The sequence below is a fragment of the Mytilus trossulus genome, chromosome 2, assembly GCF_036588685.1.
Source record: "Mytilus trossulus isolate FHL-02 chromosome 2, PNRI_Mtr1.1.1.hap1, whole genome shotgun sequence".
NCBI classification, from domain to species: domain Eukaryota; kingdom Metazoa; phylum Mollusca; class Bivalvia; order Mytilida; family Mytilidae; genus Mytilus; species Mytilus trossulus.
The window spans coordinates 13,257,017-13,401,195 of NC_086374.1; the positions used below are offsets into that span (position 1 = coordinate 13,257,017).

At 31.6% G+C, this 144,179-nt stretch overlaps 4 protein-coding genes across 5 annotated transcripts in view; 2 read left to right on the top strand and 2 right to left on the bottom strand.

The window, feature by feature from the left end:
• LOC134706528 (uncharacterized) overlaps positions 1-7,768 on the top strand; it is an 8,591-nt gene extending 823 nt beyond the window's left edge. The window contains exons 2-6 of one of the 2 annotated variants that reach the window (XM_063565550.1): positions 2,258-2,397; positions 3,750-3,862; positions 4,645-4,851; positions 5,566-5,857; positions 5,888-7,768. In XM_063565550.1, coding sequence (XP_063421620.1) covers positions 2,258-2,397; positions 3,750-3,862; positions 4,645-4,851; positions 5,566-5,857; positions 5,888-5,940 — 805 coding nt within the window. In that variant the 3' untranslated portion in view covers positions 5,941-7,768. Of the gene's footprint in view, positions 1-2,257; positions 2,398-3,749; positions 3,863-4,644; positions 4,852-5,565 lie in introns of both variants that reach the window. The other variant, XM_063565549.1, reaches the window with a different exon arrangement.
• A 14,345-nt stretch (positions 7,769-22,113) lies between these two features.
• LOC134706529 (peroxisomal bifunctional enzyme-like) lies at positions 22,114-54,338 on the bottom strand. The gene is made up of 18 exons (XM_063565551.1): positions 54,255-54,338; positions 46,138-46,288; positions 44,961-45,100; positions 44,208-44,346; positions 42,942-43,098; positions 42,278-42,407; positions 41,844-41,893; positions 41,165-41,311; positions 39,590-39,739; positions 37,575-37,718; positions 36,781-36,900; positions 35,417-35,638; positions 35,035-35,137; positions 33,921-34,067; positions 24,648-24,772; positions 23,942-24,039; positions 23,206-23,315; positions 22,114-22,273 (listed from the first exon to the last, which is right to left on the bottom strand). The coding sequence occupies exons 2-18, from the start codon at positions 46,206-46,208 to the stop codon at positions 22,173-22,175; spliced, it is 2,154 nt and encodes a 717-aa protein (XP_063421621.1). The 5' UTR covers positions 46,209-46,288; positions 54,255-54,338; the 3' UTR covers positions 22,114-22,172.
• Positions 54,339-54,557: 219 nt separating this feature from the next.
• On the top strand, positions 54,558-92,373 carry LOC134706530 (F-box/LRR-repeat protein 4-like). The gene is made up of 15 exons (XM_063565552.1): positions 54,558-54,777; positions 56,620-56,710; positions 57,101-57,230; positions 58,331-58,423; positions 58,707-59,070; positions 59,401-59,471; positions 60,716-60,785; positions 61,538-61,650; positions 63,019-63,128; positions 64,388-64,517; positions 65,441-65,533; positions 82,768-82,875; positions 83,640-83,726; positions 84,105-84,209; positions 88,733-92,373. The coding sequence occupies exons 1-15, from the start codon at positions 54,562-54,564 to the stop codon at positions 88,860-88,862; spliced, it is 1,911 nt and encodes a 636-aa protein (XP_063421622.1). The 5' UTR covers positions 54,558-54,561; the 3' UTR covers positions 88,863-92,373.
• Positions 92,374-98,341: 5,968 nt separating this feature from the next.
• On the bottom strand, positions 98,342-102,568 carry LOC134704918 (galactoside alpha-(1,2)-fucosyltransferase 2-like). The gene is made up of 2 exons (XM_063563700.1): positions 102,509-102,568; positions 98,342-99,329 (listed from the first exon to the last, which is right to left on the bottom strand). Exons 1-2 carry the CDS (start codon positions 102,549-102,551, stop codon positions 98,377-98,379), a joined length of 996 nt encoding a protein of 331 aa, XP_063419770.1. The 5' UTR covers positions 102,552-102,568; the 3' UTR covers positions 98,342-98,376.
• Between the last annotated feature and the right edge of the window lie 41,611 nt (positions 102,569-144,179).

The following is a 144,179-nucleotide window of genomic DNA, read 5'->3' on the forward strand; positions in this document are numbered from 1 at the left end:
CCGCGAAAAAAACTCAACCAAAATGAAAGGAAAACTATATGAAAAAACGATGCCCATGCCATAATTTTGAACAGGCATATGGAGTTGGTTAATAAGAAACAATTTATATTTATTTTTCATAGAATTTTCTTTTTATTCATTATAAAAAGATCGATATTCTGACCATCATGACTGTAGGTAAATATTCATACAAAATTCCCTTGATGTCAAAAGGGATGGCAAAAAAGGAGTTTTCCTGTTGAATAAAACCCAGAACTATTGCAAATTATTTTGAAGCAATATCCCAGAAAGAAATAACGTAATTGCAGTAGACTGAAAAATCCCCTAATTGACAGTAGAACAATTTGATTGGATATAACGAACTGACATCACGTGATTTTGACGCCATTGAAATTTTAATGTAAACAAACAAGGTCAGAAGGTTCCGTATGGGACATCATCGTACATTTAGTTACTGACAAACAATTATGAGTTATCAAGCTTGCCAATGCATGGTTATAAAAAATTAAAGCTAAGTCTACAGAAAAAATAAGAAAAAAATAGCCTTAGTATAACGACTTATCATTACACCTGGATAGCTCTTTTAAAAATCTGTCTGACACATTGACACAAGAATCTGTCTAGCTTGAACTATTGATGTCATACAACAATCACTATTACCATTGTGACTTCAGATATTTTGTATTATGATGTTTCTATATCAATTTATTTCAAATACTTTATTTCATTACTAACAGAACCAGGAATAACCACCAATTGGTGGATTATACCTCAATTGACGTATAATCCACCAATTGAGGTATATTGGTATAGACCAATTGACGTATAATGCATTTTTTTGGTAATAAAATGCTAGTGTGAGATTAGTCCGAGATTACTCTGACGTCTGACGGCTGTTTAGCCAGACAAGCTGGGGCCGTGGGACGTCAGAGCTTGTCCCATACCAAAAAGTGGATATTTGCCCACCCAAAATAGATGCGCTACTTCCTCGCTTCTGGAGCCGACTGAGGGCCTTGGAATTATATAAATCGGGCATCAATCTCTTCAGTTTTCATTTATCTCTTCATTTATGTAAGTTTCACCTACCTGCCAAACCTTTAATTTTCTATATTTTAACATTTTTCACAGAGACCCATGATTTCTCCATGTTGCCTTTCATTTTCAAAGATTATCACGTGACCACGAGAAAACAGCATAATGTAACACCTCGTTCATTTACGCTGTAAGTTACCTAAATTTCCGAGAGCTGCTGATTGTTATCGTGGTTGGAACTAAATGCTAGTTACCGATCTCCTGTAAAGGAGGTGAAAAAACGTGGTTGCTTCTAAATGTTATTCATCGATCTCCTATAAAGGAGGTAACAAAATATAAGTTTTTGCATATTTGAGTCTCGAGGCCACGCAATCTCTCGTAACTTGACATCCATTTGAAAGTGAGAGTCAAAAATGGAGAAATCATGGAGAAATTCGGCCTAGTGTGAGATAGGAGCATGATTTTGCAACTTGCAACCTATTTTATGACCCTTAATGAGTCCTCCAAAAGTTTTAGTTTTGTCAAAGCCTGCTGCATCTCTTGAGAATGCATGAGTACAACAATTCTTTTGTTGAAACATTTGTACTATTGACCATGATTAACTCTTTATAATGAAAGTCAAGTATTAACAAAGAGCTCCATTCACCTGTTGAGTTGTACTCATGATCACATGACTGCAGACAGTAATGATGTCCATCGACAGGTGATTACAGGTAAATTTGCCAATCAAGAATTGACAAGATAACAATAGAAGAAACTGCAAATACAATTATTGATTAAATGCAATATGTTATGTCACTATACTAAACTAGGAATGTTTGACAAGTTTTCATACCATAATATGGTTTTAAGTAAGCAATGCTCCATTTTAGTAGAATAATTTGTTATGAAAAACAAACAATTATACACCAATTGGTATATACCATTATACATGTTATACGTCAATTGAGGTATAATCCACCAATTGGTGGTTATTCCTGACCTTACTAAGCATGCTGAGATAAATTAACGCTCAATTTAATTTCATAGCACTAAACTATTATTCTTTTTGCTTGTTGCTAATAAGTGAGACCCTGTTCTTATTATCATAATATTACAACACACTCCCATGAAAAACGCAATATTTTCTGAATTCACTGTACAAATGTATAACACTTCTTCATAATTAAATCACTATAATACTTCTTCATCATGTTCATAATTATATCAGTATAACATTTTACAGTGAATTGAAAGTGGACAATGTTGAGGAGTTACACAGATTGACCAGGGATCTGCATAGAATGCCGATTTTGTTTCGAGTGAAAGTAGAGCATACAAGGACAGATCATTATGTTGTGATGAAAGTTAGAAAGAAGTGGCGAGGTATTTACATGTACAATGTAGATACAGAGAGAGTAACTAAATCTGTCCATTTATTATTTGGATTTGAAAATTTTCTGCTTATAAACAAAATAGCTACATTATATTTGATGTCCAAGAAATATTCTAGAATTAGAAAAATAAAACAGAAAAATGTTTTAACTGTTCATGTAATTGCAATATAACTTTTAAAGTGGTTAACACACCAATTAAAAAAAGATATTATTTTAATACCAAGTGCTCCTTCAATGTCCTTAGTTGTTTACAACAATTTTATCCTTCCATTCATAAAAAACCTTCACACATTCACCATATCACTACATGTTATTTGGGTCAAGCTACATGAAGCTGACTTTGTTTTCATAAGTAACATCATCAATTTCCTTACAAACTATGCTGACATATTTTTTTTCCATGCAATGTCTGTACCATTAAAGAGGTTAAAAAAAATTGGAAGTACATGTACATGTTTTTGTACATGTATTTCATCTTATTTAAGAATTGTGAAGAAGTTTGCAAGTGCCCTGATTTTTCCGCTCAGCTTTTTTCCCAGCTGTTTTATCAGACAGTTTTCTAATGACAGTCATTATATCCTTTTACTAATATATATTCTGTTTTTATTTTGATTGAAAAATTCTCCTAATTCCATAATCTTATTTTTACATTGATATTTGGGGCATTGGGTGACCTTTTTTTTGTGTACTGAGAATATGTATACATTCAAATTCATGACAGAAATAACATCATCATCTTTAATTGGTGTCATAAATGTCTGTGTAGTGGTTTGAAGACTTGATCATAATTTTATAGTTAAAGATTTCTGTTATGAGTTCATTAAAAAAAAATTGCTTGACAGTAAATGAAATTTTAAACATTTTAAAGGGAAAGACATTTTTTGTAAGAAATGACCACCATCTATATTTATAACTAAATCAGTCATGAAATATGAAGCATATTAATCCCCCCTTAAAAAAACACCAACCAATACACACATAAAGATGGAAAGAAGAAAAAGCAAGCAGGAAGGAAACGGCTAATATGATAGTTGGAAACACAATCTTAGAATTGAAAATGATTGACACTTCAGAAATATTAACATCTTGTTCAACAATTGACCTATTAGGTTCTCAATGTTAGGATGACGAACAGCAATATAAACTGTATTCCCAATATATGTATTTCTATTTCTAGTATCAGTACATGTATTTTAGGAAACCAGGAAACATATTTTAGTATTTTTAACATTTCAAATGACATCCTTAATATATTTATTATTTTAAGAGATATTTCAGTGACCCCTTTGTTCAATGTTACATTAGAGTAAATGTAATTTGCTAATGTTAATAAATTTTCAGATGAATTTGCCATCCTTGTTAATACACAACATCCACAGATCAGAGAAATTTTATCTAGACGCCTGTCAGAAGCAATGCAGTATATGACAGAAGGAAAAAACTTTTGTTTAAAGGTAAAGTTATTATGAACATGATGAATGAATGAGTTTGTAGTTTAATTTTAGAGAAAATACAATTACTGTTTAAACAAGCAGATACTTTCAATTGAAAATTGGTTCCATGAATTTTGATGAATGCTAGTAGGGATTCTTTTATATAATATGTTAAATTGCAAAAGATCCAAGACTCTCAAGCAAAATGAATAATTTCAAAAAAAGAAAATGTATGGTATAAAAATTTTACAGTAAGATTATGGAAATGAAAAGAGCAAAAATAATTTCAAAAAAGTATAATGAGAAAAAATATCAGATTAGCTATAAAATTGGCTGGATCATAACATCAACGATACTTTGATTTATCATTAATGGTCACAAAAAAGGATTTTTAGGGGAATATAAAATAAGGGTCAGTAGGGTGCCCAAAATACCTTACTCAAATTTGGATGAAGTCTTGAAATTTAGATACAAGTTACAGATATAAGAGATGGTTTTCCATAGATTAATTTAGGCTGTCTCATATTCCTGGATAAATCTGAATGAACATCACGTTATAATTCCAAAAAGTAAAGAAAAAAAAATCAATACATCAAGAAGAAAGCTTCCTATTTTTATGTAATTTAGATAAATAGTTCATGAAAGGTCTTTAACTAAAACCCTGCAGCAAAGGCATGTTTTCTTCAAGCTTTGGACAATAAAAACTTATTTATATTTATCAATATAAACAGTTTCAAATCTGTTAGAAATAGTTTGCTGACTATAAGTCTATCTGATGTAGAAATATGATATATTTGTTGCAGATTGGATTTGGCCAGAGTGTTCGTCAGTGGTACAGTGGTATTGTAGATTCAGAGGTTACCCTTTGTGACAGTCGGTCCAACAGTGATGATGGTAACATGAGTATTTATATCCACAACTATTCCACCCCAATGGACTGTTGTATGCATCCACTGTGTATCTTCTGTTGTTTCCCATTCTGGTTACTCTGTGGTGGACCATGTTACTTTGTAAGTATATCATCATTTTCACATTTATTAGCTACATGGAGCTTAGTAAATTGTACACATACTTAGTTTCCAGGTGGTCACTCAGTAAATACTGTAAATTCATAAATTATTGTTTGCATTTATCATTGCAAATTTTGAAGAACAGACAAAAATTCAAGATTAATAATTGCCATTCATATAGATTTAGATGTATCCTATCCTTATGTTGGCTCATGTTATTGTGATACTCACCAATAAAAAAAACCTTGCAATAACTTCTAAATTTACAGTACCTGTAGTTCACATGTTCATTATGATGGGAACCTTTATAATACGTTCTAAATTAAAGTTTTTACTTCAAAACTTCTCTTTATATTTAACAGTCACCTATATAGGGTAATAGAGTCCATTTATAAACAGTAAGAAGGCAGTAATCTGCTTTTTTCCTTGCTGCCATTTTCACTAGTAAGTCTAGTTTTATTATACGATGGTGGTAATCTCTTATCTCCATCATCCATTATTCAGTTCCATTCTCCAGGCTCATAATTTTTTTCAAGCTCCTGTACAGAATTTTCAGTGGTATTTTGTAAAAAAAAAAAATTTAAGTAATAATTTTTTTCATCAAAATAACCAAATTATTGGTTAAAACTGTGTTATAGACTTGTCATGGCATTTTTTTTTTTAATGTAAATGAAAGACTGCATTATTTATTGTTTTTTTTTTTTAATATTGTAGGTAAATCGTAAAGTAAAATGCACCGATGTTGTAGAGCATGTGAGAGATCTGCCTGTCACCATGGTAACAGGACAAAGAACCATATTGATTGAGCACCATATCCAACCTGAACCTTGTGCACAAGCAGATCAGTATCAACATCAACCTCCTGTGGGTGGTCATCCTGGTCAACAGAATGGGATGCCATATAACAATGCCCTTCCCCCACCACAATCTGCACAACAAATGCAACATGGGCAGTATGGAGGTCAACAAATTCCATGTGTGCAGTTTGGAGGTCACCAAGTTCCACCTGTGCAGTATGGGGGCCAACAAATTCCACCTGTCCAGTATGGAGGTCCTCAAATGGCAAATCCTCCACCATATTCTCCATAATTTTACAATTTTGGATTATTTAAAGTGTATTTTGATCCCGGTGATATACTATGACATTTTGAGAGAAAAAAGTAATGGTAAAGCAATTAATACAATTATAATCACAATTTATTTTGTACTTAATCATTATATTATAATGTAGAAACAATAAGTGCTAAGATTGACCATAACTTTTGTAACAATTTTAATCATTGATGATGATCTTGTATGAAACTTGGACTTATATTTATTGACTATGATTAGGATAACTGTTATAGGGACAATAGGGTAGACTAAATTTCATGTCATGTATTTATTTTCTTGAAGAAAAAAACTTTCAGAAATGTTGGAATGACTTTGTGCTATATAATATTTAAGAACAAAGTATCAGTTAGATTTTTCAAGAAATAATTGTAAGTGCCATATTTTGGTTGTGTATATTTTTTTTTTTAATTTAAATTTTATGTTAAAAGAACAAAGAGAATTGTAATTGATGATATAAGGTTCCATTTTTACATATAATTAATTGGTGCCATTTACCTCTAATAGGTGACTGCTGATAATATTGTTATAAATCATAATTATTACATGTATTTATTTTTAAATATAACTTGAAGTTTTACTTTGTACTGACTACCTTCAACAGGTTGAATTTAATTTCACTTGTACTACGCATTACTTTAGAGTGGAAACATATAGTTAGCTCTTCAATTTAAAATTTGTATTCTTGATATTTTGGCAAGAAAAGAATTATTTTCAAAAGATGTGGAAATAAAAAAATCCTGAAAAAAATATTTTAAAGAGAAATACACAAATATTGATACTTGATATTCAAATAAAGAAGTTTTTTTTTATATTTCATATTTTAAGCATCCACATCTAAATATTTTCCATCTAAGTATGGATTTAAACTATTTTATGGCATAGTAACAATAGACATACTGTGGATTCATTCAATTTTGTGCATGGGTATCAATTTTCATGGATTGAGGAAACTTTTTGTGGGATATTTGATTTATGGTTTTGCCAATCACTTCATACATAACCTATAGAATATTTGTTATTTGTCGAAAATTTTGTTCCATTGTTCACCTGAACCCACGAAAACCACTAGAATTGGTATCCAATGAATGATAATGAATCCATAGTATTGAAAAGTCGGAAGTGCATTAGTTAACAAAATAGGCTAAACATATTGATAGGTTATGAAGCTTCTTTTCAAGATGTTTGATTATAAAAAAGGCTTGAAAATTTCAAGTAACAAGTAATTTTATTGTTAATTCTATAAACTCATAGTCTGTTTATGTAGACTTAAAGATACTGTATCAATTACTGAAACTTTATGTTTTTATTACATAACAAAGAATATTGTATATTTAATTTGCTAACTTTACATAATTATTTATATATTTGGTTGTGTACATATAATAACATGAATAATATATCCTATCTCACTTCTTGAACACTTTTGATTTTATGTTTATTTACTGCAAATGTATATAGTTTTAACTTTATTTTGATTGTTTAAGTCTATTCTTGAAACAAATATTCTCAAAGTCACTTTTACCTTTAACCACCACCATGAGATGATTAATTCAAAATTGTCTTTTCTTTGTTATTAAAATAATATTGCCCTGTAACTTATGAATTATCATAAAGGTCGTCAAATGGCACAACGTTTCTACAGGAATAGCCTAAAGAGACAATAGGTTGATTTTACAGACTGCAGTTACACTAATGTACAACTATTAGGAAATTGTATACATGTATAAACTATATATTAATCACAATTTGTCTTAATTATTTTAGGTTGTTTGCAATTTGTAATATTTATGGATCTTTTTATGTATTTTTTTCTTAAAAAAAATGAAAAAAGCATTTAAATTATGGATTTAATATACTTAATATTATCTGATATGAATTAATATACATTAGTTATAAGGTAAAAAAAAACATTGACAGTGGTTAATGTTGTTATTTTAAAATAATTTTACAATATTTTATTCAATCATTAGCTGTTCTACATGTTCTATTTTATTTGTTTTTACCTTAGTTATAATACATGTAATATATTTGTCAATAAAACAAGACAAAAATAATTGAATGTTAGATTCAGTCATTATATATTTCATTTTCTCATCATCTATTGCAGTCTAAATATATAGAAGATCCTTTATAAAAATCTTCATTTTATTCCCATTTGTCATTAGACATCACTAGAAAATAAATAAGGCCATATGTGAGTTTATTGTAAATGGCAAAGGAGGCAGGAACCCTTTTTTGTGTGCAAGTCTTGAAAGTCCAATGAAGGTAACTGAATAAAAAGTGCAGTTATTATAGACTATATTCAAAGCTTTACATTTCAGGAGGTATAAGAGCTGGATGCTTCATATCTTCTATGTGGATGCCTTATGTCACATGTCCATTGTACTTTACCTCATTCATATGGTTCAGCGACTGCTTGGAAAAAAGTTTTTTTTTTATTTGTATATTTCTTACTTATTATGAGTATATGAGTTTCTTGCAAGGTTTACATGGCCAACAGCCTCAATATTGATCAGTGATAAAGGTTAACTTAACATGGTCAATATAAATAAGAAGATGTGGTATGAGTGTGATTGAAATCAACCTCCATCAAAATCACAATGTATAAAAAGGTTAACAATTATAGGTCAAAGTACAACCTTCAACACAGAGCCTAGGCTCACACAGAACAGCAACATATTAAGATCCCCAACTTGACAAGTGTAAAACTATTCAAATGGGGAAACCATATTCTCAAATACTATAATAAATAGACAAATTATATTTGGTGTGTGAAATGATTGTGATTTGTACATGTCTGACTTGTAGGTAACAACTGACATTGACCTCATTTTCATGGTTCCTTGGTCAATGCCTCAAATACTATAAGCTATGTGTCAACTATATTTGGTGTATGGAATGATTGTCAAGTGTTTGTGTCTTTCTAGCAGGGTTCATGGACCCTGAACTCATTTTCATTGTTGATGGCTCAATGTAAAATTTTTAAGGATAAATTTGTTTTACAGATACTGAAAGCAGTTCAACTAAATTTGGTGCAATGATTGTAAGGTGGACATGTTTGGTATGAATCATCTGACCTCATTTTCAAAGTTCATAGGTCAATGTCACTGGTAGACCTATTTGGCAAATGACCGCGATTTTTGGCAAATCTCCGCGGAACGGATAATAAATAGAGGTTTATCGTAAATTTTCCGTTTTATAGAATATTTTGCGGTTCTCCGGAGATTTTCCGTGTCTCAGGGAATTATCCGTTTGTCCGATTAAACTGGTGTGTATTGAGTCAGTGATAGAACCAGTGATGCGTGAGCGACGGTTATTAATAGATCGTTGTATAATCCGTTATCTGTGAGCAGCGGTTATTAATAGATCGTTGTGATTATATACACTGTTTACAACCGTCTTATTACCCTTTTCAGTCGAGAAATAAAAATCTGTGGTTTTGATATTAAAGTTACTTGCAATTTAAATATCGAATTTAGTTCAATAAAGAATAATCTATTTAAATGTGACCAATGAACAGGAAAATGCACGTGGTAACTTTGCAGTACTACAAATATGTTCACCTTACAAAATTCTTCTTTATTGTCATGTTAAGATAAATCAGTTCCTGTAAAAACAGTAAAAACAGGGTCTTAATTACTGCAGATGCCGTAATCCGACATAATGTCATACTGATTTGACACTTGTCTACTGTGAGTAACACCTGCTGTGATATTTTTGCAATACAACATGGACAAGCGGAAGGTCGTAAATCAATCTGTTGATCCGAATTTAACTTTACCTGTGCAGATATTTATTTATGGAGGATATCATAGATACATGTAATAAATTGTATTGTATTCAACAGAGATAATTTAAATACACAATTTAATTTATTAAGACATATTTGCAGGTATACATTGAACATGTTTATTCCAACCAAGAAGGTTTGATATTGAATGTTTTTTTTTTTTTTTTTTTTTATCAAACTTCGATCTGATCAGTCTCGTAGATTATAAACGAGTAATACGTTTATAGTTACACATTGTTACTCTTCTAACTCTTCTGACGTCTTTTCCTTTGTGCTATTAAAAAAAACTCACAATTTTCCACATCAGATCGACATTTATATATATATGAATACTGGAAATCTTTTTTGCGTCCGACACCACGCTCCCCACAAGAGCCCCAAGATATAATCATACCTGTCAATCACTAGTCGCAAGTTGAACATTTTGGTCAGCCTTCCTCGTGCTTTCAATTATGACATCGTTGAGAATTTTTTTTCTTTAAATTGACATGTGAAAAGAATAAAGTGATGGGAAGTTTATTTTACGACCTATCAGAACTTCTTGTGATTCTAAAAAGATTTTTCTTAGGCCGCATTTCTTTCTAACAAGAATTTTGTAAACGTCGCGTGTGTTACTGTTTTCTAAACGCTACACGAGTAGAAACAATTACATCTTTTGATAAATCTTTAATGACCCTGTTTGAATTTTCAGTAATGCATGCAAATGTTGTTGGTAACCAGACTTTTTTACAAACGTAGAAACAAATACTTCGTTTAATCAGGTTGAAGTTAGAAACAAATGCAGCGTTTGTACTAACAAACGACAAACTGTAGACGTATTTTTAGCGTTTGCATAGTTTGTCAAAGTTTCTGAAAAATTTGCAAACGTATGTTTAAAAGAAATGATCAAAACATGTGCGAGCTTAGCCGTTTGCATCGTTTGTGTTAGAAAGAAATGCATCCTTAATGAGTCTGAATCCGTAACCGTCAAAATAGCATGCTTTTCAAAAAGATCAGCCAATTCAAACGTTTTTTTACACAAAGATGCATTACATGTAAATTAAACATTTATTTAAGTATTTTTTTTCCATATCTATCTTTTTCGTATCTATCAATTTGGTTACAGAGTTTATGCAAGTAAGTTGTACCGTGTGGTGCGTTTTCAGATTCATTTCTCAACAACTTCCTGTGAACCGAAATATTTCGGCGGGGGTATCAACGGCGGCAAGCTTACAGTTTAACTTGCTTGAATTTTATTTAAGTCAGTTTATTGAAATAAAATTGAAAATGGAAATGGGGAATGTGTCAAAGAGATAGCAACCCGACCATAGAAAAATTGCAGCAGAAGGTCACCAACAGGTCTTCAATGTAGCGAGAAACTCCCGCACCCGAAGGCGTCCTTCAGATGGCCCCTAAACAAATATATACTAGTTCAGTGATAATGAACGCCATACTAATTTCCAAATTGTACACAAGAGACTAAAATTAAAATAATACAAGACTAACAAAGACCAGAGGCTCCTGACTTGGGACAGGTGCAAAAATGCGGCGGGGTTAAACATGTTTATGAGATCTCAACCCTCCCCCTATACCTCTAGCCAATGTAGAAAAGTAAACGCACAACAATACGCACATTTAAAATTCAGTTCTAAAGAAGTCCGAGTCTGATGTCAGAAGATTTAACCAGATAAAATAAACAAAATGACATTGTTTTTGCAGAAGATTAATTCAGACATTAACGTACTTTGGCTTCCCATTTGTTCCACTGTGTAGGATAACTTATTTACGCATTACATCAGTAATAATTACCAATATTAAAATGCTGAAATGCAAGTTGTATACTTATTATTTTACTAATTTTCGTTTTGGTTCCGTTCAAATTTGCTGTTATAGCATGTATAGATTCCTTGAATTTCATAACTTAGACTTTAACTTATTTAGTTTCAGTTGTTAAATACTAGTCAGTAAAGAGCTAAATATTTTGCCTTCCAGCAGAGCCCCAACAATTAAGCATCAGACGTATACGTGATACATTAATCTTATATATATGTAATATCAGCAATGGACTCCTAGACTTTTTCTCCTTTTATAGCCGACTATGCAGTATGGGCTGTGCTCATTGTTGAAGGCCGTACGGTGACCTACATGTATAGTTGTTAATTTCTGTGTCATATGGTCTCTTATCGAGAGTTTTCTCATTGGCAATCAAACCACATCTTTTTTTAAACGGACTCGTTTAGCATTTGTTATATTCTCAACGGTTGAGAAAAATTCCATGGATGACAAGTCAACTGGGGTTTTGAGTTGAACATTTTGATTGTGTATGTTTATTTGGGTTTGAATAGGATTTATATAGAAGAATAGAGAATATATATGGACAAAAAGTGCACAACAAAGGGCCAAAAAAGTAAATAAAATAGACACCAAGAAAACAAAGAATATAGAATAATGGGGAAAAATATGAAGACTACAGAAAAATTACTTACAACTATAAGACAATATTCAAGACCCTCGTATGTGTTCAAATACAATCTGTATACACTATAGTATATATCTTGCTATAAAGTTCCGTTCTCAATGTAATTTGCTCGAGCATGACTTTCTGATTCTATTTAATTTTTAAATTGATGTCCAGTGGCAAACATTTCTAGAGTCGTGTCATTCAGGAAGTAAATATAAGAAAAAATGAATCTTCATGAGCGGGTTGGTAAAAATAGAGCTCCCTACATGTATATATCTTGTTTAAAAAAATATTTATTTTACTCAGCTATCTTCAAGGCACTATCAAAATAATAAATTGAACACGGGTTTGACAGTCAGTAAACTGTCACACAAGAAATAGATTGAATGTTGCATGTACACTAGTCCAATTTGTAATGTTGTCTTTACGTCCTTCCACATTCTTTTTTTTCAAAATCCGGGATCCGCTTTCGAATATATTATGGTAGTCTGTCAATGGAGCCAGAGATACATTTAACGACCTTGACTGGCTACACAACCCTTGCACGGTAGATAAATACACCATACACAGATACACTGGCTGGTTAAAGGGACAATAAACCAGAAGTGTAAATTGCCCCAGGTATTTTAAGTATATTGTGTGTAATGTGTCAACAGCCACGTGTTAGTGAATTCAAAGATAATCAAAATGATCTAATTCACGTAGTAATCTACCATGCAGCTACGCATCATCGCAAACAACTAGCTTTGCATTGTAAGATATTTAATTATACCCCCGCTTTGAAAAAAGGGGGGTATACTGTTTAACCTCTGTCTGTCCTTCCGTCAGTCCATCAGTCCGTCAGTCAGTCAGTCCGTCCGTCCCATGAATATTTTTCGTCACATTTTTGTCAGAAACTACACTACCAGGATTTCTGAAATTTGGTTTCAGGCTTGATATAAGTCAGCTATACCGTGTGACGCGTTTTCAGATTCATCACTCAACAACTTCCTGTTTACCGAACACTTGTTTGATTTTACACATGATAGCCAAGTTGAAAATTTTTCGTCACATTTTTTTCAGGAACTACAATACAAGGATTTCTAAAATTTGGTTTAAGGGTTAATATAAGTCAGCTATACCGTGTGATGCGTTTTCAGATTTATCACTCGAAAACTTCCTGTTTACCGAACACGTGCATATTTTTACACAATTAATATTATCCACTTGCGGCGGGGGTATCATCAGTGAGCAGTAGCTCGCAGTTTCACTTGTTTTATATAAACCAACATCAAATGCAAAAGAAATATTAGAGATGGACATTTCTGATTAACTGGTGAATTAAAAATTCCATAGAAATCTCATTTATCTGGGTTTATTTTTCCAAGTTAGTCAGTATAATAGCTTAGTCGAAGTGTTTGGTCCGAGGTTTTGTCTTAAAATGATTAGCCGTGTAATTTTTTTTAAAAAAACGAACGGCAAATTGTAATTGAAACAAAAAGAAAATAAAAAAAATAAAAGTTATTACCGGACCATAGGTGATCATAGGTTGATGAATAATCATTTAATTTGTAAAATGAAATATATTTATGACCATTTAGGCACACATGAATATTCAATTTATTAAACGATCGAGGGATACCAGCTATTTCTCCGCGCGTGGCCCTGATGAAGCTCAGAGCATTTCACACAGACGGGCTAAGAATGTAAAGTAGTGAAAATATATAATTTATTAGCTAGCACACCAGTGGCGGATCCAGAAAATTTCATATGCACTAAATGCATAAGAGGGGGCGGGGCGGCCGCTTCAGTTATTCCCTCTATAATCAACCAATTTTCTTTTCCAGCAAAGGAGGATCTGTGTCCTGCATTCTGTATAAAAATGCTAAAAATCATAGGTATTAAAGTTTTATTCTGCTGGACAAGAGATCACCATCGATTTTAAATTTAGAGTATCAATTCTCTGCGTGTCGCCATGTCTATGAACCACAAAGGACCAAAACCATAGTAGCCTTATGTAGTCGTAATCGCGTGTCGATATCGTGTCAATCGTACGGTTGTTTTGTCCGACTAACTAACTTGATACGGAAAATGGTGTTGTTTTTTTTAAAAGTAACCAAGGTCTGTCGTTTTTAACTGTTTATATGAGGGTTTGGATGGGGTTAAATGATTAAAGAATAATGCCCTTAAAAAATGAAGATTAGAGAATAATGAGCCAAAAAATAGAAGATTAGAGAATAAAAGGGTTAATTTTTGGAAGATTAGAGAAAAAAGGGGTTAAATTTTTAAAGATTAGAGAAAAATGGGGTGAAAATTAAATGTTTACAGAATAACAGACCCCCATCCATACCCTCTTATATGGGAATTGGTAAAAAAGTCATAGTTCAAAGTCATTAAAGAGCGTAAATAAGTGTTCCGTGAAAATTGTTTTCGAAAATCTAATTTGTTCATAATTCTTTTATGTAATAAACTTACTTTAATAAATTCGTACCTTCCCTTGTCTGATCACCAGCATGGCTAAAGGTATTACTCCCAAATGTATTGTGAGGTGACACGTTCAGGTATTCAAGCGATTTCCTGTCGGACTTGCAAGTTCATGCATCGCTTCACTTCTAAGGGTATTGATCAGTGTATACGACCGATAACTTGAAACTTTCCATTTTGAACTATCAGGTGTATAGTACATGTAGTATAAATCTCTGTCTTGCGTGTCTGATATACTAGTCATTACTAAACGCATAAGCTTGTTTATAAATTACATTTCTGGTGTAAAGAATATTGTTTATAAAAATCTAAATAATTCCCCCCAAAAAAAAGATTTGATAAAATAAAAATCTGTTTTCACATTTTTTAGGGTAAATTTGGGGAAATGAAAGTACTCGTTCTCAAAAGTGAAGGACAGTTTGAAACATACAAGAAATGTTGATTTAACAAAAATATACGCACTAATCGACCATTCTTTTATACGCCTTGATAGAAAGTTAAGGAACTATAGATAGTTGCAATTCAAAATAATATACATTTTTACATTGAACATAAGAAAGAAACATACATTTTGTTTATTTGGGTTAAAAGTTTTGTAAATAAACTAGTCCTCGTATGACAACAGTATGTTATCATGGGATGTCGATGGACGAAGAAGAAGAAGAAGAGAACTTATTTGAATTAAATACAGGTCGATATTTAACTTGCTTTGGGTTCATCGAAGTTATGGACATAGTAAAATCACAGATTTCTATTTCAACAAGATTGTTCTCGAACAAAGGAAGGAGTTCGTCATCACAATTGTTGGCTATAATGTATAATGATGTGAACATGGTTCTGAAAGTACATTATGCCAAATTTCCTGTTCCGACATGCATGTTATATATGCCACTGGACAAACACTAATTATCCCCAAGGGATGTGAATATTTTGCTGGAAAACTATTGAGTATCAAAGTTTCAAATTAATTTCGGGATTTTTTTTCCTTCTTGGTATTCAATATTCAATAACAGAAAAAAGAATAAACAGTTTGTCCGCTAAATAGGGGTATTCTTGTTATAGTTATATTAAAAAATAGGGATATATGACATTAAATTGGTTCTGTCTTTTTTTTATACATTGTTAAAAAGATGTGTGTTTAAGGTGAACGACACAAGAACCCTGCAATACTAGTACGAGTGTATAGCATGTAAACATTCCTTCTCAATAATATGGTTGTATTGGAAATCTTTTCATACAGATTGACAACTCATGGTCCGATATGCATGTAATATTTGCCACATGACGCCCATAGTTCTTTCTACCATCATCATCTTATTCTTTGATATTGCTGTAAACATCGATGGTTCACACCAAAACAAAATGGGAGTAATGTACCTTCTGATAGCTTGTCCGTGTTATACACTTGTGAAACTTAATATATAGACGAAATTTCTGTATTGAAATGAATCTACATCTCAAAAACAGGATTTTTAAATAACGATTTTGAGCAATCGTTGTAGGTTCATGAATATTCATATGGTGCTTTTCTTTAGCGCCTATTGGAAAAAAACGTATCTTTAAATAAAGTTTGCATTATTAAACATATTCCTCAGAAATCAGTTATCATAAAACCATAGAAGTTATGATAAACCTTGATAAAACACAGTTCTGTTATCATAAAACATAAAAGAATGCACTATGTAAACTGGAGTAAAATTATGAGACAATTCTAAGCACTGTACATGTACTATAGTAAAGTTGTAAGTCTGTTCTGTCACAAAACTTGTAAGCGATGGTCCATGCAGTTATATTCATGTCTGGAAATGTCCCTGGCTGTTTATCCAAAAGATATAGTCTGGTTTTTTTTCTGTTTCCCATCGTTTTTTGAGAAATGCATTTAAGAGTGAATCATTAACTGGGTAAAGACCAGTGGCAAATATCTCTGTGTACGTTCTGTCGATTTGGGAAGATATTTTCTAATTCATTTGAAAATATCTATATGTGTTTGCAATGTTCAATGCTTGGACTTTGAAAAGGCGCAAAAAAAGCTAACTAAATATTATTTTGTTAAAAGAGGTAATACAACAAATTTAATTTTTGAAACAATTAAATAATTTTGTAAACATCGCGTGTGAGGGTTTACACGGAGTTAAAAGAAAAGACAACAGGGCAAATCTGATAAAAAAAAAATCCCGAAAATTCGTAGTAACAGGAAATTAAACTTAAGAACCGTAATTGAAACCCCCTCCTCAAACAAATGTACCTCATGACCTGTATTATGCTGAGGTACAATTTTTTTGGTGAAAAAAATATAGAATGCTGGAAGTGTTTCGATGTGCTATTGCAAAATCCTTTGAAAAAAATGGGTAGGGTTCACCTGGCCACGGCTTAGGTAGCACTTCAAGTTCACAGAAAATATAGTTGCAATTGAGCCACATAATGTTGAATGACCTTCCAACCCTGGCCTTCTAATACGTTAGGCCAACTGTTAGTGTCATACATGCAAAACTACAGACCTATATATATACGGAGTGCTACCATACTCACATGCTACCGATACTAGTATGCTGAAGAAGTAATGAAATTAATAGAACCAGAGCCGGATTTAGTGGGGAATGGCGTTGATGGGAGTTTTTAATAGTCTTGATTTGATTGATTGATATACATGGAAGTTTTACACTGACACAATGACTGGCTATACAACACATAGAAGTTTTTGACGACATTGACTGCCTAAACAGCCCTTTGAGTTTCTCAGTCGGCTATAAAGGGGGAATGACACGGTGTCCGCCCCTTTTGTTGAAAAATAAATATTGATTATGTAGGGAATCACTTGAGAATGATTGGAGCTGGTCCTCTCATGACATTATCAGTTAGTCTTCCCTCTCCTTATATATAAAAAAATCTGGATCTGCCACTGAGAACAAGTTTTATAAATTAAAAAAAAGAATGTGTCACTAGTATACACGGATGCCCAATCCGCACTATCATTTTCTATGTTTAACAGACCAGGGACTAGAAAGTCCCTGAGTGGAATGACGGAATGAGGTAATTCTAATTTGGCATTAAATTTAGAAAGATCATATCATTGTGAACATGTGTACTAAGTTTAAAATTGATTGAATATCAACTTCATCAAACACTACCTCGACCAAAAACTTCAACCTGACGCGGGACAGACGGACGAACGAACAAACGAACAGACAGACAAGAAACAATGCTGAGAATGGAACATCCTAAGTATATATTTTTAATCTTTATTGCAAAATTACACCCATAAGGGTCAAGCAATATAAACAAACATTTGTAAATACAATGTAATATAAGGTAATCGTATACACTCCCAGTCCTGAAACACAAACAAAATTAAAAGTCATCTGATTGCAATCTTATAACTGTTAATACTGGTGAAGTCGCTTTATCATTGATTTATAAGATACAAGTTGTGACCTTAGAAATTGTTTTATATTATTTTATTTGTATATTTTCCTATAGACTTTTAAGGTACCTCCGTTGTCTTTAAAAAAATCCCTTCCATAATATTCAAAACTTCATCGTTGATTTGAAAAAAAAAATGATTTTAGATTTTCGATTATCAATTGAAATGAACCTACTAGAGCCTCAACTTTCAAGCGCACGATAATGTCAATCATTACACATCACTTTAACCCTGAATTGACATTCCACAATCGGTCAGTATATAACATCACCTGTGTTTATAGTTACAGGGTATTTCCCGCCGTTGGAAAATCCCGTGCAGTCGACACAATTGATTTTTAACATTCTCTATCATGAGCGAGGTCAAGTTTTAGATCAAGTTAATTACATATATTTTTAACGTCAATTATTTAATTATTAAAAAAAAAAAACGTATCATCATTTCTTTTCTTTTCTTTTTTTTTTTGCTAGTATAGTAAATAAATCTCAGTCCCGGAATGTAGATACACTTAAAATTAGACCTGGAAGTGCCTTCTTATAAATGGAGAAACTGTCTTTCACATTAAAATTTAAAAGAATATTATCGCTCAGGCATATTTTAAATTTTGTAATAAGATGATTGATTGTTGGTTGTTTAACTTCCAGTGGCAAATATTCCATAAATGTCTTAAGATTGAACTCTCAAAAAATAATCGAAAAACAGTAATGATGACAGAAGAACTTTAATACGTGTGAAATAACCATCCAATCTTTTAAATATAACTTATTTATATTTCAAAAAGTAACAGATTAGTTTACAAGACGTGCATTGACGTACTTTCATATCTTTAAAATGGAACTTCTTTGTCTAAAAGACAACCCACGAGTTGTCGAAATCCAGTTGCATGCATACTGTATACTTACATATGCATATTATGCATCGACGATCGTTGTATTACGTTACATACTGCTATACCAATTGACCCCTGATATCAACTAAGGTTAGAACTTCCTATAGGCCGTTCATTTTATTTTTGTTCCAATAAACGGTTCTTGAATCAATTATAATTTCTGAAGTATTTAGGGACCTACCATTTGATTTTTATGGGGGGGCTAGGATGAAATTTGAAAAAAATAGGAAGGACAGGAGTTTTGAGTAAAAAAAAAGGTAGGATGAGCATCTTGGTAAAAAAAAGGCAGGATGACAATTTGGGTAAAAAAATTCAGGATAAACTAGTAAAAAAAAAGGCAGGACCGAATAGAGTAAAAAATAAAAAGGCAGGACAGAGATTACAACTAAAAAAAAAAGCAGGACAAAATTTTTCATCCTAGCCCCCCCATAAAAATCAAATGGTAGCTCCCTTACGATGAAAGCATTATTCTCAAATCGTCTTACACAATGATTAAATTGTATTTATACCACAATTGAAAAGTAATTTAATAAAACAAATGACAGATGAACTGATTAATTATAAAGATGAATGTATGTCCATATGCTCATATATAAACACATTCGGACTAAAATTCGCAACTTGTCATTATCTCATCGTAGCATATTGTTAATGTTGCTAATATATGCCTTCAACCCCAAGAGGTATAAATGTGCATTTCATTCTGAAAGATTAATGGATCAGCAGGTGATTAAGATCGTTTTAAAAATTCCTATTTGCCAATGAAGTTTAAATGATCTTCGGCCTCAGACATACACATGTATTTTTCAATCATAAAAGTAAACCTTTAACCCCGAGAAATATATAATCTGTTTCTCTCTAAATTTACAGAAACATTATGTGATAAATTTTTGAAAATTCCGTATATCTCAATCATTAATGATAGTTCTGTAAACTTCTACATATATTACAATCTGTACCTCAATACAACCGCCCTTCACACTTAACGGATAATACAACGATCAATTAATGATTGAACGTCGCTCACGCATAACGGATTATACAACCGACCGTTTAATAACCGTCGCTCACGCATCACTGGTTCTATCAATGACTCAATACACACCCGTTTTATCGGACAAACGGATAATTCCCTGAGACACGGAAAATCTCCGGAGAACCGCAAAATATTCTGTAAAACGGAAAATCTACGATGAACCTCTATTTTTTATCCGTTCCGCGGAGATTGGCCAAAAAACACCGAATATTTTACAAAAATCGCGGTGATTTTCCAAATGGGTCTGCCAGTGTGTGTTACTTGAAGTTAATCCTATATCTTTCAGACTTTAACATAAATTTCAACATGTGCACAACTGTTCAAATACTATACCATTAAGCAATATATCAGCAATATTCATAGGTATACTGCATGATTGTAACATGTATCTGGCAGATATCTTGACCTTAGTTCCTTTGTTCATTGGTCAATATTAGGTTTCTGTAGTTTGATCTACTTTACAGATTCTATAATTAATGGATCAACTATCAGGCCCGTAGCCAGAAATTTCAAAAGGGGGGTTCTTTTGACTCACAAACTCGACTTTAACAGTCACAATTCGAACAGAACATTGACTTTAACAGTGCTTATTTGTTTTCAAGGGGGGGTTTGTCCGAACCCCCCTGGCTATGGGTATGACTATGTTTGGTGTATGAAATGGTTGTAAGGTGTACATGTCTGTATGGCAGTGTACTTCTGACCTTGAACTCATTTCCATAGTTTATTGGTCAGCCTTTAGTTTTCCTGGTTAAGTATGTATCATTTGACCTTAACCTCATGTTCGAGTTTCATTGGTCAGTGTTAATTTTCCATGGTTTTGACTGTATAAACAAAAGGTCAACACTATTTGGTGTATGGAATGATTGTTAAGTGAACATGTATGTATCTGGAAGAGGAGAAAGACCTTAACCATATTATCATTGCTTATTGACAATAATAAGTTTATGTGATACTTGAAGTAAAAACTTTATCTCTGATTCCAATACTTTCAACATTAAATCAATTGTGGTCATTTAAGCAATTGAGACATATCAGCTAGAACACTCTTGTGTAAAACTAAATGGATTCCAAGTGATGAGAATAGCTTACTCCACCTTTTGAAACTCCAGCTAAAATTGCTCAGTAACAGGATGTTGATGAGTGATGGGTTTATAAGTTATCATGCTCATATAAAGTTTGATTTTAAATTTCACAAAGCCTTCATTTGTAGTAAACCTAGAATAAACTGAAAAAATGTGACTAAAACTTCGTACATGGCCTTTACCTGAAAGAACATGCAGGGATTCAATAAAAATAAGTTGGATGAGAAATGAGCCTGAAAATGTATCACAATATTATGTTGCTGTTTTATGGGTTTTGTTCATTGTTGAAGTCTGTACGGTGACCTATACATATTAACTTGGATGTAATTTGGGCTGGGGTTGAAATTCATCTCATTGGCAATCATACCACATCTTCTCTTCTTCTTATTCTTATATGACATAAACCTTGATACAAATTTCAGGAGGCTCTGAATTTGAGTTCATAAGAAAAATATGGAAAAAAAATGTCTCCATTGCCATTATGCATAAGAATATAAATGTATAAACATTTAATAACCGGGAAGTGGATGTGGATATCTATAAGTCTGAAGATGCACCACACAGTAGAGTATGCTCACACAAGGCTTGAAATAAATTCAGGAAGCATTGATTTGTAGTTCTTGAGAAAAGAGCAACCAAAATTGTATGCACCTGACAAACAAACAGAATAGTTCAGCATTATTATTCTTTGTGACACTTTAAAACAACATACATCAAAAAAATCAACAACTTTTACAAAAATATTTCTGTATTATATATTCTATAAATCAATAAAAAACAAAATACATTAAAAACATATTAACAAGAATATTATTGCATCATGGTTATAAAAATATAAATAAATTCTGTGTACAAAGAAAAAAGCAATCTTAAACATAGTTCGAATTTGAAATATTTTAAAATGTATTTTTAGCATGTCCACAGTGCTGATTATGATATATTATTTGCTGTAGTACAAACAAATAATATTTTTCAATATGGATTAAAGTAATTCCATGGAATGGTGTAGAAATAACTATTTGTTTATAAAAAAAAAAAGTTTAACGTCAGATTGCTGTCTATTGCTGAGTGTTTCCCAATGATTATTTTACAATTTGCTGTCTGTTCCTGAACACCATTGACTCATAGGTACCTTGTTCTCACTCAGTTTCAGTAACAATCTACTTGGTATCCAATGACTACTGTAAGCTGTCAAATAAAGAAGAAGAGTAATAGTTAAAACCATTTAAATTGATTCTTGCAAATTGTATTTTTGTTTTCACACTATAGTTCCATGCAATGAGAAGGGTTAAACATTTATAACCATGTGTGACCATGGATTTTATTTACATGCCTGCACTAATCCATTTTAGCCTGCATTCATTGTCTCAAGTATTGTTTTGCTTGGTTTTTTTTTGGTGCTCAGAAGAGAGGTATTATGTTTTGTCCATCCCTCAGCCTATATCAGGTTGAAGTTTTGTTTGGAACAATTTGTAGTCAGTGTTATTTAACCATAGTGAATTTTATGCCACTGTCATACATTACTAGAGGTTAAATTATCTATAAAACAAGGTTTAATCCACCATTGTCTACACAAGGAAATGCCTGTACCAAGTCAGATATAAGACAGTTGTTTTCCAATCTTTGACGTGCTTTTCATGTTACCATTTGATGAAAGGGTTCCATATTTTTTACCTTTAACATCTCACATCAAAGTAAAACTATGAAAATTTGGAAAGCACACATCCATGGCTAAACTTTATTTCAGAAATAACTTTTGGGGTAATAGTCAAGTGTTATTGAACATATTGAAAAAAATAACATTTGTAAAAAAAATTGTGAAAAACTATCTTGCTAATGATTAGTGCATAATGCAAATTGAATATATCCACAATATCAATTTATGGTTTCACAGTGATAAAACTTTAGGCAAATAGCCTTGATAAAGCTAATTGCCAATGTCCGACACCCTGCTTAAACTGACATTTTTTCTGGTATACCAATGTGTTGGATAAGACAGGTTACAATGTTACATTTTCTCTTTATTTATGCTGCTAAATCTTTGAATAAAATAACTTACAACATTATCAACTGGCAAATGAGTTACAAATTTTAAATTGTTTACAAATATATATACTTACGAAAAGTTTCATGATAATAACAAATTCTTTGGTAAATTTTGTCTAATCCTATTCTGTTGGCATAATACATTGGTCCACCTAAATACTTTGGCCAGGAAAATCCATAAATCCTTAAAATAATACAAACTCTTTATTGCTATGACATATATATAAATATGAAGATAAGTTTAAGACAGAAAACAGTGTAGAAATAATTTCTCATTATTTAAAATTTCTTTGTATTTACCAATTTTTCTTATGTTTTTTGTTAAGGTAAAGGAGAAGATGTGATTTCCTTAATTTGTTTCATTACTTTCTCCTTACTTTCTACTTATGTTGTACTATTACACTATAGCTATTGTCCCAGGTAAAGGAGAGAGAGGGTTCCTTCAAACCAGTTTAACCCTGCCACATTTACTCTTGATTCAGTATATGCCTGTTCCAAGCCTGTAATTTAGTGGTTGTTGCTGTGTACAATACTTGTTTTTATTCAATATTTTTTACATAAATTAGGCTATTAGTTTTCTTGTTTGAATTATTTAACATTTGTCATTTTGGGGCTTTTATAGCTAACTTCAGAGTATGATATTTGCTCATTGTTGAAGGCAGTATAGTTGTTAATTTCAGTATCTTTTTGTTTCTTGTGGACAGCTAGCTGTCTCATTAGCAATCATTTTACATCTTATTTTCATAATTTATTCCCATTACAATTTGTCTAGGGTATAGGTAGTCTATTATAATGTTTTTATCATCTTACCAGGAAATATCAATGTCCTCAGGAGTGGCAGCTACACCTTCTTCTAATATCTTAAATCCTTCATTGATACAGGAATACAGTAATCTTTCTAAAATTTCCTACAAACAGTATAGGAGTTAAATTCAAAAGCATTCACTTTTTTCAATATACTTGAAAATCATAACAAGAGATGTTTATAAACAACAAATCCATTGGTGTATATATTCTGTACTGGTTTATACTGGAGATTCTTTATGTATGTAACAATTTTCATGGTAAGGGAAAAATGGTATTTTCTTGGATAATTTATTTCATGGTCTTGCCAAAGTCTGCATACAAGCCAATAGAAAATTTATACTTTCTTGAACATTCAAAATCTGGCTCATCTTAAACCCATGAGATCCATGCTACCCCACTAGTAATAATAAATCCACAGTATCATAAATACATGTATTTTGTAAAAAATTTCCAGACTACCTTTGTATTGATGAGGGATAATGTTTCCATATAGATGTTTATAACTTGATTTAGTGAGTAAAAATACAAAATGACATGTTTTAAACACTATAACATGTGTTTAGATTTCTGCTACAATAAAGAAATGATAAATCAAGCAGGTGTTTGTTTTCCTGGTTGATGATTTTCAACTAATTTAAAAGTTCTACGAGTTTTATGTTAAAAGTTGAGATTACTCGTATATATAACAAATCTTACTGAATATTTTTACCTGAGTGGATATATTTCTCCTTTGTATTCCAGCCTTCTTACAATGATCTTTTATAAGTTCCAGTACTTCCTCGTCAGGGGTAGCTATCTTTCCTCCTGGCTTCTCATACCTATACCAGCCTTTTCCTAATTTGACAAATAAATAAGTTTAAATAAAAACCAATAAGAAGAAAAATGTTTTAAAACCTATATTAAATTATCTTTATACCACTCACATTAAAATTTGTTATTTAGATTACCATAGAATATAATTTAATCATATAAGTTTCAGTGACTTTTTGGGATTATTAACCTTTTCAACGCTATACAGGGCATATGCCGCGATGAGGTACACCGTTCCCCGCTGCTATACGCGGAATATGCCGCGATGACAAAGGATTTTTCATAAGGACTCTTAAACCATTTGGTTTTCATTTGGGTTCTCTCTAATTTTTCCTCGTTTGAATCGAGGATATACAAGGTCTCATTTGCGCTTGAAATCCCAGCATTTTTTTTTGTAAAATCGTGCAGAAGAAGGAAAATAAAAACAAATATTTTGACAAATGCAAATGGCGGAAATTGGAAACGAAGCTGTTAATATGGAAGTATTTCAGAATTTCTATGGCGAAACTAAGTACGAGGATTAGTTAAATGGTTTCTTGTTATCTCAATGTGTTTATTACATTTAACTCGCATGGGAAATTTGATTTGATCGATCATTACGAGACATAGAAAAAGGAGGGGAAACGAATTTTGACTTAAATATTTTAGGACGGAGCCATTTATTCGATTACATAAAACATTGTGTATGGTGCAATACGCTATGGAATTGAGCAACTGGTTTCTTCTTTGTTATATGGCAGATAAAACAACAAAATAAATGAAGACTAAAAGTAGTTTTTATTCAAAATTTAATACAAATGTAATAAATAACACCTTTTACCTGTTAATTACCTGAAAATGCAGCTAACCTGATAAAAATGTCATTAAAATAACTGCCTAACATTACAGTTCATGCTCTCCTGCGCATTTTTCATGCAATAACTTTCTTTGTATTTCATATAATAATAAACAGCTGCGCCATGATCGCATGATACGCCCGACGTCTTATGTGGAAGTTATATGCAATAATCATAAATAGTTTCTGACAAAGTTTTAAAAGCAATAACCATACATAGTTTTTGAGACACGGCGGGAAACCCCCCACCCTGTTTTTTTTTTATTATAAAAAACTAAATATCACTAAAATAAAATTTTGAATCAAAACCAAAAAGTATACAGATCTTTAAATTAATATAACAAAGTGTGTAAAGTTTTAAGCAATAATCATAAATAATTTTTGAGATACGGCGCGACATGTAAAATCAAAGCGCGAAAGCGCTGTAAAGGCAGTTAATTACAGGTTGTGTGTATTTCTAGTCCAGTTATATCATTATCTTCCATGGATAGAACATAGGTGGTTTGTAGAATTTAAGATTTAGAGTTCTTTTGTACCTAGTTCACCTATATCTAGTCTACTGTTTACAGTATATTTTCTGTGCCTCCCATGAAATGCATTTTTAGCCATGGCCTTGTCAGTTTGCTTTAAATTTATGAGTTTGACTGTCCCTTTGGTGTCTTTCGTCCCTTTTCTTTAGACATATAAGAACTTTTCCTTTTCAATATAAATAGACTATTTTTAATTATTGATTGTATACACATAATCTATGACTCCCATAAAAAAAAGTTCACAAAGATTGACTAGTCTCTGTACTGTGTGTATATCAAGGACATCAAGTAACATAATGGTAAATGTACATAGTAACATGTCAACTTTTTTGATGACCATACCTGTCAACTGTCAGTTTTTGCAGAGTATTTCCCCAATCGAGCTCAAGGCTCCCAAATCGAAATTTTGTAAGAGCAATTTTGTCGACTATTTTAAAGAAAACAATTAATTTAACAATGGCTATGAACTTGCTAATGCACGAAGAAGCCAAAATCCACATTAGAATATATTGAAGGGAATCCATGGCAAATCGCCCCACTTTTTACTAACTCGCCCCACTGTAAAAACAAGGGTGCACACACTGAAATGTCTCGCCTTCTTTACTAATCATTGATATTATGTTGATAGTCCTAATAATAAAGCGTTATTACAACTGTCACATAATCTTAACATAAACCAAGATAACTAAACATTGACCTTTGAACCATGAAAATGAGGTCGAGGTCAGATAAACCATGCCAGGTAGGCATGTACAGCTTACAATTCTTCCATACAACAAATAAAATTGACTTATTGCTTATAGTTTAAGAAAAACAGACCAAAACACAAAAGCTTAACACTGAGCAATGAACCGTAAAAAATGAGATCAAGGTCAAATAAAACCTGTGCGACTGACATATAGATCATGTACAGCTTACAGTACTTCCATACACCGAATATACTAGAACTATTGCTTATAGTATCTCAGATATGGACTTGACCACCAAAGCTTAACCTTGTTCGCTGATCCATGAAATGAGGTCGTGGTCAAGTGAAACTGTCTGACAGGCAAGAGGACCTTGCAAGGTACGCACATACCAAATATAGTTATCCTATTACTTATAATAAGAGAGAATTTAACATTACAAAAATTTTTAACTTTTTTTTCAAGTAGTAACTGAACCATGAAAATGAGATCAAGGACATTGGACATGTGACCGACGGAATCTTCATAACATGAGGTAACAATACACAGTTAGGAAAAAAACTTAAAATTGACACTCATAATTTTTAAACACCCTCTTTCCCCTCCTGTCTAACAAAGAAGGCTTTATATGTGTGTTATGCATGTATATACTTATAGAAAGAGAATCTTCCATAGATTTGATTTCTAATGCTCATAAGGGTGAAATATAATCCCTTTTGGATGTAACCATGGCAACAATCTGCATTTCTTAAATACAAAATATAGCAAAAAAGGGGGGTGAACATGTCATAAAAGTCTCCAAAATTTAGTCTAAAGGAAAATTTCAATGAATTACAGTGATACCTTTCCTGAATCCATAGGTGTATATCTCTCAAGTGGTCCCAAAAAAATCATATGTCTTCCTGCTCGTTTTTCCATAAAATTGAGTTGAAAAGATCGAGCGCAAAATCTTTGTTGATAAACACTACAATAATTCATGAACCTATGAACGGTACGGATAGGAAAATACGGACTGTCAATCATTGAAATGGCCTATAAAACATGTTCAAATCAATCTAAATGTTCATATAAACCCACTAAGAAGGCTATATTAGTCTTCAATTATCTAAAAATCAATTTTATTGTACAAAAACTTTCATATTTAAAAAATTCACAGGGGCCATAATGCGAAACTAAACTTTTAACTGTGTATTGCTACCTTAAGGATTAACATTTTTTTTCCCAATTCCACTTTAAATGGATTTCTGTTTTCTACTAATTAAAACGAGCATTTTCGCCTGCTAATTTTGAAAATCAGTTCAGAAATGAATATTTTATGAAGGTTAGCAGTCGACACTGAAATGCAAGAAAAAAGTGATTTTATGAAACATGCCATGTCAAAGTGCATTTTCTCCTTTTTTAGTCAATTTTCTAAAACTATACCTTCTAAGCCTGTCTTTCCTTGTTTAAAAACCTAAATTAACCTTTACAGTAGACAGCTTTTACAAGTTAAAGCTATTTTAAAGCTCTAGAATGTCAATTTTGTTGTGTATTACCATACCAAGGCCTTGGTTAAAATTTAGTCAATACTGAATTTATTTATAACAGCGGGGAAAAAATTGGGCTTAATTCATGCTAAATTGTGACTTTATACTTGCTAAAATAATAAATTTGATTTAGTCGCATGAAAAAATATAAAGCGTTCCCTTCTAAGATTTCTACATAACGCGCAATCTTATTTTCCAAGGGGTAGCCAATAAAGTATCAATTAATAACGGAACCAAGTCTTTGTGTCAAAAAGTCTATATTGGTTGCTAAGGACAATAAACAACAAAACTAACATATATTGTCATACTAAAGGTTGTTTCTCCCTTAGAATTGTATCTATAACCTAAATATCAATAGTTTTGTGGTATGTTTGTCTAAAAAAAAGACAATTATTTGCTTTGTCAAATGCCATAAGGTAGCAATACACAGTTAGGAAAAAAACTTAAAATTGACACTCATAATTTTTAAACACCCTCTTTCCCCTCCTGTCTAACAAAGAAGGCTTTATATGTGTGTTATGCATGTATATACTTATAGAAAGAGAATCTTCCATAGATTTGATTTCTAATGCTCATAAGGGTGAAATATAATCCCTTTTGGATGTAACCATGGCAACAATCTGCATTTCTTAAATACAAAATATAGCAAAAAAGGGGGGTGAACATGTCATAAAAGTCTCCAAAATTTAGTCTAATGGAAAATTTCAATGAATTACAGTGATACCTTTCCTTAATCCATAGGTGTATATCTCTCAAGTGGTCCCAAAAAAATCATATGTCTTCCTGCTCGTTTTTCCATAAAATTGAGTTGAAAAGATCGAGCGCAAAATCTTTGTTGATAAACACTACAATAATTCATGAACCTATGAACGGTACGGATAGGAAAATACGGACTGTCAATCATTGAAATGGCCTATAAAACATGTTCAAATCAATCTAAATGTTCATATAAACCCACTAAGAAGGCTATATTAGTCTTCAATTATCTAAAAATCAATTTTATTGTACAAAAACTTTCATATTTAAAAAATTCACAGGGGCCATAATGCCAAACTAAACTTTTAACTGTGTATTGCTACCTGAGGCAACCATATACAAAGTATGAAGCATCCAGGTCTCCGACCTTCTAAAATATAAACCTATTAAGAACTGAGCTAACATCGCCGCCGCCGTATCACTATCCCTACAATGTATGTTGAGCTTTCTGCAACAAAAGTCGCAGGCTCGACAAAAAAACTGCTCCAACCTGAATTACCAAATCGCCCCACTTGTGAACTGTGATAAATCCCGTTAATATTTCTCCTGCCAACTGGTCCCACCTAATGGAAATGGGTGAAATCTAGATAAATATATTATTAACCAGGATGAATTTAGTAATGCCAACTCGCCCCACTTATGGAAAAAGATGTTATTCCATTAAATATAAGTTAAATTCCTTATATTGCATTTTGATACATTTAACTGGTTTCTTTTCAACTGTTATGCAAATAACTAAGCTTCAAAACTTACAGTTATTCTTCAACAATCAGTTTTATTTTTAGAATTATAGTTTCAGTATATATCAATAATAGTAATTAAATTAATTTTCGGTTTGTTTGTATTCTGTGTAGATTAGTTTTCGTTAAAGTGGTGCGAGTTTTTATTTTTAATTGTATATATTAATCTAAATATTACCGTTTTTTTTATAAGTAGGGCGAGTTGACAGGAGTAATATTAAACATGATTTAACCAATTTCACATGTGGGGTGATTTGATAAATCAGTTTGTGGCAGTTTTTAAAAAAGTGGGGCGATTAGCCAGTGGGGCAACTTGTCCTGCTTCCATTTGAAGGCCCCCTTGAAGGTTTTGTATGACTATATTGACCATCTTTCACGTAAAACCCCCATGTGCATTTTGAAAAGTTAGCAGATATGTTTCTAACTCCAGGCAAAATCTACCGGTATGAATGAAAAAGAAGTTTTCAATTAAAGCTCTGTGGCCATAACAGCTGTCTCATTAGCATATTTAACCACTTCCCATATTTACAATTAAAACAATAGAAGAAAATTATTCAACGCAAAAACAAAACTTACTTGTAAATATGAAATTCTCTTTACGGTGTGAGTTTTTCTCAGAGTTTGAGATTGTACAGTAGTACCTGTAACTGCTTATACCTATTTCTTATTCACTTTTGCTTGATAAACTCACAGTCACTAAATATCATATACATTGTACCACATCTCCTTATTTTTATAAGCATTCCAATAACATGAACAATTGTTATTCAATTCTATATACCAAAGCAAAATGAACTGCACCACTTTCATTCACTAGTATGCATTTTTTGGCAAAATACAAGTTCTTAAATGACACAATATATATTTATTGATAAAAAAATTAAATTTAGTATACAACTCTTTAACAGGTATAAAAAAAAGCACAGCTTTGTCATAACTTGTGAAATCTTTGCTGAAAACATAGACATTGATGGTATTTGAGTAATTCCATATGTGAAGCTCAACATTAGTTCGTCAGTTGGTGGTGGACAATTATAGTTCCTTTCTGCAGGCTAGGATGAATGACTTATCAGGAAAACCAATTTCACAAATCAAAACTTTCCTCTAGATTTCTCCTACAATATTCATCCAGTTTAGTTCTTTGTTTTAATTGGACACCGTCCTGATTTTTAATTTTGCAAACCATTCAGTCTCTTGCTTGCAAATGGAGCATGAAAATAGGATGGGTATGGCAGTAGACAAGTCTCTTTAAAGTGGGTTTGTGCCCTGAAAAAAAGTTTTATAACTTAAGTTTTTTTGAAACTTGTGCAACACACATACCTAAATAACTATAACATAGATGAGAGCATCATTCGTGTCAATGTTTTGTTCCTGTTTACATTGTCATTGATATTTTTTCAGAAAGCCTGAGGCATAACTCGTGAATTCCTGTCATTACATCCTAAATTAACATAATTACTGCTAGAATAATTATCAGTATGATATACGTACACTATCATTTTACAGCCCAAGTCTTCAGTATATATAATTGTTGGATTCATTCACTCCTGTGTTCAGTCGTTCAAAAATATTTAAACATCAACAAATGAACTTTAATAAGGACAAGAAAACACTAGAAAAGATACGTACATTCAATCCGTGTTAAAGAGTATTTGAAAGAAAAATATATCTGGTTAAACGATGTATAAAGGAGGAAAAATTGTAGACATTGCATTATGATGCTTTCTACCTAATAGCACGTGGATATGTTTACATATTTAGACTTGACCCAGTATGACCCGTACCTTGTAGGCCACCGCCGTCATTTAAACACTCGGTTACAGTCGTGTAAGACAGTAAAAAGCTTAAGCCTGTACTATTTGCGTGAAGTAAATGTTTTGTTCTGTACATTTAAATTGTTTTACCTGATAGCAAGGACGTATATCTATCCGTTCCCTTCTCAATTCACTTTGTCAAATCCTTCGAGCTTCTTCAAAACATATGTATTACTGCGCCGGAAGTGAGAAAAATATGAGAAATCCTCGTAAAATAATGCTATTTTCAATTTTGTGGAATCCATTTTGTTGTATTTATTATACAAAGATAAAAAAAAGTTACGATTAATCATGAATTTGCATATCATTATACGGAACGTTTATGGACTATTTTTTAAGCTGTAAATCGGCCATTTTGGCGGGAAATCATGTACACATACACACGTAGATTGGCTGGTACCCGATCGTAATGTTACACATCACATATATCAAATAGCTAATACCCGGAACGTAGTACCGGGAATCATGATAATACGTAGACAACATACATAACTAGAAACGCTTTTACGGTTTCTCGTTCATAAACCGAATTCCGCTTTGAATTATAGAAGATACAATATTAATCATGTCCAGTCGACTTTTCATTGTTATATCAACGTCTGAACTAATTAAAGAATCTTTAGATGTCAGATAACACTCGAAATTGACCCGACCTCTTTCCACACGGAATACACATAATGATAGTTTGTAGTCAGGTTGACTGCTTATAATGCAAAATACACACTAATAACAAGTTCTATAAAACGAACAATACACACTGATCGTTTCTTTAGTCCCCAATGTAAATGAAAGAAACAAAAACCATATTATACCATAAAAAGAAGAGGAGAAATTCGAACATTTCCGGATCTATTTCTGGCCAAAAGACCCCCTGCAAAGATTGCGTATGAAAAGATGAACCTCATGACTTAAAAGTCAGGCCTTAAAGCACTGCCTTTAAAAAACCTCCCCTGTTTAACAAAATACTCAATAACTCAAAAATAAAATTTTGAATCATCACCAAAAAGTATACAGATCTTTAGATCAATATAACAAAGAAGTGTGTAAAGTTTTAAGCAATAATCATAAATTGTTATAGAGATATGGCACAACATGTAAAAAAAAACTCCCCCTTTTTTACAAAATACTCAATCACTCAAAAATGAAATTTTGAATCATCATCAAAAAGTATACAGATCTTAAGATTAATATAAGAAAGAAGTGTGTAAAGTTTGTAGCAATAATCATAAATCGATTTTGAGATATGGTGCGACATGTAAAATAACCCTCCCCCTTTTTTACAAAATACTTAATACCTCAAAATGAAATTTTGAATCATCACCTAAAAGTATACAGATATTAAGATTAATATAACTAAGAAGTGATTAAAGTTTTAAGCCATAATCAAGAATCGTTTTTGAGATACAGTGCGACATGTACACACCCCTGTTTTAGTTACAAAGTGCTGTAAATCAAAAAGTTTAAATCTAAAAGTATACAGATCATTTGACCATCATAAGAAACAACTATATTAAGTTTCATGAAATTTGGAAAAGTCGTTCTCAAGTTACGGTGCGACATGTTTACGCCAAACAGACAGACAGACAGACAGACAGACAGACAGACAGACAGACAGACAGACAGACAGACAGACAGACAGACAGACAGACAGACAGACAGACAGACAGACAGACAGACAGACAGACAGACAGACAGACAGACAGACAGACAGACAGACAGACAGACAGACAGACAGACAGACAGACAGACAGACAGACAGACAGACAGACAGACAGACAGACAGACAGACAGACAGACAGACAGACAGTCGGACAGACAGACAGACAGACAGACAGTCGGAAGGACAGACGGACGGACATGTGTATACCATAATACGTCTGTCAAAATTTTGACGGGCTTATAAAAAAAAAATACAGCAGTCTGAAAAAGAATATACTGTTCTAATGAATGAACACAAAAATAATGCAGCAGCAGCAGCCATTTTTCTATTTTTTTGTGTAGCGTTAAAGGGGTTAATAAAAAAAAAATGATGATATTATCAGGCAAATAGAAAAAAATACAGATGGGAAAGACACAAACTGCATTTCTCTATAAGAGGAAAATATCTAAATAAAACATTATATGGAAGTATCATCAGTGGGTGTTTTGATTTTTTTCTGCTTGATATGGAGGTAAGAAGCCTACACAAGAAATCAAACATATTTAGTTTGGTATTTGGTTGTCCATTAATAAATTTGATACAGTAAACATAGTAAATTTTTCCAGAATTCTGAAGTATAAATAACCTGTTTTTCTTCCAAGTCTTCCTTTATCATACATTGTCCTTGTCAATGTTGAAATTCTCTCTCCCATCAGAAACTTAGAATCGACAGTTAATTCTACACCCTTTGATTTGGCCAACTCTGTCTGTATCTTATAACCAATATCAAGTCCTACAACAAAACCAATAAACTTTAAGATGGATCATCAGTATAATTCCCTCAGATATTTTTTTTATATTTTGTCAAAACATAGATTACCATGCTTGTTTTGAAAAACATAATTTAAAAAGTATAGATCAACTGGCTTTTTTACAAGCTACAAACCATGCAAAATTGTCCGATTGTACTGCTAATTTATAATCATAGATGGCATATACAAATAACTTAACTTTTTAAATAAAAAAAACTCTTCACATATCTTAAATCTATATAAAAAAAAAGTATACAACTCTTTTGAAATAATGGCTATAATAAAAGTATTTTAGATTCTCAAAACGGTATTGTATGAACATAACATCACACCTTTTAATTCTTTCTGATTAAAAAAGTTTATCACAATAATTGGCAATCACACCATCTCCTTATTTTCATATCAATGGCTTTGTAGCATGGGGTATAACTATCTTTAATGATTGAAATCTTTAGGCTGGATTTTTGTGCAGTAAGCAAAATAGAACTGTTACAGTACAAAAATCATACACAGCCTGATTGGTCACATACCTGTAGCCGGTTCGAATGACCCCCAATTGTGACTGTTAAACTCGAGTTTGTGAGTCCAAATAACCCCCTTGAAAATTCCTGGGTACGGGCCTGGGTCAATATAAATATAAAAATATGTGGTATGTTTGTCAATGAGACAACTCTCAAAAACAGACCAATAGGATAGAAAGGAAACGCTTTAGTTTCTTTCATCATAAGTTTATTTCAGTCAGTATTCTAATTATTTCTTATATGTTATTTTTAATATTGCATATAAACTGCTACTTATATAGGTCTCTGATATAAAAGTATTTAATCAAACATTTAAAGATCAAATTTCTATAAACATAAAGGAATCTTTTAGGTAGATTTTGGCAATACAGTGATTTTCACTAAAGAGACTGTCAGTTTTAAAACAACATATGTAAAGAGTCATTACCTGAGAGATCCCCAGTTTTAAATGGTCCCATTGGCATTCCTAAATTTTCCATAACACTATCAACTTCCTGTGGTGTAGAACCTTCCTCAAGCAGAAAATAAGCCTAAAAATCAAATTACACAATTAGTTTTTTGTATTAGATGAGTTTGGTGCTTTTTTTCGATAACTCTCACTTGAATACATCAGTCCACTTATTGTACATATTGACAGTGTAATCAATATTTGATTGGTTAAGACAATACCATGTGATGTAAAACATATCTCCCTCAGGCACAGAATTAAATGTATAACAATTTACAGCTATTAATATTTCTTTGAATGTAAGACTCCAATTTCTAAACAAATTTATTTTAGCTGTGAAATCGTACCAATTATAACAAACCTCAACACCAAAGGGACCTCTCATCCTATTGGCTAGGAATCCTTGGCAAGATTTTACCAGGACAGAAACTTTTCCAATCTTCCTTCCAACATCCATGATAGTAGCTACAGTAGTTGGTGAAGTCTCAGTACTGTATATATTCTCTAATAATCTCATGTAATAAGCAGGGGCAAAAAAATGCATTCCTGCTACTTTGTCTCCTCGTTTTGTAGCAGTTCCAATCTGAAATAGGAAAATGAAATTGCGAATTCTGATCTTTCGATCTCATAAGTCAACTAGTGGATGATATCTGATTATCGGTAATTCATATATTTTCCCTTTGATCTTACTGCCTAATATTTTCAAGTATCAATGTACTGGCTGTATCACTGAAAATATTAGGCAATACATTGTGTGACGTCATAATTACAGAATATTAGGTAGTTTCGTTTTTGATACTGACTTTATCATTTTGAATATCTTAACTTGCCCTAACGAGCTCGTCTAGATATTCCACATGATATAGTCAGTATCAAAAACTCAACTACCTATTATTCTATATATATCTGAGAGTATTATTCTATATATATCTGAGAGTATTATTCTATATATATCTGAGAGTATACTCTCAGATATATATAGAATAATAGGTAGTTGAGTTATTATCATTTAACAGTTCAAGGAGAAAAATTTATTCAAATGTCTGTATGCCTACATTACACTACCATATAAGTAGGAGATTTTACTAGCCACAAAATCTACAATTTTTTCTTAAAATGTTTTGTACCAAGTGAGGAACATTGCAGTTACTATGGAATAGTTTGTTTCTATTTATGTTGGTGTTTGTTGTTTTTGTAGTTCAGTGTTTCTGTTGTCCGTTGTTTTCCTCTTATAGCTGATGTGTTTCTCTTTGTTTTAGTTTGCACCCTGAATTTGTTTTCACTTAATCGATTAATGACTATTGAACAGAGGTATACTTCTGTTGCCTTTATTTACAGTAAAAATGTCTTATAGATGATGATTATTCCTATTCATGTGGGTTTTTTTTATAATTCATCTTTTTTATTTATCCCATTAAATTTTACAAAACAATGAAGTATTCAGACAGATACAAGACAAAAGAGAGATTCCAACATTTCAGAAACTTCCCAGACTCAATTCAATTCTATTCAAAGTCAATATTTAATAAACCACATAAAACCAAGCTCAAGTGAACTTTTCAAATCAACTTAATAACAAAATATATACACACATACAAAAGTCAGCAACACAACACAATTTAAATTATATAGTGCATAGTAAGATACCATAGATTACATATAAAAGTTAAAATCATAGTATGCAAAATATAGTATATATATATAAAAATAATATTATTTTCTTACCCTATTTATGTCTAGACTAGATGTATTGCTACATAACAGTGTTGTAGGCTTGCACAGCTTGTCTAACTTACTAAATATTTCTCTTTTCAAACTCAAATTTTCATATACAGCTTCAATAACCTGTAAAATGAAATAATTAGAGAAAACAAGTTGAAGAACCATAAACAAATTATATCTGATGTCCCTTTCCAGGAATCTTAAACTTGGTTAAAAATTAAAAAAAAACCAATAAAATACTTTTATAGTGTTATATCTGATCAAGTTCCAATGTTGTAGTGTTATCCATTTTACATAGATAATTCTGTAATATGTTTCATTGTACCACTATGGAATGTTTTTACTATAAAAAAAATGTTTTTACTGCTACATGTACTACAGAATAATTTTAAAGACAAATTTGTTCAACATTTCAGAAGTAAATGTAAAACTGATTTTTTTCTTATGAAAGAAGAAGGCATTTTATGGGGCCTATCTTTATACTCCTGAAATTAAATTGTGTATAGAACCTATTGACTCCTTATATTGAAATGTATTTAGAAAAATAAATTTAATATACAAAAAAAAACACAGTAAATTTTACTTTCTCCTTATTCATTTTAGATTCTTCTCTGGATTGATTGTTGTATGGGTTATGTCTAGTGGTATATTCAGGATGAGAACAAATTAACAATTAATGCAATAAGTTGGAGGTTTTTTTTGGCATGGAAAAAAAACTATATAGCCTATGAGGGAAAAAAAGACCAGTTCAGAATGCAATTGTTTTCAACAGTTCCTCTATCAAATTATACACATACCAAATCAACATCTGCTAAATCTTCATATTTCATTGTAGGCTTTAGTAAGGTTGCTGCCTTCTGAGCTACAGCCATTGGGGTTTTCCCTAATCTAACACTTCCTTCAATTATTCCCCGAATTGTCTTCACACCATTTTCTAAAAACTATAAAGTAAATATATTTGATTTTGTTTCTTTAAATCAGACTGTTCAACTGGTCAGAAATTTTATCAAACTGCTATTAGTATTAGAAGAACCACAATCAAATCCTCAATTGAATTTAAAATTCTAAATGAGAAAATACATACAATCCCAATCTAATTAAAATTAAATCCTTTAATTGCTCCTGTTCTGATATGTCGCGCATCAAGGCCTTGATGCGCGACATATCAGAACAGGAGCAATTAAAGGATTTAATTTCCTTGATGCGCAACATATCAGAACAGGAGCAATTAAAGGATTTAATTTTAATTAGATTGATACAATCCTTATATGTATTTTTTTCTCTCCATCTTTACTACTATAGCTAGGGAGGTTTCAACAACCTTAATGACCAATGAGGGTCTCATCACATGGTTAGAACTTTTGTAATTTCAATACAGAATTTTTGTACAGTGATTTGAATGGTAAAGTAGTAATTTTTTTAATTGATATTAAAAAAATAGACCAATTCAAGTTTTAAAATTATCTCTTTGATATTGACATTTTCTCTACATGATACAGAATAATCTTTTTGACTAGGACCTTAAAGTCTTTTTGAAATTACATTAAACTAAAACATGTTTTTCCTGATAAGCTGCAATGGAAACGTATAGTTGTAAATGCAGTTGATTCAAAACATGATAATGACTGGCTGATTCGCATTAATTCAGACAATGACTTTAAGAGGTTTAAATATATTCATAAATCCGTATCTGCAGCTCATGTGTGGAAATTCCCCGAGAACAGCTCTGAAATTCGCACTGCATTGTTTATGGGAAAACTTATATCTACCGCTCCAAACCATGTTTTCAAACTTTGTGAAATTTGCGACCGTCTGTTCACTGACGTTTTTGTACATGCATGGTTTGGCTGTACGTGTACATGAAATATGCACAGCATTTGGATGGACTTAATAATAGAAAACTTTTGTCTCGATCTATATGTTGAACTAAGTGAATGTGATGATGATTCCTTATATACAATCTGTCTAGGAAAAAATCCTTCAACCATGCTCAGTGATCCCGACTTAGATTCATTCAAGCGACTTTGCTACATCCATGTAACAAAATCTGCATCCGAATACAATTGTCATTTGAACTATATAGTATAATGCTAGCACATGTAATATAGACAGCACGTGATATAAACTATTTTGCTCTTGAACTGAGCATTTTTATTTATATGTAAATATTGCGTATTGCTTACAACTTTATCATTTATATGTTCTGCTATTAATGTTTTAATGTATTGTTCATGATTATATAATTCATGTAATCTCTGTAAAGAGGAAATAAAGATATGAATGAATGAATGAATGAAGGATTTAATTTTAATTAGATTGATACAATCCTTATATGTATTTTTTTCTCTCCATCTTTACTACTATAGCTAGGGAGGTTTCAACAACCTTAATGACCAATGAGGGTCTCATCACATGGTTAGAACTTTTGTAATTTCAATACAGAATTTTTGTACAGTGATTTGAATGGTAAAGTAGTAATTTTTTTAATTGATATTAAAAAAATAGACCAATTTAAGTTTTAAAATTATCTCTTTGATATTGACATTTTCTCTACATGATACAGAATAATCTTTTTGACTAGGACCTTAAAGTCTTTTTGAAATTACATTAAACTAAAACATGTTTTCATGAAGTTTAAAAAGGGAGATAAGACACGCAAATACTTTTATTTATATTCTTGATATTTTAGCACCACATTAATCTCTTTTCTTAAAGTTTTAACCTCCTTTTTCTCTATTGTTCTTTTTTTTGGCCCAATATTCTTTTTTCTGTAGACTCTTTTCTGACCCTCACTCTATATTACATATAATACCTTTTGATTTTGTTCCAGTAAGTAAACCTGGTACCCTGCATTCAATAAACAGACAGCTATACCAGTCCCCATGGTACCTGCACCTATTACTGCTGTAGACTTGATAGGAAGTGGTTTGGCTGTCTGAAAATTTCCTCCAGGTATATTCCACTGCATATATAAAAATATGTTTTTGCATTATTCAATTCTAGCCTTGAAAAGAGGGTGAACTAAGATTAACTTTTTATAGTATTATATTCAGTGTTTCATTATTTGAAACCACTCCCTCCTTTACCTCTTGAATTACTGTAGCTAGACACTATTGATTAAACAATAATACAACTGAACATGATTAGATAATCATATGATAAAACAAATTCTGAGCTTTTTCAGGGAAAATAACTTTTGCATAAATATGCACTATTCATGCTTGACTTTTATACTAATGTATGCCATGCATATGATTGCATTTTTGTTTATGCTTTTTCTATATGAGGGCATTTTGGAAGATTGAAGATTTAGCTAACTGTATAAAAAGAGGGACGAAAGATACCAAAGGGACAGTCAAACTCATAAATCTAAAACAAACTGACAACGCCATGGCTAAAAATGAAAAAGACAAACAGAAAAACAATAGTACACATGACACAACATAGAAAACTAAAGAATAAACAACACGAACCCCACCAAAAACTAGGGGTGATCTCAGGTGCTCCGGAAGGGTAAGCAGATCCTGCTCCACATGCGGCACCCGTCGTGTTGCTTATGTGATTACAAATCCGGTAAATAGTCTAATTGGTAGGTCAAATTCATGAAAGGGAAGGGGATTGTAGTTACAACGTAAGGAACATATCCGATATCATTTGTGAAATGGTTCTTCCATAACGGTCAACCAACTCTTCACTCTTAAAATAAAGTTTTGTTGATGTTGCTACATATATAGCACAGGGTTACACATATTTTAAATATTCAATTCAGATATGTGATTTGTTTAAAAAACGTATTGCTAAAAGATATGTTTGTTTTCAGTTCTAACAGTCAATAAAAATTGACATTTTTATTGAATTTCAAGAAATATCAAAACATATTTTTGGAATCAAATTACTACATATCATTACCAGGTTATTATTGCCAAACACTATTAAAGAAAATCCAATTTTATTAGATTTTGAATTTATCAATCATTATCTTAACAAAATAAAAAAAGACAAACAGTTCATGTATCCTTTGACAGGTTACATAATTGTAGATAATATAGAATCTGATATCTAAACTTTGACAAATAACTAAAAAAGTAATTTCTTTCATTGTCAACTGAACCCTCTGAAATATCTAAGACATATTAAGTTGATGTATACTGTAAATTCAGAAATTGTTGTGAGGTTTTTATTATTGCGAAAAATGCGACAGAGTTGTAAATGCAATAATTTAAACTCGAATAATTGAAATATTCTATATGAATTAAACCGGATTTTTCTCAAAATCATAAAATTTAAATAGCATTTAAGTCTAAACTGACAAAATCGCAATAATAAATGCATGCAATAATTTCTGAATTTAAAGTATACAATTTGAAGTGAATAGCTGTGAAATTACCCTTGAAACAGCTCTTTCAGAGAAGAAAGCATATCTCTGTGCAGCCGATTGTCCAGATAAAAGAAGTTTTTGCATGTACATTGCTTCTGTTTTCAGTCCCTCTCTGTACGGTAACGTAGCTGATGCTTTCACTGCTTTGACACAATCCTAAGAAAAAATATCAATTTGACATTATGAATATGAAAAGTAACTCTTTTAAAAGTCTTTTAAATTACTCCTTAATCAACTTTTTTTTCCAGCATTTTCACAAAACTTGTACCCACAAGAATTGGTGCCTCATGCAATTTAAAAAGTACAACTAATGCTATCCTTCTGAAATATTTAACTTCTTATCTTATTGCTATGCAAAACAAGTTACCTAATATTTTCAAATTTGTAGATGCTTTCATTTCTATCAGAAAATATAAACAGCTGACTGAATAAATTTCTACAATGTTTAGATGATTCATTTGATGTTTGTGTATTACACAACTTGCAGCACTTTTAGCTATATATATCATGGCAAACAGTCTTTATTGGTAGCTATATATATCATGGCAAACAGTCTTTATTGGTGAAGGAAGCTTGTGTTCCTGGAGAGAACCACAAACTGTGGCAGGAAAACTTGCCATTAAAGTCAATCCTAGATCAGAACAATTTTTATAAGAATGTATTGCCTGCTAGTTATGTGTCTACTTACTATAGGAGCCTCAAATCCTTTGTATTTCCTCTTCACCAATGACATATATTCTACAAAATTATGACAGATAATGACAAAAGGCTACAGTACAAAATAATAACAAATAACATTAAAGACTTACAATCAATAAATTAATAATTTAGAATATATACATACCTGGGCCATGTTCAATATCATAGCTGCTATGTAGTGCTACATAGATTTTGACTATTGAATGTATAGCCATAGACTAGCTGCTACATAAATATTGATAGCAGCTATGTAGCCACTACATAGCTTCTAAGATATTGAACTTGACCCTGTAGATATACTACCATCAGAGATTTGACCTGCAAGATTGGGTTCTTTAGTAATGTTGTACAATGAGGACTTACCTTCAAAGAAATCATCTTTTTGGGGGCATTCTTAATACCTTAACACATATCTTGACTTACCATCAGCAATTTGATCTGCCTGGTCAGCGTCCTTCACTGTTTTGTTCTTAAGGCATCTGTCCTCTATAGGTTTGTTCATCACAGACTTGGCAAACTTTATTCCAGCATTTATAACATCTCCAGTAAACACCTGTCAATGGTAATCATGTATATAGGTACACCCTGGTTATCAAAGGTAAGTTCATATGAAAATTAAGAGCTACTTGAGGGGAATCTTTTATTTCAGTTTACTTAATGACGAATCCTTCATAACCATATAGTATAGTTTTAGTCAACATATTAATGAACATGATAAATAAAGAAAGACTAGGGATATCTGACAATGGCATTGTCAACAATGCAAACAAAAAAGAAAAGAAAACATACATTCTACTTTATGCAAGTTTCGATACCATATGTCAAACTGACCTTGGTCAAGAAGAGTTGGAAACAAATTTAACTGAGAAAATTGTAATTTTTGTTTCTTAATTTGTTTTTTTAAACTGTTCTGAACTAGAGAATATGACTGAACTTCTTTCATTCCTGAATGTAATTTTAATTTACAGGAAAACTATGAATTATTCAGTGGAGAGTTGTCTCATTGGCACTCACACTACATCTTCCTATATCTAGTTATACAAAAACACTAAGAGAACTTTTGATCATGTGACTGAACATTAATTACCTCATCAATAATACCATACTTAAGAGCTTCTGGGGCAAGTATATGTCGACCAGATGTAATCATATCCATGGCAACACGTAGACCCGTTAACCTTGGTAGTCTCTGAGTTCCTGCAGCACCTGGTAGTATACCTATCTGAACCTCAGGGAAGCCTACCCTACAATTCAATTAACATTTGTTGATTCAGATGTTCACAAACTAACAGCACAAATAGTTGACGCATCAAGCTCAACAAACATTGGCCATTGTTGACATGATTTTTATATTCCTTAATGGTATTCTTTCTTTTAACTAAATGCTGTATATGATTAATGGGGATCTCAAGGTTACAAATACATTTAGTTCATAAGTACATTTTGTTTTTCGTTTTTTATATAGATAAGACCGTTGGTTTTCCTTTTAAATGGTTTTACACTAGTAATTTTTGGAGCCCTTCAGAGCTTGCTGTTCAGTGTGAGCCAAGGCTCCCTGTTGAAGACTGTACCTTGACCTATTATGGTTTACTTTTACAATTTATTACTTGAGAGTTGTCTTACTCAGCACTCACACCACTTATTATATTTAAGTACAGACAACTTGATGAAGAGTCAATAAAACGGATACATAAAATAGGTATTATACTTTTACTTTAATTATTCATCCCTTATTAATATCATTTTTTTTTATTGTATTATATATCAAATTTATTTGTTCTGTGAATGTTTATTTAAGTAACTACTTCTTTTGATTGAGTTCAGCCATTTCAGTTGATTTTTTAAAGTGTGTCTTCCTATATTGTGGTGTTAAACTAATGTTTCAAATAAGGGTTAAAGTTTGTTACCTTCAAAATGTTTAAACCCGCTGCAAATGTTCACACTTGTCCTAAGTCAGGAATCTGATGTTCAGTTTGTTGATGTGGTTCATAAGCGTTTCTCGTTTCTCATTTTTTATATAGATTAAAATTGTTGGTTCACCCATTTGAATAGTTCAAGTCTAGTTTTTTTTGTGGCCCTTTATATCTTACTGTTAGGTGTGAGCCAAGGCTCAGTGTGGAAGACCTTACTTTGACCTACAACAGTATACTTTTATAAATTGTGACTTGAATGGAGAGTTGTCTCATATGCACTCCTACCTCATCTTCTTATATCTATTTGTGACTGTCTAATGATAAGTGTATTAAAAAAAGTACAACTACCAATATGTTAGAAGCAGAAATTATAAATGCTAAACTTGTAATTAATTTTGGTCTGTATAAAAACAATATATTCAAGGAGTTTATGAACTCACCTTGCAGTTTTCTGTGCAATGCGATAATGACAGAATAAAGCACACTCTAAACCTCCACCCAAACATGTCCCATGTATAGCTGCAACAACAGGCTTGGATGTTTTCTCTAACTTCTCAAAAACACCTGTTAACCAGGGTTCTAAAAAAGTATATACATGTAGCATGAACAATAGATTCTTGCTTACAGCAATATTGAACAAGAATGTATCCAAAGTACACAAATGCCCCATTATCACACTCATTTTCTATGTTCAATGGTTTCAAGTTGATTGGACTTCAGCTTCATCAAAAACTTCCTTGACCAAAAATTAAACTTAAAGCAGGACAGACGGACGAACAAACCAACAAACAAATGGATAAACAGACGAATGGACAGACGAACTGACGCACAGACCAGAAAACATAATGCCCCTCTAATATCTTAGGTGGGGCATAAAAATTATCTATAGAAGGACTTATGCATGAAAGGACATTATGGACTAATGAATATAAAAGAAAATACAATGAGCTAGAACCTGCTGACCAATAAAACAGTTTTAATTTTAAACTTAAAACTCTATAAAATAGTAGTAAAAACAAAATTTTGACACACATTTGTGTGTGTAAATATTGAGCATATGCATTTACCAAATTTACAATTATTAATGAGATATGTTGTACAAATCAACAATTTTTTTTTATTGTTGGATACTTGTTATCACTCTATATTTGCTGGTTAAAATTGACCAAAATCAATATTTACTAGCTTCATACCTTTATGAGGTTGATCAAATTCCCTAATATCTGCTCCTGCAGGGAAGGTTCTTCCTTTTCCACATATTACAATAGCCTTTACATTTGTGTCTCTAATAGCTTTGTCGATAGACCTGTCTAATCCCACTCTAACATTATGGCTAGAAAATTCAATTAAAAAAAAAATCATATTTTGACACAACAATACTTTACAAAGCCAGAGAAAATGTCCCTTTCATTCAACTCTTAAACACAGTTTTGTTCTCCTCTAAATGTACATGTATGTTCATAAACAGTTTCAGTTGTAAATTATTAATATGGTTAAAATATCTTAATTATTTCATCATCATAACCATTCATATTTTATCACATATCTTTATTTCATTTTCTGTTTTTTTGTCAGGATACAGCATGTTCTAATTCTTTTATTCAACAACAATATTGCACATGCTGTTAACAGATTTCAAAATATAAAGATGATAAATAAAACAACTTAATAAGTCATTTAAATATTTCTTAGTCCATTTTAAAATAAATTGATAAAAAAACCAATTATGATATAAAATGTCCAAGTATTGTGACAAACTTATCATAGATCTGAATGTCATCTGCTCATTTGTAATCGCAATAATTAAAAATACTGATGAGAGTAAGGAATGAAGAATAGGTTCAAATGATAGAAATAACAGATAACTGATTTCTTTTTCTTTCGTAGCTTGCAAAATACTCAGGATATCATGGATATGGTAGTTGTTAACTTATATGTCATTTGAGCTCTAGTAGAGAGTTGTCTCATTGGCAATCATACCACATCCTTTTATTTTTATATTAGATTCCTTCTTAGTATCTCTAGAGCATAATTAAGATTGAATGATTGAAAAACTGACTCCTGAGTGAACTTTGGTCACAAATATTTATAGGATACTATTAATATCAAAAGAAATAAAGACACTCAAATCCATTAAGAAAGCTTCTAAGAATATCAAAGAAAGAAATTTAATTTTGTCTACAAAATATCAAAGAAATCTAACCAGTTATATTGGGATTTAATTTATTATTGTTTTGCACATGCACATGGAAAACAGTTCTGATATACTCAAATTTTCAACTGTTTTCATATGACAAAATGTATGACAATCAGTTATAAAATTCAAACATTAATAAATCTGTCCATATCCAAGAATAATATTCCCTTTACCTGAAAGCATTGACTGGTGGGTTGTTCACTTCTAAGACAGCAACCTGTCCATGAACTGAGTAATCCACCATCTTCCTAACTATTGTACAGGTTTAACAGTTACTTCAGGTAGACAAACTTCACTGATAACTGACATCCTACATTGTGAACCCTGAAAGATAAACCTACTATTGACCAAGGTAAAAATAAAATTAGCATTATCATGATTATTTAATCTTAATTTGAAATTCAGACACGAGAGGAACTATACAAACACAAAGTAGATAGATTAAAGGTAGAATGTACATGTATTTTTAAATATTTATAACACTGTGTTTCAGCATAATAAAGACTAATAATCATAATGTATTGCAGTAAAAGAGGGGGTGCAATACCTTTTTATATTAACCTATTTTGGCCTTTTTCAAGGTTTTGTTAACTGTTATCTGAGATAAATTTAAACTGTTTACTGTTTTCAACCCTCTGTGTTAACTGTTATCAGCATTTTTGCATTTGTTGTTAACTGTTTTTGCCAAAATAAAGGTGTTGTTAACATGTTTACAGACCCCTATTGCCCCCCCCCCCCTCGTAAAATACTAAGTAAATCAAAGTTACCACAAAGTTTATAATAACTATTTATGTAGACTATTTTCATGTAGGAAACACCAGAAATCAAGTAAAGGTTAAGTAATTGACCTTGGAAGAGACAAGTGTCAATAAAGAATATCTCACATGAAATAATTTCCATCATCATTCAAGGCCTAAATGTGAGTTATGTTACTCATGAATTTAACTGCATTAATCTATCTAAATAAAAAATTCAATTTCGCTCTTTTGCAAGTAAAGGATTGAAATCTTTAATAAACCCTTTTCCTTTTAGGGGTGGGGGGTTGGTGGGTGGGGGTGGGGGAGGCAACAAATATAAGTAGTATTCTTAAAATCCATAAAATTTAGATCAAGTTAAATTAAGTTCATTTTTGGACAGATCAGATAATCTGCATGAATACAATCACGTAATCACATTTTTGAAATCATGCATCAATTAATCTAATATATTCTTGCACATAGGGTGAAATTTAAGCTAATAAATCTAACCAATATCAATGCCTTCATGCAAGAGACCACTTTTGAGTTCATCCGTCAACAGAAAAAACAATTATACACACACGCCTTTATGACGTCATTTACCAGATAGAGGGGGTTACCTGTATCCCTGCACTATTTACGTTCATCAAGTGTATTAGTGATCGTCATTGTGCAGGATGAACTAGATATAATGGTTGTTCTGTAGGTACTTAATGACAATTCCCTTATGACAGCAATGCTGATTGTCAATTTTGAGTATTCAATTTGCCTAATAATTCGTGCAATATAGAATTATAGTTTTCCAACCACTCGCTCAACATTGGAATGGAAGTGACGATGCCTCTAAACGCACAAATGAGGTTCACTAAAAGCAGAGTTTTTGACGGAAATGCATCGAACTCGAAAGATGTCTATAGTAACAAAACAGTAGCCATTACACCTAACCCTTAACTATTTATGTTACTACTAAGAAAAACAATATTTATAGATTTTATTACTGTGTTAAATTGATAACTTTTAAAAAGAAGTTTATTCAAAGGGTCAATTAGTTTACATGGGCTGTATCTAAATTTATAGGCTTTATAAACAATATCAGTGTAAAAATTACAAAGTGATATTTTTTTAAATAAGAAACTCTACAGGTACAGTCAAATTTCCTAACCAAATCTGTAAATCTAAGAAAGAATTTGGTAAAGATTATAATTAATTTGTGGTAATGAAACCCCAGACTGAATAATTATCAGTTATACATAAATTATGTTCATTGGTAACTTAAACAAGACTACAGACACAGATATAGTGGAAAAGTTGTGAAATATACTTAACATAAGGAAATAACATCTATGTCAAAAAAGGGAAAATTAACAATCAGGATCAAAACAATATTCTCTTTTGTTATAGTTTTTTGTGTAGCTTGTATAAAGTTTTCTATGTGAAACTGAATTATCCAAATTTAAAATAGTGCAATTATTGCTGTCTGTATTATATTTAACTAAAGTAAGTTCCTACATTTTTCAAAGCAAAATAAAATATTATCAATGTAATAGAATGTGTTTTTAAATGTATCAATGAAATGTAGTTAAGAATGATGTTTACTGAGTTTGTCCTTCAACTGTGATTCATAACAATACAAGAACAAGTGTGCTATTAAAGGGGATCAAGTCAAAGTGACAGTCCATAGGAATACCTTAAACCTGTCTTTACTAGCTGTTAATCAACATCATTGCTGAAAAGGAAATAAATTTTGTAATAATGAAAATTTACACCTTTAATTATCTCCTCACAGACCTTTCAAAGTACATCCAAAAATCATCACTGTAAAACTCAATTGAATTGATAGACAATCAAAAGCACATAATCTATCCCAAACTTCTGAAGAGTTTTGACAAGTCCAATAAAACTTTATTTTCATATGTTTAATTTATTACAAATTTTTTTTTATTCTTTATTATTTCTTATTAATAGAATTAAGGGACTAGTCAATAGTACATAGAACACTTACTAAAAATTGTGATGTGAGGAAGGCTGTACGGTGACATACAGTTGTTCATGTCTGTGTCATTTTGGTCTCTTGTGGACAGTTGTCTCATGCATATAGTAATATTTGTCTTTGATGACAATAAAAACAGCATTAACTTTATAAGCTATAGTCAGCTTGGAATGAGTAAAAACAATGTTGTACAAATTGTAAAACTTGAAAAGGATTTTACAATCTCCTTTATTATTATATTGCATAAATTGACTGAATAGAATTTTTTAAATTGTAAACTTATAGCAAACATCAATAAAGATAAATAATTAAATCACATATTCAACTTAAAGAGAAAATAATTATTTGGTTGCTGCAATACCAAGTGGGGCTCATTGGGGTCTAATTGAACTCGGGATTGCAGACTTTTAGTAAGCATGTATTTAGTATGGCGTTTGTTATCACTGAACTAGTATATATTTGTTTAGGGGCCAGCAGAAGGACGCCTCCGGGTGCAGGAATTTCTCGCTACATTGAAGACCTGTTGGTGACCTTCTGCTGTAGTTTTTTTCTACGGTTGTTGTCTCTTTGACACATTCCCCATTTCCATTCTCAATTTTATTTTATGACATGTGAAAGTCAAATTATTGTGTTGTGAAAACAGGATATGAAGTCTAACAGATCACGGGAAATTACCTAAAAAAATGAGAATTGCAAACGTACATAGTGTAAGCAAAATACTGGAATCTGACAAAACAGTAAGCAGGATCCGACATCAGAACCACCAATGAGACCCCCTACAAATATTTGGCGACTTTTTACAACAAACTTTAACATACTCTGTTCTATAAATAAGAAAAGATTTTGCAACTAGACAACAATAACAAAATGAATCAGGACAAAGCGATACCTGGACGAACAGGTATAAGGGTTAACAGCTAGGATACATGTCAACTCGTACTTTCGGCAACTCGTACTCAGCCAACTCGTACTTTCGGCAACTCGTACTTCTACCAACTCGTACTTCTACTAAGTCGTACCCTATATTTTTTTAGCATTATAATATAAGTTTTCTACGTTTATATCCGTAGATGTGGATATTTTAACTCCCTGAAGTATCCTAGTGCTGGCAAACTACACTCTGCAATAGAAGTCTATCTCTTCTTCCTGTTGTACTAGTATAGCTGATTATACAACTCTTTAGAAATGCCTGTAAGAAATAAAATGTATTGGTTTAATTTTTTATAATATTATTTCATAATTTTATTTCATAATTCAATTTTACTAACAATTCTATGCTTACTTACTGTGCCATTGCATTTAATAGAAAAAGAGGACTTTGTGGCAAATAAATCAAGATTTTTATAGAAAATCCACAGCCTTTATACATAAACCTTAATAAACAAATTATTTTTCGCAGTTCCCGTGCTGGTGATAAATTGATCATTGATCATTGTTTCACACCTGAAGCATGTCGATTACCAGTTAATCGGCCTTTATTCACACACGAAGCGTGCCATTAATTAACCGTTATCAAAACAACTTCACACCTGATCTAATCTTTCTGCATGTACGTTTGCACTATATTTTTAAATGTATATTTCATCACAATACTACTATCATTTATATACGTATTGACATCAATTATTATAAAAGTTAAAATAAAAATTTAGCCAATGTTTAGAAGAATTACGAGAGACGTATTAAAAAAACCCACTAGTATCACTAATATTTACACACACATTGTAAGAGTTTAATCGTAAAACATTTTTACAAGGCTTTGTTGCTATTAATAATAGTAATAAGTGTCCTACAAATACAGCTTTTTGAAATATTTATACTCTTATTGGCCCCAAACATGGACCCAATAACAGGATTAGGGAAAAATATTATTGATACACAATTTATATATCAAAAGTCTGCATGGAACATGTGGAATACAACATAATACTTTTTTCTGTTATATATATTTGACTACATTTCCAAAAGGATATATATAAAATTACAATTATACTTCAATTTTAAAAAGATAAAAGATATGATAACATTTAGGAAAGGGTCCTTGTTTATTTGCAAATACATGGCACAATTACGATGGTTAAAGAATGTTTAAGGTAGTGGGCTTAATTTCTACAAACAAATAAAACATAAATCAACTTACCAGTTTCACATAGACGATGCTGCCAGTTGTCACATGTGTCACATTGAAGAGCATCTTGTCGAATCGTAACAGTCTTCTTGCATACATTACAACGTGGACGAACCATGATTGCAATAGGGCTCTTCACGGTTAGTTCGGCCATATTGGATAGGGGGCAGATTTTCATAAAAGAGGTGAAAATGGTGTGAAAAATATGGGAAAACATCATTAAAACAGAGCTGTTGCTTGGAAACACACATAGGATTTCCCACACTTTCATACTATTTCCACCTTCTTCCAAAAAATCTGCCCCCTATCCGATATGGCCGAACTAACCGTGAAGAGCCCTATTGAAGATGATCATACATTTCACCATAGTTTATATATTTTTTCTCTAAGCTTGGTTTTTACAACGTTTAAGCCATGCATTTTCTTTTCGGTGAGGATGGTGATTGTTTAAGTATAACTCAACAGCCATTGATGTTCATAGTGCCGTACTTTTACCGAATTTTTGTTTTCATTTACTTCTCTCTGTTTATTCTACTTTTAACAAACCCATTCTATTTTTGTAGGTATGTTATCCACTAATGACCACTGATTAGCATATTGTGTACTCATAATTATTTTATTGTGCATATCAAATAAATTGCCGTCCAAACAATTTCAAACAATCAATTCTAAGGAATACTAATGATTATAATGATTAGCATTTTATAAGCTTGATGCATATGTATGTAGTAAAGAACTTCACAATAATAAAGTGAATACATGGTTTTCAAGTATAGACTGTATTTTAAAAAAGCTAGGCATACAAACATGTAATTTAAAAACCAGTATCTACTCTTTCACAAAATTTATCAAAGATAAGCTATATAACCAGATGCTCCGCAGGGCGTAGCTTTATACGACCGCAGAGGTTGAACCCTGAACGGTTGGGGCAAGTATGGACACAACATTCAAGCTGGATTCAGCTCTAAATTTGGATTGTGATTAAATAGTTGACACAGCATAGGTTTCTGACACAGAATGAATGTGTTCTTAAGAACTTAAAATTTTTGTTTTCTCTTAGAGCAATTCACTATGCTGTTGAATATTAATCCTCTCAAAAAAATGTTTGAAGAAATTTTCTTTTAATTTATGAAATTTCAAATGAGAAAAATTAAACCCAATTTTTTAATCACATCCCCCTTTCCCTTATTCCAAAACTAATCTCAATTAAAATATTCTAATGGAGTTTGCAACAATAACTACTCATTTAAATAAATCATAAAATATTAAGGTGTAAAAAAACTGCTTGTTATCACTGAATGGTAAAGATTATTTAAATTTATCAGTTGGTAGTAAAAAGTGAATATACATTGTATATTGTATATAACAAAGATTTTTAAAAGTTGATTATGGACAAAGAAAGATAACTCCAATTAAAAAAAAATCTTGCAATAAGATATTTCTTGCTTACTATTCTGGACAAAGAAAGATAACTCTAATTAAAAAAAAAATTGCTATTTCACAATATTGTGAAATTAGATATTTCTTGCCATTGCACAATACTGTGCAATTGAAAAGACTTGCTATTGCACAATACTTAATTTAATAATTTTAGATCCTGATTTGGACCAACTTGAAAACTGGGCCCATAATCAAAAATCTAAGTACATGTTTAGATTCAGCATATCAAAGAGGCCCAAGAATTTAATTTTTGTTAAAATCAAACTTAGTTTCATTTTGGAACCTTTGGACCTGAATGTAGGCCAATTTGAAAACGGGACCAAAAATGAAGAATCTACATACACAGTTAGATTTGGCATATCAAAGAACTTTATTTATTTAATTTTTGATGAAATCAAATAAAGTTTAATTTTGGACCCAGATTTGGACCAACTTGAAAACTGGGCCAATAATCAAGAATCTAAGTACATTTTTAGATTCAACATATCAAAGAACCCAACCGATTTATTTTTTGTCAAAATCAAACTAAGTTTAATTTTGGACCTTTGGACCTTAATGTAGACCAATTTGAGAACGGGACCAAAAGTTAAGAATCTACATACACAGTTAGATTCGGCATATCAAAGAACCCCAATTATTCAATTTTGATGAAATCAAACAAAGTTTAATTTTGGACCCTTTGGGCCCCTTTTTCCTAAACTGTTAGGACCAAAACTCCCAAAATCAATACCAACCTTCCTTTTATGGTCATAAACCTTGTGTTTAAATTTCATAGATTTCTATTTACTTATACTAACGTTATGGTGCGAAAACCAAGAAAAATGCTTATTTGGGTCCCTTTTTGGCCCCTTTTTCCTAAACTGTTGGGACCTAAACTCCCAAAATCAATACCAATCTTCCTTTTGTGGTCATAAACATTGTGTTTAAATTTCATTGATTTCTATTTACTTAAACTAAAGTAATTGTGCGAAAACCAAGAATAATGCTTATTTAGGCCCTTTTTTGGCCCCTAATTTCTAAACTGTTGAAACCAAAACTCCCAAAATCAATCCCAACCTTTCTTTTGTGGTCATAAACCTTGTGTCAAAATTTCATAGATTTCTATTAACTTTAACTAAAGTTATAGTGCAAAAACCAAGAAAATGCTTCTTTGGGCCCTTTTTGGCCCCTAATTCCTAAAATGTTGCGACCAAAACTCCCAAAATCAATACCAACCTTCCTTTTATGGTCATAAACCTTGTATTAAAATTTCATAGATTTCTATTCACTTTTACTAAAGTTAGAGTGCGAAAACTAAAAGTATTCGGACGACGACGACGACAACGACGACGACGACGATGACGACGACGCCAACGTGATAGCAATATACGACGAAAATTTTTTCAAAATTTGCAGTCGTATAAAAACTATCTCCATTTCTGGAAGGAAAATAGAAATAAAGTTTTACAATCAGATCAAGGTAAACTTACTACCTATTTTTCCTTTAAAACTCTATTTTGTTTTGAAAAATATTTGGATCTTAAAGATTTTAGATTAAGACAATCAATCTATAAAATTAGAATAAGCGCTCATCCATTAAGGATTGAGACTGATAGATATGCCAAACTGTATGTGAATAGGACACTCAGAAAATGTTTATACTGTACTTTAAATAAAGTTGAAGATGAGATACACTTTGTAACTGAATGTCCACTAAAAGATCTAAAATGTATTGTCTGGTTCTGTCCTGGCCTTTTATAGCATTTTTTTTAATAGTACTAAACAATGTTGTTTTCTTATATTATATGTCTCTAATTTATGTCTAATCATATGTACTTGTATGTAATGTCATGAAAGCTCTTTATAGGGCCCTTTAATTGGAAATAAAATATTCTTATTCTTATTCTTCTTATAAGCTTATTTAAAACAATTAGATTGACTTCTCCTGCATATTCAATATCATGACAAGATAAACTAAGCCAATAAAACTTGTGAAAATATGCATTATGGACTTACAAATTAATAAAACTGGATTTTTTTTAAGGCACAAAAAATAACAATCTTTTCCAGACTTTCCAGATAAAATTAGGTCTTTCATCCCGTATGGCAGTTTCAATTTTCTATTGGCCTTATCTTGCAAAGTGCATTTTACAGATTTTTTTGTTTATTACAAACGTTTAAAATAGTCATTCTTATTTTAATTGGATACTTAATTATTGATTATTGTTGTATAAGTGTATGATACAATATTACACGTGAACGGACGACTATCATGAATTTAGCTATTCAGTTTCGCTTTCAACTTTCATTTCTAATTTTAGAAATGGCTGACAATGCACTTGTCAGAGACAAAATAACAGAAACAAACAAGCCTGGCACTACATCAAAGGCAGTTTTAGTTTCAAGATTTTCGAAGGAAGTGACTGATTTCAGCAGTCAGTATGGAAGTGAAACAAGTATATCTTACACAGTCAGCAACCTAGCAGGAAGGAGTAACATATTTCCTGCTTATGGAGATTTTACACAGGCTGCTGTTTTTGTAAGATTTCCAGATATTAATTGAATGTTCAATCATTCAAACTAGATCTAAATAATTCCATAAAATTTATTAAATCACCACTGTTTAAATGGACAATGTTGAATTTGTGGGCTTTCCCATAAGTTTCCTATGTCATAACAATAGACAATATTTTATTAGCACAAACACATTTACATTAAATGGTTATGGCATACAAAATAAAGACAATAAACTGACAATAGTTAAATTGATTATAATTATATGAGAGTGACAGTGGTTTTCACAGCGAAGAAGAAAAAGACTGTAAATATAACAGTTAAGGTTCATCATGAGGAATCGAAAAATATGGCCGTGTTTACACCTCAAAATTTACTATGAGTACAGACAAACTGGTACATCTAGGAAAGTTTTAAGGCATGGTAGGAACTAGATATATAAAAGTTTGTAGTATAAGTTTTAGAAAATTATAAACTTTACTGGATTTTGCTTTCCAGTTTTTTTGGTTCCTGCAGAAGGTGCCAAAATAAACTAAGTCGGGAAAGAGGTTTGAGAATCTCCCCTTATATAATGCATGTTGTGAGTAGTATTGATTTAAATGGACAATAGATGGACAATTGACATCTGCAGACAACAGGTGATTTAAACTGTGTAAATGAGTGGACCATATCAAATAAAACTCGGGTGTTTGTTTATTTTGCTACATTTTTTTTCATCTTCTGCAGACTGAAAAAAACTGGACATCAAAATCCAGGTAAGATTTTAATTTTCTGAAATGTATACCTCATATAACTTTTATATATCTAGTTCCTGCCATGCCTTAAAACTTTCCTAGATTTATCAGTTTCTCTGTACTCATAGTAAATTTTGAGGGGTAAACACGGCCATATTTTTAAATTCTTTATGATGAACCTTAACACATTACTAATGTTCATGAACAATTTAAAAAAGAACACAAACAAAATAAAGTCTGTTAAAGGCGGTGTCTGCACATCCCATCATGCGGTACTGAGTAGTGAAATTGGCAATCATAGACTAAATAATGTCCGCCCATCTTGTTTTACAACAAAATTTCATAAGATCAGGAGTGAAGCATGAAATTATCTGTAATTTGGGAATTGTGAATTCAGTGAAGTGAATGGCAAATAATATTTGTAACTTGTGTTTATTAGATAATAATACATTGCAAGAATTGCAAAGTAGATGCTCTCTGAATAAATAAAACTACAGTCCTTGTAAAAGAAAACATGATAAAAATTACTGAAACTATATATAACACGGATTTGTATTAGAATGCCCCTTGTATGATATTCAAAGGGAAGATTTTTTTGAAGACATTTCTTACAATTGTTATAATTTTATAAATTTAAATAAATCTTCTAAATTTGTATGGCTCTTGACCCATGACAATGTAACTGTTATGGAAAAACTGGGCTGCTATATTTGTGACTGTTTTGAACTAAGGAGATTAAGAAGTATGAACATTGACACTAAGTCAAGTAAATAATTTAAGAATAAATGACATTCTTAAAATGTTTATCAAACCAAAGTACTGTAAATTCAGAAATTATTGCATGCATTTATTGTTTTGATTTTATTTTTTGCGTTATTGAGAAAAATCCTGTTTAATTTATACAAATCTTTTCAAAATGCAAGTTTTAATAATTGTGATCATAATTTTAATTAATACTGTCTCATCTTTTGCAATTTAATTAATACTGTCTCATCTTTTGCAATAGTAAAAACATCGCAATAATTTCTGAACTTACAGTACATGTAAATACTTTTGTTTTCAATAGAAAATATCTTACTTACAAGTGTACATGATGCAATTTACCAAGTTTTCTTTTTCTTTTTCTTTTTTAGAGAACATATGGACCATGGTGGAAGAATGTAACATCTTCACCACGAAAATTCAAGAGAACACCACCTAACTTCATAAGTGAAGATTATGTTGGTAAGATAACTTAAAAAATAAACAGTTTTAGTTTAGAGTTGAGTCTATTTGACTAACAAAAGCTATGAGAAAACATACTTTCTCATTATTATTAAATTCAATGGAAACATATGGTAACAAAAAAAAATGTCCAGAATTTATCAATTTTAAATGTTTTTAACCACAAACTTGCTGTGAATCATGTTTATAAAACATGGTAAGTAACAAATCATTAGAGATTGTTTTCATGTAGTCCAGAATTTCAAATGGCTTGTATTAATTTTATCAACATCTTGTATATATAATATATCTGTAAAGATTAGTGAAATTGGTTGTCGCATTGCATTAGTAAGTGTCAGTATTTTGTTGCACTTATTACAGTTATCAGTTTATATCTTTTCTGTTTTTCAGAATTGAGTTTTGATTTAGATGTTTACCCATGTAAGATTGAAGTTTGGGAAACTTATAATCCTGGATCAGTAGTGAGAATTCTAGCTTGTGATACAGCTTCAGGGACTGATGTAGATGATGGCAGAGTTAGGTAACATAATATAGGATTTATATAGTGTACATGGTCCATATAATATGTTGTCACCAATCAGGGACTTTCTATAGAAAAGACTGTCCCTGCACCAATACATTTCTAAAAAAAATCTTCAATACACTGTAAATGAACCTGCAATGATTTTTTTTTAGAATTAAATGATTACTACAAAATGTATTATAAAAGTAACATATAAGATGGTTTTGATTCATTGGATATTCAAAATAATGGGTAAAAGATTAGATAAACAGCTGCAAGATTGAGCAAAAAAAGAAAATGATAGAAAATAATGGACTGCTATTTTGTTCTGCTAAATTGCACTGATTGAATGCTTGGTTTTACTTCTTTATGTTGTTCTTTCTTGACCAAGTTCCTTCTGACCAAAGAGTAGGTTTCAAGTCCTCAAATATAAAATCTGGAATCTAAATCCATTAATAGGAAAAATAGTCTACTGTGTGCCAGAATGGACAGGGAACTGGTTTATCCACAGAGTCAAGTTTTCGCAAGATTGACTGTCATTTAAAATGTATTCATTCAAATTATATGCCAGTTTTGGATGTTGACTCCAATTTCACAGTTGATATAAAAAAAGAAGATGTGGTATGATTGTTAAATGAGACAACACTCCACAAGAGGCCAAATGACACAGAAATTAACAACTATAGTTTACCATAAGGCCTTCTACAATTAGAAAAGACCCAGAAGGGACAAATGTAACAATTCAAACGAGAAAACTAACAACCTACTTTATGTACAAAATAATGAATGAAAAACAAATATATGTAACACAGCAAAAAATAACCACCACTGAATTACAGGCTCATGACTTGGGACAGGCACATACAGAATGTGGTTGGGATAAACATGTTAGCTGTCACGCAAACCTCTCTTTTATCTGGGACAGTGGTGTAACAGAACAAACTATAAAAATCAATTGAAAAAGGCCCAACTCATCAGATGGATACAAAAATAAATACATCTAACCAAACACACAGAGTAGACATGGACTTTACATAGAAATATAGTTCAGGGCATAGTGTTCTATGGACACAGATTTTTGTTAATTATTTTGATTACAGTTAGATTTTTTGTTTTAGATGGCAAGTGTTATGGGAAGGCCAACCAGAGAAATGTTCTGATAAATCCAGAATATTTTCTCCAAAATTAAGAGAACCCTTGTTTAAAACAAGGTAAGTTTTTATGTGTCCTATAAATTACTTGTACTTTCTACTTGAGACTCAAGTCTCAAGTTGATATACTTTTTATTAAACAAACTGCATACTGAGTGTCAGAAGAAACCTACATGTATTTCATTCAATGAAAATTCTTACTAATAGATTTTTGGAAGTTCATCAATCAAAAATCAATGCTTTGTTATTAACCCCCATTAGTAGTTACCACGTGCACTCAGAAAGAAGTTTAGGTGTAAATGAGCTTGATATTGTCCTTTATTATATATATATTATATTTCAGCTTGATAAGGTTAGAACTGTGTTCTACACTATGTCATTACTACACAGAATTAGATTGTGTCTGTATGTACGGTACCTTAAATCCGTGTTCTGACATGCAGTCTATATTAAAACAAGCTCCATCATTTGAAGTGAAAGATTGTAGTGATGCTGATGAAATTGTATCACAGACAATGAAGTATATCAATACACTATCTGTGTCAACTCATCAGGAAAGTCTGGATGAAAACAAGGATCCTGGACATTTGCCAAGGGAGACTACTGATGTAAAACAAGAGGAAGTAACTCCAACAGAAGTTACAAAGGATGAAACTTTTTTTGAAGAAGATCCTGAAATGGGAAATGGATACTTTGATGATTTACCAGTAAGATTAATGTGTTAACTTTTTGCTTGTTTACTTCATTTACGTTCATTACTATTTTACACAGACCAGGAACAAACTTTGGAAAACTTATCAAAACTCCTAGCAATACAAATAGTCAAAATATTTATCACTTACTACTTACTTAGTCATAAAAATCTTACAGTTACATTTGTATATCAACATTTGATCATTTGTTGTTTTCATATTTTTAGAATTGAAACTGGAAAACCATTTGATTTATTGCAATTGTGACTATTTTCATTCAAAATAACATTGAAAATTATAATTAGTTTTTACTGCTATGATAAGTCAAGTATTTTATGTTGACAGGATGAAGTTATTCAGCTAATACTTAGCTATTTAGATGTACCAGCTTTGTGTGTGGCCAGCAGAGCTTGTATGTACGTATTATGTTCACCTTAGATGTAATAATTATCAGAAGTTTAGTGTTCAATCAAACGTAGGGAAACAGTTATTTGTTCCAGTTATGACACAATACTGACCATGAATTTTTGAAATAGATATTCAGGACTTGGACATTTATAATTATCAATCTTCAGAATTTGAAGATGAGTCACTTCATTGTTTAGCTACAGTACTAGCTATAATTTCATAACTAGACACTTACCATGAATATATGTATCTTGTAAGTACCTAATTAGACTGACTTTTATCCAGCAATTCACAAGTCCCTCACATTTAATAACTGGTTTCGCTCAAGAGTTTATCACCCTTGTCCACCAGAGTTTATTTGTGTTTTAAAAATCTGCTAAGCAGCTAAGAACAAAAATTAAAGAATACCTAGGTCAGGGTTTTCAAATTGCAAGCAAATTGTAAATCATTTGACCATGATAATTTAGAATTTCTTTTTAATCCATTTAGTATGAAAATAAATTTGTATCACTAAATGGAGAGGTCTATAAGTTTGTCATACTGTTCAATATTTTCTGTAATTGTGGTTATGATTTTCTGTATTGTGTGATATTTATTTATAACAGAGGAGGCGTAGACTATTTGTTCAAAGCTTTTTATTACAGAGGATAGAAGACCTGGATGCTTTATATCTTGTATACATATGCCTTATGTTGTTAAGAAGTGTCTGACTGTCATATCCCCATTATACTTGAAATCATTTTCAAGGTTCAGTGACTGTTTAGTGATTTTGTCATATGTATTTCTCATTCGTTATGAGCATGGAAGTAATATTGAATTTAAATGTTACTTCCATGTTATGAGTAAACAAGATTATCTTTTTTTTTATATATACTTAATCCTTTCTAGGTTGGAATTTAAGGTGTGCTTGTCTATCTAATAGGGTTCATCTGACCCTGACCTCATGGTCTATAACACAATGTTTAGTTTTCATGGTAAGGTCTGTTTCTCAGGTACTACATACAATAGGTTAACTATTGTTGGTTTAGAGAAAAATGTATACATATCATGGGTTGATCTGACTAAAAATTGACCTCATTTGCATAGATCATTTGTGATATTCACAGATTTATTTAATACTGGTAGTACTCATAAGAAAAATTTCATCTATGGAACATAGGTTCAAGTGTGATCAGTAAATCAAGTGACATATTTTAGCATGTACCATGCATATTGTGTTGATTATAAGCTTATACTTTATGTTCTATTTTAGGCTAATGAAGAAACATTGTTATGATACATTACAGTATACAGAGTTAAATTTACAGCCACACTGGCCACAGGTAGGCTTTCTTCACAACATATCAGTTCAGACAAAGGATCATACAATGACTTTTTAATGGATACCTAGTAGTATAGACTTTATACAAGTACTCACTAAAAGTAAAAATTTACAAAAAAAATCATCCAAAAAACATACTGCATCCTGCGCTTCGGTTGATACGAATGGTTCTCTGTAAGTGGTACTGCATAATTATTTTTTTTTGTCTCATTTGCCTGGTTGCATATAAAGTATATACATTTTCATCTAGAATACAAGTTATTATGTTTCTTAATTTTTTTAATTAAAAAAACTCAAGAAATCCTCATTCATGTACTGTAGAAACATTAATTTTCGTGGGGTTAAAATTTTGTGGCTATGTCTCAATAAGATTTCATGGGGATTTAATTTCATAGTTTTCTCAAATGTAAGTGGTATTATATCGAGGTTAAATTTTCGTTGGGGTTTTAATTTCATTGATATATTCTTTCCACAAAAATAAATGAAATTAAATCCTCCACGAAAATTTCTGCTTTTACAGTATGAAAATAAAGTTAATTCCCAAAAAACATTCTCATTTTGCTTACCATAGATTGATTTGCATGATATTTTTTTTAATTTCTTCAGCTGCTTGCTGGAGAAAAATTAGCAATGGATATTTACAGTTCTTGAGTTATGTTGCTTATAACTTTATATGCAAAAAGAGGGGGGGGCATCATCTGTGTCTGATGGACACATTCCCTATTTATCTATAAAATATTTCTGATTTTACAGATTAATAACCATACTCTGCAATGTTTAAAAAGCAGATGTCATCACTTACAGCAGTTAAACTTATCATGGTGTGGTGGAAACAGAGGGATCATGCAGAGCATGACCTTTGGAATGTGAGTATACTACATATACACATAGGTGAGGTTCATGTAGAGAATAACCTCTGTTAAGTAAGTATACTTCACATAGGTGAAGAGCATGTAGAGCATGACCTTTGGAAGGACAGTTAGTATACTTCACATAAATATTCAAATATTCCACCACTCTTGGAAAGATGATAAGCTGCTTCTAAGTGATTTCATTTGACCAGTGAATTGACCACAGTTTAAGTGTTAATTGCATTTTAAATCAAATTTTACAGGAGGTCAGACATTTTTATTGCGAAACCTATCATAGTTTTCCAAAGATTCACCTGCAAGTTACCTGTCCATTTAAACTTTTGTAAGTTCTATTGTCCCATCTAACAAATACAACAGGTATTGTTCTGTTTAGTTTATTCAATGGGACCTTTAAATTTCTTGCAAGAGAAATCTATCACTCACTGATTAATTTACCTGAACAAAAAATTGAACTGTCAATGATGGAAATACATGTACAAATATGTAATTATAAAACTGCATGTGATGTTGTATTTATTCAATCAATAACACATTTTCAATTTGTTTGATATGAACACTGATTTAAAAATTAAAAGTTGATTTCTGATCAAATTTAAAAATTTTACCTATTAAAATTGGCTATTTTTTAGTCTGTTCACAAAAAAACTTAAAATGATAATGTTTAAATAAAGGTCTTCATAAATGTAGTCTTTATAACTGAACAACCACAAAAGCATGCAAGTTCTTTTGAAACATAAATGCATGCAGTAGTAAAAAAAAAATCAGAAATAAACTTTTTATTATTAAATCAGTGCTTATATTCAACAGATTGAAATATATTATTGATATTGAATAAATACTGTATCACATGCAGGTTATGTGACTCAGAGTTTATACATGTATTTCAATCAACAAAGAAGATAATTTTTTGGTCAAGCAAATTAATCAATGAGTGATAGATTTCTCCTAGAAGAAATTTAAATGTCCAAGTGAATAAACTACACAGAGAACAATAGCTATTGTATTGATTCAAAGGGACAGGTAAACTTGCAAAAGTTTAAATACCTTGGTAAAGAGCAGACGACTTTGTGGAAAACTTTCATTTGGTTCGCTATGAAAGTGTGTCTATTTCTTGATGTCATATTGTGCAGATTTTTTAGCAGTGCTCTAAAAGATACCAAATATGGATATTGGTGGAACGTATTTTATATTTATAAAGAAGTGAAAAGTACAATTTTCTAATCTTTAGCCATAGGATGCATGTTTTGGTATAATTATAAAGAAGTTGTAATTAAAAACTTTGAAATTAACCAAATAAGATAACTATGTTGGTATAATTGAAAGAAATGATATTTACGTTTATTGAAATTCAATTTATTTCAGCTTTATGAAAGAATGTGGCAGTGAGTTAAACACTCTGTACTTAGCTAACTGTAAATTTGTTGACTCAGAAGTGTTGAGGTTGCTATCAGAATATTGCCCCAAATTAGCAGGTAAGTTTGTCTATGGTCATCAATATCCCTGGATTAATACATTGACATACTTCTGGTCAGATATTGATATAATTGTTTAAATATTCTGGTCCTGGATTTTCAGCTGAGTAAAACCTGTGTAAGATATTTTTATGGAAATGAAATGTAATACCTCTTATGATTTGGTCATCTGTCAATTCCACATCAGAGTCAATGGCAGCCATGTATGTTTGAATTGCAGCCATATTTGAGGGGGTTTGGAGGGGTCCTGATTCTGAAATCCCTGCTAAAAAAACATGAAATCCTGAGGTCTGGAATTTGAAGAAATTTAAATCCTGACATCCTGAAATTAGAAAAAAGAATTCCCCGATCTTGAAAGGATCAATCCCGAATATCCAGAGCTTAAAATACCTGATCCAGACGTCCCGAAAAATGTCCTCACTCCTGCCCGCCTTTGAGTTGTTTACCATAGAACAGTATAGAAGTATAACATCAAAGAAGAGATAAATGTAATATGTGGGGTGCTTTCCCAGCATCAATTGCAGATAACATTTCATTTACAACCAATTACACATAGTCCTTTAGAGATCCTGAAATGACATATATGGTCTATATGCCACATTGTGCTTCTTTGTTACACATTTGTTTGTTTTTATAGGTAAAAACACAATGTTAACTGCTGTATCACTTTTTTTTTTTTTAAATATTAAACATATTTTATTAACAATCACATGTTACATCAACCCTCAGTTGCCCAGGGGGCAACTAAGGGGACCCCAATTTTTAGTCTCATTTGTCGGGGAAAAAGCAAATGAGAAAAAAAAACTCCCACCATAAATTATTAACATCAACCTTTATAAATATTATCTATCCTTGTACAAATGTACATGTACCTGCAATCATTATAAATCGATATATCTATACCTCTCACCATATATAATTATTTGAATAAAGCATATTTTTTATCTTTATTTATTTCTCACTATTTTTTACAATTTAACGTTTTATGTTTGTTTGTTTTGTTCACACATCGTTGTCATACTAATGGAATTTGATGGGACTGTCATACAATTGAGAGGTTTAGCTAGCTATAAAACCAGGTTCGATCCACCATTTTCTACATTAAAATATCCCTGGACCAAGTCAAGAATATGACAGTTGTTATCCATTCGTTTGATGTGTTTCAGCTTTTTATTTTGCAATTTGATTAGGGACTTTCCTTTTTGAATTTTCCTCAGAGTTCAGTATTTTTGTGATTTTACCTTTTGTTCTACTTTCAGATTTAGATCTACAGAGCTGTATGGGATTAGATGGTATTGGATTAATTCATTTAACAAAATTAAAAGGATTAAAGAGACTTAATCTGTACAGAACACATGTTGATATACATAGTCTTATAGCTATAATTAGGTTAGTATGTATAACAATGGAATCAGGAAAAGAGTCAAAGAGAAACAACATGAACAAAAAGCACAAGAACAGCCCATGGCCACCAAAGGGTTTTCAATACAGCAAGAAAAATCCTGCACCTGGAGGCGGGTTTCAGCTGGCCTCTAAACAAACATGTGTACTAGTTTGGAGAAAATGGGCATCACACTTAACATAACATATGTAACTGAACCAAAATTAAAAAAAACATACAAGACAAACAAAGGCATGAGGTTCCTGAATAAGGACGGGTGTAGAAACGCGGAGGGTTTTGATAGTTTTCTTACCTCCCATTATACATCCAGCCAATGTAGAATAAACAAACACACAGCAATACGCACATAAAAACTCAGTTTAAAAGAAGTCCAATGTCAGAATAGGTGTTAGGAAGTAACTAAGCAAAATGACAAGGATGCATAAATTAACAAAGGACTACTAGTAGTTACTGATAAGCCAGCTCCAATTCAATTAAATTTAACTGATTGAAATATTATGTCTCCATCATATGAAAATTAAGCACAATGCCTCTTGTAAGGGGTTTAGTATCAAAGAACATACCCTGTAGCATGCCAATAACTGGTTTTAGAATAAATGAGTTGATTTCAGATGCAAAGACCCTATGTGTGAATTAATATAAATTTCAAAATTTGCCATCTTTAATGACCTGAAAGCAGTATTGTAACTATATCCCTTCTGGATAAGTCTGTTTAAAGGTTTGGTTACCCTTTGAGATGAAAGCTGACATTTGTGTGCTTTGTATAGAATATTACCTGAAAAGATTGAATGTGAAATACCTGAACATATAAGATGTCTGCATATTGATTGATATTTAGAACATTTGTTGGACACTTAATTAGATTTTTTCTTAAAATGGACTGAAATTTTGAACTAATATTCTGTTTCAGAACTTCTCCAAACCTTGAATGTCTTAACTTAGGATCATGTAGCAGGATAAATAATTTTGATGAAGTAGCCATTGAACTAAGTAAACATTGCAAGTAAGTCAAGTTTTGTTCCAGTACATAAGGATATACTTATATATATGGCAAAAGGAGCAATTTATATGTACATTTGTAGTAAATAATAATAATCTATTTTATTATTGTGTGTCATATTGATTGACATACATATCATACAACAATATTAAAACATGCATAGAACAATCAATACCCAGCCATATCATTTGGCTCATGAGACACATTGCACAAAATATATATACATGTACTTTTGAAGCTCTGAATATCTTTCTTTCTAATTTTTGAAGTGAGGGAGAAATTTGCATTTTTTAATATTTTATATAAATTCCATCACTGCAAAAAGTTTGTTACAATATTTTTCTACTCAAGACAGTTAAATTTTAATATTTAAAGCACTAGGAATGCAGTCTAAGACTTATGTGTTCAAACAAGAGCAAAATTTATTAGAGACTTAAATTCTTATTTTCATAAAAATATGTGTCACAAAAGAATGTTTTGTTGAATAATATATTTGTCTATTACACATTTCATTCCAATGATAAATGTAAAAGTCTTTTTATATGAATTTGGTTAAATATACTTACCATGAAATTACATTTATATTATATAGAATATGTTTGCTTTCACAACATGTTCTCATCGCAATTACCTAGGTGATTAAAAATTACATCCATGAGATGTACTCACCTACGTCATAGTTCACCTGTGTAACATACACTAGCTTTAGTTTTAATTTTTGCGTTCAAGAGAACGCATCACTGGCAGACCCATTTGGAAAATCACCGCGATTTTTGTAAAATATTCGGTGTTTTTTGGCCAATCTCCGCGGAACGGATAAAAAATAGAGGTTCATCGTAGATTTTCCGTTTTACAGAATATTTTGCGGTTCTCCGGAGATTTTCCGTGTCTCAGGGAATTATCCGTTTGTCCGATAAAACGGGTGTGTATTGAGTCATTGATAGAACCAGTGATGCGTGAGCGACGGTTATTAAACGGTCGGTTGTATAATCCGTTATGCGTGAGCGACGTTCAATCATTAATTGATCGTTGTATTATCCGTTAAGTGTGAAGGGCGGTTGTATTGAGGTACAGATTGTAATATATGTAGAAGTTTACAGAACTATCATTAATGATTGAGATATACGGAATTTTCAAAAATTTATCACATAATGTTTCTGTAAATTTAGAGAGAAACAGATTATATATTTCTCGGGGTTAAAGGTTTACTTTTATGATTGAAAAATACATGTGTATGTCTGAGGCCGAAGATCATTTAAACTTCATTGGCAAATAGGAATTTTTAAAACGATCTTAATCACCTGCTGATCCATTAATCTTTCAGAATGAAATGCACATTTATACCTCTTGGGGTTGAAGGCATATATTAGCAACATTAACAATATGCTACGATGAGATAATGACAAGTTGCGAATTTTAGTCCGAATGTGTTTATATATGAGCATATGGACATACATTCATCTTTATAATTAATCAGTTCATCTGTCATTTGTTTTATTAAATTACTTTTCAATTGTGGTATAAATACAATTTAATCATTGTGTAAGACGATTTGAGAATAATGCTTTCATCGTAAGGGAGCTACCATTTGATTTTTATGGGGGGGCTAGGATGAAAAATTTTGTCCTGCTTTTTTTTTTAGTTGTAATCTCTGTCCTGCCTTTTTATTTTTTACTCTATTCGGTCCTGCCTTTTTTTTTACTAGTTTATCCTGAATTTTTTTACCCAAATTGTCATCCTGCCTTTTTTTTACCAAGATGCTCATCCTACCTTTTTTTTTACTCAAAACTCCTGTCCTTCCTATTTTTTTCAAATTTCATCCTAGCCCCCCCATAAAAATCAAATGGTAGGTCCCTAAATACTTCAGAAATTATAATTGATTCAAGAACCGTTTATTGGAACAAAAATAAAATGAACGGCCTATAGGAAGTTCTAACCTTAGTTGATATCAGGGGTCAATTGGTATAGCAGTATGTAACGTAATACAACGATCGTCGATGCATAATATGCATATGTAAGTATACAGTATGCATGCAACTGGATTTCGACAACTCGTGGGTTGTCTTTTAGACAAAGAAGTTCCATTTTAAAGATATGAAAGTACGTCAATGCACGTCTTGTAAACTAATCTGTTACTTTTTGAAATATAAATAAGTTATATTTAAAAGATTGGATGGTTATTTCACACGTATTAAAGTTCTTCTGTCATCATTACTGTTTTTCGATTATTTTTTGAGAGTTCAATCTTAAGACATTTATGGAATATTTGCCACTGGAAGTTAAACAACCAACAATCAATCATCTTATTACAAAATTTAAAATATGCCTGAGCGATAATATTCTTTTAAATTTTAATGTGAAAGACAGTTTCTCCATTTATAAGAAGGCACTTCCAGGTCTAATTTTAAGTGTATCTACATTCCGGGACTGAGATTTATTTACTATACTAGCAAAAAAAAAAAGAAAAGAAAAGAAATGATGATACGTTTTTTTTTTTTAATAATTAAATAATTGACGTTAAAAATATATGTAATTAACTTGATCTAAAACTTGACCTCGCTCATGATAGAGAATGTTAAAAATCAATTGTGTCGACTGCACGGGATTTTCCAACGGCGGGAAATACCCTGTAACTATAAACACAGGTGATGTTATATACTGACCGATTGTGGAATGTCAATTCAGGGTTAAAGTGATGTGTAATGATTGACATTATCGTGCGCTTGAAAGTTGAGGCTCTAGTAGGTTCATTTCAATTGATAATCGAAAATCTAAAATCATTTTTTTTTTCAAATCAACGATGAAGTTTTGAATATTATGGAAGGGATTTTTTTAAAGACAACGGAGGTACCTTAAAAGTCTATAGGAAAATATACAAATAAAATAATATAAAACAATTTCTAAGGTCACAACTTGTATCTTATAAATCAATGATAAAGCGACTTCACCAGTATTAACAGTTATAAGATTGCAATCAGATGACTTTTAATTTTGTTTGTGTTTCAGGACTGGGAGTGTATACGATTACCTTATATTACATTGTATTTACAAATGTTTGTTTATATTGCTTGACCCTTATGGGTGTAATTTTGCAATAAAGATTAAAAATATATACTTAGGATGTTCCATTCTCAGCATTGTTTCTTGTCTGTCTGTTCGTTTGTTCGTTCGTCCGTCTGTCCCGCGTCAGGTTGAAGTTTTTGGTCGAGGTAGTGTTTGATGAAGTTGATATTCAATCAATTTTAAACTTAGTACACATGTTCACAATGATATGATCTTTCTAAATTTAATGCCAAATTAGAATTACCTCATTCCGTCATTCCACTCAGGGACTTTCTAGTCCCTGGTCTGTTAAACATAGAAAATGATAGTGCGGATTGGGCATCCGTGTATACTAGTGACACATTCTTTTTTTTAATTTATAAAACTTGTTCTCAGTGGCAGATCCAGATTTTTTTATATATAAGGAGAGGGAAGACTAACTGATAATGTCATGAGAGGACCAGCTCCAATCATTCTCAAGTGATTCCCTACATAATCAATATTTATTTTTCAACAAAAGGGGCGGACACCGTGTCATTCCCCCTTTATAGCCGACTGAGAAACTCAAAGGGCTGTTTAGGCAGTCAATGTCGTCAAAAACTTCTATGTGTTGTATAGCCAGTCATTGTGTCAGTGTAAAACTTCCATGTATATCAATCAATCAAATCAAGACTATTAAAAACTCCCATCAACGCCATTCCCCACTAAATCCGGCTCTGGTTCTATTAATTTCATTACTTCTTCAGCATACTAGTATCGGTAGCATGTGAGTATGGTAGCACTCCGTATATATATAGGTCTGTAGTTTTGCATGTATGACACTAACAGTTGGCCTAACGTATTAGAAGGCCAGGGTTGGAAGGTCATTCAACATTATGTGGCTCAATTGCAACTATATTTTCTGTGAACTTGAAGTGCTACCTAAGCCGTGGCCAGGTGAACCCTACCCATTTTTTTCAAAGGATTTTGCAATAGCACATCGAAACACTTCCAGCATTCTATATTTTTTTCACCAAAAAAATTGTACCTCAGCATAATACAGGTCATGAGGTACATTTGTTTGAGGAGGGGGTTTCAATTACGGTTCTTAAGTTTAATTTCCTGTTACTACGAATTTTCGGGATTTTTTTTTTATCAGATTTGCCCTGTTGTCTTTTCTTTTAACTCCGTGTAAACCCTCACACGCGATGTTTACAAAATTATTTAATTGTTTCAAAAATTAAATTTGTTGTATTACCTCTTTTAACAAAATAATATTTAGTTAGCTTTTTTTGCGCCTTTTCAAAGTCCAAGCATTGAACATTGCAAACACATATAGATATTTTCAAATGAATTAGAAAATATCTTCCCAAATCGACAGAACGTACACAGAGATATTTGCCACTGGTCTTTACCCAGTTAATGATTCACTCTTAAATGCATTTCTCAAAAAACGATGGGAAACAGAAAAAAAACCAGACTATATCTTTTGGATAAACAGCCAGGGACATTTCCAGACATGAATATAACTGCATGGACCATCGCTTACAAGTTTTGTGACAGAACAGACTTACAACTTTACTATAGTACATGTACAGTGCTTAGAATTGTCTCATAATTTTACTCCAGTTTACATAGTGCATTCTTTTATGTTTTATGATAACAGAACTGTGTTTTATCAAGGTTTATCATAACTTCTATGGTTTTATGATAACTGATTTCTGAGGAATATGTTTAATAATGCAAACTTTATTTAAAGATACGTTTTTTTCCAATAGGCGCTAAAGAAAAGCACCATATGAATATTCATGAACCTACAACGATTGCTCAAAATCGTTATTTAAAAATCCTGTTTTTGAGATGTAGATTCATTTCAATACAGAAATTTCGTCTATATATTAAGTTTCACAAGTGTATAACACGGACAAGCTATCAGAAGGTACATTACTCCCATTTTGTTTTGGTGTGAACCATCGATGTTTACAGCAATATCAAAGAATAAGATGATGATGGTAGAAAGAACTATGGGCGTCATGTGGCAAATATTACATGCATATCGGACCATGAGTTGTCAATCTGTATGAAAAGATTTCCAATACAACCATATTATTGAGAAGGAATGTTTACATGCTATACACTCGTACTAGTATTGCAGGGTTCTTGTGTCGTTCACCTTAAACACACATCTTTTTAACAATGTATAAAAAAAAGACAGAACCAATTTAATGTCATATATCCCTATTTTTTAATATAACTATAACAAGAATACCCCTATTTAGCGGACAAACTGTTTATTCTTTTTTCTGTTATTGAATATTGAATACCAAGAAGGAAAAAAAATCCCGAAATTAATTTGAAACTTTGATACTCAATAGTTTTCCAGCAAAATATTCACATCCCTTGGGGATAATTAGTGTTTGTCCAGTGGCATATATAACATGCATGTCGGAACAGGAAATTTGGCATAATGTACTTTCAGAACCATGTTCACATCATTATACATTATAGCCAACAATTGTGATGACGAACTCCTTCCTTTGTTCGAGAACAATCTTGTTGAAATAGAAATCTGTGATTTTACTATGTCCATAACTTCGATGAACCCAAAGCAAGTTAAATATCGACCTGTATTTAATTCAAATAAGTTCTCTTCTTCTTCTTCTTCGTCCATCGACATCCCATGATAACATACTGTTGTCATACGAGGACTAGTTTATTTACAAAACTTTTAACCCAAATAAACAAAATGTATGTTTCTTTCTTATGTTCAATGTAAAAATGTATATTATTTTGAATTGCAACTATCTATAGTTCCTTAACTTTCTATCAAGGCGTATAAAAGAATGGTCGATTAGTGCGTATATTTTTGTTAAATCAACATTTCTTGTATGTTTCAAACTGTCCTTCACTTTTGAGAACGAGTACTTTCATTTCCCCAAATTTACCCTAAAAAATGTGAAAACAGATTTTTATTTTATCAAATCTTTTTTTTGGGGGGAATTATTTAGATTTTTATAAACAATATTCTTTACACCAGAAATGTAATTTATAAACAAGCTTATGCGTTTAGTAATGACTAGTATATCAGACACGCAAGACAGAGATTTATACTACATGTACTATACACCTGATAGTTCAAAATGGAAAGTTTCAAGTTATCGGTCGTATACACTGATCAATACCCTTAGAAGTGAAGCGATGCATGAACTTGCAAGTCCGACAGGAAATCGCTTGAATACCTGAACGTGTCACCTCACAATACATTTGGGAGTAATACCTTTAGCCATGCTGGTGATCAGACAAGGGAAGGTACGAATTTATTAAAGTAAGTTTATTACATAAAAGAATTATGAACAAATTAGATTTTCGAAAACAATTTTCACGGAACACTTATTTACGCTCTTTAATGACTTTGAACTATGACTTTTTTACCAATTCCCATATAAGAGGGTATGGATGGGGGTCTGTTATTCTGTAAACATTTAATTTTCACCCCATTTTTCTCTAATCTTTAAAAATTTAACCCCTTTTTTCTCTAATCTTCCAAAAATTAACCCTTTTATTCTCTAATCTTCTATTTTTTGGCTCATTATTCTCTAATCTTCATTTTTTAAGGGCATTATTCTTTAATCATTTAACCCCATCCAAACCCTCATATAAACAGTTAAAAACGACAGACCTTGGTTACTTTTAAAAAAAACAACACCATTTTCCGTATCAAGTTAGTTAGTCGGACAAAACAACCGTACGATTGACACGATATCGACACGCGATTACGACTACATAAGGCTACTATGGTTTTGGTCCTTTGTGGTTCATAGACATGGCGACACGCAGAGAATTGATACTCTAAATTTAAAATCGATGGTGATCTCTTGTCCAGCAGAATAAAACTTTAATACCTATGATTTTTAGCATTTTTATACAGAATGCAGGACACAGATCCTCCTTTGCTGGAAAAGAAAATTGGTTGATTATAGAGGGAATAACTGAAGCGGCCGCCCCGCCCCCTCTTATGCATTTAGTGCATATGAAATTTTCTGGATCCGCCACTGGTGTGCTAGCTAATAAATTATATATTTTCACTACTTTACATTCTTAGCCCGTCTGTGTGAAATGCTCTGAGCTTCATCAGGGCCACGCGCGGAGAAATAGCTGGTATCCCTCGATCGTTTAATAAATTGAATATTCATGTGTGCCTAAATGGTCATAAATATATTTCATTTTACAAATTAAATGATTATTCATCAACCTATGATCACCTATGGTCCGGTAATAACTTTTATTTTTTTTATTTTCTTTTTGTTTCAATTACAATTTGCCGTTCGTTTTTTTAAAAAAAATTACACGGCTAATCATTTTAAGACAAAACCTCGGACCAAACACTTCGACTAAGCTATTATACTGACTAACTTGGAAAAATAAACCCAGATAAATGAGATTTCTATGGAATTTTTAATTCACCAGTTAATCAGAAATGTCCATCTCTAATATTTCTTTTGCATTTGATGTTGGTTTATATAAAACAAGTGAAACTGCGAGCTACTGCTCACTGATGATACCCCCGCCGCAAGTGGATAATATTAATTGTGTAAAAATATGCACGTGTTCGGTAAACAGGAAGTTTTCGAGTGATAAATCTGAAAACGCATCACACGGTATAGCTGACTTATATTAACCCTTAAACCAAATTTTAGAAATCCTTGTATTGTAGTTCCTGAAAAAAATGTGACGAAAAATTTTCAACTTGGCTATCATGTGTAAAATCAAACAAGTGTTCGGTAAACAGGAAGTTGTTGAGTGATGAATCTGAAAACGCGTCACACGGTATAGCTGACTTATATCAAGCCTGAAACCAAATTTCAGAAATCCTGGTAGTGTAGTTTCTGACAAAAATGTGACGAAAAATATTCATGGGACGGACGGACTGACTGACTGACGGACTGATGGACTGACGGAAGGACAGACAGAGGTTAAACAGTATACCCCCCTTTTTTCAAAGCGGGGGTATAATTAAATATCTTACAATGCAAAGCTAGTTGTTTGCGATGATGCGTAGCTGCATGGTAGATTACTACGTGAATTAGATCATTTTGATTATCTTTGAATTCACTAACACGTGGCTGTTGACACATTACACACAATATACTTAAAATACCTGGGGCAATTTACACTTCTGGTTTATTGTCCCTTTAACCAGCCAGTGTATCTGTGTATGGTGTATTTATCTACCGTGCAAGGGTTGTGTAGCCAGTCAAGGTCGTTAAATGTATCTCTGGCTCCATTGACAGACTACCATAATATATTCGAAAGCGGATCCCGGATTTTGAAAAAAAAGAATGTGGAAGGACGTAAAGACAACATTACAAATTGGACTAGTGTACATGCAACATTCAATCTATTTCTTGTGTGACAGTTTACTGACTGTCAAACCCGTGTTCAATTTATTATTTTGATAGTGCCTTGAAGATAGCTGAGTAAAATAAATATTTTTTTAAACAAGATATATACATGTAGGGAGCTCTATTTTTACCAACCCGCTCATGAAGATTCATTTTTTCTTATATTTACTTCCTGAATGACACGACTCTAGAAATGTTTGCCACTGGACATCAATTTAAAAATTAAATAGAATCAGAAAGTCATGCTCGAGCAAATTACATTGAGAACGGAACTTTATAGCAAGATATATACTATAGTGTATACAGATTGTATTTGAACACATACGAGGGTCTTGAATATTGTCTTATAGTTGTAAGTAATTTTTCTGTAGTCTTCATATTTTTCCCCATTATTCTATATTCTTTGTTTTCTTGGTGTCTATTTTATTTACTTTTTTGGCCCTTTGTTGTGCACTTTTTGTCCATATATATTCTCTATTCTTCTATATAAATCCTATTCAAACCCAAATAAACATACACAATCAAAATGTTCAACTCAAAACCCCAGTTGACTTGTCATCCATGGAATTTTTCTCAACCGTTGAGAATATAACAAATGCTAAACGAGTCCGTTTAAAAAAAGATGTGGTTTGATTGCCAATGAGAAAACTCTCGATAAGAGACCATATGACACAGAAATTAACAACTATACATGTAGGTCACCGTACGGCCTTCAACAATGAGCACAGCCCATACTGCATAGTCGGCTATAAAAGGAGAAAAAGTCTAGGAGTCCATTGCTGATATTACATATATATAAGATTAATGTATCACGTATACGTCTGATGCTTAATTGTTGGGGCTCTGCTGGAAGGCAAAATATTTAGCTCTTTACTGACTAGTATTTAACAACTGAAACTAAATAAGTTAAAGTCTAAGTTATGAAATTCAAGGAATCTATACATGCTATAACAGCAAATTTGAACGGAACCAAAACGAAAATTAGTAAAATAATAAGTATACAACTTGCATTTCAGCATTTTAATATTGGTAATTATTACTGATGTAATGCGTAAATAAGTTATCCTACACAGTGGAACAAATGGGAAGCCAAAGTACGTTAATGTCTGAATTAATCTTCTGCAAAAACAATGTCATTTTGTTTATTTTATCTGGTTAAATCTTCTGACATCAGACTCGGACTTCTTTAGAACTGAATTTTAAATGTGCGTATTGTTGTGCGTTTACTTTTCTACATTGGCTAGAGGTATAGGGGGAGGGTTGAGATCTCATAAACATGTTTAACCCCGCCGCATTTTTGCACCTGTCCCAAGTCAGGAGCCTCTGGTCTTTGTTAGTCTTGTATTATTTTAATTTTAGTCTCTTGTGTACAATTTGGAAATTAGTATGGCGTTCATTATCACTGAACTAGTATATATTTGTTTAGGGGCCATCTGAAGGACGCCTTCGGGTGCGGGAGTTTCTCGCTACATTGAAGACCTGTTGGTGACCTTCTGCTGCAATTTTTCTATGGTCGGGTTGCTATCTCTTTGACACATTCCCCATTTCCATTTTCAATTTTATTTCAATAAACTGACTTAAATAAAATTCAAGCAAGTTAAACTGTAAGCTTGCCGCCGTTGATACCCCCGCCGAAATATTTCGGTTCACAGGAAGTTGTTGAGAAATGAATCTGAAAACGCACCACACGGTACAACTTACTTGCATAAACTCTGTAACCAAATTGATAGATACGAAAAAGATAGATATGGAAAAAAAATACTTAAATAAATGTTTAATTTACATGTAATGCATCTTTGTGTAAAAAAACGTTTGAATTGGCTGATCTTTTTGAAAAGCATGCTATTTTGACGGTTACGGATTCAGACTCATTAAGGATGCATTTCTTTCTAACACAAACGATGCAAACGGCTAAGCTCGCACATGTTTTGATCATTTCTTTTAAACATACGTTTGCAAATTTTTCAGAAACTTTGACAAACTATGCAAACGCTAAAAATACGTCTACAGTTTGTCGTTTGTTAGTACAAACGCTGCATTTGTTTCTAACTTCAACCTGATTAAACGAAGTATTTGTTTCTACGTTTGTAAAAAAGTCTGGTTACCAACAACATTTGCATGCATTACTGAAAATTCAAACAGGGTCATTAAAGATTTATCAAAAGATGTAATTGTTTCTACTCGTGTAGCGTTTAGAAAACAGTAACACACGCGACGTTTACAAAATTCTTGTTAGAAAGAAATGCGGCCTAAGAAAAATCTTTTTAGAATCACAAGAAGTTCTGATAGGTCGTAAAATAAACTTCCCATCACTTTATTCTTTTCACATGTCAATTTAAAGAAAAAAAATTCTCAACGATGTCATAATTGAAAGCACGAGGAAGGCTGACCAAAATGTTCAACTTGCGACTAGTGATTGACAGGTATGATTATATCTTGGGGCTCTTGTGGGGAGCGTGGTGTCGGACGCAAAAAAGATTTCCAGTATTCATATATATATAAATGTCGATCTGATGTGGAAAATTGTGAGTTTTTTTTAATAGCACAAAGGAAAAGACGTCAGAAGAGTTAGAAGAGTAACAATGTGTAACTATAAACGTATTACTCGTTTATAATCTACGAGACTGATCAGATCGAAGTTTGATAAAAAAAAAAAAAAAAAAAAACATTCAATATCAAACCTTCTTGGTTGGAATAAACATGTTCAATGTATACCTGCAAATATGTCTTAATAAATTAAATTGTGTATTTAAATTATCTCTGTTGAATACAATACAATTTATTACATGTATCTATGATATCCTCCATAAATAAATATCTGCACAGGTAAAGTTAAATTCGGATCAACAGATTGATTTACGACCTTCCGCTTGTCCATGTTGTATTGCAAAAATATCACAGCAGGTGTTACTCACAGTAGACAAGTGTCAAATCAGTATGACATTATGTCGGATTACGGCATCTGCAGTAATTAAGACCCTGTTTTTACTGTTTTTACAGGAACTGATTTATCTTAACATGACAATAAAGAAGAATTTTGTAAGGTGAACATATTTGTAGTACTGCAAAGTTACCACGTGCATTTTCCTGTTCATTGGTCACATTTAAATAGATTATTCTTTATTGAACTAAATTCGATATTTAAATTGCAAGTAACTTTAATATCAAAACCACAGATTTTTATTTCTCGACTGAAAAGGGTAATAAGACGGTTGTAAACAGTGTATATAATCACAACGATCTATTAATAACCGCTGCTCACAGATAACGGATTATACAACGATCTATTAATAACCGTCGCTCACGCATCACTGGTTCTATCACTGACTCAATACACACCAGTTTAATCGGACAAACGGATAATTCCCTGAGACACGGAAAATCTCCGGAGAACCGCAAAATATTCTATAAAACGGAAAATTTACGATAAACCTCTATTTATTATCCGTTCCGCGGAGATTTGCCAAAAATCGCGGTCATTTGCCAAATAGGTCTACCAGTGCATGTTTCTCGTCGGCAAGGATTTTTAACAGTTTACTGTTGAAAATCCTTATGTTTTATAAAGACATTATTTGTTTTTGGAATATCGGTATACGATTAATTTAATGTGAATCAGAATACAGCGCTTCTGCCAAGTTTCTGATATGCACGTTTTCGTCATTTTTACAGCTTACGAGTCTGGAAATACGACGACATAGAAAATGACCTTTGTTTAGCCGCCATTTTCAAACATTAAATCGGGTCCGAGGAAAGGCAGAAGTTAGCTGTCAAAATCGGACATGTAACGTGAGTGCTACGTTTTTAAAAAGATATATATTTAAACGGATGTTTATTTCTTTTTTTCACGCTCAGGTGACCGGATTTTCACTGCATTAGAGCAATGCTACGAAACGGGTCGAGTGTAAAGTTTGGATAAAGTCGATTGTTTACAATTTGCAGTCTGTACACGAGACTGTGTAAACATATCACTATATTAAAATCAGAATAGGAATTTTGACCAGATCTGATTGTTTTTCATGTGGAAAACGTCCGTATGGGAGCGTATACCACTATTGTCACTAGAACCTCAATTGGTTCAGTCGATTGTTTACAATTTGCAGTCTGCTACGTGTACGCCTGGTACACGAGACTCTGTAAACACATAACTATATTAAAATCAGAATAGGTATTTTGACCAGATCTGATTATTTTAATGTGGAAAACGTCCGTATGGGAGCGTATACCACTATTGTGACTAGAACCTCAATTGGTTCAATAAATTTCAATCAGAAAAGGGAATCTGCCCATTTCTGATTGTTTTATTTGGAAAATGTTCCATACAGGGAGCGTAGACCAACAGTGATACTGTTTTAACAGTTGATAAATACATCACAATCAGAATAGGGATTTTGCCCACAACTGATGATGTTTATTTGGTTAACCTTCCATTCAGGGAACATGAACCATATTTATTGAAAATAAAACGTGCTCAATGGATCACTATAGAATTTAAAAAATAGAATAGGGATTTTGTCCAAGTCTATTTGATTAATGTTGACATGTTTCATACAGGAAACATAGGAACTAGAACAACATGCATGATTTAGAATCTGTAAGTTTCATTCATTCTAATAAAATACAGATTTGATATCTTACATAAAATTAAATCATAACTATTTATTGATTGCACATTGATATTTATGGAGCATAGAATAGAATTGCACGTGGATGATTGTTGCAAATAAAATAAATTAGAATCAGACTAGTGAATTTAAGTCCAGGTCTATCTGATTTTTCTAGACATCCTTCCAACCAGGGAACATTATGTCTACTTTTATTATATTTTAAAACAACACAAGCATAGCTAATATTTGGTTGCACATTGTTTTTTGTGATGAACCAATAGTTTAGTCAATTAACATATTTGCTCATATTGATAATATATTGAACAAGTGTCTGGAAATAGTCAAGACAGATATTAAAGACACTAAAATAATACATTGTTATCTAGTACAATACAAATGTGATTGCAGTTCAAACTTTAAGCATACCAATACATACTTCTTTTAAATATGTCCAGTTTAAATCAGGACAGTAATTCTTAGAAGCCTGAAATATTTTTCCAGAACAGCAAATTGCTGTAAATATTAATTTTTTTTTTTACTGATAAATAATTCTCCAATGCTCTAACAGACATGGAGACAGTAAGAATGGAGCACTGTTCTAAATACAGTTGATCGCTTGTGACAACTCTTTTTACTAATATTAAATTTCATGGTCAGTTTACTTATGGCAAGAAGAACATGAATATTATAAGTATAAACTGCTATAACCAATTGTTTATTTTTGTCGGCAGTAAGGAAACAAAGGCTTTTATATGTTTTTATGTAAACATTAGAATGTCTATTGAATAAAGAGTTTAGGGGATGCCATGATGCATTTCACAAAGACTCATTCAAGGTAATGGCTTGTATATTGATTACATAATTCAGAGTGTACATTGCCAATGCATATAATATAATATGTACTAATTCTGTTTTGTTTTGAGTACACAAAAAAGAGGTGATAACGTAAGACTTAAGAGACTATCTTACCCTCACTATATGGGAATCACTGTCAAATTATACATATATCTTCCAATCATGAAAGCAAAAGGAGTTTGGATGCTCTTTTAAAGATAGAAAATTATGCCTTAATTTACATCTTAAGTTTTCTAAGCAATGCCAACAGATGGGCAAATTTCTGCTATAAGGATTCATTCATTGGGTCTGTTTTATTCTTAATGTGAGATTGGTAGAACCCAACAGTTTATGCAATGGCTACACATTGTTTTTCCTAGTGTTAAATATTGATTCAGAATTCTGAAGTATAGAGGACTCAAATATGCTGATTTATAGAAACAAGATTATCATTAATTTAGATCTTGTACAAAAATTAGTAAAATATTGGTAAATAAATAAATAAGATTTAAAGCATTGTGGATGCAGGATTTATTTAAAATGCTAGACATTATCAGGTCTAGGAAATTGAAGTAGTTCTCAAGATTTGAAACTATCTATTATACAGCTCTTTATATAAACCTTTATTTAGTCAGTCTTTACGAGATGCAGTAAAAAAGAAGAGTTTTTTGTTTATTTTTGGAGTAACACATGATGTACCAATATAAACATATAATACATATACTTTTCAATTGGTTCTCTAATCTCAAATTTTAGCACCAGTGTAGAAGCAGTTAATCTAACAGCAAAATAAATGAAAAGCAATTTATTCAAAAGACTGATGAATAGTAAGCAAATAGCTTTCAATAGTCTAAGAATAGTACATGGAAGTAAAATATAGTATGATAATTCCATGATCATATCAAATCAAATGCGAGACAATTTCTTAATATTATACCTAAATATTAAAATGTCACTGTTTATTTTTATTTTTGCTCATTATAAGCATAAAGTTACAAAAATCTAGTCTGGTCAAAGTCAAGTTGTGTATTATCTACATGCAGGAAGGTTTTCCGAATGCATGTGATTTTAATCTCGGAATTAATGGTAATTATTCACTTTTCAATTTCCATATTACCAGCCAGAATAATATACATTGTAGATATATAGCATAGAGTTAGTATCTCATACAAGAATATGCTACACCAAATTGAAATGTGTTTATTTTAAACAATTACTTTAAATTTTGATTCAATATTGTTTTGAAAGATGTGATTATTTAAATCACATTAATTTTGTTTTTGCCAAATTTGGGGACAAATGCAAATTTTTTCTGAGTGACTAAGTTAACCAAATGATATACCAAAAGATGTTTGGTTGATATATATTGAATCATATCAGAATGTATAGGATTCAGATGAGGTGAACCAAGACAGAAATAAAATGAGCATTTTTGATAGTGAAACCATTTCTGAAATAACTAAGAACACTTAAGGATACTGCAAGTTAGTACAAGTGTTTTCCATATTGCCAAACAAGTGTTTTTCTTTAAATACAACTATAGAAATATATTTGACAAGTTGCATTTTAGTATTTCTGATAGCGAAATAATTTCTGAAATTAATATAAACAATTGTCAAGAGCAACATACAAGAGTTGTTCATTATGTCAAATTTTTGTTTCCTTAAATTTGGAACTGTACATGGCAAGATATTCTAGAAAGTTAACCGTTGTGAAATGTTAATTAGAAATATCAAAACATTTTATTTTAGACAGATTTTTCATAGCTGGAGAAAATCATCTGTTAGCATTCTTTTTAGATTTATAAGGACAACAATCATGGCTTTAATTCAGCTCAACATCCAAATATTCTGTTGAAGTAGTATATCAATGGAAACATTTATACTGGAACTTTTCCACTGATTTGTCCATTTCTGTATTTTTACACTTGAGTAGTCCAATACAAAACTAAAATATTGTTCATGGTTGAAATGGTAGACATTGTATTCAAAGGTTCTATCACTCATAGAAATTTTATCAGATTTTTAAAATTTAGTCAGTTTAGAGAATTGTCATTATACAATATGACAATAGTACAAGACTTCTCTTGATGAAAATATTTTATTCTAAATCTATAAAATATTAAAAGTAGTATATCTAGCAGAGAAGCAAATTCTCAGGGACTATAACTTTAAAAAAAGTTTAAAGATTAATCCAGATTTCGCATAATCATGAAACAACTTTGGTTTGAGTCTTTAATAAACTTTGATTGTATTAAGGACACCTATTTACAAAGTATATTTTAATTGATTATAATTCTTTAATTAAGTAGAAAAGAATTTATTTCGAAAGATGTGATATTGATCAGGTTATCAAAAGACGACAGCAATCATATATTATCTGTTATTATATTAATATAGAGAAAACAATGGAAAGGTAATAATGTTTCCAAATAAACTTAAGTTTCAAAGTGGAATTAATGAAATTAAGGTTGGATTAGTTCTTGTCGATTTGTACAAGCAAAAAGAACAACCTATTCAGAAATAAATGCTTATTTACTGTCGCATCAATATTACAACACATTTAGCTCATAATGAAGGAGCTTTAATATAATTATTTCTATACTGACCTGCAGATTATTTATCTATCAGATATAGAAAGATGGGGTATATATATACATGTGAGTGCCATTGAGACAACTCAGCATCAAGTCTATTAATTTTGCATACTTGTATTTATACAATCTGCAAAGTTTGCCATTGATATACATATAGTTATGCAGCATAGCTTCATTGTATAATAAATTCAGTAATTTCGGTTTTTACTAATATCCGTATTTTACAAAATTTAATGGAGTTACTTTTTAAAAAAGTTTCACATAATTTTTTATATGTTGAAATTGCATGTGTGTGAGAGAATTTATCCTCCACCAAATGAAATACTGCTTGTTAATCAGTAAATATTCTATATAATATAAATGTAATTTCATGGTAAGTATATTTAACCAAATTCATATAAAATGGTAATTTTTGAAATCTCAAGAAGAGATTTTATATGAATTTATAGGGTTAAATATACTTACCACAATCCACCACCACCCCTGGAATAAATTCAGTTTTTTGTTCACTTAATTGAAATTATTCAATTAAACGACAAATTAAAACTAAAGCTAGTGTATGTTACACAGGTGAACTATGACGTAGGTGAGTACATCTCATGGATGTAATTTTTAATCACCTAGGTAATTGCGATGAGAACATGTTGTGAAAGCAAACATATTCTATATAATATAAATGTAATTTCATGGTAAGTATATTTAACCCTATAAATTCATATAAAATCTCTTCTTGAGATTTCAAAAATTACCATTTTTCTAAAGTATTTTTATATATTATAGGAAGCTGAAATCCTTGGATTTGTGGAGATCTAGAACTATTACAGATGTTGGTCTGAGGGCTCTGGCTTATAACTGTCCAGATTTAGAGGAACTAGATTTAGGGTGGTGGTGAGTTAACTAAAAAGACAAAAAGGGACAAACAAGAAACATCACAACAAACTAGAATATAACAAAAATGTAATATTAACCAACAAAAGTTCTAAACAGCATGCTTCAATGTTAAAAAAAAATCACAACAAATGAACTAAACAACAACAACAACACTATTAATAACTTGCATGAAAAAATCAACAAAACAGTAAAAAATGGGATAATAAATAAGACAAAAACACCTCTAAATTCTAATGATATGATGCAAACTTGATAAATGTACAACAAATGACCACCTTGAATGTGAAAAAAATGCACACATATACTGATAACTTTACACAGTTGTAGAACAATACCTGTGGATGTACATAAAGGAATACAATATTGGTCCTATAATCTAAAATAAGGGAGATAATCCAACTATCAAACTTCAGTGTTTTAATATATGGTAATATATTCTCATAAATGCAACCACTTTTGGTTCATTTGTCAACTTTTCTAACCTTTATCTACAAAATGATGTTTAACTTAGTGCTAATAAAATAATGTAGATTGATGATATAACTAGTTTCAATTGGATGAAAACTACCAAATTGAAATATAATGTAAATTTTGGACCAAGTGTAATTTCTCTAAAATATAAGTTATGTTTCTTGTGTTATTTGAAAATTTAAAGGTATTTATTTTTCAGAGATAAGTGCCTATGGATGATCAGTAAATTGTAAAGTAGTTTAGATATTTTAAGGGTGTGTTCTTATGTTTATTTTATTTTTATTTTTCAGTCCAGAACTAAGATCAGGAAGTTGTTGTTACCTGGATCTAGTTGATAGATGTCATAAAATCAAAAAGTTATACTTAACTGCCAACAGGTAAAGATAAATTTTAAATAAAGGTACCAGATAAATAAAACAATTATTGATATTTATTAAAACAAAAACACAAAATATAAACCATATATAGAAATTGATACCAAAAAGACAGATTGGATAAAATTAGATATTGTTACAGGTGAAAGTATAAATTTCTTTTTTTCACTTCTTCAATTTTAATGTACATGTATATCTCTCAAACCTTTTAAAATGACCTTTCAGGAAAATTTAGTGTCCTATAGGAGTAATATGATGATCATTGTTGAAAATAAAGCATAATAATATGGTCAATATTACTGATCAGAATATAGAAATACTCAATTGATTTTAGTAGCTTGATTTGCATTGATATGATACATTTATTTGTATTTGTAACAGGACAGTATGTGATGATGATTTGAATGCTATTGCCTCTAACTGTCCAGATTTAGAACAACTAGACATACTGGGAACTAGACAAGTCAGTGAGGGATCTGTACTTAGGTAAGTCAAATTATCTATACAGTCCTATCATTTGTTGTCAAGCCTGTGACTTTTGTTGCAAAAGCAAGACATAGCGATCCTACATTACGTCGGCCTCCACAGTATATCAGTATTTTACCTATAAATGGACTTTGTATTTTCTGCCAGTGAACAGAAGTTAATTTTATAATAGGAAAGACACTGGGTTCTGCAGAACCCTTACAATTTTTCATTTAATGGTCATTGGAACACATTCCATTTGGTGAATACTGAATTCCAAGAAAAATCCAAAATGGACATGAAAAGAGGCATGGTACATGTGAACCACAAAATATTTTTTTTAACGAATGACATATGAAAAAAAGGCTTGTACACCAACTTCGACAAAACCACAAAATTAAATATTCATGAACATGCAAGATATCAATTTTTACCCTCACAAGCACTATGATTCAAGCTTTGCCTATACAATAAAGGTGATGGTAAATACTATTCCTAGCAGAATATGTTATTCATTCACAAGCTCATGCAACATAAAATTTTGCCCAGAAGAATGTTCTCTAAATTTTCACCTATATTATATATTTCATTTCAGAGTGCTACAGAATTGTCCATAGAAATCTATGTTTTTAATGTGTTACATGTGCATTTTGTTTCAGAAAGCAACATTCTTGCTCTTATATGATATAGTTTTATTTGATCACAATCAACATGTATATTTTCGTTTCAGAAAGCTACAGTCTTGCCATTAAATGATAATGTTTTAATTTATCACAATTAACATGTGTATTTTCGTTTCAGAGTGTTAAGTCCTACCCCAGGATGATAATGTTTTATTTTATTACAATTAACCATGTACATTTTCTTTTCAGAATCCTACAGTCCTGCCCCAGGATGATAATGTTTTATTTTATTACAATTAACCATGTACATTTTCTTTTCAGAATCCTCCAGTCCTGCCCCAGGATGATAATGTTTTATTTTATTACAATTAACCATGTACATTTTCTTTTCAGAATCCTACAGTCCTACCCCAGGATGATAATGTTTTATTTTACTACAATTAACCATGTACATTTTCTTTTCAGAATCCTACAGTCCTGCCCCAGGATGATAATGTTTTATTTTATTACAATTAACCATGTACATTTTCTTTTCAGAATCCTACAGTCCTACCCCAGGATGATAATGTTTTATCTTATTACAATTAACCATGTACATTTTCTTTTCAGAATCCTACAGTCCTGCCCCAGGATGATAATGTTTTATTTTATTACAATTAACCATGTACATTTTCTTTTCAGAATCCTACAGTCCTACCCCAGGATGATAATGTTTTATCTTATTACAATTAACCATGTACATTTTCTTTTCAGAATCCTCCAGTCCTGCCCCAGGATGATAATGTTTTATTTTATTACAATTAACCATGTACATTTTCTTTTAAGAATCCTACAGTCCTACCCCAGGATGATAATGTTTTATTTTATTACAATTAACCATGTACATTTTCTTTTCAGAATCCTCCAGTCCTGCCCCAGGATGATAATGTTTTATTTTATTACAATTAACCATGTACATTTTCTTTTCAGAATCCTACAGTCCTGCCCCCGGATGATAATGTTTTATTTTATTACAATTAACCATGTACATTTTCTTTTCAGAATCCTACAGTCCTGCCCCAGGATGATAATGTTTTATTTTATTACAATTAACCATGTACATTTTCTTTTCAGAATCCTCCAGTCCTGCCCCAGGATGATAATGTTTTATTTTATTACAATTAACCATGTACATTTTCTTTTAAGAATCCTACAGTCCTACCCCAGGATGATAATGTTTTATTTTATTACAATTAACCATGTACATTTTCTTTTCAGAATCCTCCAGTCCTGCCCCAGGATGATAATGTTTTATTTTATTACAATTAACCATGTACATTTTCTTTTCAGAATCCTACAGTCCTGCCCCCGGATGATAATGTTTTATTTTATTACAATTAACCATGTACATTTTCTTTTCAGAATCCTACAGTCCTACCCCAGGATGATAATGTTTTATTTTATTACAATTAACCATGTACATTTTCTTTTCAGAATCCTACAGTCCTGCCCCCGGATGATAATGTTTTATTTTATTACAATTAACCATGTACATTTTCTTTTCAGAATCCTACAGTCCTGCCCCAGGATGATAATGTTTTATTTTATTACAATTAACCATGTACATTTTCTTTTCAGAATCCTCCAGTCCTGCCCCAGGATGATAATGTTTTATTTTATTACAATTAACCATGTACATTTTCTTTTAATAATCCTACAGTCCTGCCCCAGGATGATAATGTTTTATTTTATTACAATTAACCATGTACATTTTCTTTTCAGAATCCTACAGTCCTGCCCCATGATGATAATGTTTTATTTTATTACAATTAACCATGTACATTTTCTTTTCAGAATCCTACAGTCCTGCCCCAGGATGATAATGTTTTATTTTATTACAATTAACCATGTACATTTTCTTTTCAGAATCCTACAGTCCTGCCCCAGGATGATAATGTTTTATTTTATTACAATTAACCATGTACATTTTCTTTTCAGAATCCTACAGTCCTGCCCCAGGATGATAATGTTTTATTTTATTACAATTAACCATGTACATTTTCTTTTCAGAATCCTCCAGTCCTGCCCCAGGATGATAATGTTTTATTTTATTACAATTAACCATGTACATTTTCTTTTCAGAATCCTACAGTCCTGCCCCCGGATGATAATGTTTTATTTTATTACAATTAACCATGTACATTTTCTTTTCAGAATCCTACAGTCCTGCCCCAGGATGATAATGTTTTATTTTATTACAATTAACCATGTACATTTTCTTTTCAGAATCCTCCAGTCCTGCCCCAGGATGATAATGTTTTATTTTATTACAATTAACCATGTACATTTTCTTTTCAGAATCCTACAGTCCTGCCCCCGGATGATAATGTTTTATTTTATTACAATTAACCATGTACATTTTCTTTTCAGAATCCTACAGTCCTACCCCAGGATGATAATGTTTTATTTTATTACAATTAACCATGTACATTTTCTTTTCAGAATCCTCCAGTCCTGCCCCAGGATGATAATGTTTTATTTTATTACAATTAACCATGTACATTTTCTTTTCAGAATCCTACAGTCCTGCCCCCGGATGATAATGTTTTATTTTATTACAATTAACCATGTACATTTTCTTTTCAGAATCCTACAGTCCTGCCCCAGGATGATAATGTTTTATTTTATTACAATTAACCATGTACATTTTCTTTTCAGAATCCTCCAGTCCTGCCCCAGGATGATAATGTTTTATTTTATTACAATTAACCATGTACATTTTCTTTTCAGAATCCTACAGTCCTGCCCCCGGATGATAATGTTTTATTTTATTACAATTAACCATGTACATTTTCTTTTAAGAATCCTACAGTCCTACCCCAGGATGATAATGTTTTATTTTATTACAATTAACCATGTACATTTTCTTTTCAGAATCCTCCAGTCCTGCCCCAGGATGATAATGTTTTATTTTATTACAATTAACCATGTACATTTTCTTTTCAGAATCCTACAGTCCTGCCCCCGGATGATAATGTTTTATTTTATTACAATTAACCATGTACATTTTCTTTTCAGAATCCTACAGTCCTGCCCCAGGATGATAATGTTTTATTTTATTACAATTAACCATGTACATTTTCTTTTCAGAATCCTCCAGTCCTGCCCCAGGATGATAATGTTTTATTTTATTACAATTAACCATGTACATTTTCTTTTCAGAATCCTACAGTCCTGCCCCAGGATGATAATGTTTTATTTTATTACAATTAACCATGTACATTTTCTTTTCAGAATCCTACAGTCCTGCCCCAGGATGATAATGTTTTATTTTATTACAATTAACCATGTACATTTTCTTTTCAGAATCCTACAGTCCTGCCCCAGGATGATAATGTTTTATTTTATTACAATTAACCATGTACATTTTCTTTTCAGAATCCTCCAGTCCTGCCCCAGGATGATAATGTTTTATTTTATTACAATTAACCATGTACATTTTCTTTTCAGAATCCTCCAGTCCTGCCCCAGGATGATAATGTTTTATTTTATTACAATTAACCATGTACATTTTCTTTTCAGAATCCTACAGTCCTGCCCGAGGATGAAAATGTTTTATTTTATTACAATTAACCATGTACATTTTCTTTTCAGAATCCTCCAGTCCTGCCCCAGGATGATAATGTTTTATTTTATTACAATTAACCATGTACATTTTCTTTTCAGAATCCTCCAGTCCTGCCCCAGGATGATAATGTTTTATTTTATTACAATTAACCATGTACATTTTCTTTTCAGAATCCTCCAGTCCTGCCCCAGGATGATAATGTTTTATTTTATTACAATTAACCATGTACATTTTCTTTTCAGAATCCTACAGTCCTACCCCAGGATGATAATGTTTTATTTTATTACAATTAACCATGTACATTTTCTTTTCAGAATCCTACAGTCCTGCCCCAGGATGATAATGTTTGATGTGTCATTCTGTTTCTCTATAGAGCATGAAGTGGTTAATGAATGGAGCAGGATTTTTCCAAACTGTAGTATCAAGAAAAGTTTTCAACAATAAAGAAAGTTGTACATCAATATCTATCCAATCTCAGGGTCTCAAACTATTTCAATTTAATCTCTATTTAAGGGCAATTGTTTATTCTATTTAAAGTGTTCTTTTAAGTAGAAATCTCATCCTTTTTGCACCTTATTTGTCAAGTTTTTTTTTTATTCTTTCTTTAAATAATAAAGAAATCTCTAAATATACTGCCAAAATATACCTAATATACTTTAGGTAAATAAAATGTGGACAGGAAGAAATGGTAATACCACATCTTCTTATTTCTATACAGTTTATCTTGTGACAGAAAAAAATACATGAAACAAAGTGATTTTACGCAATGATTTTACAACTTTATTTTATGATTGTTGGTAGCTTTTGATTTCAGTGTAAAAGGGAAAATGAATAAAAAAGATTAAATAACAACTAATTACCACTGAAAATTGCAAAATTAGAATAGCAGATTCAGAGACCAGTAACTTAAAACAGGTATAATTTAGTAACAAACCATGTTATAGTTTTAAAAAACCTTTGTCAAAATTTCATCAAATCAGATATACAAAATTTTGATTTGTCTTTGGATAAATCTGTCAGAATTTACTACAGGAAAAATGTTTTAGTATTTTTGTTTTCCTGTTGATGATATTAGCTCAATAACTGCAAGAATTGCTAAATATTTTTCTAATATTCACTGTTGATACAATTTAAAAATAACTTACAAACTTAAAAGTTCCTCCTCCTTCAGGCAATATTTACCTTATACAAATTTGGGGTTTTTTATGTGCTTTTTGATCAAATGTCTATCAAAGTTTCTACATACTTTTACATATATGGCTTTCAATTGTTTAAGTTTTAAGTGTTCTTTATGGTGGAATATCCAGAAAAGCACTTTATATACACTTGATTTATACAAAGTTTTGTTTCATATTCATGGTCATCTACAATTTTCTGATGTGCAACAAAATTAGTAGTCAATTTGATGATATATGAAGTGTACACATGCATACACTAAAAAAGTGTAATGACTTAATTATATTTAACTTGCTGTTGTTGATTGTTATCTGTGATTGAGTTTTGTAAATTTTATCCTTGTTTGTATAAATATCTTCATTTTTATTGGAAGTTTAAAACCACTTGCATTGAGAAACCTAGTATCAAGTGTAATTTATGATGTTCTGTTTTCCTTATAGCAGAAACGAAATTCATGGTTTCATGCATTATGGGAATGTTTTTAAAAGGGTACATCTAAACAGTGATAGGTTAACAGTGTCCTGAGTGAATATCCAACAAATGACCATGTTTTGTTTCTTCAATTTTATGTACAAATAATAAACATAAACATACCCACAGCATTTAGGTTCTGAAAAGGTGAAAAAGATCTGACAAGTAGGGCAGTATTGCTGATGGATATAGATTGACCTTTTTTTCAATTAAATCAGCTTTGCATATTTTTAATGTCAAGTGATTTCAATCAGAAGTCTAGTCATTTGTTTTCGAATATTTTAAAGATTATTTTATTGAACTGTATATTGTACATTATGTGTTGATATCAATTGAATTTAATTTATAAATAATATTAAGTCGACATTGATCGAATTTGTTGATTTATAAAAAAATATATCAATATAGCAACATTTGTAATGGTAAATAAAATTATGTTAATTCTGTTCCTTGATGGTGTAAGAAATAATAATAGATGTGTACCTCATAAATTGCTATAAAGCTGAACGCAAACATTAAGTTACATAAATTACAGGAAATTGTATCTTCAGGAATGTTTATGAATTAGGATAATTTTTGTTTTGACGTTTTAATCTAACACAAACGTGAACCCATCTGAAAAGTAGCAATAAGTACTGGGTTATCATTACTCACATTTCACGCAAGAGTTACCCCCAATTAACATTTGTTTGGTTTTATTACATATAAAAAATGTAACAAATGGGGAATGGTTCATTACAGGCAACAGAAGTTTACCTATGTTCAAATCTCATACATCGTTTATGGTGCTACAATTCAAGATGAAAACAAAACTGAGGGAAACACATGAACTCAAAAAGGAATGAAACTAGGTGCTGAGCAATCATGACTTTATGATTACATGTATAATACCTCAAAGAATATATTTTATTATGGTTTGAAAACAAGCTTTCATGAAATTTTATTTAATGGTGGACTAAATTATAATTGACATTGATATTTATTAAATGTGTTCATCTTTCCCAGAAACCATTGCCAACGTATTATTATCTACCTATTTTATGTACATTTTTGTATTAATAAAAGAAAACTGCCAATTAATGTTATATTATGGATTTTAATGTTAGTTTTATCAATGAATAGATACATTGTGATGAGACATGTTTTTATTACACATTGTAATTTGAACATGAGTTACAACACCTCCTGTTGCCTGACTCTCTCATGAGATTAACAAGTGATAAATTTTACATGTCAGTTTCATGTCTCATCACTTTTTATCACAATTAGGAGTTGACAAAAAGTTCCCTTTTTCTGTTTACATTTTAGCTGCATATGTAGGAGATTCATGTTTTTATACTTAGATCTTTCACCACATTTATTTTGTGTCAGAAACCTATATAATGTAAAAAATTTGATTACAATCCAAATTCAGACAGTATAAAACTCGAATATTGTGTCCAAACTTGCCCGAACTGTTCAGTGTCAACCTCTGCAGTCATATGAGGCTGCACTCTGCGAAGCATTTTATAAGATACCATTTTGAAAATATAAAACTGCATCACACTATATTGTACAAAAAAAGTTGTTGACTATTACTGTTGTAAATTTGTTGATATTTATAATCATATATTTGTTTACTTATGTATTATTCTAAACTTGATTGCACCCACCAAATAAAATTAAAGGTTAAAGGCCTTTTCTATCAGGAAAAGAAATTGAATTATATGTAATGTCCAAAACATAATGACAGAAATGCCGAATTGCCCAAACTAATATCTTTTTAATCAATTTGTTTAAACATATGTTAAGCTCCTTCTAGTAAATTCGTGGCAGTTTATATTATTACAATTTTGTCTTTTTAGACTTTCTTGGTGTTTAGCCAAAGTTGACATATCCAGGATTATTGATATGTTTTATTTATGTACTTGATAAGTCAAGAAAATAAATCCCTCATTTCATATGATCTCTTTTAGGTTAGTTGATATATTAACTGAACTGTATGTGTGAATTGTGTCTATCTCAACAGTCCCTTTTTTTATAGATGAGTATATAGTTAAGAAAATATATCTGTCAATTCATAGCATGCATTTCCTAGTTTATGATTTTTAGTTATGTAGCAAAACTGTGATATTTAAATTGATTTTAAAATTTTATCTCTGTTGATGTCTTTCTTTTCAAATATTTTTTCCATTTAACAAATTCTAAGCTATTTTATTTCATATTATATTACATTTGATAATGTATATTATAGCTTTAAGTTTATTTGTTATGTTGTATGGTATATGTATATTTATAGTTGCAATTAAAAATGGCTGTATTATTGTGATATTAATCTTAAATAATGTCTAATCAATCAAATAATTTAAGTATTGATACATCTTCTGTTATTATAAGTACAAATGAGACTGTTATACAAAGGCATCATCATGAAGAAAGTTGTTTTTTTTATGTGTTTATAAACTCATCATAGAAACAAGGATTAACATTTTGTATGCCAGACGGGCATTTAATCTACAAAACAGTTAGTATGTTACACTTGAATTCAAAATGAAAAAAAGGCCAAATGAAGTTGAAGAGCATTGGGGACATACATATAGGTGTTTGTAATAGATATCAAATGTATTAGGATTATAATTAAATACGACAGACACACGTTTTGTCTACAGACTCATCAGTGACGATTGAATCAAAATAGTTGAGAAGCTAAACAAGTACAAAGTCGACTAGCATTGAGGACCCAAACTTCCAAAAAAGTTGTGCCAAGACGGCTGAGGTTATCTATGACTGGGATAAGAAAATCCTTAGATTTTCAAAATAAATCGAAGTTTTGTAAACAAGAAATTTACAAAAATGATTATATAATTGATATTCATGTTAACACCGATGTGCCGACTACTGGGCTGGTGATACTCTCGGAGAGGTAGCGTCCACCAGCCGTGGGGTTGACCCAGTGGTGAAATTAGTTATCAAAGGCACCAGGATTATAATCTAATACGTCAAAGACGCGTTTCATCTACATAAGTACAAAGTTGAGCATTGAGGACCCAAAATTCCAAACAATTGTTCCAAATACCACTAAGTTAATCTCTGCCTGTGATAAGAAAATCCGTAGTTTTTCAAAAGAATTTATTAAAAATAGACTTAGTTTTCTGAAAGTTGAATGATAATTGTCAACAACCATTACACACTTATCAATTTTAATTTCCAGTTATGCATCTTGAAGCACATATCTCTTGTGTGCATTTCTAGTTCTTCTATATTGAGCTTGCTTTCACTAAATATATGTATGAAGTTTGTACAATCAATAACAAGGCCTGTGCATTTATGTCTATCTATAATGTCTATTTCCAAATCATTCTCCTGATGAATTTGGTTATATAAGTTTTGAATGACTTGAAATTTTCTTTCCTTGTATCACTCAAGGAGCGGATAGTAAGCATAGTTGGAAGGTCTCCTGGTTCTTGATTGCACAATTAACATGTTGGAGCAATTTCATACCTGCTGAATTTATGCCTATCAGCTTGTAGGATATATGTACGTGTCATCATCCTACTCTTGAGTATACATTTTCGAACATCTACAATTGTAGGTTGCAATGAACTGTAGGGGATGTGCGGCTTTCCCTTTAATATGGTTTATAGCTATAAGATTAAGGGCATACGATACAGTTACAGGGGATGTAATGACGTTGCTAACGTAAAATGTTATTTTCGCGACGTCAAACTGTGACATATCGGGAAAAGATGCATTTTTCGACTGATTTTTATCATTCAAACTGATTTAATTTGAAAACGAGTTCATGGACCCTTATTTTTCAAACAGCAATTTGTTTCACTTTACAGGGAGATTATGTGACCCAAATTTTATAAAACTGTAAATAGAGGTTTTTTTTTAAGTTTGATAAACATGCAGCAAAAAATTACGTATTTTCCTCACTTCATGAACATTTGATAAAAATGAGTTATTTCTGATTTTAGAAATGCATAATTTTTTATGATACTTATAAAAAACAGAAATTACCGATTATTTAACAAAAAACAGTTTGTGTTTATCTTGTAAAACAAAAAAAGTTACGTCTTTCTTTCGAAAAAGAAATTACGGCCACAAATCTGAATTTTTGAACAAATATACAAAATGTCGACCTCATTTTACTCAAAAAGTAGCACATGAAGGTATATTTTTATTACATATTTGATTTAATCAGGTAAAAAATAGCCTATATGCAAATTTTCACGAACTTGTGAATACAGGATCAAATTATATTATTTACCATATCAACCTTTTTTAACATATACAAGGGTAATCACAAAGCAATATTTTAACTTAAAAAAAGAAAGGACGTCTTGTGGACTGTATCAATTTGAAGAGCATTATTCCGGTTGTTTGATATTTTAAAGTTTAATATTTGTTTCCATTTCTGAGATTGTATAGGCAGATAGCTTTGAAGGTCCCATATATTTGGAAGATTGTATCATTGAAGGATCTCCATTGCTATTTGCAGTAATTATATATAGATGGGAACTAGTATAACAAGTTCTGATACTGGTTCTGCAATATGACGTACTATTTCTAAAGTTTGATGTTTTGTGCATAAGGCACGAGGAAATTTTGGCGGCATCTACGGGCACGGTTTAATGGAACTATATAAAGTTTGGCATTTAAATTTATTATACTTCACGTTAAAATGCCACATTTTGATTTGCGAATACGAGGGTGTTAATTAACTTTATCACATGGCTGCGCGGGTGACATTTTTTTTTAATGTCACCCTCTCGTAAAGACCAATCAAAAATCTATAATTAAAGGACAATGATTTGAATTTACATCAAGTTATTAAATACAATGCCTAGCTCTAAGTTTTGGCTCAGATTTTATTATTTGACTGTCAAAATAAAAAAATAAAATATCCTGCCTCATTTTTTTTTCTAATACTCGTAACGTTGTTATGTACGTGACGTCATAGAAATTACTTTAAAAAATCTACCTGTAAAAGACAGTAATGATAAGGCATTTAGTATAATAAATTAAATAACACATAGCTGAGATGGTGATAAAGCAGATTGGGTACCCCTTGAAAAAGCGTTGTCAATCTTGTTTTCTCGGGGTAACAATCTGCTCTATCACCTTCTCAGCTATGTGTTATTTATATTGTACTAGTATCGAACGTGCTCACAGTTACGTCGATTCAAAGTTGGTCACATTAGCATAATTGAATTTTACAGTGACTGATAGTTCAAGAAAAAACATGATCAATTTCTGAATTATTTTTTTTTCCTTCGTGAAAAAAAACCCCACAAACGACAGAACAAATGACAAGTTCACAAAACTATTTTGTTAAAGTTACTATCCAATACAATATTTTGTCATTTATCAGGGCGGTTTCTTGAAATCAACTTTCAAATGGATTTAACACTGCCAATACTTTTTCTGATGTTTTTGTTGTCTCCTTTTCTGCCAATTTTGTTGTTAATGCTCGATGTTCGATGAGCAACATGAACACATTCACTAAGTGACTATATAAGTTACAAGAAAACTGTTACCAATACAAAGATGGGAATTCCTTTTATAGAGCATCGAATAACTAGTATCTTACATTTCGATTGTACTAGTGTTGAAGAACATGAAATCAATTGAAACATGGCAAATTAATAATTTTTGTACTTAATTGACTGTAACAGTAAATGTCATATCAGAGTACCATATGTTTCTTCAAGAATTTACTTACTATTATGTAACTTATTACAAGTACAAATATTTTATTGTCTTTGGTAAAATTTCTTCAATTCTAATATTTCTAAGCGTGTTTTATCGGTGAAATTAAATTATTTCTGTTTTAAAAGGGAGGCGAAGGATACCAGAGCGACAGTCAAACTCATAAATCGACAATAAAACTGACAACGCCATGGCTAAAAATGAAAAGGACAAACAAACAAACAATAGAACACATGACACAACATAAAAAAACTAAAGAATAAATAACACGAACCCTACCAAAAAGGAGGGGTGATCTTAGATCCTGCTCCACATGTGGCACCCGTCGTGTTGCTAATGAAATAATTATTCCGGCAAATAGTTTAATTCGGTAGGTCACATTAATAAAAGGAAAGGGGTCTGTAGTTACGACGTAAGGAACAAAACGGTCAACCAACTCGTGATGGCGTCCGTAAACTTTACAAAGACATGATTTCAACTTCACCATTTGGAACTCTTGATTTAATAACTTCCTTGTGAGCAACAACCCTCTACCAAGAAAATGATGATAGGAAATACAAGCACGGGAATATCGTATCAATTGGGAGATATATACACCGTATGCAGGTGCTGCTGGAATGTTGCTTTTTAGAAATGGAAAGTTCACAATTGGAAAGCTGAAATTATCTCTTTTGTCGTGAAGTTTTGTTTTCAGCCGACCCTTATTGTCAATTTCTAGATGTAAGTCAAAATATGAGGCCGACTTAATAAAATCAACGGTACCAATTTTGTTGCACCAGATGCGCATTTCGACAATACATGTCTCTTCAGTGATGCTCGTAGCCAAATAATTTGAAATCCAAAGCTTATATAAAAGATGAAGAGCTATAATCCAAAAGGTCCAAAAAGTATAGCCAAATTCGTGAAAGGAATCAGAGCTTTGAATGAGGGAGATACATTCCTTAATTTATAATAATTTATAATATTTTGTAACAGCAAATTTTAATAACACAAAAAATCCGTATTTTCATGCCAGTACCGAAGTACTGGCTACTGTATCGGTTGTATTCTTTATCTCTAGTTCAATATGATAGATGCATTCGAAATAGTCACCAAATTTTGAATTATTTTGTGAAAGAACATCATCTATATAGCGGAAAGTAAAGTTAAAGTACATTGCTAACTTCTTTGTAAGAAGTTCCTATATGAAGTCAGCCTCATAATAATAGAGAGAAGTCGACAAGAAGAGGGGCACAATTCGTTCCCATTGGAATGTCGAAAGTCTGTTGAAAAACACGTCCTCCAAACGTAAGAAATATGTTGTCAATCAAGAAATCAAGCATCCTGATAATGTCAGTTTCAGAGAATTTTGTGTTTGAATCAAAGTGATCCTTTACAAAGTAGGATTTATCCTTTCCTAAAGCAAGATACTTGTATCTTCGTTGGCCATTATTTTTTCATGAAACAAAGCAATACCAACTTTTTCCAATTGTCTTTTAGTTTGGAATACGGAATATTTGTATAAAGTGTTAAAGTTTGAATATGTCTGTCTTTGTTTCCTTGTCTTTAAAACTTAATAAGCTATATATAGCGAAAAGTATAACTGTCGTCAAAGTAGTTTATAACAAGAAGTAATCATGGTGATGTCTGATATGTTATATCCATTTTTCTAGTGTTAGTATATGCCTGTATCGCTGTAGCTTATTTATATATCCGTGGTGTCGTTTTTTCTTCCATCTATATATCCATCGATTTGTCAATAAGTATAGTAAGCAAAACTCCTTGATCGCTTGAGAAATGTTTACATGTTCACAATTATATAGTATTTAATCTTGAATAGTATTCTCTATTTTATACAAACAATACCAGGGAGATCAATATTTTAATTAGATTGATGAAACTTTATTTCTTTTTTACTTTCAATCTAATTTCTTAAATTTTATTATTAATTTATAAAGGAAATTACAACACAAATCGGAAGTTTCAATACATATTGCATAACCTAATTCACCACTTAAGGATGTTTGCTTGTCATGTTTTGGAATTTTGGTCATATTTTCTGAATCCGCTGGTTTTAACCATTTGAATGCCTTAAAAAAATTTGCCCATGAAACCCCATTTTTCTTTTTATAAATCTTTTACGTGTATAATTATAAGTCATTTGTAAAAGTCTTATAAAATTTTATAATTATTTTTTGATAGTATTTGAGAACATTAACTGGTCAATGATAAAGCTATGAAAAATCAAGAGAGAAAATTTTCCCGCCAAAATTACAATGGCAAATACCTCGAAAACAAGCACATTGACCCCTAATTTTTTTTTGCTTTTTGGATTCATCATTCTATTCCCTATCAATACATACTAGTTTTATGAAAAGTTATTTATTTTGAAACTGAGCAGCGAACATCCTTAAAGCAACTATCTTGCATAAATAACATGTTTTAAACTTATAACTTTTATCATTTTGAAACATTTCTTTCTACCACTTGATATTGACTACATTTTTTTTTATCATTTACAGAAGAGTTAAACAGCTCTTTGCAGCTGGCAGAATTTATGCAACATAATGACTTATGGCGTTTTTATAGATGTCTAGCACATTTGAAAGTAAAGGTGATATGACTTCAAACTACAGAATCACAATCCAATCCAATGTGAATAGTAGAAATCAGAATAATTTGAACTGTACATTGCACGAACTAGACTTCCTTCCTTACATGGCCATTTGTAATACAAAACATTTCCACCTGTAAGCCATCCACACCACCAACTAAATGTACCTACAGTCGATATGAAATGATCGCACATGGATACAGTTGCCATGTCAACCGCCGGACTATGTCCTTCTAAATATGCGACTTCAATATGAGTTGGCATATTACGCTTAGTCCAATCAATTCCATCAGATGCTACAATGAAGTAAACATTTGTGTATCTTAACTCATACCACTCAACCGCTTGATAAAGGTATTCTCTTGTTGCCGGTAGGTACCCTTCATTGTTTTTTACATAATCTCCTCGACGAACATGAACCCCGATTAAAGTCACTTTTTGTCGAGAAATTATGTTTAATCTATTGAGTATAACTTCCATCGTTTTGTTTGCTTCGGATTGAATTTTGTCCTGGAATAAAAACTGCTTCCTGAGTTCACTGCTGTATTTGTAAAAATATAAATATGATCCTAAATATGACACTAAACGCACGTCTTGTGAATTTGTGAAATTGACTAAGTCTTTGTCATAACTAGATGGTTTTTGTTCTACTCTTGTAATGATGCGACTACTGTCACAAATACCACTGTTAACTGGAACCACACTGATAGTTAGTTTGAATATTTTTCTAAGAGGGAAATGTTCAGTAATGACGGGTAGCATTCCTTTAGATCTTGCTATTCCTAGGGCAGCGGCAAATTGAAACATGTTGTTTCCCATTCTAGCCCTTGCAACAACACATACTACGTGCGATCTTTTATATACTATCAAAGGATTTTGTTGGCGATCCAGTAAATCTGCCTTCGGTATTAACACTATGTTTAGCATTGCAGCAATGAAAATCAGGAGTGTGATGCCACAAAGAAGGAAAATGAACACTAAAAAATATTGAATAATAATACTTGTTTAAAAGATAATAAACTAATAAATATATATATTTTAACATATCACACATCTTCTTAATATCTTTTGTCTTACTAACTATGTAAACAGTCCATTCCTATTTCAACCGCATGCTTTTCCTACAGGACTTTAAATAAAAAAAAATCATCAAATACTACGAACGAAACAAAGATATATACACATCCGACACTCGGCTAACCGAGAGATTGGTCGGTTAATCTATATTGAGTATGCGGCTATATCGGCGGTTGATCTGTTAATTGTGTTGGCTAAAGTCTGTTAATCAGGTGTTATCGAGAAAATCATTGAAAGTTCAGTATGTTTCATTGTATAACTTTTCAAATATATTTTTATCATCAAAATAATTCATGTCTAACAAAACAATTCAATGTACTGAATCCAGTGGTGTAATTATTATTTTTCTAGCTTCGATGTATGATCTATAAAATGAAAAGGAGGGTTACTCATGAATAAATTTATACATATTTTACACACACACATAAAATGACACGTTGGTTGAATTTACTTGCATGCAATATTTTGAACATCGAAAAAAGACAGGCATTATGTTTGTTAACCATATTGATATCAGTGTGTGAAAAATCTACACGAAAATCTGTATTTTGGTGACATAAATCTTTATTTGAAACCTGGTCTGCTTATGGATCGGATGTATAAAACTCGGTCTGTTAATTGGTCTGTTAAGTGAACATTATTAACGGCAATAGAAGTATAATTCTACTGCTATGAGGGGTGTTATCGGATCAAATGGGTAGGCTCAAGACGAGCGGCTAAAATATACGGAAACAACACATGAGCAATGAAAGATAAAATATACGGAAACAACACATGATTAAAGAACAATTTAGACAATGGAAATTGAAAATTGATAAAAATAGTTTCAAAATGTGTATTTTTAAAGCAATATTAATTTCATCCATGAATGACACCAATTTGTCATCTACTTTGGGAACCAGTATATAAATCAGAGATCTAAACACTAGTAAGTAAAATTGAGATGCATAATATTAAGAATAGAGAAAGAATAATGAGTAAGATAAATTAAAATGTAGAGAAAAGTTAAATAACAATTTGAAGAATGCAGAAATAAACAACACCCCAATCCGGACCCTCATGGTATACACGTGAATCTGGCTGGAGACGCAGAATATAGAATCATAGATAAGGACAGTAGAGTGATGCATTGCTAAAAAAGAGAGAGAAAAATAAATATTTAAGAATACAGACATGAAACACCCCTGGGTGTTGAAACAGTAACGGATTGCGATGTACTCATATTGGTGACAAATGCTAGAAGTGTACATGCGGACAATTGCAGTTCTCCTATGCACTTATATAGAAAGGAACTAAAGGGGGAAAATGAATTAAAACTTAAGATAACCAAATGTATAGCTGCATTCGCTCCTTTCCATTAAGTTCTTTAGAATGATATGTAAAAAACATATGATTGAGTAATAGGAGAAAAGAACCAATTGGATGATGCTGACGAAGTAGGGTTTAACCTCCAGTGACAAATACCATGTACATATGAGAACGAAAACATGTTATGTGTACCCTGTGTTGTATAAGAAAGACACTTTCAGTAGGATTAAATAACGTGCTACTTTGAACAGACACAAACAATAATGCTGATTGAAAACTTTAATAATAAGTTCATGTGTATTCCAGCAGCCAACCAATATTACATTGAAGTGACACACCCTTCAATAAAATGCAGAGAAAGTCAAAATTATAATGCTCTTACTAGAAAGTAATATAAAGTTATATAAAGGTAGCAAACATATTGTCGTGGCTTAATTACTCTTAACTGACACAATTTCAATTGCCCAACCCATTAACAGACTTTATTCCCATAATTTTCACTAAAACGTGGTATTATTCACGTTATATTACAATTATGAAATATTTACTAATGTCAATTTATTTTTTAGAACCAGAGTACTGTTTAGTGTCCTTTAAATGATATATAAAATTGTTTGTTTCGCCTTTTATTGGAAAAATTGCTATGCATAAATACTGCATACGTGCTCGACGCCTTTTAATTTTACTGAAACACCGCAGATTATGAAATATTTTTACAGGGGGGAATTGGTTTATGATAGATATAATTTTTTCAGACACTTTTCTTTTTTTTTATATGTGTCTTATAATATGCCAAAATTCGGTATATTTAATAGAGTTTAACATTGAATTGTGTGTTTTGCTCTTAACAGACGTATAACCGACCCGATTTACAGACCAATCGCCCATATAGCCGCATACTCAATATAGATTAACCGACCAATCTCTCGGTTAGCCGAATGTCGGCCGTGATATAGAATGAACTGCAATTATTTTCCTTGTTATACTTTGAAATAAACAAAATTGAACGTCGAAGATTCAAAGACAATTGTCAATACTGATATTGTCTTTAGTGAAATCAAAGATAAGAATAATTTATTTAAAGACAGAAAAAAAACATGATTGAATACACGCTTACAAATAAAAAAAAATTGTATAGAATCAAATACGATAATGCAAAATAGGTCAAATCATAAAGCAAAATTGAAAACAAAATAAAGAATGTTGAATTCTCTAAATTGTTTCATTTTAGTGTTTTTTAAATTTCTTTAATAGAACATAGCATCATTCATCGTTAACCAGCAAACTGTTTTTGATAGAAAGTAATGTATAACAAAGTAGTGTCTCAGTCCAATTCCGGGAATTTCTTTTTTTTTTTATAAACGTTATTGGTGAATAAAATCCATTTTTCCCGCCGATCGTGTCTGTTCATGGATAAAGACCATTAACTATTATTTTGCTTTCTAATGCTTTAGATGCCATTTGTGATAGTGACACCTTTTAATGGTCATACGGTGGTTGCATTGGATTTAACAGATCTGTTTTATATAGAATCATGGTTTGTGGAATGATGACTTCGGAATAGTATGTGTCAATTGTTTCAATGTAATAATAAATGAAACCAGTGCTTTAGTTCTACTTAAAAAAAAATTACATATGATTTGCTATGCACAACACGATTTTAGAGACAAATACGGTCCTAAATAAATCTTTTCTTAATTTTACTATAATCGGATACTTTACAAATTATAGTAATGCTAGATTTGACGTGAACATGTTTTTTTCTACTTACTTTTGAGGCGTGTTTTCCTAAAACACCGTTGTATTATTCTCATGGTATTGAATATCGCCTTTGCATAAAAAAAAAAAAGGAATATATTATAACATGTCTACATGAATATATTTATTAACAAAGGTCTTTCCTATATGCTTATTTGTAAAACATGTAGGAATAAAAGTTAAGCATAATAGTTATCAATGGTTCAAGCCTTATAATGTAATACGCCAGATTTGCTTTTCGTCTACGCAAGACTCATCAGTGTTGTTCAGATCAACATAGTTATAAAACCAAAGTACAAAGTTGAAGAACATTGAGGACCGAAAATTCCAAAAAAGGTAGACCAAATACAGCTAAGGTAATCTATGCGTGGGATCAGTAAATCATTGGTATCTCGAACTAAAATCTTAATTTGTTAACAGGAAATTTATAAAAATGACCATATAGTTGAAGCACCAAAGTGCTGACTTCGGGCTTGTGAGGAAACGTCAAACCCCATTGACATTGATCCAGTGGTGTTAATAGTTATCAAAGGTACGATACTTATAATTTAATATACAATACGCGCGTTTTGTGTACACAAGCCTGATTACTTGGATGTTGATACCAATTACTGCCAAGGTAAATAAAGAGAATCCTTGCCCACGAATGACTTTACGCTGCACATGCCCTACCTAATTATTAATTTAATCAAAGAGAGAAAATGTTCAGTAAGTGCCCACATTAGTTACAATTAGCTTTTTTTTCAGTTTTTAAATACATTTCTATAAAAGATAATTTTATATAAGGAAGTATATGCCTGTGTAGACGTGAAAAAAAGTTCGGAATAGTACGGGTTTGATCACCACATGGAATGATTAAACAAGCTTTATTTGGCGAAACCTTTCTAAGTTTTTGGTCCTCACTTCTCTTCCACTACGAGCTTGACCTTTTAGATCGTTTTATTTGAGCCTCTCTGGTGAGTTTTATCAGACTTAACGTGCGGTTGACGTGTATAAGTTATATCATTGACATACATTATCAAAAACCTTTCCGAATATCACAAATGCATAACATAAAATTTTAATTTGTATTATACTTCAAGACTTGAAGGAAAATAAACAAAGTTGTCTCATTGGCACTCACACCACATCTTCCTATATCTAAAGAATCAACAGTCGAAAAATCTCCGCTAAAACCACATCAGTTTTTCTTATTCAGTGGAACTTCTTATCAGTATTCATTCAGTAAGATTTTAACAATACTCGTAAACTATTTACTAACATTATTTACAAAAATCATACAACGTATACATTCGTATATTAACACTGCTGTGCACACAACGCGTTTGAAATAACGCCATATTAGGATGTAGATTTTTTGTAAGCCAACGTGCTTTTTTTTTGCTATTGCAATATTCATTTATTCCTTTACACGTGTGTCTAGTGTTAATAGAAGACAAGTGCGTCTCACAAGTTTAATATATCACAAATTTATTGTATTTGATTCTTCAGAGAACACGCGTAGTAACATTGACACGACAGAGATTATTAAGTACAAGTAATTTGTCATGATTTAATGAAGTTGATCATGATTTAGTATCTCCTAATTATTTCTCTTGACTCTTTTGAAATGCTGAAATAATACTTTAGATTTATTGCACGTTATATAAATTAAAATTGTTGCTGTAGCATATTAATACAATCAATACAAAACAGGGGGGGGGGGAATGTGTGGTAACTATTTCGGGATTCCATCTAGATTTTTCATTGCAAATGATCTATATATTTCGCAAACAAATAAGCCAACTTGAAGCAAGCACGGAATATTTATGCGTAGTTTTATTTTGATAAAAGAAAAATTTAATAGTTACATCTTGTTTTTATTTAATTAAACCTTTTAATATTAAGATATATGGCTGGTTCAGATAATTTATTATCATGAACAGTTATAGTTTGGTTTAATTTTGTAAAACCGAGCTTAAAACATGATTAATATATACACAATTGTCTTGCAAGACAATAATTCAAACTCACTGGTTTCGTATGCATGTAACCTTCAACTTACAGTTTGTTCGAGCAATTTTTCATTAGGTAAGCATGTCTAGCTATTTAAAAATGTTCATTTGAAGGAATGTATAATTACGGACCATAAGTTCATTAGCGTTAGCATTGATACCGTCCAATAACTAATCAGAGTAAAGAATTATTACTTGTAATAGTAACCAGTATTATATTCATTGAAGGAAATAACCTCAATTATATTTATAATTGCAAAAATATGAACATTGATTATAATTTACATGACTATACATAGTGGAAAGAGCAACCATATAGTCATAGGTTCTACGACTAAATATTTGAAACAAAATAGGCTGAGTCTTTACCCAGTTCTGATGATGTTAAAATGCGACTTCTATAGGTGTCATACCACCGTATAAAAGTCCCTATCTGTTCAACAAAATTTTTACAATTTTCGCAACTTTCTACATATTTTAACTTCACTTCACCAGGAATATCCTGAATCTTACATGTATCAACTTTCTACATGCAAATTTTCAATACATGTTTAAAATCATATAAAACGCAAATGTCTTCCGAATAGAGGTACCACTAAAAATTACCCCTGGTTTTCTGGAAATATTAAATTAGTATAATATGGAGTGCATTACTCCTCAATTTTGAATGCAAACTCATAAAGAAGTAAAATTTAGCTCAAAAGGGTCTAATTATATATCTCTTTCTCCAAAAGTTTAATTTCTGCCAATTTGTTGGTTAGTTTAAGTTAACAATGACATCAAATGCACTATTTTTTGTCCGAGTAGGCCTACTTTCACGTTCTAAATTTGAGGGAGTAATTGGTGGTGTGACACCTATTTCACCTACGCAAATATATGTTTTGAAACACATTACTTCCAGAAAAGATTATCATCCAAATACATCCTCGGTCAATTTCTTTTTGACATATGCAGAGGAGTATTCTGCCGTACGTTTTCAACAAAGTTTCCTATTTTTAAAAGTCACATGAACGTAGACAAGTTGACAAGAATATTTTAAACAGAAAAAATGAATCAATTTTTTCGACATGGATTTACAAATGCAATCTTTTCGATGATTTATAAATTAAATTCAAAGCATGTGTACATATAGTCTTAATATTAAACACATTTAGTTATAATGGACTGGAAAACAAGTTATAACAACTTATAGTAATCCCTCTCAACTTTGTGGATGCGATTGCTGATTTGTAGCGGCAGTAGCCTGCTCGTTTTTTTTAAATCTACAACTGTGTATTTTACCTGCAAGTGATATTGCTCTCTCTTAACACGGATCATCCGTTTATCGTCCCCATTAGACTGGCTTTCATCGATTCCATATTTGGCCATACTCCTAAATGATGTCAAGTGAGAGTCGGAAATTATGTCCCTGAAATTTTCTCCCCGGAACGGGAATAAAACATGGGAACATTTGTGTTTGTAGTCCGATGCGCTAACCACTACACCACGGCACTCATTAATCTTATATAGGAACTGATTGCAGTGTTTGTGAAGTTGTTAAAGCATAGACACATCTCATTTCCATTGAAGTTATATGATTGTGCCCCCTAACTACGAAAATTGGACTTTGATTTTCTGGCATACTTTACAAATTAACGTTTGTGGTACGTTAAGTTTCAGGAAAGCACTCAATATGTGTCAAAACATAAAGGCAGCAACAGTATACCGGTGTTCAATAGTCAGTTATCAATGAAGAGAAAAAAATCCGGATTACTTAGTTACAGTGGTTAACAAACATCCGAAATTTTAGATTCATTCGTATTTACTTGCATAAATTATTAGTTTAGGTAACTCAGATTCCTATGTTGAAATTAAAGAATTGTATCAGTGCTACAGAAAAAAGTAAAATCACAAAAATACTGAACTCAGATGAAAATCAATACGGAAAGTCCATAATCACATGGCAAAATCAAATAACAAAACGCATCAAAAACGAATAGACAAGAACTGTCATATTGGGATTGAAATAACATAATAATACTTGTACTGTTATCCCTTTTTGATAGATGAAACAATATCATTAAATAAAATGTTCATTTAGACGGACACTAAGCTAGATCCTTGAGATATCCTCTCCTATGACGTTTTTGCTAGCTACAAAAGCAGGCTCAACCTACCATTTTTTCTTAAAATGTCCTGTACCAAGTAAGGAATATGGCAGTTATGTTCTGATAATTTAATTTTGGATGTAACGCGTCTTCTGATTGGCTGGCGTTATTTTGTTCTCAGCCCATAAACATAATTTAGTCATGTGACCGTGACGTCATCAACGTTTTTTCATGATTTTCTACGGTTTAAAATGGAATTAAGAATTCAACTAAAAAAATGACTGTTATGGTTTTTTTTCTGTCTTTTCGAAAATAACATAAAAAGTGTGGTGCACACTATTAAATAACCCGCTACGCGCGTTATTCAGTGTGCACCAATTTTTTTATGTTATTTCTTCATAGACAGAAAAAAATATTACAGTAATTCCTTAAAAGTTGTTTCGTTGTTTTACTCTTATAGTTGATGTGTTTTCTTCGGATTTAGTCTGTAACCCGGATTTGTTTCCCTCAATTGATTTACGACTTTTGAACAGCGGTATAGTACTGTTGCCTTTTCTTCTATATGTCATATCAGATAATAAGAACAGATAATTATTCTATCCGCTACTTTCAATCTATCTGAAAGGTCTGATTTGCTGATAATTTGTCAAAGAAAATATCATTTGGTTTGAAGTGAAATACATTTGAAAGGTCAATCAAAACAGTAGCAATATCAAGACTTTTTAGAAAATACAAAAAAAAACTCCAAGAAGTCTTATAATTAGTAGTGTGGTTTGATATATCTGTCCAGCACTGAAAGGGCAAACATATAGAATAAAAGGATCTCAATAATCACCAAGTTGTACCTAAAAACAAAATTTCTAAAAAAAATTAAAGAAATAGATTCGAAACTTACTATTCTGTTATTGGATACTGATTAATTTTCTTGTGTTGCAGGAAAATCTAAGCCTTCTGCTACGATCTATTTGGAAACCAACTGTTCCAATTAATATTTCACGAAAAATGTCAGCTGAAATGATCTTCAACTTCGTACTTTATTTGACATTTTAAACAATTTTATTTGAGTGTCTCTGGTGAGCTTGTATAGACGTAACGTGTGTCTGGCGTACACATTTTTCTTCTTGACATGCAGTATCAAACATTTTGTTAAAGTTCACAAATGCATGAAAATCATTTTGTCTTATACTTCAAAGAATCAATAGTCGGAATTTGTTCGTTTAAACTACATCGGTTTCCCGTATTCAATGAAACCTCTTCTGAGTATTCATTCAGTCATTAAAGAATACTAGTATTCGTAAATTATTTACCACAATCATGAACGAAAAGTTTAGAACGTCGGAACATACCAAAGAAAGCATGATGATGTAGGTTAACTGACATATAATACATTTGTATCTTATCACTGTCGTGTACTCAACGCGTTTGAAATAACGCCATATTAGGATGCTTATTTCATATATTAACTTTAGTTTTTATTGTTAGCCCACGTTTTCTTCTTCTGCTGTTTGTCTATTGACATACTCATATTTTCATTTACACTGGTATCTAGTGTTAATAGAAGGCAAGTGCAACTCACACGTTTATCATATTTGATAATTCAAAGAACACGTGTAGTAACGTTGCTATAACAGAGATTATTTAGTACACAATGATTTTGTAATTGTTTAATGTAGTTGACTCTCTTTTAGTTTATTCTCTTCTCCAAAAAACGTTCCTCCGGACTCTTCAAATAATCAAATATTTTTTTTAATTTATTGCACTTTATATAAATTGATATTGTCGTTGTGTAGCAAATCAATACAAGCAATACAACACATCGAATAGTTGCCTGGTTAAGTTAAAGTATATCGGGGTTTTAAATTAATTTTTAATTGCAAAGATACTAATGATCGGCCTATATTTTTAACCAAAACGAATAGCACATTTGATACAAAAACTGAATATTTATGGGGGTCTTTAATTTTAATGAACGAAAAATATGATTGTATCTTATGGTTGCATTCTGTTTTATTTGTAATTTAATTTTTTTTTGATATTAGAATGTATAGCTGGTTCTGATAATTCATTATTATCAAGAAATATGGTTTTGTTCAATTTTGAAAAACCAAGCTTAAAATATCACTCATATATACGCAATTGTCTTGCAAAGTAATCACATTGGTTCCGTATGCATGCACTCTTTAACTTTATTTCTCATAATTTGTTTGTGTAGTTTGAGAGCAATTACAAGAATTTTTACTAGACGTGGTTTTACCAACATGTGAAAATATATATAATTTTTTGTTAATCTCAACCGAACGTACGAAAGCTGACAAGAATTTTGCAAATAGAATAAAATTATATCAATGTTTTTTTCAAATTTACAAATGCAATCTCTCCGTGATTTATAAATTATCAAAGAAAAATGATTATCATCTAAAATTTGGACTGTTATCCCTTTTTTGATAAATATAAACAATTATGTTTTAACATGTTTATAAGGACAGATCCATTGGGTCTCCCTTTCTAGATCTCATACCAGAAACTGAGAACAGATATAAATTTTATCAGCTGGTTACTATCTATCTGGCAGATATGATTTTAGAAGAGAAACTAGATAGGCCTAAACGCTAAGCCGATATTTTATCACAGAATATTACATGTGGTATGTAGTGAAATGCATTTGAAAGGTCCATAAAGAAGTAAAATCACAAAAATAGTGAACTTCGAGGAAAATTCAAAACGGAAAGTCCCTAATCAAATGGCAAAATCAAAAGCTAAAACACATCAAACAATTAGACATACTCCTGACTTGGTACAGACATTTCCTCATGTTGAAAATGGTGGATTAAACCTGGTTTTATAGCTAGCTTAACCTCTTTATGACCGTTGAATCAAATTTCATAATATTGACAACGATGTTTTAACAAAAAAACAGACATAACATAATAGCAGCAATATCAAGGCATTTATCAAGTGCAGAATGCACATCTTAAAGCAGTTTTACTTGTATGGATATCCATGAAAGAGGGGCGAAAGATACCAGAGGGACAGTCAAACTCATACATCGAAAACAAACTGACAATGTCATAGCTTAAAATGAAAAAGACAAACAAACAAATAATAGTATACCTGACACAACATAGACAAATAAAGACTTAGCAACACGAAAACCATCAAACACTGGGAATGGTTTCAGGTGCTCCGTAAAGGTAAGCAGATTTTGCTCCACATGTTGCACCCGTCGGGTTGCTCAAGTTATTATAAACCCGGTAAGGTGCCTTACACGGAAAGGACAAAGATATTGATTAACTCATTTTATGTTGCAGTTTAACTATATCCTTCTCTTACAATCTATTTGGGAAACACATGTAGCTATAATATATTATGAATAATGTCATCTGCGAAGAAACAACAGATTTACTACATTTGACTCTGTATGGTGTCATTTTCTGGGAACTGGTTCACTCGTTTGACTTATGTGGGGATTAAAATAATCATGTATTAGCTCATATCCAATTCTATTTGCAACAGTACATGTTTTAATCATTATTGAAAAATACATATATATATATATATCGTTGTCTTAGTTGCAACGTGTTCAGCATCTACATTGAACACACCAACTAAAAGATGCCACCTTCAAGTAAGAAGTCGCTGTTTAAACAATTGTTGCTGTACAAAATAAATACCTTACATAATATCCCCCCAATTATTATTATTTTCACCTTAAAAATACATGGATACAAATAAATCTTCGACTTTTAGAAATTCACGACCCCGCCGTTCATTATCAATCCTAAAATCTTCGGCTTTTAAAAATAAAGACCCCGCCGATTATTTTCGATAATAAAATCTTCGACACTGGAAAATTTGACCCCGCCGATTATTATCAATTATTTAATCTTCAACTTTTATTAAGAGCCTGACGATTATTTCCTACAATACAATCTTCTGCTTTTTTAAATCACCACCCACAGATTTATCAAATCCAAAGCAAAATATAAACTGTGGGACAATCTTCGAGACAAATAACGTTAAATTTAAATTTTAAGCATTGTTTATGCATGTGATTCTTTGTAGTTTAAGTTTCTAATTCAACTTTAGACCATGTTTGTTTATTGGTATGATTACTTTTCTGTATGAAAGAGCTAGAGTAGCTAATTGTCGCTCTTAATCAGTATAGTATTGAACCACTAATTAATATATACACTTACCGTTTGTATTGTCTTAAATTGATTGATTACAAGATGATTTCCAGATGGTGTGTAACAGTATGTTATGTTAACATTTGGAAGGAAAATGATGCATAAATTTACATGGATAGCTGTTGTCTGTATTGTCAATATGTATATTAAACGAATAAAGTTAAATGATTAACTATAAATGTATCTAAATGTTCTGATGAGAGGAGATCGTTACTAAAATTTTTCTTTTGGCCTGAAATTAGATGAAATTAATATTCATGTTATCTTTTTCTGATTGTACAACAGTGAACTTTCTTAAAAACAATTTTATATGATACTTGTTTGCTTCCTATCTGAGACTTGATGTGAAATATTGCGTTTTCCAATTTATTTATCCAATTTATATTCTACACGTGAGACCTATCAAAACAAACAAATATCAAATCATAGGATAACTGTTTACTCTACCCTGTTTTTTTTTTGATAGTTTTGAAGCAAAGCAAACAGATTTTTACTGAGATAAAAAAGATACTAATCAGTGACGTTAGAATATGAAAGGTAGCTAAGTTCAATCACAGTTTGAAATTGGAGAGCATCAAGGATCAATAGTTATCAAAGGTACCAGGATTATAATTTAGTTCGCCAGACGCTCATATCAAAATATTTATAGAGCCAAACAAGTACAAAGTTGAAAGCATTGCGGATCCGAAATTTCAAAACGTTATGCCAAATACGGCTAAGATAATCTATGCCTGGGATAAGAAAATCCGTAGTTTTTCGAAAAATTCAAAGTTTTGTAAACCGGAAATTAACAAAATTGACCACGTTATTGATATTCATGCCAACACCGAAGCGTTGACTACTGGGATGGTGATACCCTCGGGGACTAAAACGTTTACCAGCAGTGGTATAAATAGTTATCAAAGGTACCAGGACTATAATTTAGTACGCCAGACGCGCGTTTCGTCTACATAAGACTCATCAGTGACGCTCATATAAAAAAGTGGAAGAGCATTGAGGATCCAAAATTCCAAAAAGGTGTTCCAAATACGGCTAAGATAAGCTATGTCTGGGAGAAGGAAAATCCTTAGTTTTTCGAAAATTTCAAAGTTTTGTAAACAGGAAATTTATAAGAATGACCACATTATTGATATTCATGTCAACAGTGTTGTCTACTGGGCTTGTGATACCCTCGGGGACGAAACGTCTACCAGCAGTTGCATCGACCCAGTGGTGTAAATGATTATCAAAACCTTTTCACATTTTTCTAAATACAAATCTGGGGTAGAAAATCTTTTGTATTTCAAAATTATAATTTAAAAAAAAGTTAATTTATAAATAAGACTATATCAGTGATCATTCGTGTCAAAACACTTCCAAAACTTTACCAGCAATCACATCGACCCAGTGGTTGTAAATAAAATCAATATCAATACCAAGATGAAAAATGTTTACGCTAGATTATTGATGGTTTTCTAACGTGTTTTTGAGCTGCAATCTATCAATGGGTATGCGTATCCTCAAGTTTGAAATATCTTTTAGAATATGTGTTTTTCGACAAAAAATCTGTATATCATGGAGAACCCAATGTGCTCTTTTTCTGGTAAAAGACCTTTTCTTTCATTCATTCGAGGCTTAATTCCGACGAATGAAAAGGGACAAGCATAATCTTTCGATTAAACTTTTTGCTTTAAAGATGATGTTCTCTTACTAAATTATTTTAATTAATTTAAAGTTTTGTGACTAAGTTGAAAGCACATATCCATCGAGCCTGTCAAATAGATGCAGAAGAGTCTGTGTTATATCTTAAAACATCATTATAATCAGGCAGGTTGATAAGAAAACTTTCCGAAAAAAAAATTGAGTATGAAAAATCTTCACAAAAACAGGTCATATCAACGTTTAGGAAATAAGCTATATCGTTAAGTCTCAAAACAGGTGATAATGGAAACTGCTTGAAATCTACTCGAGTTATTATATTTTAATGTACTTATAAAATAACAGTTGTTGAATGAAATGATTTGGTGTTTGGTTTAAGAATGAATTAACACTATCACACATCCACTTTAATTTGTTTTTTAATTTCCTCGCGGCTTGTTCTCATACTCGCGGGGTCCGTCTGAACCAGTACAAATAAGAGTTATCGTGGTTTAGGTAACTGCGTACGTACAAGCTGTCATCATATGAATATCAAGTAAAATTCTTCCCGTTAGGGGTTTAGTATTATATCATTATAAAGTATATAAGAAGAACATAGCCCGTATCATGCCAACAACTGGTTTAAGAATAAATGTGTTTACTTCCGATGCAAAGACCGTATAAGTGGATCAATATTGAAGCCAAATATGCAATAAAAAATGGATGTGAAATACCTGAACGTATAAGACGTCTGTATGTTGAATTATATTTACGAATGATGTTCTTGTACCGATGATAGAATTTAGTAAAGGGTTTGACTAGTTATCGAAAACCAAAAGGTTTAATATATGTGTGTTTTCGAATTGTTACATTTAAATGATGAATTGCTATTGAAATTAAATGCATGAATAAAAAAATTATTGTTAAAATACTACTCAAGTGGAAAATGTAACTTTACAAAATTAATACAAAACAACTCTTAATAGATATAAATTTAGAACAGAATGGTCGTGATTAACTTCTCATTTTTCAGCAACAACATACCCTTTGTCCCATGGACTGAAAATGTATCAATTAGTACGATCGTGCATGCTCACAATATACAGACTTCAATAACAAGGGTATGTTCCTAACACATTGACAATACAAGAAGGGAATGAAACCAACACATTATAAATTTCAAGCATCCAAGACTCTTTTCTCAGAACAGTTGTCTAATCTGTTAATGTATCGATTCTGTCATATCAAGATTGTGATTAAGCGTGGAATTTACAGGGCAGCTGTTGCATGCATAGCAAGAAAAGATTTCCACGTGTTCGCTTCTTTTTGGATATGATGTGATTCTCCTTTTGCTTTTTTTAATTTTCATACTGATTTGTATTTTCTTTGGTGGTGTGTGAAATTTGAACATTGGTTGTTGTTGCCAGTTTCTATCAATAAAAAAGTAAATGTGATATGAGTTAATGTGCATTACCAAAAGATTTTTCAACATTCGACATGAATAAATGACTAAAAGCTTTTCTACCTAAGGAATAGATTACTTCAGCTGTATTTTGCAAAACTTTTTGTGAATTGTTGGTCCTCAGTGCTCTTCAACTTTATTCTTTATTTGTTTTTTAACTTTATTTATTCGTGCGTCACTGGTGAGTCTTTTAAAGACGAAATGCGTGTCTTGCGATAAAAAAAAATTCAATCCTGGTAGCTAAGACGAGTTTACTTAATAGAAAAACGTGTTACAAACATTTCTAACTCTGTTTTAGTAGGAGGCTCTTATACGTTTAGCTTTATCCAATGAGATTCTAAACAAATCAAGAATACTTGACGTACACTTTAAGTCGTCGTGATAACTGTGAGAATCCTATAAGAAACTATAAAAACAAGTGTCTAAGAATTGTATAGCATATGTCAAGATATACGACCTATTGGTAAGGTTTTCAGTTTGTTATTAGTACCATGTCAATAGTAATGCCTCTTACACTTGATGCCAAATATACTACTGGAATTGTCTTCTCATCAACGTTTACCATTGAAGAACAGACGTACGACGAACAGACATGCAAAGCATGCAGAATATTTGAAAGCTGTTCGTGTAATCAAATAGTGTCGAAGATGACAAAATATAACAACTCACAACACCATTATTTCTGTGGAAGATTTTGATTCCAGTACATCAAGAACGACTGGATTGCAAGTTTGTGAATATTTTGAACATAACTTGTCTGCATTTTCTTGTATTTATGTATGTTTGATAAGACAATCATACGATAGACGGATGGTTCAGATGGTATTTAAATTGATTATGGAACGGACACTATTGACACTGGATGGAATGTTCGTTAGATGGAAGACTAATCAAATTGATCGGCTATTTTTTCTACTGAGCGCACGTAGTGTAAAAGAAATATTGAATGAAATATTAAAGTTAATTATAAATTTTATGTCATGTTTCGTCTTTTTTTAAACAATGCGTTTTTGCTTGGTAGTTAACACTTAAAGTCTCCATCCTTTTTATTTTAAAACAGGTTGAATGACCTTTCAAAACCGATATAATACTGTTGCCTTTATTTACCACAAGGAGACATTGTAGTAAACTATCTATTGATGTTTTATAACAATGTTTTCTCGTAATTATCATCAACTAATTACCAAAACAGTTTAAAGTATGCGTAAATGAAAATATGATATTAAACACATACGGTAATGCTATAAAATGCAATAAGACGTTGATATAATGCCAAGGAAAATGCTTTAATCCAGGTCTGATTCGATTGGGTCCTCAAAGTGTACATCAAAAAGATTCATATTAAAAATTTAGAGGAGACATTGTAACTTTTGAAATTCAGTCACTAAGGTGATGCAGGTTTTCCTATTTTTCAGATGTTGCTTTCTTCCAGCTTTGAAAACATTCTAGTCAAGTATTAATTTTGTACAAATGGTTAAAGAGATTCGAAAATACCAGAGGGACATTCAAACTCATCAATCGAAAGAAAACTGACAACGTCATGGCTAGTAAAGAAAAAAAAGAGCAACAGTCACAGACAAAAAATAGTTTACAAAATAGATACCTAAAGATTAAAAACTCGAACTTCACCATACATTGGGTGTAATATCAGGTGCTCAGGAAGGGTTATCAAAACCTGCTTCACATGTGGCTCCCATCATTTAATCCTTGATAGTACATTGTTAGCGCATTGAATTAAATATGTTTAGTCTACTCAAATAACTTAAAGAACAACACTATCGATATGGTGTGAACTAGAGTTGTACTATGCTTTTTTTTTAAATGTTCTTTTAAAGATGCAGGACACTTGTTGTTGAAAATCTTATCTGCGTCTCTTAATTTTAATGTTTAACAATTAACGCATGATAAGTCGGGTTGGCACTAGAATATCGACTAAGTTTGTTTTTCATGAATCTTACAGTTTTGTATTTTGCGAATACGAAGTTTGTGTTTAAGGGTCTTTCATTCTCAGAAACCAGGAGGGACAGATATCTTGCAGTTTTGTTGTTAGAAAGAACTAATGAAGTTAGTGTTTAATGTAGCTGTGATACTTAGAAACAACGAGGAACAGGAAAAGCTAAAGCGATAATGTCTTGGAGACATTGAAAAACGTATTACGAGTTTCAGTCGACAAATAGTTTGCCTTAAATAACATAACTTTAATCTAGACTTTAGATACGATCCATGTTAACTAATCGATACTTTCAAAAAATATCCTAAAAAGATATCCATTTAATTTTGTAGAAAGTTCGTGGAATATTATGGTTATTGGTTCTTATACAGATTTTGTAATATAACAAATTAAAAGATAACAACACATATCCTCCCTCCTGTTATATATTCATGAGCACAAAGATGCTACCTCATTTAGATCTTAATATTCTGACATTACACAAGTCCATGACTCATCTAGAATGATTACTACGTCTTTACGCGAAATTCTTCTGATGTCTACTGTTTGGGTCTTAATTTTGGAACAATGATTTCTTTACAAGTTGTATCCGTCAAGTCTGTTCAATTGATTTTATTGTTTGTTCATATGTTGTGCTGGAAAATAAAGACAACAATAGTATACAGTAGGAATTGTCAGTTGTTATCTTTTCGAAAGATAATTTGATCTTTTGATTTTGACATTTGAGTACGGACTTTTCGTTTTGAATTTTTCTCAGATTTTTTTTTTTTATTGTTTTTTTATACTGGTGTTCAATAATCATAAATCGATTGAGAGAAAACAAATTCGGATTTCAAACTTAAACCGAAGGTAGCATGTTAACTATAAGAGGGAAACAAAGGAACACCAGGAACATTTAAGTACAACAAAAACAAACATAGAAACGAACTATTTAATAATAACTGCAACCGCTGTGCAATATTAGGGGAGAATTGCATACTTGCTTACATATTTAGCTCGGGACAATATTAATGTGTCTGTCCCCATGCCAGTAACCTGTTATTCAGTGTTTGTCGTTGTTCGCCATGTTCGCTGGTGTTGCTTTTATTTCAAATGCACAGTTAGACATGAAGTAAAAACTCTCTTATGATTTCACAGAACACATGATCTTGAGCGGAATTCTTCATCAAGTTCGACTTTATTAACAGTTTATGAATGATTTTGTGTACTGAAATTCGTCTTACAGAATCAATTAACACTATCACAATTCCACGTGTTTATTCTTTTTCTTTCATTGCGGGATTTTCCTCACTCTTGTTTGATGCGATTATCAAGGTAATAATAATAGTCTTCGGTGTTAAGGTTACTGCGTACGGAAATCTATTGGCAGTTAGATAATGGGGAGATAATAATTCAAGTGCAGAAAAAATCTGATAACGATAAAAAGTTTCTTTTGAAAGAATGTCCATGGACACGTGTTTTATATTTAAATCTAACAATTCAAGTATACAAAACGTATTCAGCCTTCTTTTTTTTTTTATCTTGAGACTTTAGTGTTCATAATAGCTGAATATATATTTGAGTTCAGTTTAAGAATTTTCTTCCATCGAATTCATTTACAAAAGCTCTCCATTTCCTGTGCGCCCAAATGTAAAATGAAATACTAATCATTCATGAACTCTCCTTCAGAAGAACTGTATATTTTTCAGAAAAATCAAATTAAGCTTAAATTTACGAAATAACCATGTATATGTGTTAGTTCATTTCAAAAGGAAGAGAAAGTGTTCCCAAATATGTCAAAGAAAAATGTATAATACCGAAAATACAAAAAGTGAGAAAAAAAACAATAATCAATTAACCACTACAAGAATGCTTAAAGATTAAGCATTACGAACATCAATAAGATTGTATCGCTGTGTTGAAGACCCATTGGTGGTCTTGGGCTGTTTATATCTGTTCTTTTTAATGGTTGTTGTCTCTTTGACACATTCCCCTTTTCCATTCTTAATTTAACCAATAATTAAACATAATTGAACATAATAAATATACATTATGCAAATGCAAACTTATGATCTTCTCATTTAAATTTTAAATTAAATACACATTATTAAAAAAAATTGACACCAAATAGTTTCATTCTGTGAAGATCTATGTTAGAGACAATTAGCGAGTTCTATGTGTGAGAAATTGATAAGTCTAGAGATTTTGTAAAAGGTAGTGATAAGTAACAGTACATATCATCTTAAAATCGATATTGTAATACAATTCCAACAGTATAAGTAATATCCCAGTATTCATTCAAAATATAAATATTGAAACAGTTGTCTTGCATTGTATATGTTTGTTTGAGAGGAATAATCCTTATTTCAATTGTTTCATTAACTTTGTTAATCTGTTAGAATTTAATCTTTAAACGGTAAAGGCTATGGAACAAACAAACAGAAAACACTCAACAATCACTTATGAAAATAACACCGAGACCCAGGGGACGATACACAAACAAATTAATCAATCAACATCAAACAAGACAACAAGGACAACATGTATAACTCAAGCCTTACAACAAATGGATTGAATATAAACGTGAGTACTCTTATATCGGAACGTTGTGTATTTTATCTTCATGTCATTTTTTTGTGTGACCGAATTGATGAATAAGTCATTACTATTTTACTGGTTCACCTTAATATATATGTGTGTGTTTTTAACGATTATTTTGTCGCAAATTTTGAAAGATTTTTAGTTTGCTTTGTTTCAACTTTGACACTGAGTTTTGCATATGTAATGACCGCAAAATTGTCCTACTCATGTAGCTATCCGAGATAAAAATCCGCATTTCAACCTGATTTAGGACCAAGAAACAGACAGTGCATTCCGATACAAACTAAATATTCAAGTAAGACATGTAAATAAAGGCAACAGTAGTATACCGCTGTTCAAAACTCATAAATCCATGGACAAAAAACTAAATCGGGGTATCAAACTAAAACCGAGGGAAACGCATTAAATATAAGATGAGAACAACGACATAACACCGAAACGTAACACACACAGAAACGGACCAAGCATCAGATAAAACACCACGAGAATAACAAATATAACATGAAAACCAAATACATGAATTTGGGATAGACAAGTACCGTGCCACGTCTTATCTCAATATCTCAAAAATAAGAGAAAACACAAACGACTCAACGTTAAAATGCAACACACACATAAACGAACAATAATATAACAATGGCCATCTTCCTGACTTGGTACAGGACACTTTTAAAGGGGAATAAAAGTGGTGGGTTGAACCTGGTTTTGTGGCATGCCAAACCTCGCACTTTAATGGCAAAGTTAAATATAACATTGAGATGACAACATAATATTACAGGACTACAATACAAATAAATAGAAGAACATATTAGACAAAGAAAAACATGATTAATAGATAACAAAAGTCATCAGGTTTAAAATTCAATACGCCAAAAACGCGCCATGTCCACACAAAAATCAACAGTGACGCCCAGATATAAAAGATCGAAAGTGAAAAAAGTACAAAGTTGTACAGCACTGAAGATCAAAAGTTGAAAAGGTTTCGCCAAATACGGCATAAAAGTCTAATGTAATATAAACGTGTTTCTCGTTTCTCGTTTTGTTTATATAGATTAGACCGTTGGTTTTCTCGTTTGAATGGTTTTACACTAGTAATTTTGGGGCCCTTTATAGCTTGTTGTTCGGTGTGAGCCAAGGCTCCGTGTTGAAGGCCGTACTTTAACCTATAATGGTTTAATTTTTAAATTGTTATTTGGATGGAGAGTTGTCTCATTGGCACTCACACCACATCTTCCTATATCTATAAACATCATTTTAAAAACATCTGATCTTCGACGTATGCGCTATGTGTTTCCTGTCCAAAAATTAATGGAAATTCACTTGATTTTTTTTGTTGGAAGATCAAAAATGAATACTGTTCATCATTTGCCATGAATACATAAATGGAAAAGACGTGTATTGAACATTTCTCACTCTGGTTTCGTAGGCGGGGCTTGTACGTAATGTATCCAATGAGATTGTATTACTTGACGTTCATTTTAAGTCGTCGTGATAACTGTGAAAATCCTATAAGAAACTATAAAAACAAGTATCAAAGAATTGTATACCACATGACAAGATACACGACTACGTTGATAAGGCTTGCTTTTTTTATTAGTACCATGTCAATAGTAATGCCTCTTACATTTGATGCCAATCATTCCATTGGAATTGTCTCATCATCATCGTTTCCCATAGAAGACCAAACGTGCGACGAACAGACCTGCAAAGCATGCAGAATGTTTGCAAATCATTCATGTGATAGCACAGTGTTTAATATGACAAAATATAACAAATCACAACTGCATCATTCGCATGGGAGATTTTGATTCCAGTACATAAATTTCGTCTGGATTTAAAATTTGTGAATATTTTGAACATTTTCTTGTATAACTGTTTATTTTATAGACAAATATACGATTGACAGATGCTTGAGATTAATGGAACACTGAACGAAATGATATCAACTATTTTGTCACTGGCAGCAGGTCTACAGAGCCTACGAAGTGTAAACACATATTAAATGAAATATTAAAGATAACTATAAATGTAAAGCTTTGTTTCGTCTTCTTTTGTTTTTACACAATGCGTTTTTGCTTAGGAATTACGCCTAACGTCTTCATCATTTTTTTTTTATTTCAAAACAGGTGAAATGGCTTGGGATCTCCGATATACTGATATTGCCTTCCTTTATCACAAGCACACTGTTAACTGTCTTTTGATGTTTTTGAATAATATATTTCCGGAATTATATCAGAGGGGCATTCATAAATCACAAGTCGAAAATAGGCTGACAACGCCATGGCTATAAAAAAAAGATCAACAGACAAACAAACAAACAATGATACACAAAAATACAACATAGAAAACTAAAGAATTAGCAACACGGTCCAACACAAAACTAGGGATGAGCTCAGGTACTTCTGAAGGGTATTCAGATCCTTTCTTCCACGTGTGGCACCCGTTGTATTTGCTCATGGTACGTAGTACATTGTTAACGCATTAAAATAAAGATGTAGAGTTCACTCAAATCAATTTAGGAACAACATCAAATTGGCATGATCTAGTGTTGCTTCTTTTTTTAATTTCATTTATATATGCAGGACATATGTTGTTATAAATTTAGTATGCATGTGTTAATTTTACTGTCCTGACTTTATTTTCAATGTTTGAAAATTACCACACGAAAAGTCGGGTTGGCATACACAAGACCTTTGACTAAGTTTGTTTTTAATGAATCTTACAGTTTTGATTTTTAAGAATCTTACAGTTTTGTTTTTAGCAAATAAGAAGTTTGTGTTCAGGTAGCTGTGATACTCAGAAAATAACGAGGAATAAGATAGCTAAAGTGACACTAAGAGACGCAGAATAAAGGTGTTTCGGGTTTCTGTCGACACACAGTTTCTGATACATAAATTCTAGTCTAGAATTTTTATACGATCCATATAAACTAATCGATACGTTCAAAACAAATATTCGAAAACGTTATCCATTTAATCTTTTGCAGTATTTGAATATTAACGAAATATATATTCCGGTTATATATCTATAGGCACTAAAGATTCTACCTCATGTCGATCTTTATATTCTGAGTTTACACAAGCTCATGTCATATATGGAATAAATATGGTGTCTTCACACGAAATTCTTTTGATGTCTTCTAGTTGATTTTTAATCTTGGAACTATGATTTATTTCATAGTTGTATCAGTGAAGTCTCTTCAACTGATTTATGATTGTTTGTTCATCTGTTGTGCTGGTTACTAAAGTCATTAATAAATAAATGTAGACATTGACAGTTGATGTCCATTCGTTTGATATGTTTGAGCTTTTGATTTTCACATTTGATTTCGGACTTTCAGTTTTAAATTTTTCTCGTAATTCGGTATTTTTGTTTTTTTACTTTATAAAGGTGTTCCAAAATCATAAATCGATTGAGAAAAACAAATCCGGATTTCAAACTAAAACAAAGGATAACACGTCATTCTACGAGGAAAACAAAGGAACAACAGGAAAACTGAATAACAACAAAACAAATAATACAAACATAGAAACGAACAATTTGATATCTAGTTTTCATTAGTTTAAGTATATTTTTCAAACAAATCCAATCAAAAAAGCTCTTCAGTTTCCTGTACGCTCATATCTAAAATGAAATACTAATTATCCATGATCTCTCCATCAGAATAACTATATTATTTGAAAAAAATCTAATTAAGCTTCCTGCTTGAACGCAAATTACATACCCTATCAAACAATAAATTCATTACGAACATGTGTCCGTCAGGTGACCCAACGAATCAAACTTTAAGCTTGCATATTTTTTTGGTTTTGAAATGGTTTTGGCAGAAACCAAATATGTACTCACAATCTTAATTTTTCCTTTGAAATATGAACGCGAAAAAAGTAGAAATAGAACTGACACATTAGTCTAATATATATAAAAAGAGTTGTTATAAGTGCCAATGAGACAACTCTCCATCTAAAAGAGGGACGAAAGACACCAAAGGGACAGTCAAACTCGTAAATCTAAAACAAACTGACAACGCCATGGCTAAAAATGAAAAAGACAAACAGAAAAACAATAGTACAAATGACACAACATAGAAAACTAAAGAATAAACAACACGAACCCCACCAAAAACTAGGGGTGATCTCAGGTGCTCCGGAAGGGTAAGCAGATCCTGCTCCACATGCGGCACCCGTCGTGTTGCTTATGTGATTACAAATCCGGTAAATAGTCTAATTCGGTAGGTCAAATTCATGAAAGGGAAGGGGATTGTAGCTACGACGTAAGGAACATATCCGATATCATTTGTGAAACGGTTATTCCATAACGGTCAACCAACTCGTGATGGCGTCCGTAAAATTTACGAAGGGATGATTTCAACTTCACCATTTGGAACTCTTGGTTTAATAGCTTCCTTGTGAGCAGTAACCCTCTATCAAGAAAATCATGATAGGAAATGCAAGCACGGGAATATCGTATCAATTGGGAGATATATACCCCGTATGCAGGTGCTGCTGGAATGTTGCTACTTAGAAATGGAAAGTTCACAATTGGAAAGCTGAAATCATCTCTTTTGTCGTAAAGTTTTGTCTTCAACCGACCCTCATTGTCAATTTCTAGATGTAAGTCAAGATATGAAGCCGACTTAACTGTATCTGTAGTATCCTTTATCTCCAATTCGATGGGATAGATGCGATCCACATAGTCACCAAATTTTGAATTGTTTAGTGAAAGAACGTCATCTATATAGCGGAAAGTAGAGTTAAAGGATATTGCTAACTTCTTATCTTTCTTCCTAAGAAGTTCCTGCATGAAGTCAGCCTCATAATAATAAAGAAACAAGTCAGCAAGTAGAGGGGCACAGTTTGTTCCCATTGGGATGCCGACAGTCTGTTGAAAAACACGTCCTCCGAACGTAACAAATATGTTGTCAATCAAGAAATCAAGCATCTTGATAATATCGGTTTCAGAGAATTTTTTGTTTGAATCAGAATGGTTCTTTACAAAGTATGATTTATCCCTCCCTAAGACAAGATACTTGTATCTACGTTGGCCATTCTTTTTTATGAAGCAAAGTAATACCAACTCTTTTAATTTGTCTTTTAGTTTGGAATGTGGAATACTTGTGTAAAGAGTAGAAAAGTCAAATGTTTTAATACTGTTACAAGATGAAAGAGAGTTAGATTGTATGTACTCTAAAAGATCTTTGGATTTTTTAAGTATCCACATCTGATTCACGCCACCTCTAGAATAGGCAGTTTCACAATAACTTTGAAGCCCGTCTTTGATTGCTGATAAAATGGATGTTAATAATTTAGAAAGGGGTTTTGTGGAGCACTTGGAAGACCCAGCAATATACCGTTGTTTGTAAGGACACTTATGTAGTTTAGGTATCCAATACAGTGATGGAAGATCCAGATCTTCATCTTTGGTAGAAATACCAAAGGAACAAAGAGCAGACCTATGATTATCCAGGATTTCCTCTTTGGTAAGTGTCGTGAGGGTATATGTTGGGTTTCCAAGTGAATTGTCTATACCTAATTCGTTTATCAAGCAATTAATGTAATGACTTTTACAGATAAAAACGATGTTATTTGGGGCTTTGTCTGCGGGGACAACAACATATTCATCATGGAGGTCAGATAGGTGTTTAGCAACATTTGGATCTTTGAAGATTGACGTAGCATGGGCATTGATGGACCCATTCAGTTTCTTAATTCTGATTTGTATTAACGACCTCACTGCCTTAATCCATTCGGATAGAGTGTCTACGTCTTCCTTCTCGCGCTTAGCCCATTGCCTGGCATAATCCTCGACTGAATCCATCAAAATTTTAAAGTTGTGTTTCCAATTGATGGATTTAGGCTCACGATATTTCGGACCTTTCGATAACACGTTTCGTAGAGAAGTGTTTTTAACAATGTTAAGGTCACCGGTAATAACCGGGAACTGGGAACTAGCACAAGTGCAATCAGGAGGTTTAGACTTGAAGTCGTCAATATCGAGATCCTGCAAAACGCGTTTGGTATAGGTATAAGAAATTATTGGTACAGACTGGTCTTTGAAATAAGGAGGTATTTTCGATTGAACTAATTTATGATGAAGGATATTGCCTAGGTTGACGCCATCGAGACCTTTGTTGGCAAAGGAAAGATTTAGAAAAGATCTTTTCTCTTTTTCATCTTTTCCAATGCGAACTGGCTTGAAAAGTCTGTGAATAGCTAAGATACAATTTATAAAAGTTAACCAATAAATATGTATCTGTGTTAGTTCATTTCAATAGGAAGAGAAAGTTTTCAAAAATATGTCAGGAAAATGTATAATACAAAATAAACGAAAAATCAAGAAATCACTTCAAAGTTCAAGTACACTGAAAGATTAAGCATTACCAACACAAATAACATTTTTTGCTGTGTTGAAGACTCATTTGTGGTGTTGGGCTGTTGTCTGCTCTTTGTTATGATTGTTGTTTCTTTGACACATTCCCTTTTCCATGCTCAATTTTACCAATAACTGAAAAGTGTAAACACTATAAATTGAAAAACAAATGTAATTTATGATCAACTCATTCATAGTTGTAATTAAAGTCAGATGATTGGAAAAGTTAACACCAAACAGTTACATTCTGTGAAGATCTGTGTAGGAGACTATTAGCGAGTACTATTTGTGAGAAGTTGATAAATCTAGAGATATTGTAAAAGTTATTGACGAGAAACATTAGGTGTCATCTTAAAGTCGTTGTTATACCATTCACACAAAATATTAGGCATTTCCCAGTATGCATTCAAAATAAAACGATTCATGCAGTTTTCTTGTATTTTATTTGTTTGAAAGAATAATCTTTGTTTCATATTTTTTTCTTTAACTTGTAAAACCGTTAGATTTATATGTTTAAAACCGAAAAGGTTATGTTACAAACAAACAGATAAATCTCAACAAACACTTATGAAAATAAAACTAAGACCCAGGTGACGATACACAAACAAATTAATCAATCAACATCAAACAAAACAAGCAGAACAACATTTGTGTCTCGAGTCCTATAAAAATTTGGTTGTATATAACAGTGAGTATTCTTATATCGGAACTTTTTTTTTGGCTTCATGCCGAATTGATAAATGAAGTCATTACTAGCTGATATTTTCTTGTTGTCCTTATGTTGTATTACTACGTCATTGTCCCAGGTATGTGCTGGGTTTTCCCTAATGTCTTTCCAAAGTCAGGAGTATGTTATTCAATTGCTGTATTTGGATATGACGTTCAAAATATGTTTTTGTGGGTTTTTTTTAATTTTTTCACAAATTTTGTAATTTTCCAGTTTAAATTCTTTCTATCTTTGACATGTCGGGGAAAATACAAAAAGTGAAAAACAATAGTAATCAATTAACCACTACAAGAATGCTTAAAGATTAGGCATTACGAACACCAATAAGATTGTATCGCTGTGTTGAAGACCCATTGGTGGTCTTGGGCTGTTATTTGTTCTTTTTAATGGTTGTTGTCTCTTTGACACATTCCCCTTTTCCATTCTTAATTTAACCAATAATTAAACATAATTGAACATAATAAATATACATTATGCAAATGCAAACTTATGATCCTCTCATTTAAATTTTAAATTAAATACACATTATTAAAAAAAAATTGACACCAAACAGTTTCATTCTGTGAAGATCTATGTTAGAGACAATTAGCGAGTACTATGTGTGAGAAATTGATAAGTCTAGAGATTTTGTAAAAAGGTAGTGATGAGTAACAGTACATATCATCTTATAATCGATATTGTAATACAATTCCAACAGTATAAGTAATATCCCAGTATTCATTCAAAATATAAATATTGAAACAGTTGTCTTGCATTGTATATGTTTGTTTGAGAGAAATAATCCTTATTTCAATTTTTTCATTAACTTTGTTAATCTGTTAGAATTAAATCTTTAAACGGTAAAGGCTATGAAACAAACAAACAGAAAACACTCAACAATCACTTATGAAAATATAACCGAGACCCAGGGGACGATACACAAACAAATTAATCAATCAACATCAAACAAGACAACAAGACAACAAGAAAAACATGTATAACTCAAGCCTTACAACAAATGGATTGAATATAAACGTGAGTACTCTTATATCGGAACATTGTGTATTTTATCTTCATGTCATTTTTTTCGTGTGACCGATTTGATAAATAAGTCATTACTATTTTACTGTTTCACCTTAATATATTTGTGTGTGTTTTGAACGATTATTTTGTCGCAAATTTTGAAAGATTTTTAGTTTGCTTTGTTTCAACTTTGACATTGAGTTTTGCATATGTAATGACCGCAAAATTGTCCTACTCATGTAGCTATCCGAGATAAAAAAAAAATCCGCATTTCAACCTGATTTAGGACCAAGAAACAGAGAGTGCATTCCCATACAAACTAAATATTCAAGTAAGACATGTAAATAAAGGCAACAGTAGTATACCGCTGTTCAAAACTAAAAAATCCATGGACAAAAAACAAAATCGGGGTATTAAACTAAAACCGAGGGAAACGCATTAAATATAAGAGAAGAACAACGGCATAACACCGAAACGTAATACACACAGAAACGGACCAAGCATCAGACAAAACACCACGAGAATAACAAATATAACATCAAAACCAAATACATGAATTTGGGATAGACAAGTACCGTGCCACGTCTTATCTCAATATCTCAAAAATAAGAGAAAACACAAACGACTCAACGTTTAAATGCAACACACACATAAACGAACAATAATATAAATAAAGGCAACAGTAGTATACCGCTGTTCAAAACTCATAAATCCATGGACAAAAAACAAAATCGGGGCAACAAACCAAAACCGAGGGAAACGCATTAAATATAAGAGGAGAACAACGACACAACACCGAAACGCAACAGCAGACAGAAACGGACCAAGCAACAGACAATACACCACGAGAATAACAAATATAACATCAAAACCAAATACATGAATATGGGATAGACAAGTACCGTGCCACGTCTTATCTCAAAAATAAGAGAAAACAGAAACGACTCAACGTTAAAATGCAACACACACACAGAAACGAACAATATTATAACAATGGCCATCTTCCTGACTTGGTACAGGACATTTTTAAAGGGGAATAAAAGTGGTGGGTTGAACCTGGTTTTAAGGCATGCAAACCTCGCACTTTAATGGCACAGTTAAATATAACATTGAAATGAAAACAAAATATTACAGGACTACAATACAAATAAAAAGCAGAACATATTAGACAAAGAAAAGCATGATTAATAGATAACAAAAAGCATCAGGTTTAAAATTCAATACGCCAAAAACGCGTCTAGTCCACACGAGACTCACCAGTGACGAAAAAAATACAAAATTGTACAGCACTGAAGATCAAAAGTTGAAAAGGTTTTGCCAAATACGGCATTGTTTGTATGCCCAGGATAAGAACATTCATATTATATAAAACAATTCATACTATTGCAAACAGTAAATTTTAACAAATGAATATGAAAGAGATATACATAATGAAACTGAAGTAAAAACTAATTACAGAAAACTAAACCCGAATACATAACGCCCAGATCGAAAGTGAAAAAAGTACAAAGTTGTACAGCACTGAAGATCAAAAGTTGAAAAGGTTTTGCTAAATACGGCATTGTATTATGCCCGGGATAAGAACACTATTATATAGAACGATTCATGCTATTGCAAACAGTAAATTTTAACAAATGAATGTGAAAGATATATTCATAATGAAACTAAAGTATTAACTTAGTACAGAAAACTAAACCCGAATACATGATGCCAAGTTCAATACAGCATAGACACACCAGAATCAGTCCAGGCGTTAACGCAATTAAAAAAATGACGTCACATACGATGGCGAAAAGGCAAACGTTATGCTACATTTGAATTTATAAAATTTAGAAACAGCATGACGTCACACATGAATCCTGGTACTTTTGATAACTATGAAAAACTATAATTTAAAAGTGAGCTAGAATTAGGATTGTTTTAAGATTATATTAAAACTAAATGCTGATAATTCATTAAAACAAAATGCATATTGCAATACTTATTAATAGCAATTAACTGTAATATATATATGTCCAGTTTGTTATGAATCCAACTTCAAACGTAATTAATCGTACAAAATTAAATATAATTAATAAAGGCGGTGATTAATTTTTCTATCCGTAACACCTAAATAGAACAAAAAGACGTCAACACATTTGACAAAATGAGAAGATGAGAATTACAAATATAACATTAAACATATAAACTAAATACATGAATTTGGGATAAACAAGTACAGAAACACGTCTTATAGTAATACGAATTCACATACAGCAAAACAGTCACAATCGGGAATAAGTCACGTTTGGTAATTAAAAGATAAGACGACATAATGACAAACCACAATCCATATAACAATGGCCATCTTCCTGACTTGGTACAGGACACTTTTTAAGGGGAATAAAAGTGGTGGGTTGAACCTGATTTTGTTGCATGCCAATCCTCGCACTTTAATGGCAAAGTTAAATATAACATTGAGATGACAACATAATATTACAGGACTACAATACAAATACATAGGAGAACATATTAGACAAAGAAAAACATGATTGATAGATAACAAAAAGCATCAGGTTTAAAATTCAATACGCCAAAAACGCGCCTTGTCCACACAAAAATCAACAGTGACGCCCAGATATAAAAGATCGAAAGTGAAAAAAGTACAAAGTTGTACAGCACTGAAGATCAAAAGTTGAAAAGGTTTCGCCAAATACGGCATAAAATGTCTTTATAAACATCATTTTAAAAACATCTGATCTTCGACGTATGCGCTATGTGTTTCCTGTCCAAAAATTAATGGAAATTCACTTGATTTTTTTTTGGTGGTAGATCAAAAATCAATACTGTTCATCATTTGCCATGAATACATAAATGAAAAAGACGTGTATTGAACATTTCTCACTCTGGTTTCGTAGGCGGGGCTTGTACGTAAGGTATCCAATGAGATTGTGTACTTACTTGACGTTCATTTTATGTCGTCGTGATAACTGTGAAAATCCTATAAGAAACTATAAAAACAAGTATCAAAGAATTGTATACCATATGACAAGATACACGACTACGTTGATAAGGCTTGCTTTTTTTTATTAGTACCATGTCAATGGTAATGCCTCTTACATTTGATGCCAAACATTCCATTGGAATTGTCTCATCATCATCGTTTCCCATAGAAGAACAAACGTGCGACGAACCGACCTGCAAAGCATGCAGAATGTTTGCGAATCATTCATGTAATAGCACAGTGTTTAATATGACAAAATATAACAAATCACAACTGCATCATTCGCATGGGAGATTTTGATTCCAGTACATAAATTTCGTCTGGATTTAAAATTTGTGAATATTTTGAACATTTTCTTGTATAACTGTATATTTTATAGACAATTATACGATTGACAGATGCTTGAGATTATGTTTCCATTGGTTCTGGAAAGAAAAGCTATCATAAACACTGTATGGAATGTTAGTAAGATGGAACACTGAACGATGATATCAACTATTTTGTCACTGGCAGCAGGTCTACAGAGCCTACGAAGTGTAAACACATATTGAATGAAATATTAAAGATAACTATAAGTGTAAAGCTTTGTTTCGCCTTCTTTTGTTTTTACACAATGCGTTTTTGCTTAGCAATTACGCCTAACGTCTTCATCATTTTTTTTTTATTTCAAAACTGGTGAAATGGCTTGGGATCTCCGATATACTGATATTGCCTTCCTTTATCACAAGCACTGTGTTAACTGTCTTTTGATGTTTTTGAATAATATATTTCCGGAATTATATCAGAGGGGCATTCATAAATCATAAGTCGAAAATAGGCTGACAACGCCATGGCTATAAAAAAAAAAGATCAACAGACAAACAAACAAACAATGATACACAAAAATACAACATAGAAAACTAAAAAATTAGCAACACGGTCCAATCCAAAACTAGGGGTGAGCTCAGGTGCTTCTGAAGGGTATTCAGATCCTTTCTTCCACGTGTGGCACCCGTTGTTTTGCTCATGGTACGTAGTACATTGTTAACGCATTAAAATAAAGATGTAGAGTTCACTCAAACCAATTTAGGAACAACATCAAATTGGCATGATCTAGTGTTGCTTCTTTTTTTAATTTCATTTAAATATGCAGGACATATGTTGTTATAAATTTAGTATGCATGTGTTAATTTTACTGTCCTGACTTTATTTTCAATGTTTGAAAATTACCACACGAAAAGTCGGGTTGGCATACACAAGACCTTTGACTAAGTTTGTTTTTTAATGAATCTTACAGTTTTGATTTTTAAGAATCTTACAGTTTTTTTTTAGCAAATAAGAAGTTTGTGTTCAGGTAGCTGTGATACTCAGAAACAACGAGCAATAAGATAGCTAAAGTGACACTAAGAGACGCAGAAAAAAGGTGTTTCGTGTTACTGTCGACGCACTGTTTGTGATACATAAATTCTAGTCTAGAATTTTTATACGATCCATATAAACTAATCGATACGTTCAAAAACAATATTCGAAAACGTTATCCATTTAATCTTTTGCAGTATTTGAATATTAACGAAATATATATTCCGGTTATATATCTATGGGCACTAAAGATTCAACTTCATGTCGATCTTTATATTTTGAGTTTACACAAGCTCATGTCTTATATGGAATAAATATGGTGTCTTCACACGAAATTCTTTTGATGTCTTCTAGTTGATTTTTAATCTTGGAACTATGATTTATTTCATAGTTGTATCAGTGAAGTCTCTTCAACTGATTTACGTTTGTTTGTTCATATGTTGTGCTGGTTACTAAAGTCATTAGTAAATAAATGTAGACATTGACAGTTGGTATGAACGAAGTTATTGTGAAACTGCCTATTCTAGAGGTGGCGTGAATCAGATGTGGATACTTAAAAATTCCAAAGATCTTTTAGAGTACATACAATCTAACTCTCTTTCATCTTGTAACAGTATTAAAACATTTGACTTCTCTACTCTTTACAAAAGTATTCCACATTCCAAACTTAAAGACAAATTAAAGGAGTTGGTATTACTTTGCTTCATAAAAAAGAATGGCCAACGTAGATACAAGTATCTTGTCTTAGGGAGGGATAAATCCTACTTTGTAAAGAATCACTCTGATTCAAACAAAAAATTCTCTGAAACCGATATTATCAAGATGCTTGATTTCTTAATTGACAACATATTTGTTACGTTCGGAGGACGTGTTTTTCAACAGACTGTCGGCATCCCAATGGGAACAAACTGTGCCCCTCTACTTGCTGACTTGTTTCTTTATTATTATGAGGCTGACTTCATGCAGGAACTTCTTAGGAAGAAAGATAAGAAGTTAGCAATATCCTTTAACTCTACTTTCCGCTATATAGATGACGTTCCTTCACTAAACAATTCAAAATTTGGTGACTATGTGAAACGCATCTATCCCATCGATTTGGAGATAAAGGATACTACAGATACAGTTAAGTCAGCTTCATATCTTGACAATGAGGGTCGGTTGAAGACAAAACTTTACGACAAAAGAGATGATTTCAGCTTTCCAATTGTGAACTTTCCATTTCTAAGTAGCAACATTCCAGCAGCACCTGCATACGGGGTATATATCTCTCAATTGATACGATATTCCCGTGCTTGCATTTCCTATCATGATTTTCTTGATAGAGGGTTACTGCTCACAAGGAAGCTATTAAACCAAGAATTCCAAATGGTGAAGTTGAAATCATCCCTTCGTAAATTTTACGGACGCCATCACGAGTTGGTTGACCGTTATGGAATAACCATTTCACAAATGATATCGGATATGTTCCTCACGTCGTAACTACAATCCCTTTCCCTTTCATGAATTTGACCTACCGAATTAGACTATTTACCGGATTTGTAATCACATAAGCAACACGACGGGTGCCGCATGTGGAGCAGGATCTGCTTACTCTTCCGGAGCACCTGAGATCACCCTTAGTTTTTGGTGGGGTTCGTGTTGTATATTCTTTAGTTTTCTATGTTGTGTCATGTGTACTATTGTTTTTCTGTTTGTCTTTTTCATTTTTAGCCATGTCGTTGTCAGTTTGTTTTAGATTTATGAGTTTGACTGTCCCTTTGGTATCTTTCGTCCCTCTTTTTGGTATCTATTCGTTTGATATGTTTGAGCTTTTGATTTTCACATTTGATTTTGGACTTTCAGTTTTGAAATTTTCTCGTAATTCGGTATTTTAGTTTTTTTACTTTATACAGGTGTTCCAAAATCATAAATCGATTCAAAAAAACAAATCCGGATATCAAACTAAAACAAAGGGTAACACGTCATTCTACTACGAGGAAAACAAAGGAACAACAGGAAAACTGAATTACAACAAAACAAATAATACAAACATAGAAACGAACAATTTGATATTTACTCCAATTGCTGTACATATATTTGAGTTTTCATTAGTTTAAGTATATTCTTCAAACAAATTCTTTCAAAAAAGCTTTTCAGTTTCCTGTACGCTCATATCTAAAATGAAATGCTAATTATCCATGATATCTCCTTCACAAGAACTATATTATTTAAAAAAAATAATCTAATTAAGCTTCCTGCTTGAACGCAAATTACATACCTTATCTAACAATAAATTCATTACGAACATTTGTCCGTCAAGTGACCCAACGAATCAAACTTTTAGGTTGCATAATTTCTTTGTTTTGAAATGGTTTTGGCAGAAACCATATATGTACTCACAATTTTAATTTTTCTATTGAAATGTGAACGCGAAGCAAGTAGAAATAGAACTGACACATAAGTCTAATATATATAAAAAGAGTTGTTATAAGTGCCAATGAGACAACTCTCCATCTAAGATACAATTTATAAAAGTTAACCAATAAATATGTATCTGTGTTAGTTCATTTCAAAAGGAAGAGAAAGTTTTCAAAAATATGTCAGAGGAAAATGTATAAGACAAAATATGCGAAAAATCAAGAAATCACTTCAAAGTTCAAGTACACTGAAAGATTAAGCATCACCAACACGAATAACATTTTTTGCTGTGTTGAAGACTCATTTGTGGTATTGGGCTGTTGTCTGCTCTTTGTTATGATTGTTGTTTCTTTGACACATTCCCTTTTCCATGCTCAATTTTGTAATTAAAGTCAGATGATTGGAAAAGTTAACACCAAACAGTTACATTCTGTGAAGATCTGTGTAGGAGACTATTAGCGAGTACTATTTGTGAGAAGTTGATAAATCTAGAGATATTGTAAAAGTTATTGACGAGAAATATTAGGTGTCATCTTAAAGTCGTTGTTATAATACCATTCACACAAAATATTAGGCATTTCCCAGTATGCATTCAAAATAAAACGATTCATGCAGTTTTCTTGTATTTTATTTGTTTGAAAGAATAATCTTTGTTTCATATTTTTTTCTTTAACTTGTAAAACCGTTAGATTTATATGTTTAAAACCGAAAAGGTTATGTTACAAACAAACAGATAAATCTTAACAAACACTTATGAAAATAAAACTAAGACCCAGGTGACGATACACAAACAAATTAATCAATCAAAATCAAACAAAACAAGCAGAACAGCATTTGTGTCTCGAGTCCTATACAATTTTGGTTGTATATAACTGTGAGTATTCTTATATTGGATCTTTTTTTTTTGGCTTCATGCCGAATTGATAAATGAAGTCATTACTAGCTGATATTTTCTGGTTGTCCTTATGTTGTATTACTACGTCATTGTCCCAGGTATGTGCTGGGTTTTTGCTAATGTCTTTCCAAAGTCAGGTGTATGTTATTCAATTGCTGTATTTGGATATGACGTTCAATATATGTTTTTGTGGGTTTTTTTTAATTTTGTTAACAAATTTTGTAATTTTCCAGTTTAAATTCTTTCAACTTTGACATGTCGGGGACTTGTATAGCTGACTGAATGATATGAGTTTAACTGAATGCTCAGGTCGAATGGTAACATGTTATTGCTTCAACCCACGTCAATTGTCTTCTGATGGATATTTGTCTCATTGTAAAGCCTAACATATCTTATAACATATCATTTTTTTCACATATTTGCTACTAAAATATTGAGTTTTGAATTTGTAATAACCGCACAATTGTCCTACTCATTTTGCTGTCCGGGACAAAAAGTAACTATTGGTTATTGTGCCCTGATTAAATACTAAATGATTTCATTGCTTCCTTAACAGCAAAGGCGAATAATGACGGTGTTTGTATTGAAAGTTATGAGAATTATGCTACAAAGGCCACTAGTAACAATTTCCCACAAACTATTATCGATTTATACCAAATTCTCGCTTTTGTGTATTATCAAAAATATAAAAAATGAAATTAAAATAAGGAGAAATGTTACAATAAATGTGTATGCAGTAAATGTTAAACATTGATGTGATAGATCTTTTTGGATTTTACCTGTAGTGGATTATCAAATGGTAATAATTGAAGGGTTTTTTTTCTTTTCTGTAGAACCTATATATATATATATGATAAATAGATTCTAACATGCTTTTTTCAAAAGTGGCTCTTGTCTCATCCGTAGACCAATATCAGCCGTCGGTATAATCCTCGAAATGAAACCAGGACCAATATAAAAAGGACATGTTATAATCTATAACATTCCTTCGGGAAGTATGTGTTGACAATAGCGATGGTATTTATTGAAACTTAAATGACAACATTGATATCAGAACAGTATACGAACGTACAGAGATAACAGATAAGTCGTTGGTTAATTGTAAAGAAATAAGTTTAACAACCAAATTTTACATTAATATGCCAGGCGTGGTTGTCGTCTACATTTGTCTAATCATCAGCGCTGATAACACAATACTTGGAAGAAAAAATCAGTCACGAAAATCATTAAAACAACAAAGTTCATGCAAGTTGGTCGGCCAAGGCTATCAGTGCTTATAATTAAAAACAAACCTTGGTGTTTCAAATAACACAAACATCTTAACACAACTGAAGACGATGCCTATCTTATAATTCAATAATAAAGACGTGCCTTACTCCTTATAAGACTGACTAGTGTCGCAAAAATAGAGCCATCATATAAAAATATATTCTAATTTCTGATAAAAAGTAATACTTCTGTGATCGAATGATGTTATACGCGAAATTCTTCAAGATACCAACGTTTCTGCTTACTTCTAACCAAATAAGAGTAAACAAATACATTATATAGATAGTACGCCACAAGCAAGCGATTTACCTAAATCATGACTGCTTAAAACCAACCTATTGAATACAAAGGCTCTATAAAATACTTGAGGTTCTATATTACTAAGATGATCTTAAACAAAAGACTAAAGACTACATAAAAAACTATTGACTGATCAACCAAAAGCCTAATCACAACCGCGGGTAATGTAAGCTTCACAGAAATGGGGAGCAAATCTGTTCACAAGAACAGATCTAACTTTAACTTTAGATCACATTTATCTAATATTTAGAAATAATGAGTATGAGTGCACGGCGAAATTTTATCCTACGTGAAATAATATTGTATAATATCTCACGGCTGTTTTTCAAATTCGATTGAAATCATTTAAAACTTTCAGGTATAATTTATAAGACCCATACCAGCTACAAAATCAGTATAAATAAATAAAAATAGAGAAAATTATGATCACTAAGTTAGGGTAAAATTATTTATAAAGTGCGTAAGGTTACCATTTCATATACATGTATAAGTAATATACTATGGTGTTGATCAACTTCCTATTTCTCAGCAGTGCCATTCTTTCTGGTCCATCTTATAGCCTAAAACAAATCAAGGTAATACGCTGGACTCGTGCATGTTCGTTCATAATATACAGACCTCATTAACAGGGATGTTTCCCTGACACGAAAACTATATGAACATGTTTGTCATAAAGAACAACCGAAATCAACATAATACATATTATGGGGTGATCAGACACACAGAAGACTTATATTGCTGAAAAGACGCAGAAAAATCTATACCGTGAATGTTGTGGATTTACTTTACTTAGTTATTGAACGGAAGCGAAAGAAAACAGCATGAATTACATATATATTGAATAAAAAGCTGCGCCATGAGCGCATGATACGCCCGACGCCTTATGTGGAAGTTATATGCAAAAAATCATAAATAGTTTCTGAGAAAGTTTTAAGCAATAACCATATATAGTTTTTGAGACGCGGCGAGAAACCCCCCACCCTTGTTTTTTTTTTTACAAAAAACTAAATATCACTAAAAATAAAATTTTGAATCAAAACCAAAAAGTATACAGATCTTTAGATAAATATAACAAAGAAGTGTTTAAACAAGCAATAAAGTTTTAAGCAACAATCATAAATTATTTTTGAGATACGGCGCGACATTTAAAAAAAAAACTTCCCTGTTTAACAAAATACTCAATAACTCAAAACTAAAATTTTGAATCATCACCAAATAAAATACAGATCTTTAGATCAATATAACAAAGAAGTGTGTAAAGTTGTAAGCAATAATCATAAATTGTTATAGAGATACGGCACAACATATTACCCCCCCCCCCTCTTTTTTACAAAATACTTAATCACTCAAAAATGAAATTTTGAATCATCATCAAAAAGTATACAGATCTTAAGATTAATATAACAAAGACATGTCTAAAGTTTGTAGCAATAATCATAAATCGATTTTGAGATATGGCGCGACATGTAAAAAAAAACTCCCCCTTTTTTACAAAATACTCAATAACTCAAAAATGAAATTTTTAATCATCACCAAAAAGTATACAGATATTAAGATTAATATAACTAAGAAGTGTTTAAATTTTTAAGCCATAATCAAGAATCGTTTCTGAAATACAGTGCGACATATGAAAAAAACACACCCCTGTTTTAGTTACAAAGTGCCGTAAATCAAAAAGTTTAAATCTAATTTTCACCAAAAAGTATACAGATCATTTGACCATCATAAGAAACAACTATATTAAGTTTCATGAAATTTGGATAAGCCGTTCTCAAGATACGGTGCGACATGTTTACGCCGGACAGATAGACGGACAGACAGACGGACAGACAGACGGACAGACAGACAGACGGACAGACAGACAGACAGACAGACAGACGGACAGACAGACGGACAGACAGACGGACAGACATACAGACGGACGGACGGACGGACGGACAGACAGGCAGACAGACGGACAGACGGACGGACGGACGTATAAAAATTGGATGTCCCCGAAAGCAAAGCTACATATATAGCAACCGGGTTGTTTGCACTTTAAATGGAACAAAACTTTCGATACAATTTGAAACTAGATACCCTAAGTAACATTCAGTTAAAATTTGGAGGTATTTAGCCCAGTAATTTCAGAGGTGAAGATTTTCGTTTACAACGACAGACGACGAACGATGACGAATGCCTTCGGGCGCCGATGACCTAAAAATGAATCGGTGTTAAATGTGTAAGCCATTCAAAGAGATCGTTGTGGCTAGATTAAAATGATTCTGAAACTTTTTTGCAAATCACTAAATGGATGGAAGAAGTTACTTTTGGAACAATTAGATAAAACATTATCTGATAAACGTCACAAAATTACAATTTATCCATAATGATTCATCAAGTGGTTTCAGTAAAAATCTTGTATTGCTGATCTTTTTCGCTGTTTACAGTGTCACACAAATAATAGCTAACAAAGGCTCCATGTTTAAAATTTAATACGCCAGAAGTGCGTTTCGTTCACATAAGACTAACGAGTGACGCCTAGATACAAAAGTTAGAAATCCAAAACAAGAATAAAGTTTAACAGCACTGAAGACCAAAAGTTCAAAAAAGTTGTGCCCAATACGGCTCGGGTTTTCTGCTTGGGAACATCCTTATTATTTAGAATAATTGATACTTTTGCAAACATTAAATTTTATAAAATGACTAGTATATAATAGATGAACATGATAAAATTGATGTATAAACTAAATACAGAAAAAAAACGAGAAAAAAAAATGATACATTACATACACCAACATAATCCAACACAAAAAAATACACAACCGAGTTAGTCAAAGCCTCAACGTAAAAAGTGATGTCACATTTTAAATTGTAAAAAAAAAAAAATTGACGTCAAATATAGGTTATATATGGGTTTTTTTCAATATGTTGAAAATCGTAAAATGAAATTTCTGCTTCTTATATAACAAAGAATCGATAATTTCTTATACGAGATATTTATTAAAAAATAATGTATTCATCTCCGGAAAAAAAAAACCCACCTTTTTCGCGTTATTAAAAGAAATAATACCATTCAGTTCGATACAGGAACTATATTTTTTTTTATTTAAAACTTAATGCAGTATTCATTACGCCTTTAGTTTCATCTGAAAATAACTTAATTTCAAACCATGCACCTCCAAAAAGGTGAGTGCTTTTTGCCTTACACAACAATGAGACAAAATTTATTCTTTTTACTTGGTTTTTGTTTACCAATTTTGCTATCAACCCAGTGATATTGAATTAAGCAGTGTGCCTCATCATGTTTTAAATGCAATAGCTATCATCTTAAAATGCTCCGTTAACCGTTTTGACAAATCCAACTAATGGAATAATAAATAAACTCATAAAAGATACATAAAAAATTGAATCTACGAATTCAAAATCATAATGAACGGGCTTGGCGTTCACAAACCTATGCGTTTGACTTTAAAGCTTTCTTATTTAATAATAACCTGACCTCAGAAGCTTAATAGTATATTACGGTATAGATATTGCTAATACTTTGAGACATACTTTTACCTATAATTCAGTTTATCCCAACTTTCGAGTTATGAATTTTCCCTTTTTATCTTAAGCCAATATATTTGTCTCATTGGAATAATTTTGTTCTTTTTTGTTCTTTTTTTCAATTGATTTTTTAATTTCTTTCAACTTTACTAGTTGATAGGGTTTTAAGTTTTAACATTGTGAAAATCTTAAATCAAGAAAAACTTTAATGGTTTCATACAAAAATCAGTAGTTTTATAATGCAATTTGTCTTCACCAAAGGCACAAAAAGGAGAAATATTTTCTTCCGTAATTACTTAACGCGTGAATATATGATTAAAATATATTCGGAAAGACAAATACCGGGGGTATTGCACATTTTCGTAAATACTGTTTAATCAAATTTCAGTTATCAAGAAATATCGAAACTGTTCCGAAAAGTTCAATAGTTCCAATTTCTAATAACTTAAAGGTTAGAATTACCGAGATTGGGGGAATGAATTGGCAGTAATATACATCTTGCAATAAAATTAACAGACTTAATGTTTGGAGATATTTCACTTAGTGATCCATAAAAACAAAAACTTGTAACGCAATATTGTTCAGAAATGACAAGCGACATATCAACAGAGCAGGGATATAATACCGTACATGTAGTTAATCTTATGATATTAGTTACAGACTTTGTAAGTTATTTTTTACTTTTATTCATAAAAACAAAAATGCTTAGTAATTAAGATAATAACCCACTGTTAACTGCTGTACTCTTATTTTTGAAATTTTTACCTATTGTTTTGTTCACATATCGTTGTCAAAATAATGAAATTTTATGCTACTGTCTTACAAACGAGAGTTTTATTTGTATTGTATTTTAGTGTTATATTTAACATTGACATAAAAGTGAAAGGTTTGGCTAGTCACAAAACTAGGTTAAACCAACCATTTTTCTTAAAATATCCTGTCCCAAGTCAGGACAATGGTAATTGTTATCTTATATTTCGCTTCTCTGTGTGTTGCATTGTCGTTTGTTTTTTGTTCTACTTTATTGTTTCTGTTGTTTCGTTGTTTTCCTCTTATATTTGAAGTGTTTCTCTCAGTTTAACGTTGTAACCCGGATTTGTGTCTCTCAGTCGATTGATGACTTTTGAAGAGCGATATACTACTTTTGTCTTTATTTAGGCTAGCTAGCTATAAAACCAGATTTAAACAAACATTTACTACATAAGAAAATGTCTGTACCAAGTCAGAAATATGGCAATTGTTATCCATTCGTTTGATGTGCTTGAGCTTTTGACTTTTTCATTTGCATAGGGACTTTCCGTTAAAAAAAATTCTTCGGAGTTAATGACCACAAAGCCCAGGGCTTGTTACTTATCAAAATGACAACATATTCAGTTTTTTCAAAAACAAAAAAAAAACATTTGTCAATCACTGTTTCGTACATTTCTTTTAAACCAAAGATTTGGATATCTTTATATACTTTCTATTCGTAAATCTTCAGCTCAAATCCCAACATATTTATGGCAGAATACTAGAGGGTAAACTTAAACACTGATTTTTTTAACCTGAAAGTCTGTGTTGAGAAGTATCTAAACAAAAGTTCTCTGTCATCTCTAACCCGTTAAAATGTATGGTAGGACTTCTCTTTAAAAAAAAATTAGGAGTCGAAAATATGTGGCAGGAATCCTCTTAAATAAAAAAAACAACAATGACATGACGTGACGTTAAATATATATGACATATATGTATGCTTTTACACAGACGATGGTCTACTGGACATTTAGTGTAGTGAATCATCCCACCCTTTCATCCGGAGAAGTTGTAGTTTATGATAGGATTTATTTTCCACCGTCAGGACGTGACATTAGTATTCTGACAATTACATACTAGTACTATCCCGAAATACAAAACGTATAAAGCTTGTAAAAATTGCACAATCTACATTATGAATTGCGGCCAACTTCGATTTTTTTCTATAACTTAAAAGAGCTATGAATCTAGTAAAAAGTGTCTTTCTTCTATTGCTTCTAAAATCTCATGTTATATATTTTTGTTTCTCTAAATCTTCGTCAATTTATCCCTTTCTACGACCATTGTAGAAAAAAAATTTAATCAACGTGTGGTTCGTTTGATCTCAGTACTTCATTGGTTAAAATCCGATTGTGACGTCGAATTTTCTTGCTTTCCTCTGAATTTCCTATTGTGACGGCATGAAAAAAGGCAACCATGCCTGACGACGTCACATAGAAAGAACACATCTTTTTGCAGATCATTCGAAAAGAAGGGATTTTGCCTGCATAATATTAGAAAATCATTAGAGAAACAGATTCCACCACCAAATCTCGTGTAATACGAAATTTTCCATTCTCGGCAGTTAAATTATCAATTTTAAGGTCCTCGCCGAGGCGGCTCGGACTTTAAATTTGAAAATTTAACTATCTCGAGTGGATAAATATCGTATTACACTCGATGCAGTGGTATATTTAACAACTGTAATTAATAACAGGTATAAAGAATAGTCTCCTATGTTGCATGGACATATTCAAAAATATGTTGTTTACCAGCTTCTGCATTCTTATTGTTTTCGTCGTGTAAATATATGTGGACATGTTTTGCTTAAAAGTATGCATTTAAATTGCGACTGTTCGTTATATAAAAAATCGTTTAGCTCTTTAGGTAAACCATTAAAAGAGTTTGCAAGATTCTCTTTGCTATAGGAATTTTTCAATAATGTACTGTATTGCCTCTATAAAATTGCTCTGCTATTTTTAAAGCACCGAGAACACGACACACTTAATCTTTGTTCTTGTTTTGGCTTTCGAACTTTGTTTTATCTGAGCATCACTGATTAGTTTTATGTACACGAAACTCACGTCTGGCATATTAAGTTATAAACCTGGTACCTTTTGATAGCTATTATTTGTGTGTTTCTCTGTCCTATATATTCTCCCATGTATTTGCATTGTAGTCCTGTCATGTAATGTTGTTATTTTAATATCATATTTAACATTGCCATAAAGGCGGGAGGTTTGGTTAGCCACAAAACCAGGTTCAACCATTTTATTCTTAAAATGTCCTGCACCAAGTTAGGAAAATGGTCAGTGTAATATTATAATGCGTTTCTCTGCGTGTTATACTTTAGTGTTGTGTTTCTGTTGTGTCGTAGTTCTCCTCTCATAGTTGATGTGTTTTACTTCAGTTTTAGTTTGTAACCCGGATTTGTTTTTTGTTTTTTTCTTAATCGATTTGTGAATTTCAAACAGCGGTATACTACTGTTGCCTTTATTTAAATATGATTTGGTTAGATTTGGCGATCCTTTAATTGTTTTTTTTTAAAGGTTTCCAATATATTACTGTAGTTAGATCTATAGAATTGTTTTTTTTTATTGGGATGAATACTTTTTTTTATCAATAAAACTTATGTTTGAGTTAAAGTTTCAATGAACGTAATGTGTGTATGACTGGTGATATATTTAGTCCTTACCACAAATTACTTAAAACCTTCACTAAATTATTTCATAGATACAAAGGCTTCGATTAGAAGTTGGGCTGAAACTGCTAAAAAAATGTTTTGCAAACGGGATAGAACATCCTTCTTTACAGAGATGTTGTTTACCGAGACCGGAAATTCAAATGCGATCAAGGTAAACTTGTCGATCCTTATTAAATTTATTCTCAAAGGTTTAAAACTGTACTTAGATACATGTGCACATTATCGGTTTTGTAATCTGTCTTTTGGCATTACACAAGGTCACGTCTGACTGCTAATGACTTATTTACACTACATTAATGTGATGTATGATTTGTACTGACTGGTATTTCAGTCTTTATTATACTTGTTTTCATTATTTGTTATTACCTTTACATAGTTGTCATTACCTGTAAATACTCTCAGACTTGTTTTTTTTGTTTGTTATGGGAATGGAAATTCCTTGCCATGTTCCGTCTAATTTTCTATTTTGTATCGATTTGATGAGTTAAGCATGTTAAGTCTCTTTCAATTACTTTTATAGTTTATTCTTGTGTTGTTATGTTGCGAAACTGTAAAAGACTTGGGGAGTGTTTGTCGCCTGCAAACATGTTGACTTCTCCCCCAGGGTCATTCTGTATGCAAATCAGAGGCCTGTAATTCAGTTGTTGTTGTTTGTTTTGTACATACATGTGGCCATTGTTTTTTTCATTTGATTTGCTTTATATTTGTCATTTTTTGTTTTGTTATTTCTAGCGGACTATTAGGTATGGTGTTGTTCATTGTAAGACCGTAAAGTGATCTATAGTTGATAACTACTTTGTCATTCAGTCTATGGTGGAGATTAGGTTCATTAGAAATCCCCCCATTTCATCTTATATTGAAGTTATACTAATCAACTCCAGAAAAAATTAACTTTATGGATAAAAACGGCCGATTGATATTACAGATGGCGCAATATGAAGAGATGATTTTTCTTCAAAAAAGTTCTAAGTACTTAGGTTTATATTTTTTATCTCGAATTGTGTATTAAATAAAAAGTGTTAAGGTGGCTCGTGGGTACAAAAATTTCATAAAAAAATTAAACCTTTATTCTTTCATTACAATTCTTTTTTATTAAACTATTAGTTATTACTTTATGATATGGTACAAAAATCTACCCAAAAAATGGATTCAGTTTGGCCCCAGATGACTTTTAAAATGTTTATATCATTGAAAAAGCTCCAAATTATGTCCCTTTGGTACAAAAATGACATTTTTTGGCATTAAATTTGAAATATCTTTTTTAACTCATCGGTGACCTATATCTTTTATTATTGTTTTCAAATAAGCTGTACATAAACTAAATAATTGTAAAAATTAAGCGATATCTGTAATTATTTTTTTTTATTTCCATATAACCTCTATTTCTCCTATTAGTTCAACAGAAAAAAGGACACTAACAAAAATGTATTCTTCTTCCGGAGGCAGATTGTGAGTTTATATAAACGGTGATCCCATTTTTTCATTTCATTTTTCTTTTTAAGTGTATGATAAAGTTTATTCATAAA

Excerpts from the sequence above, each read along its gene's own strand:
- LOC134706529 (XM_063565551.1), bottom strand. The coding sequence starts at position 46,208 with ATGGTGGATTACTCAGTTCATGGACAGGTTGCTGTCTTAGAAGTGAAC. Across the intron at positions 41,894-42,277 it reads GGCAGATCAAATTGCTGATG|AATATATGTCATTGGTGAAG; the intron begins GTAAGTCAAGAT and ends ATAATTTTGTAG. Across the intron at positions 24,773-33,920 it reads AAGACTTGGAAGAAAAACAG|GAAAAGGCTGGTATAGGTAT; the intron begins GTTATTTATACT and ends TTGTCAAATTAG.
- LOC134706530 (XM_063565552.1), top strand. The coding sequence starts at position 54,562 with ATGGCTGACAATGCACTTGTCAGAGACAAAATAACAGAAACAAACAAG. Across the intron at positions 59,472-60,715 it reads GTGGCCAGCAGAGCTTGTAT|GCTAATGAAGAAACATTGTT; the intron begins GTACGTATTATG and ends GTTCTATTTTAG. Across the intron at positions 84,210-88,732 it reads AGTGAGGGATCTGTACTTAG|AATCCTACAGTCCTGCCCCA; the intron begins GTAAGTCAAATT and ends TTTTCTTTTCAG.
- LOC134704918 (XM_063563700.1), bottom strand. The coding sequence starts at position 102,551 with ATGAGAATAATACAACGGTGTTTTAGGAAAACACGCCTCAAAA. Across the intron at positions 99,330-102,508 it reads TAGGAAAACACGCCTCAAAA|TGTTCATTTTCCTTCTTTGT; the intron begins GTAAGTAGAAAA and ends AATATTTTTTAG.